At 45.3% G+C, this 144,179-nt stretch overlaps 1 protein-coding gene across 2 annotated transcripts; it reads right to left on the reverse strand.

The window, feature by feature from the left end:
• Positions 1 to 1,931: 1,931 nt before the first annotated feature.
• COQ8A (coenzyme Q8A) lies at positions 1,932 to 74,640 on the reverse strand. Of its 2 annotated transcripts, none has more exons than XM_040351333.1 (15): positions 74,537 to 74,640; positions 55,606 to 55,810; positions 52,026 to 52,409; positions 44,815 to 44,881; positions 41,756 to 41,836; positions 26,795 to 26,917; positions 15,721 to 15,806; positions 15,411 to 15,551; positions 14,745 to 14,826; positions 11,747 to 11,840; positions 10,742 to 10,883; positions 5,430 to 5,537; positions 4,595 to 4,660; positions 4,416 to 4,502; positions 1,932 to 2,934 (listed from the first exon to the last, which is right to left on the reverse strand). In XM_040351333.1, exons 2-15 carry the CDS (start codon positions 55,780 to 55,782, stop codon positions 2,644 to 2,646), a joined length of 1,929 nt encoding a protein of 642 aa, XP_040207267.1. In that variant the 5' UTR covers positions 55,783 to 55,810; positions 74,537 to 74,640; the 3' UTR covers positions 1,932 to 2,643. The 2 variants fall into 2 exon arrangements, with proteins under 2 accessions (XP_040207267.1, XP_040207268.1); XM_040351334.1 differs by having other exon boundaries at positions 55,606 to 55,807; positions 74,537 to 74,623.
• Between the last annotated feature and the right edge of the window lie 69,539 nt (positions 74,641 to 144,179).

Here is a 144,179-nt window from a genome sequence, read left to right on the forward strand (position 1 = left end):
AACACTTAACTGCAGTGCATTATGCTCAGTCTCTTGGCCAAAATAAAGTTGCCTAGTGGGAAAGGGCCAGAGACCAAGGGGCAGATCCACGTACCTCTGCGCCGGGCGCAGCGTATCTAAAGATACACTACGCCGCCGTAACTTATTTATTTTATTTTGAATCCTCAAAGAAATTGCGGCGTAGTGTATCTGTGGTGGTGTAAGGGCGCGGAATTCAAATGGATGTAATGGGGGCGTGTTTTATATAAATACGTTGTGACCCGACGTAAACAACGTTTTTTTTGAACGGCGCATGCGCCGTCCGTGGGGGGTATCCCAGTGGGCATGCTCGAAATTAAACCGGAACCAGCCAATGCTTACGACGGGAACGTCATTCTACGCAAATTCCTATTCGCAAACGACGTAAAAAATTCAAAATTGGACGCAGGAACGACGGCTATACTTAACATTGAGTACGCCTCAGAATAGCAGCTTTAACTATACGCCGGAAAAGGCCGAACGCAAACGACGTAAAAACAATGCGCCGGCCGGACGTACGTTCGTGGATTGCCGTAACTAGCTAATTTGCATACTCGACACGGAATTCTACGGAAACGCCACCTAGCGGTCGCCGAAAAATTGCAGCCTATATCCGACGGCGTACTAAGACGTACGCCTGTCGGATCTAGCCGAGATGCCATCGTATCTTGTTTTGAGGATACAAAATTTGAAATTACGCGGCGTATCAAGAGATACGCCGGGGTAATACCTTTGTGGATCTGCCCCCAAGTGTGTAATGAGCAAATATAGCCACCCTCATGTATCGATCGAAATATGAATACAAAAAAAAAATTTTTTCTAAATTAACACACCAATACAATTTTTTTTTTATTAGGATGAAGGTTCCAGTGCCTTTATAATCTTAAAGGAAATCTGCATGTGATCTTTGGTACTTGTTCAGGTTCCAAGTATAAAATCTTTGGTACTTGTTCAGGTTCCAAGTATAAAATCTTTGGTACTTGTCAAGTGGCCCTTGCACCCCAGCCATATGAGCATAGACTTTTAAAGGGTTCTGTAATCGCTGTCTCCTGTAAAACGCCTGCAGTCTCTGGTCATCTCCTACAATACATCTGCCACCTCTCTAGCCATCTCCTGTAGAATGTTTGCAGACTGACCATGTTCTGTAACGTTATATACCAAATACTATGCGCAGCCCCCTTATGAAATCAGGAGTTGCAACTGACCCCCTGCCCCACCCCCTGTCAAGATTTTCTTGCCGCGTGTGCCTTGTTAGGGAGAATTCTCATGGGGGGGGGGGGCTTATCTACCCCATCCAAAACGTCAATTTTTTTGGAGTTTAATTCTTTAAAATACTACTACCGTGTTTCCCTGAAAATAAGCCTGGGTCTTATATTAATTTTGGCAACAAAAGACACAGTAGGGCTCATTTTCGGGGTAGGTCTTACCATGTAATGTGCTGTCTTCTCTCCCCCTCTCCCTCCCTGACAGGAATCCCCAGTGTAAACTGAGTTAAAATGCTTGTAAAATCCTCTAATCCACTCTATTACAGTAGTATATAATGTACAATGTGTGTGTTTCTGTAATATAATTGTGCCAAATACCTTCGTTATAGCGCCTGTGACCCGCCGGAGCTCTCTTCCCTGCAATTATATTACAGAAACACACACATTGTACATTATATACCACTGTAAGAGTGGATTATAGGATGTTACAAACATTTTAAACTAGGGCTTATTTTCAGGGTAGGGCTTATATTACAGTCCTCCTGGAAAATAACACTAGGTCTTATTTTCGGAGTAGGTCTTATTTTCGGGGGAAACACGGTACCGTTTAGGATAGTGACTGGCATTATGTGAACCCTGTGTCTATCAGCTAAACGAATTTCACGTGGTAGCCTCAGAGCATTAACAGAACGATTCGGGAGCATCAGATAGAGAAAAAGCATTTAATATGTATGAAGCCCTTTATCTATTCACCCCATCACAGGACCAGGGTGTCATCATAAGGTGACTTGTGCATACAATCATGATATGAAATGGAAATTACACGATTCACAGTTCATCCACGCCCCAAAAATATTCAACCTCTGCAACAGAGGGCTAAAAAAGGCAAATATGCATTGCGATTAGGCCGTCCTCATGACAAATCAATTTCCACAGTACAAAAAGCATTTAATTCCACTTATTAATACCAAGAAAACAAAAAAAAAAACAAAAAAAAAGGGGGGGGGGAGAGATTACATTGAACTTCTAGGCAAAAAAATAAAATAAAAAAAATAGTCCACAATTCCCTATTGTACCCTCTACTCTTCCACGTACACTCAATTATGTTCCATAATCCTACGCGGGGGAACCCTTTCTATCCCAAGATTCCACACCTCCTTGTGTACAGATTTACTAGACCTCATCACCATCCCCAAACTTTCCCAAGGTCCTTAAAAAAACAAAAGTTGCAAAAAAACAAAAAAGCTGGCATAGGCTCCTTAACCTCAATAGTCAATAATTTGGGGCACAGGAGGAGCTGGTGATATACGAGGAGGTCTGCACAAAGTCAGAGGACTTCCAGCTTGGGTTTCCAATGTAGTTATCAGTGAGAGAAAAAGACTGAATTGTTACAAAGGGGACAAGCGGTGGTCAGAAGTCTCTAGCATCTCTTGTGCTCCTTGCCCTTCCAGTAATTGCTGTAGATATCCTCAAACATCTTCTTGCAAGGGATTTGGGCTTGCAGCTTGGAGCAGATAAGGAATGAGCCACCCATCTTTCTGTGGAGGGAATAGGTCTCTTCTGGAGGGGGGATGAGACGGTGCTTTAACATGACGGGGATGAGGCGATGGATACGCTCTGTGGTGCTCTGACAACCAAAGTTGAAGGGGACGTCAGAGGCAAAGGCTTCTCCTAGAATCAGGACGGCTTCCAAGTGGGCGATCTCCATAGCCTGGAACACAAGAATGGAAAGAGTTGTAGGTTACCCTCCTAAACATACAGTGATCAACAAAACCTGGTTATCAATGCTGCGTTCATTACAATCCAAAATCCAGACTGGGCTTTGCAAACTTTCAGGCTCAAGGGGTCTTCAGAAGTAATCCCGTGTCTGAGCTACAAAAACTGCCTACATTTCTGTGGCTCCTACCCCAGTGAAAATTGGGATTGGCAATGAAACCATCATGAAGCAGAAACCAAAAGTGAACCTGTGGCCAGGCTATGAACATTCAAGTATTTAATTTCTGCTAGTTTAGAATATGTTAAGTGGTTAAGCCACTAAAGTATGAACATGCCATCGCCTCTAATAAACAACAGTAAGTGTCCCTGTGCTGTATAAAAAAAAAATATGCAGATTATACTTTATATCAGAGCGTATCCCGGCGCACACGTGACTCCTCAGCTCTCTCCCCCCTGGTGGACAGCTATAGCGGGAGGGGCTGAGAACTCCCGCTGACGTCAGCAGGGGAGGAAGGAGATAAGTCACGTGAGCACCGGGAGACACTCTGATAAAAAAAAAAAAAGGTATAAATCTGTCTTTTTTTATTCATGGAGCACAGGCACGCGTTATTTAACGGAGGAGGGAGCACATAAACTGACTTCTGTGTCAGGGCTCAGCAGCCATGATAAACCGGGTTCAGTTTACAGAGGGCAGGATCAGCCAGGTATTTCAGGAGATACAAGGAGCGAAATTACACAGCACAAGCACGGTTCCGTTATTCATGCCTTACGAGAACGGGATCCATCTCTTTTTTTTTTTTTTTTTTAAAGGTAACAAACACTTTAACCACTTAAGGACCCCTTCACGCCGATATACATCAGCAGAATGTGCCCAGCCGTGCCCCTGCACAAAGGTGTTTTTCTAGTGCAGAAAAACCTAGATCTCTGCACAAGTGTGAACAAACTCTTAAACCAGTGTCCAGTCCCTCCCTTTACATCACAGCCCCTCCATACCTACACCACGGTGCCCCCCCCCCCCCCAAATCACAGCCCTTGCTTCATATTAGAGACCCCCATGCCTTTTGCCATCACAGCCGTTCCTTCATATTAAAGTCACCTTCACATTGCAGCGCTCAAATTCCCCACACCTCCCCTTGACGCTCTTTACTGTCCTACCTTAAACATGGGAGGTGCGGCAGGTCTGGAAAAAGGGAAGGACCCCGTGGCCTAGCAACCAATCCCATGCTTCTTAAATCTGAAAAGTCTTGCCGTCTATCCAGACCTACCACACTTCTCATCTTGTTCTCTTGAGAATGACAGCAGCAGGTGAAGACACTCGGGCATCTATCTGGAACGGCTGCGGTCCGGATCTAATAAGTTAACCACCACTGCTCTGGAGCCGGCATACAGTCCATTGTTAAAAAACACTATTACATGTTTTTCCTAATAAGGCTTTTACTCAAAAAACAGAAATCGTTTCCAGAATCCCATCCCTACCTTTGTTTCATAACCTGAGAGAAATTTCATCTCAACAGACTTCCTTAGTAACCTTGCTCGGTCTTTGTCCGCAGCGGCCCGGATTATCTGGAGAGTGAAAAGTCAAGGTATGAAGTGTCATGTGAGGAGACATAAGGACTTAAGAATATAACTCATCAGGCACTCCCGGCCTTTCTCACCTCAATATAAAGATCTGTGAATTCTTCATCAAAGCCTCGTGTCGCCCCAAAGTCCAGCAGGGCCACCTACAGGATAGATTATATAATCAAGTGAAAAACTTGTAATCCAGTTGCAGAATTGCCAACAGCATTAATTCATTTACCCAGATATTATTGCTCCTCATACACACAAAAGGGGTTCATGCAATCCCGAGGACTGCAGATTGCCCCTGGAATTGGGCCACAAACGTGTATAAAATGCATTAGGCCCAGCAGCTCAAAGGACATCAGCACTAGGTACAGGGATTGCTTTGCCAGTAAAGCCTTGAAGGGAATGTGACACTGAAGATTCCTCACTTTTACTGAAAAAAGGTTTCAAACCCAGAAACAAGTCATTTATGCAGAGGAGCCAAGTTCCAGCTATATATATATATATATATATATATATATATATATATATATATATATATATATATATATATATATATATATATATATATATATACACACACACACACTTATTCTCATTTCTGCCATGGTCCCCTGCAGACTCGAGCGGTTCTGATCCAGTGCTGGGCTGATTCTGGGAGTGATTCACTCCCTGCTGGCCCTGGGCATCATGGACATTGCCCCTGGGATGAGTCAAACAACCCTGGGCACGCAGGAGAATTGCTGCATAGCGAGAACACCTCAGGTCTCCATAGCGAGACCTCAAACTGTACAAAAACCCAAAAGAGGTTCCCCCTCACTCACTATCAAAAACTAAACAAAGAAAAATAAAAGCTTTTGAATGAATTCTACTTGGGGAGTACAAATGCCAGAATTCTCTGTACAGGCTGAACATGAGATGTTTTACCTTCTTAAGCTGTGGGTCATAGAAGAAATTGGACCAGTTGGGATCCGTCTGCATGAAGCGGAATTCAAACAACTCTCGTAGGCATAAATGCAAGATGTTTTCACAGATCTGTGATCAGACAAAAGGGAGGAGAGACAATCAGTTCATTGCAATAGAACTATTACCTTCATGGGAAGGAGTAAACAGACCTTTCCAGAAGGCTGCGTCTACTCCAGGAAAACAGTTGCTGAGCAAAATAAAGCAGGGGGACACGACTCCAAAGTGAGATAGTTAGAAAATTTAATATATATATATATATATATATATATTTTATTAAAACCTTGTATTGCCAGCATCATTTGTACCAGAAACATGCTTGCAATCCAAAGCACTTGTATTTAAAAACTTTTTTTTACATGGTATAAAAGAGAAGAGAGGCACCTCCAAGTGTAGCAATAAGTTGGTAAATGTTGTACCTTCATTAAATGTAACCATATTGCTACACTTAGAGGCTCCTCTCATTTTTTGAGACATGACGCTACTCTTATATCAAGACATCGCTTGTATATCAAGGCAAAATTTATTAAAACATTTTGCTCATCTATACACACACACACACACACGTATATACATATATACTCTATGGGCCATCCATAAAACATTTATTTAAAATGATCTTTGGAATGACCAAGAGACTTCTAACCCTATCTCGGAGCTCTCATCTTCATCAGTGGTGTCTCACTGAAATGTGTTTTACCCCCGGAGTTCTGAAATTTTAGCATCCAACATTTCAAGGTGTGGCAGGTGCCCTACATATATCCGTACACACTTTATACATGTATACTTTAATGTCAGCCGTGATTACACTAACAAAAGGAAGCCTTCAGCTTGCAGATTGCACCACAGCCTAAACGAGGCAGTGTTTATTTGTTTAATACTGCAATTGCAAGATACAATTACAACATAAAAACACAAATTGGAAAATGTTAAGTGCATTTGTCAGCAGGGTTTTTACTAAAAAAAAAGTGCACCATATAAAAGCTTATATGTCCTAAAAATCTTTTTTCTTTTTTTTTTTTTTAAGGTACGACAAATGAATCAGCTATTGTATAGGTAAAAGTTTTTTTTACCTTAATGCATTCTCAGAAGGAAGGTAAAAAACCTTTTAAGAGCAGCTCCCCAGCAGCCTCCCTAAATACTCCAGGCCAATTTTGGTCCAGCGCTGTGAACGTCTGCAGCAGCTCCTCTCCCAGCTCTCACAGGCTTGGCAAAGAACAGTAGGAGACAATGGCTGTTGCTGCCGTCAGTCAAAGCCAGTATGCAGAAAGGTGGGGCCAGGCTGTATGCCTGAACAGATGCAAGCAGCTTGGCTGCACGAATGACCACCATAGGAAGTGGCTTCCTATGGTGGGCACTTGGCGGGGAGGTGGAAGGAGCCAGGACTGCAAGAGAGCGGAGAAGAGGCGGCTGCTCTGTGCAAAAGTATAACAGGTCTTTAAAAAAAAAAAAAAAAAAGTATTCCTTTTAAAAAATTGTACCTACGGGTAAGCCCATAATAAGGCTTACCTGTAGGTATTGTAAAAATATCTCCTAAACTTACACCGTTTAGGAGATATTTACTATATATGCCGACTTCATTGTCGCATGCTTTTTGAAGACACGGCCGCCCGTGCCATTTCTTCGGGCCCCTGTACCATGACCGGCAGCTCCCGCACGTGAAGTCATCGTGGCTCCGGCCAATCACAGCGGCGGCGAACCCGGAAGAAACTCAGGGGAAAAGGTCAGCTGTTTCAGTGGTGTAGGAACAAAAATTGTTTCTGGACAGCTGCACTCTGAAAAAATTGTAGCCTTTATTAAAAGGACAGCACTACAAGTCACAGCAACATAAAATAAAACCTGACTGTTGACGCGTTTTACACTGAAACTAGTGCTTAGTCATGAGCTATGACTAAGCACTAGTTTCAGTGCGAAACGCATCAGCAGTCGGGTTTTATTTTATGTTGCTGTGATTTGTAGTGCTATCCCTTTAAATAAAGGCTACAAATTTTTCAGAGTGCAGCTGTCCAGAAACAATTTTTGTTCCTGCTTTGCCAAGTGCATTGCCTGCACCTCAGTTGTCTGCAACGGAGGATATTCATCTGGGTTCCCACCTGGAGCAGCTACTCCCTTTTCTCTTGTTTCAGTGGTGTGCGTGCAGCGATGAGAGGGCTTCGTTCTCAGGTAAGCATTTTATAATGAGCTAGTATGCGATGCATACTAGATATATCTATACATACACACCAAAATATATATATATATATATATATATATATATATATATATATATATTACATACATATACACATATATACACATATATATACACACATACATATATACACACACACACACACACACACACACACATATTACATACATACACTGACATGGAAACTTTGGCCTACTGTAAATAATTACGTATATTTATTTTTCCCCTTTCACCACAAAGGTGCTTTTGTTCTTTAAGTTCCGGCAGCATGACCCTAGATGTGTAGCTACACCAAACAATTCTCTGGCTTCCTCAAGCCTCTTCATAATCTTCATCTTGTTTACTGGCTGTAACTTTCCAGGACCCCTGCACCACATAGCAGGATTCAGGCAGAGTTATTTTGAAGAGGTTATGCCACCAGTAGGCAGGACATGGCCGCCTTCCAATGCACCAGCTGTAGAGAGGATCTATCGCACACACCGTACACGTTCCCTGCACACAGGCAGAACAAGCTCGTCAAGGTCACTGAAGGGGACAGCTGCGTGTTGTCAACAAACAGTGAAGACGAGAACTTTTTAGACACCGAGAACTTGTTTGCACCTTGGCGGCCATTTGTAGGTCATTGGGAGGAGGAAAAAAACCACAGACTACTAATAACAGGATATTTGTTCCTGTACAATGATTACAAACTCTGCACTGCTGGCAACAACATGTCTGCAAAAAGTAATGTTCACAGGACTGTGAAAAGCAAATACTGAAAGCAGTATGCACAATGATATGGTATATACTATAGAACTATTGGTTATACACATTAAAAGGCTTGAGTTACCCCACCGACTGTACAGAAAAAAAAGCATCACTGTGCAGCACTTGTAAAAAGCAGAATTCTTGTAATTGTGGTCTGGCTTTTGGATGTAATCTGACCTCATCTGGGTAGCCCTTTTTTTGGATAGTGATGAGGGGTCAGAGCCCCTGTCGGCTTCTTATCTATGTCTTTATTGTGAAGATTAACCGTCTCCAACTGTCCTGGTGACGACCGATATCTAGAAATGTAGGACATCACTGGAACAGGAAATCCTCCAATAGGGGGACTTCTAAGAGAGGAATGTCAATCACTCCAAGATGCTCGCTAACTTCATGTTGCATCCCAGGTACAAGAAATCAAAAAGGAAATTACAGACAGTAAACGAAAATGTAAATTTTTTTTTAAAAAAAATAGTATTACGCTGCCCTACTCTATCAAAACCTTTAAAATAAAAAAAATGAAAAAAATAAATAAAAAATGTCTACATTCATTTTAGTTTACTTATTTTTAAGTCTACAGAGAAGAATTCAAAAGCAGAGCAAGGATGAGCTCCGTCGTGTTCGCAAACCCCACATGCAGAGCCCGCCAGGAAGTTGGCACAGTGCTGCGCCAATTACAGGCAGTGAGACATTTCCTGATCTCTGCAGCCGCGCATCGGGAAATGTCTCACTGCCTGATTAGCGCAGCGCTGACTTCCTGGCAGGCTCTGCACGTGGGGTTTGCGAACACACCGGAGCTCTTTCTTAATCTAAAGTTCAACTGGATGAAATCAAAATTGCCAAGCACTTTGGTGGGGGGGGGGGGGGGGGGGGGGGGGGGGGGGAGGATTTACTAAAACTGGTGCAGGTGTGCAAGGTAACCAATCAGCTTCTAATTTCAACTTGTTCAATTAAGCCTCGACACGGATTGGTTACTCTGCACAACTACACCAGGTTCTCTGTGCACCAGTTTTAGTAAATCTCTTTTTATGTATCAAACTGCCATTTTGTTTTGCAATAAAAATACAGTTATTGCCACTTTACATAATTGTTTGCATCTTAGTGAGCTGCTGATCTCCTCCGGCCTCTTTCAGTTACTTTCTGACTACACGCACTTATTTTAGCATTGGCAGCATATCCTTGCTCTGGGCCGGATTCCTGATAGGGACAACAGGGTGTGCATGATGTATGTGTCAGTACAGCGGACTAATCTCCAGATGGCCAGCATCCTTCAATTCGCTTGGAGCCCAGACTGCCATGGCTCTGCACACAGCCTGCGACTGGGCAGTGAAGAAGCAGCAGAGTGATGAGATCATCTCTCCGTCACTCAGTCCAAGCTCTGCTGTGCATGGACTGCAACAGACCGATACCAGGTCAAAAATTAGGTACTTGCGCTGTCTACATTTAATATTAAATACATTTAATATCATGTATTATTAATTACAGAGCTTCATTAAAAAGGCCAAGTTCACCTTTACAGAAAAATCTGTAAGGTGAACTTACACAGAACCCCTCGCAAGGGGATTCAAGAAACCCAGTGCTGGTGCACTTCTAATTACCGTATATACTCAAGTATAACCCGAGTTTTTCAACACTTTTTGTGCTGAAAAAGCCCCCCTCGGCTTAAACTCAAATCTCTCTGATCTGCATACCTGATCAGCCCCTTTGTCATAAAGTCAGACGGTGGCCGTCCAGTGTAAAAAAGCCATGCCTCCCCCTCGTCCGTGATAGACAGAATACTGACTCACTACTGGGAAACCGAGTGTTCCGCCTATCACAGACAAGACACTTTTTTTTTTTTTTTTTACACTGGACGGCCGCCATCTGACTGCATGACACGGAGATCAGGTATGCAGATTGGCACAGGGAGGCTGCAAATGGGCATTGTTGACCCTCTTTTGCACTTACAGTAGCTGCTGCATTTCCTACCCTAGCCTTATTCGAGTTAATACGTTTGTGGTAAAATTAGGTGCCTCGGCTTATATTCGGGCCGGCTTATACTCGAGTATATATGGCAAGTGCTGTACCACACTTTTTTTTGGATTATAGAGGCCATCATTTTACTGAAATTTGTGTGTCTTTTACAGCTGCCTGGAGTCCTGCTTTGTATCGCTCCAACACACTTCAGCCACCTTCACCTTCCAAAGCGCCAGCTCACTGGTCCGAACACCCCACACCCTACCTTTGAGACAAACCAATTAAAACCCAGTCAATTATTTATCAGTAAAAATAATGCACACTTGATATGTCCTGGAAACACTTTCTTGGAGCGTCCTCAGATCGCCCATTAAAAGCACATTACCTCATTACGAGTTTCCTGGCTGAGGCCCTCGGCCTGGTCGAGAGGGAAACCGGACACCAGTTCAGTAGTGAGGACATGCTGGCTGCACAGATCATCTACAACACCGGGCACATAAAAGAACGGATGGTCCTTCATCAGCTCCCTGTGCCAGAAAAAGACATCAGATCAGATTTACACGCCTCATACCGGACCAGAAGAAATCATAATCTGCACAGCTCACTTCCTTCTTGGGAGGCTATATATGAAATATTTTCCCTATACACTGCTAAAAAAAAAAAATTGAACACACAGAATGGAGCGACAATGGATTTAGATTTGTAAAAACAGGATTGTAAACATAAGAGCGCAAGAAAAGCAGATCGCCACTGCTCCTGAACAGCCCAAGTGATCAATAAGGATGGCTGAAGCCGCACCTTATTTATTCACCTGGGCTGGACGGGAGTAGCGGCGATCTGCTCTTTACTAGCTCTCTGGACTGGCATCAGGGAAAGCTTGCACACCATGCTCTGGGGCACACGGATATGCTTTCACTTATTTCAATTTATGTATTTTTTTACCCACACAATCGAAGTGGATGGAGGAGTCCTCCCTGCTGTGCCTTAGTATTCTGACAATAGGACGACTCCTTTATAATAATAAAATTGGGATCCTTTGGATAAGGATTATCATTTGTGTAGGTTTATAAATAATCAGTCCCTGGGAACAGGGATTTGAGGGGAGGCAGCAGTCTATTCCCATCCTAAGCGCGGACTGCATAGAACATATACATTATAAAATTTGTATTCAAGCACTTTTTGTGGGTTTTTAAGCACCGCTCCATTTATTCACTATATAACAGGGCAGAGGCTATGACAGGATGATTTGACAGATCCCCCCAAAAGTCCCCAGACTAACTGAAATATTACTTTTAGGATGGCCTGACCCCTGACCAGACAGTGATAAACGGCACTTTGGCATATAGGACATCACTCATATGTCAGTGAAAGCCACAGCGTGAGGACCTACTTGAACTTTTTGGCACAGGCTGCCTCCCTCTTGTAATCGCACTCCAGGGCCAACTCTCTGCTCAGGACTTCAATCAGATGGTCAGGAAACAGGCCTAGGAAAAAGACAGTCACTTTGCTAGAAATGCAGTTAGATATCTGCTATATTATACAGCTGCTCTATAACAGTCCATGGTAACCTACTGTATTATACATGTATAAACTATGTATAAACACTGTTGTATGTATTAGGCCTCATTCACAGGAGCATACTACAGTGCACACCCCTGTAAGGACTGTTTACCCACACACAGCTGTGCATCCCAGTGCAGGCAGACTTATTTCGATTGGGGTACACAATCCTGAATGCACAATGTCTGCATTCGGGGCCATGCACCCGCACACATATGGCGTTCAAATTGGGAGCAGTGGCTATGTCCGTGCACCCACTGCACTCCAACTGACATGAATGGGACCTGCCTGCACAAAACACCTTTGCATTCTTGTGTGGGCAATCACAGCCCTCACACAGGCATACATCGTAGCATGCACATGTAGAAAAGGCTTTAAAGAGACTGTCTTAATAAAAAATACTGGTTCATAGCCAACAGACACCTAGAAAGGCACACAGTTGCATACCTGAAAGTCTCTTGCTATGGCCAAATCCCGGGGCGTTTTTATAAAACAATACATTGGCACTGCCGGGTAGTACCAAAACTAGCCCATAACATTCCCACACTCTTACGGGGCCATCACCATCGAGGATAGTCTTATTGGCCAATAGGCTGGTGCTGGGGAAAAAAAGGGCCAATACAAGCTTTGGCACCAATAGAGGTGCAGAGGCAAACAAGTTGGACTCTGGCCATGACAAAGGCTTCTACAAATATGTATTTAATGTACACTTCATGTAGGTGCCTGCACTTAATAATAGGACCAAGCAGCAGTTAACCAGTAATCAATATGGTATCAAAATGATCAGAATATCCAGGTGGTGGAGATGCCAATCTCTTCTGTATAAAAGTCAACCTCTGCCCTACCTGCCCTTCAAGCCTCCCTGGCATGGTAATGACTGATGACACCACTGAACAATATGGAAGCTTTGGACATGGAAGTTCAACAGTACAGAATAGACAACCATTCTATTTAACAGGACAGTCCAGTTACAAAACTTAACGATTAGTTAAGTCAGGGTTTGATTGCAGTCTGTGCCCCCATTAGGGAGATTCACCCCATTTGTCCTGTTTTAACCACCAGAAGTAAAAGAAAATCTAAAATTTTGGGTTGACCCCAAAACAGTAAAGCCTTATGCACACTCGATGTTATTAAAAATGCCAGTAGTGTTGGCTGTAGGATGAGTTTTGCAGTAGCGTTTAGCATTTTTGAGCCATAAGCTTTTGCGGAAGTATAGTTTTGCCAAAAAAAAAAAAAAAAAAAGCGGCTTCTGGCAGTGTTTTTCCAGCCGCAAAAAACGCCACTTAAAAACCACTAGCTCCTTTTTTGTTTTTTTTCCAGCCAGAAAAGCCCCTGGAAAAAAATGCCAACAACAGCCCATGTGTGCATGGACACATAAAATAACTGCTGGGGAGATTATTGGCTGCAGGAAAAAAAAAAAAAGGCCAAAAACAGCAGCTGTGTGCATAAGGCCTAATAGAGGGAAAAATCTTCTGGTTCTGGTGACCTCTGTAGATTCCCTTAATTTGCAGGGATTTCTTAACACTTTATTTTGACAGTGGAGCAGAAAGTGATGGAAAACCTCCCCAATGGGACACAGATGGCAAATTCCCCCCCCCCCAAAAAAAGTGCCTATAGTTTTACCTTTAAAAAGGACCTTGCTCATAATTGTTTACAAGCCAGAAGAACGCGATACAGAAGGCAATAGCTGTGTGGGGACGAGTTTGTTGTAAAAGTTGAGATTTTAAGTAAAAACATGTTGGGGTTCTCTGAAGAGGAGTTTTCAGGGATCACTTAAAAACGTAAGATGAATAAAGATATAGACAGACTTGGCTAGGGGGTTCCGAAGGACAGAGGCTCTGGAGAAGTAATATAGGCAGGCATGGGAGTAGGTAACAAAGAAGCTAGAGAGCGGAGGACAGATTGGGCAATATTTAAAGTGATACTAAAGTGATACTAAAGTGATACTAAAGTATTTTTTTGGCTATAACATGCATGTTATACTTACCTGCTCTGCATAATGGTTTTGCACAGAGCAGCCCCAATCCTCCTCTCCCTCTTCGTAGCTCCTGGCCCCTCCCTCCTGTCGAGTGCCCCCACAGCAAACAGCTAGCTATGGTGGCACCCGAGCAGAGCCACAGCTTCGTGTCCATTCATACACAAAGCTGCAGCCTGGCCCCGCCCCCTCTCATTGGCTGACTTTCATTGACTGCAGGGAGAGCCAATAGCGCACGTGCTGCTGTCTCAGCCAATGAGGAGGGGAGTCCCAGGCAGCCGAGACAATCTTGCAACATCGCTGGATCTAGATAAACCTTAGGAAAGTATTAGGGGGCTGCTGCACACAGAAGGATTTTTTTATTTTCATGCATAAAGATAAAAAAAACTTCTGACTTTACACTTTAAGATGGGGTTGACAATGTAGCCAGGGGCAGAATTTTAGATTGCTTTGTATGTTATTCTTAATTTTGAAATGTATTCCTTGGGCGAGTGGGAGCCAGTGGAGAGATTGGCAGAGGGGTGGTAGACACTGAGCAATTGGTAAGGTGGAGGAGTTTGGCAGCAGTATTTATTATAGACTGTGTAAAGGAAAGGCCCTGAGAAGCGAGCTACAATAGGTGAATATTGAGGGAGTAGAATCGCTGTTTGGTGGTGTCATTTTGAAAAGGTTATGGCGATAAAGCGTCAATATTTAGTAGAAAGAACAGGACACCAAGCACCATGGCATGAGCAGTGGGACTAGTGGCGTCACTGATCCAGATAGAAAAGTCAGGAGGATGGGGTGACACTGGGACAGAGTCCAGTACCAAAGTTCTGACACACGGCACAGGACAGACCAATACAACCTTTACCTTCAGGAAGTGCGTTGCTCATGTGGAGAACCGTCATTAGGTTGTTCACGTCACTATGGATGCTCTGAGCCACTCCAGGATACTGAACAGGATTCAAGAAACATGTTTATTATAGAGACACAAACTCCAGAGGTTGACAGATAAACATTTACAGATCAGCAAAGAAAGACAGAAAAACCCGACAGTGAAAAGGTCACAGTAACCCGTTTCCCCCTTGATTGTCTTCAATAAATCTATTTGTTTTGTAAAGAGCAGAGAAGGGTTAGAACCCCTTTCATATTTTTTTTATATCTGCGACCCCCTTTGAGATTAACCTCATCTCTCGTTTGGTCAACATGGCAGGAAGTGAGGACAAACCCCCTTGATGGGACAGAGAACGATGAATGAAATAAATATGGCTGAGCACCTGTGCCTATAGAACTGCAGACTACACAAAGAAACAGATCGCTTTGGAGAAACTTCCTATTACCGGTTTCATCTTTAGAATAAGAAGTGTAAAGTAAATCTTGCCAATGGAAGATGGGGGGGGGGGGTGTTTGCAGGGGAACAAACACACTGTCAGGGGTTTTAACCCTTCTCTGCGCCATACATACACACACACTTTAATGATCTGCAGAATTCACCCCCCCCCCCCCTCTTTTTTTTTTACAAATTTTCCCAACCAACCTGGATTTTCATGGCAACCTCTCTGCCATCCTTCAGGCGAGCTAGGTGAACCTGTCCGATGGAAGCTGCAGCAAATGGGCGCTCTTCAAAAGACTCAAGCTTGTCTCTCCAGTTGGGTCCCAGGTCAGCATTTAGGGTTTTCTGTTGAGGATTGAACATTTTGCAGTATTAACACCAAGGATTTTACCATTTCATACAGTAATATCACATTAAAACAATTGAAGTCAATTATATTTTAGGCAAACTGGCCACCCAACACCTGGGACTTTGAATTCTGAAAACCAGAAAGTGGATAATATACAACACTCACCATAACTTGTTTGCTGGGCATAAAATCTGCGCTTTGGCGAACCCTCTCAAATACTTTCTGCAGCTGCGGATTGATAAAGGCATCATCTGTAGAGAGAATGAGAATGTTCTTAGCTTCGGGACACAACATTCAGTGTCACTGCCAAGTTACAGCAAACATAAAACTGTATTTGTCCCAGTTTATAAGGGTACTAGGTATGGATGGTCGTCACAGATCATGAACAGAATTCAACAGCTGTTGTGTCCCCTGAAGACATCCTGTGTGACAAAGTACATCAAAGTGGCTCTAGGTTATGACGCCATTACGCACGCCGGCTCGAGCAGTGTGCTGCTATTCTGCCATTATGTATTTGGGAGAACCCTTTTTTCCTAACCTGAAAAGGTAATGTCATGCATTGCATACCTCACACATTATATGAGCTATACCTAAAAATTAAGCCTTCCAGCACCAAGCTGTCATCGCTGCAGGCGCTTCCATCTTCACCCGGTCTTCCTTCCAGGTTTGAGGACTCCGGCTGTGTGACTGGCCAGAGCAGTGATGTCACTCATGCATGTGCGCTGGAGCTGCCGTTTACGGCACAGGACTGACGAAACAGCATGAATGGCCGTTCCTTTAAATTGCATGTGCCGGTGACGTCACCAGCTGTGTGTACTGTAAATATCCCCTAAACTGTGCACATTTTGGCAATATTTAAAATTACCTATAGGTGAGCCTTATTATAGGCTTACCTATAGGTTAAAGTCAGATGGAGGGTTTACGCCCACTTTAAACTGGTGATTTTAATGCCATCACTGCTCAGCATATAATTTGAATGGTAGGTTTATTTTAACAGTGAGACAGAACCACCACAAAACAAATCCAGAAAAACGCATTTTAAAAAAAACGTATAAATTGATTTGCATTTTAATGAGTGAAATAAGCATTTGATCCTTTTCGCAAAATAGGACCTGGTACTTGGTGGAAAAATCCTTGTTGGTAATCGGAGGTCAGACGTTTCTTGTAGTTGGCCACCAGGTTTGCACACATCTCTGGAAGGATTCCTTTCCTCTTTGCAGATCATCTCCAAGTCATTAAGTTTGAGGCTTTGCAAATCGAACCTTAAGCTCCCTCCACATTTTCTATGGGAAGAAGGTCTTGTGACTGGCTAGGCCACCCCATGACCTTAATGTGCGCTTTTTTTTTTTAAAGTGGATGTAAACCCAACTCTCATCCTTTCTAAACTACTGCCATAGTGCTGATCTATAAGTAAATACATGCCTCCTGCATGTACCCTTACCTGTCAAATTTCTCGCCTCTGTCTGTTACAAGAACTGAAAAACTGCAGATTCTGTGGCTGGGTCCGTTGTCTGTAGCTTGGTGGGTGGAGTCGTGATGTCAGTAGACTCCCCCGCCCACCTCTACAGTCCCCTTACACTAAATTCTGCTTTCACCACCAATAACTAGTCAAAACCCAGAAAAGTAACCACAAGACTTCAGAAAAGGAGTGGGAATTAAAAAATAATGCCCTTCTCCAGGCTAGTTCATGGCATATGCAAAAAACTGTCACTCACAGCAAGGGGGCGGAACGGACTAAGGCTGCATTCACACCTCCGCGACAAGCAACCACGCGTACGCGGCGTATTTTGCCGCGAATAGTGTATCTTTTTTTAAATCCTTCCCATTGCTGTCAATGGCCGAACGCCAATGTCGCCTGAAAAAAAGAGTCCGGGACTTTTTTTCAGGCGACAGGCGTACGGCGTCTATGAGATGTGAACCATCTCTATAGACAGCAATGGGAATTCTCCCCTCCAGCGGCACAAGCGTCTGGCGTTTTGTCGCCTAGATGTGAATGGGCTCTAAGGTTTTTCTCTGTTAGTCTGTTTTATTACACTGAAACAAAGAGGATTGCTCAGAGCTGGATTAACTGGGTGGCAAGATTGGAATACTCATCCACAACCCATTTTTAATACTCTGGCTGAGGGAAGGAGGTTTTCACCCAAGATTTGACATGGCCCAGTTCATCATCCCCTAAAGCATAATGCTTTCCCCTCTATGTTAGATGGTGGGGATGGTGTTCTTAGGGTCATAGGCAGCATTTCTCCTCCTAATCCAAACACTGAGTTGAGGCCAAAGAGATTGATTTTGGTCTCATCGGACCACAACCCTTTCACCCAGTTCTCCTCAGAATCATTCAGATGTTCATTAACACAATCTTGCTGATTGATAGGAGATCAAATACCTATTTCACTCACTAAAATGCAAATCAATTTATAACTTTTTTGAAATGGGTTTTGTTGTTCCGTCTCACTGTTACAATAAAACCTACCAATAAAATAATAGACTGATCATTTCTTTGTTAGTGGGCAAGTGTACAAAATCAGCAAGGGATCACAAAAACTCTTCCCCCCCTTTACTGTATAAATGAATCCTTTAAATACATGTAAAGAGATTGTGCATCCGATATACTCATCCGATATACTCAAGTCTTTATATGGTTTACGACAAATTTTTTTTTCAGCTGCACTTTGCAAATTAGATGTTCTGATTTTTCATGAATTTGTCTCTTTATATAAAACGTTAAAAAGGGCCAATACAACCAACTTTGTATTTGGCAATGTATTATAGCAATTAAGTGCAGCTGGCCAAATTGCCTTGTCACGAAGCACAGAGTTTATTGGTCATGCCCTACAATATTCACTTTCCATTCAAAACCCACGTCCCGCAATTTCCTGAGGTTCCTCGACCCTCCGTTACAACTATGTGGGAATGCCGATTATTATACATTGTTTACTGTCATAATTATGGACTGCCATATGCAGCACTGCGATTGTAGAAATTCATTTGGAGAAAGGACACTCTACAATAAAAAAATCAAACCTGGAGAAGGACCACAGGAAGGCAGCATACCTGCTCAGTAGTTCAGCAACATCACTTCATAGTCTAGTGATCCCCTGCCATTTCTCCTTCTGGGGTCGCTACTGCAAAATACCTGTGTCGTGTCCCGCCCCCCATGTATGGAGACACGTGATCCGCTCCTCACAGGATTCAGTGCCATCGCTAGGTCTGAGCTTTGTCACATAACGGTGGGGAAAATCTCACTGAGCTCTGACACCGGGTACTTGGGGCAGCCTCTTTTCAGCAACTTAAAGGGGTTTTCCACCCATTTAAGTTTATTAAAAGTCAGCAGCTACAAAAAGTGTAGCTGCTGGCTTTTAATAAACTGACACTTACCTGCTCCAGCGACGCGCCGGCCGGGGGTCCGCTCCTCTCCCCCCCTTCCCGGCCGGCGTCTTCATTGTCACTGTGGGCACCCGGCCGTGACAGCTTTCGGCTTTACGGCGGGGCACCCACTGCGCATGCGCGAGCGGCACTGCGCATGCGCTCCGGCGCTGCTCGATTGGACAGGCGATCGCCTGGGACCTGTCACGTGTCCCAGGCGATCGCCTACAGGGAGGGGCTGCCAAAAGGCGATATGACGTATGGCCTTTGCAGCCCCTTGGCGGAAGGAGGAAGTGGGACAGGAAGTCCCCTTCTCCTGAAGCCCCCACCCCCCCCCCCCCAAAAAAATGACATGCCAAATGTGGCATGTAAGGGGGAGAGGAGTGGGTTAAGAGGAAGTTACATTTTTGGGTGGAACTCCTCTTTAAACTTGGAAACTCCAATTGTAAATCAGGGCATGCATTACCAAACACCAAATGCAGCCTTCCCACCATTTCTCAAATCAGATTCAAACCTTCTGTAGATGTTGGATTGTGTACAGTCATACAGGAAACCTACGAAAAGCAGAGCCTTCAGAAGCACACCGTCAGTGACCTAGCAAGGTGCTCCATGTCTGTGGCTGCAGGGATTAGTGAGAACTAAGGTCACTTAAGTGAATAATCTCGCTTTAGAACAGCTGCTGGGGTTGCTGGACAGCAACAGTAGATCTCGAATTGGTTTCACTTGTTGTCTGGAATTGCCCTTTAAGAATCTGAGCTGAAGAATAACACCGCTGACCTCTAGATGGAAATATCACACTCTGTAAAAATGTAACAAATGCCGGGGAAGGACACATCACCCTCTCGTAAAAAGGCAACAAATGTTGGCAATTCCCATCTTTCACCGGTTGGGATATGCCCTGGGTACAATTTAGCAATGTCCACATTTAGACACAACAGCTGAAGCAATGGAGGTTATCATTCCACAATAGGATCCAGACTGTCACATTTAGAACAAGACAGGTTGTCTCCCACCAAGTTCAACTCCAGCAGACATTGTCAGGCAAAAAAAACCTCAAGCATTATATAGACATTCTGATAGGAAAGGAAGCAATGGCCTTCACCATGTGCCGCTTGTCTGGGGTCATCGGAGGTCACCATGTCCCATAAATCCATTATAAATATTCAGCGTCAACATTCTTTGAAGGCTTGCCAGCAATATCTTTAGAGCAGGGATAAGCAATTAGCGGACCTCCAGCTGTTGCAGAACTACAAGTCCCATGAGGCATAGCAAGACTGATAACCACAAGCATGACACCCAGAGGCATGATGGGACTTGTAGTTTTGCAACAGCTGGAGGTCCTGTAATGGCATATCCCTGCTTGAGAAGAACCAACGATTCTAGATAGAATGGATCCTTTATTTTTCTTCTTTTAAGCTTACACCTTTATAAACCAATGCTTTTAAATCATTTTAGTTTTTTGTCACCATTTGCACAGCAGGCTGAATTTCTACCAAATGAATTTCATCACTGCTTGCATGCTTGTTGCCTGTGTACAACCGACTAATCCATATGCTTCATAGAATGTGGTGTGCCAGACTAACTCGGTTGTTTGTTAATATACTTGACTTTCAAGGGATTTACAATTCTAGAATAATGGGGCTATTTACAACACAACAGTAAATCAGTCTCCAGAAAATTCATAGCTTCTGTTACAAAGTCTTCCCTCCCCCTGCAGTCCACTTGCCATCACTGGTCGTGGAAATTGCTCATAACGGAGACAAGCTGCATCTATGAATCAGCCATTTCCTTAAAAGGCAGAAGGGGAGAGGGGCAAGTTGGAGAGCACCAAACATGGGACAAAAGTATGCCATGTACTTTGTCCTATAGAGGGCAAAATAAATTATAATGATCTTATAATGGGACCACAACATGCCCAAAATCTGCATACTTTCCCACAGCACCTTCTTTACTTGCCGGTGTTTTGATAAGTACTCCGTGTTACTAGAGACTTGACAACATTGATGCACAGCCAAAAACACCAACCACAGAGGACATTTCAAATTTAATATTTTAACCCCCATAGAGCCAGCTCCCGTCAGCCCTTTAAGGGGTTAAGAATGCAGAGAGGCAGGGCTTATGGTCACGTGACCACAGCGATTGGTGGTCACATAATTGGAAAACACCTGATTGCAAGCTGCAAACGGTGGTGGTTACCCGCCGGTAACTGGCAGGAGGGTGCAGGGCGAGCGCTCTTGGCACAGCTCAATCTGCGCTATTGCATGCACATATGCAGCGGCTTAGCGAGAGGCTGCACATTCGCATGCACTCCACGCCAAGGAATTAAATTCAACCACTTGCAGCCCGCAGATGGCAACCTCTAAAGCATAAACGGAAGTGGTCATGAAACAGGCCTGAACTGCAAATATCAAATTAAAGTGGTTGTAAACCCTCATTTGTCACTTTTACCTACAGGTGAGCCTATAATACGGCTCACCTGTAGGTATCAAGAATATCTCCTAAACCTGTATGGTTTAGGAGATATTCCCCCCGCAATGCGCCGCTGATTGCAGCGGCGCATGTGCAGGGAGGGATCCTCGGCTAAAGGACCGGCATTCGCCGGACCTTGCCGAATTAAAATCTCCCGTGCGCACGCGCAGGAGTGACGTCATCGGCGCTCCAGCCAATCACAGCGCTGGAGCGGCGATACCCGGAAGACACGCCGGAGCAAGATGACATCTCGCTCAGCTTGAACCAGGTAAGTGTTCCTCACCTCGTTCCGAGGTAAGTATTTCATAATCGGCCAATATGCGGTGCATACTGGCTGATTATGCCTTTTGCCTTGCAGGTTTAAAAAAAAAAAAAAAAGTTTATGCGGTTTACAACCGCTTTAAGTTCTGCTGCCAAATGACCAAGAGCAACCCCCCCTCCCCCTTAGCCAAATTAGTTTGTGTTATTCAATTACACACACGCTACCACAAGTAGTGCTGTGCTTTCTTATGACAGATAACAAGAAAGCCCAGCACTGGCTGTTGCGGCATCACCAATTGGCTGTGCCAAGATGTGTACACTAGTTCATTTGTTAAAAAATTAAAAAAAACACACATTGGTTTGTTAGCTTGAAAACTGAAGGCAAACCTTTGCTTTTCCCCCCATACAGAGCAGTGACGCACGTTTGCTTTTAAACCTACTTCCTGGCAGAACATACCTTCTCTTCACATACCTACTGTTCCATTTAGCTGCCAAAGATGATGATTAGGGATGAGCTCCGGCGTGTTCGCACACTCCACGTGCAGAGCCCGCCAGGAAGTCGGCATGGCGCTACGCTAATCACAGGCAGTGAGACATTGTCCCGATGCGCGGCTGCAGAGATCGGGAAATGTCTTACTGCCTGTGATTAGCGTGGTGCCAACTTCCTGGCGGGCTCTGCATGTGGAGTGTGCGAACACACCGGAGCTCATCCCTGATGATACACTTTCAGGTATGGCGGAGTATGTGACACCCGTGTGATGGCACCATGTACAAGCACTGTCAAAGATTCCAAAACCCTCCTCTCAGCAGCTGCAACAAGACGAGTAAAGGAAAGAGGAGTATGTGTTGCAAAGGACTGAAGGATTAAAGTCAACCTGCTGTGCCCTGAATTGGCAAAACTTCAAAAGCAGTCCTAAAACCTTTACTTAAAGTGCATCTTTAATTCCTTTTGTCTCAACTAATTCAAATATAAAAAGAAAAACAGAAAAACACATCTCAATACACCGTCCGGATTCCCGGAAGAACCCGCTTTGATAAAAGCTTGCGAGTGTAAGGTCACTGCGCTCCATCACACAGGAATCCGGAGCACAGATACAAGAAAACACATAGCTGGCAGAACACACTGAGCGTCCCCGAGCACCGCGAGTCCCACAGAAAGGAGATCGTTAAGTATGCAGCCAGTGAGCCCAGTAGACCAGAAAAAAGCGGAATCACAGCAGAGCACAATGGTGGACCCCCCGCCAGGATCTCAGGAAGAAGAGTTGATCCACTTTATAAAAGCTGTGAACAACATCATTATAGCTATATTCACAGGGCTTCAGAAAGATTAGGTGGTTACTAAACAAGTCCAAATCTGAACATTAGATGTGTTGCCATTTAAAAGGGGTTGTAAAGCCTTGTGTTTTTACACCTTAATGCATCCCATGCATTAGGATGAAAACACCTTGCAGTGTCTGTCCCCTAACCCCCTCCCCGTTTTACCCGAGCCCCGAATTTCCATGGGCGCGTTACGCTGTCCTTCACTCCACAGAGTCCCGGCTTTGATTGGATAGATTGATTGCAGCAACGCCATTGGCTCCCAGTGCTGTCAATCAAATCCAATGACGCGGGCGCCAGGGCAGAGTCATACATTCGGTGGCTATGGACGCCAAGTGTATGGCTCAGGAGTGAGCCCAAAAGGTAACCCCCTCGGGAGAGAGCTTCCCAGAGGGAGTTATCCAATACGGCGGGTGCCGCGATAGCTGCTGTGGGACGCCAGAACAGGAGGATCGGGGCCACTCTGTGCAAAACAAAAAGCACAGTGGAGGCAAGTATGACATGTTTTTGTTTTAAAACACCACTAAGGCTTGTACACACTATGAGGAGAAAAGAGAAAAAAAATAATCGTGCCAACGTTTTTTTGTCCGAGGAACGATAGTATGATTATGGCCTTCTGAATGACAATTTCCCAAGGGATAAACTCTAAAAAATAAAAATAAAGAACTCTTACAGGAACAGAATAGAGCTGGGCGATTTTGGCCCCCAAAAAAGGAAAATATTTCATTCTGTTCTAGGGGAAAAAAAAAAAAAAAAAATAGTTTTGAATCGTGTTGGGAGGTCAAATCGATTCAGATTTTGACCGAATTGATTTTTTTAGATTTTACTTTTTTTTTCCCCCCATAGGACCAGCGCTCCGCAGTCTCGCCTAAAAAATCCTGCCCGCCGCGATCCTGGGAAAAGGCCACGAGGCCTATGCTACGGCCTTTTCCCAGGATCATGGCGAGCAGAATTTAGGAGAGGGCGTGGCTTCAGCCTAGTCCGCGGCCTTTTCCCAGGATTGCAGCCGAAGCCGCGCCCTCTCCTAAAAAATCCTGCCCGCAGCTCGCCGTGATCCTGGGAAAAGGCCGCGGCTTCGGCCTAGGCCTTGGGGCCTTTTACCAGGATTGCAGGGGGCAGGATTTTTTAGGCGAGGCCGCAAAGCGCTAGTCCTATGAAAAAAAAAAAAAAAAAAAGAGTAAAATCGATTTGGTCAAAATCTGAATCGATTTGACCTCTGCCTTGGACAGCCTTAATTGAGCTTTCACCTGACCTTACACTGGAATAAAACTAACTGAACTTTAGGTGTGCCACTTCTATCCCAGATCTACTGTTTGGCAGGACACGAGACCAGATTTTCTGCTGCAGTTAGGCATCACTTGCAGGTCTTGGCCCTTTGCCAGCCTGTGACTGGACAGTGAAAGGAGAAGCATCAGACCGAGGATCTCACCTCTCTGCTCTCCTCTCCTACCAACATGGTCATTGCTAGCACTGCAGCACAACGCATTGGATTCAGGTGCTCCTCCCTCTTCCAGGCTGAGCTCTACTGTCCAGGGACTGCTAGAGGTGGATACCAAATCACAATCAAGTAAATTACACTGCTTGTATTTAGATACATTTAATGAGGTAATAATTGGAGAACAGCATTGATTTATCTTTTATAGAATGGAGTTTCGCTTTAAAAAAGGACCTGTTAAAATAGAAAAGGCAGATTTGCTAAAAAAAAAAAAAAAAAAAAAAAAAAAAGGCTTTGTAATGAGCTGTAAGGAAAGTTGAATTCAGGATCTTGAATCAAAGCCAAACAGCAGGAAGGTGTTCTGAGTAATTGGAAGTAATTTCCGCTGGGGGTTTTTAAGTCTGTCTTGTGTCGTCTGTTGCACTGGGACCCATAATGAAGAAGCATTGCACAGACTGCAGGGACACGGCGGGGAAACGCACACTCCCAACACAACATTCCACCTGGACTATAAACCACACTGCTATGCCTGGAACAGGTTATCCGCTCTCAAATTAATTATGCTGATGGGTATTTTCCACCTATTACTTGACAGCCCTCCAGATATCGCCTGCTAGACCAAGAGATCGCTTCTGATGTAAACCGAAAGGATGTTCCTCATGAAGTACGGGTACAAATCACGGACAGGTCGAATGTAAGAACTGCCTATACATCTGTGATAGGATAGAGAGGCAGCTGTGAAACCTACTCTTAAGCGGAACTAAATATAAACACACACACACACACACACACACACACACACACACACTAAAACCTTGGTTTGCGACCATAATTAGTTCCAGATACATGCTTGTAATCCAAAGCACTTGTATATCAAAGCATTTTTCTTTTTTTTTTTAAGTATAAAAGAGAAGAGAGGCACCTCCAAGTGTAGCAATAAGTTGCTAAATGTTGTACCTTCATTAAATGTAACCATATTGCTACACTTAGTGACATGACACTACTCTTATATCAAGGCATCGCTTGTATATTAAGACAAAATTAAAAACGCTCTCAAACCAAGGTGTGTATGTAATATACATATATATTTTTAAATGTACCAAGGCTAGTAGCACAAGTATTAAATACTTCATAACGGCTAAGAGTTTAGGGCCACATTTAAAAAAAAAAAAAAAAAAAAAGAAGAAGATTTTAATATCAGAAGTCAGGGGATAATTTCTTACCCGCCCCAAAATATGCCATTCCTCACCAATGGTGTATCAATATTATATATTAGGTGTATACTGCATTTTTGAAAAGTTAAAAAAAATAAAATGCATTTCCCCTTTGAAAACGCATCAACAAATCATCAATGCACCCATGTTACGTTTGAGTCACCTGGCCCATGAAAAACACTAAGTATTGTAAAAATTTTGGCAAAAAACACACACACACACACACACACACACACACACACACTTTGCCGGCAGTATAGCCGCAGTGACCATGGATTTCAATGGTCAGGAGCAGTATGCAAATCACTCTTAAGATTCTGCTAGCAGGACTTTCTACCGCCCTGCTAGCGCAACGCTCCAGTGTGAAAGCCCTCAGGGCTTTCACACTGGAGAGACAGCAACGGCCGTTTCAGGTTACCATTTTTAGCATTATAGCGCCCGCAAAGCGACCCAGTGCAAAAGGGGTCCAATACTGAACCTAGCTTAAAGCGGAAATTTTTTTTTTAACATTAGATTGAGGCTCATTTTGGGAAGCAGAATTGGGTGTTTTTTTTTTTTAAATCAAAGCAGTACTTACCGTTTTAGAGAGAGATCTTCTCCGCCGCTTCCGGGTATGGTCTTCGAGACTGGGCGTTCCTATTTGATTGACAGGCTTCCGACGGTCTCATACATCGAGTCACGAGTAGCCGAACGTCGGTGCGGCTCTATACGGCGCCTGCGCACCGACGTTCGGCTACTTTCGGAAAATCGTGATGCGCTGTATGCGACCGTCGGAAGCCTGTCAATCAAGTAGGAACGCACAGTCCCGCAGCCCATACCCGGAAGCGGCGGAGAACATCTCTCTAAAACGGTAAGTACTGCTTCGATTTTAAAAAAAAACACCCGATTCTGCTTCACAAAATGAGCCTCAATCTAATGTCAAAAATTGAGTTTTTGGGTGAACTTCCACTTTAACATTTAAGGACCATTTACAACAAAACCTTCCAATACTATAAAACGGATAACATTTCCAGGGGGTGAAATATCCGTGTAGAAGCAAAGAACCAAATACAGGTATAAGAACTCTGGGCCTACAAAGAAGGTGTAAGAAAGATTTGAACATGTTTTTGGTGTAGAAATTACAAATAGAACTTTAGTGTAAATGTTCCTTCCCATAGGAGATCATTGGTAGGCATCTCACCTTGAATGCTGAGCATCTGACCCAGCTTCAGGGCAGCTCCGCGGACCTTACACAGGGTCCTGACAATTCTCTCCGCATTGGCTTCTGATAAGAAAGGGCTGGAGTCCATTACAGCCTTTTTACCTGAAAGGAACAAGACAACGATGAATATGACACGTGTGTCGAGATTGCACAGCACAATTAAATGAATGGGAAATAACAGACATACAACACATTTGGCTTGGAAAATTCAGGAACCCCTTTGCGTCAGATGCAAGTAATTTTCAGGGATATAAAATAATTCCTGGAATTGGAAATTTTTTTATCCAATATCCACAAAGTGACATTTTCCATTCAAAAGCAGAAGCGTCCAGCTCAGGAACGAATATTCAGAATTTCCATGTGGCTCTGACATCAACAAGGATGAAGGGAAACAAACAGTATTTTATGTTATATGGCCGTTTTAGGAACAAAAACCACTTGGTGACATTTAAAGTTGCTCCAGCTTCGCACACGTGTACCGGCGTCTCTCCTGTACGACAAACAGTTTGCTCCGATTTCACTGCACCCGACACATGGCTCCAACCTTGTTTTTTGGCTCAAGAGGTCCAGCATCATATAGCCATTTCCTCCCCAGCCCGACTGTCCCTGGCCTGCCGCATTCATTGTTATTTTAGTTCTTTGAATCATGGAGGCTCAGCTTCACATGTGAAGTTTACCTAGGGTGATCTGCATGCAAATACATCTTGTCTAACAATTCCCAACTTTCGGCATAACTTCCAAGAGCGAGCCCAATGCTTGCCACCAGGGCAGGGGGCTCTTGAGAAGTACTGGGGGAGGGGGGCTGGGATGTTTTCAGGACGACATGTACAGCATCCTGCTGGCCCCTCCCACCAGCCATGAACTGCCTGCATTGCATAGGGAAGCACAAAGACAAAGTGATGACATCACTGCATCCAAAATGAGGTCAATCAAAAAAAAAAAAAAGTTTTAGTTAAGACATTAGCAAGTTATGGATAGGAAGGAACCAAGGATGATAAAATAAGCAGATTTAACATCTGCTTTAAAGAAGTCAATCTAAAAGAATCTTTATATAGCGTCTCCTGGAAGACCACCTTAGATGCCCATTAACCACTTTAGCCCCGGAAGAATTTACCCCCTTCCTCACCAGAGCAGTTTTTGCTAAAGAGCACTGCTTTGCTTTAACTGACAATTGCGCAGTCGTGCGCCACTGCACCCAAACAAAAATTGACATCCTTTCCCCCCCACAAATAGAGCTTTCTTTTGGTGGTATTTGATCCCCTCTGTTTTTTTTTTTTACTTTTTGCTATAATAAATTACCCATTTTATATATTTTAGGGGATAGATTTATGGCATTTTTTTTTTTATAGGTCAAATTTATAGATCAAATTTTTTAAATCAGGACTGACATTATGGCAGACACTTTTGACGCCATTTTGGGACCAGTCATTTATACAGTGATCAGTGCTATAAAAAATGCATACATTGCCATTTGGAATGCAGCTTTTAATGAGACTACCAGCCATGTTTTATAAACATTAAGGCAGAGTTTAACAAATTTGCTTGTAATCTAGGCTAAAAAAAGTTAGGAGCCAGAAAACACGCCCGTCCCACCAAGCTCGCTCGCAAAAGCGAACGCATTCGTGAGTAGCGCCCGCATATGTAAACGGTATTAAAACCACACATGTGAGAGATTGCCGCGATTGGTAGAGTGAGAGCAATAATTCTAGCCCTAGACCTCCTCTATAACTCAAAACATGCAACCTGTAGAATTTTTTAAAAGTCGCCTATGGAGATTTTAAAGGGTAAAAGTTTGTCGCCATTCCACGATCGGGCGCAATTTTGAAGTTGTGGCATGTTAAGTATCAATTTACTCAGCGTAGAATTCTCTTTCACTATATATATATATATATATATATATATATATATATATATATATATATATATATATATATAATGTTTGGGGGCTCTAATTAGAGGGAAGGAGATAGCAGTGAAAAACAGTGAAAAACACATTAGAATTGCTGTTTAACTTGTAATGCCAACGGCCACCACAAGATAGCACCAGATCAAAGAAGGAAGCTTAGGCCTGCAGAAGATCCTGTGTCTGTGCGCGCCGGCAACTGAGGCCGCAGCTTTGCGGCTTTCTGCAGGCCTAAGCTTCCCCTGGAACCAGGTCACCATTTCTTGTCGCAATTGCGACCGGGTGCCCACATTTTGCCGAGCCCTGTATTAAGGTGATTGAATGTTTTTATGCCAAATGCTTCCCAATCAAATATATCATAACAAGGTTACACGGCGATAAAGTGCACGAAAACAAGCTTGTCAAAAGGCCATTAAAAAAAAAAATATTTCTGGCAGGGTCCGGGTTTTCAATAAATGCTGAACATTAAAAGGATTTCGCACTCTGTATCAAAAGATAGAAATAATCATTCATGAATAATAAAGCACCTAACATAGTACTATTGAGGGTCATACTTGCCACTTCTGGACGTTGAGAATGGTCACAGAAAATATACTTTAAAGGTTTAGACAGCGATACTGATGATCTTTATTACAAAACCTTCTCTGTTAAGGGAACAAAATCTATTTTTTCAAAGTCAGAAGTGAAATGATCAGTGGAAATCTAGGGCTTCGATTTCTAAAAGGCCAAGTAGTCATGAAGGGTGGTAACCCATAGAATTTACACCCCATCAGTTGAAGTTTAAATTGGCTTATATTTTATCTTCTCTGGTCCCCACACCGATTTGCCTGCTTTTTTCTGTACTTGCAGTATTTTTAAAAGAGAAAAGCATAAGGGAAATTTTCCACCATGAGTATAACCCCTACCATTTCACCAAGAAAGTGTAATGAATTGTAAAAAAAAAAAAAAAAAAAAAAACAGCGGTGGTAATCCACTCTCGATCTCCGATCAAACACTGTTGGTATCCTGCGACGGGTGATCTCCTCTCCGCCGGGGTCCAGCGATGAGAGGATCTCATCATCCAGGTCCGGGATCCAGCGCACCCATCACCGCCTGTCTCCACCAGAGACAGCCCGGTGAATGACACGGCTTCAGCCTGTGACAGCTCTTATGTAGGTGAGGGCGGGGCCACCTATCACGTGACCCCCTGTCCCCCCTTGATGCAAGAGAGAGCCCAGGCTTCCCCAGTGATGTGATGGGTGCGTCAGAGGGGGCGGGGTCACGTGACGGGTGGCCCCGCCCTCACCTACATAAAAGCCGTCACTGGCTGAAGCCGGGTCATTCGCCGGGCTGTCTTTGGTGGAGACAGACGGTGATGCGTACGCTGGATCCTGGACCTGGGTGAAGAGATCTCATCGCTGGACACCAGCGGAGAGGAGATCACCCGTCGTAGGATACCAACAGCATTGGAACGGAGACCGAGAGTGGATTACCACCGCTGGATTATTTATTTTTTTAATAAAGGACTTTCTCCACGGTGTGTGTGTGTGTGTGTGTGTGTGTGTGTGTGTGTGTGTTTTTACACTTCTTTACACTTCCTTGGTGAAATGGTAGGGGTACAATGTACCCTATTACCAATTCACATAGGGGGGCCTGCCAGGTTACGTGCTCGGATAAGGGGTCTAGTGTGGATTTTAGGAGGAACTCCGTCATTTATTATTTTTTTTTTTATTTGGGGTGGAGTTCCCCTTATAATCCATACCAGACCTGAATATATATATTTTTTGGGAGGGGCTATTATAGCATAAAAGTAAAAAAAATTGCATTTTTTTATAGCGCAAAAACTAAAAGACGGCAGTAGTGATCAAATACCACCAAAAGAAAGCTGGTGGTTAAAAAAAAAAAAAAAAGTCAATTTTGTTTGGGAGCCACGTCGCACGACTGCGCAATTGTCAGTTAAAGCGACACAGTGCCGAAACGCAAAAAGGGCCAGGTCCTTTAGCTGCATATTGGTCCGGGTCTTAAGTGGTTAAAAGGAAAAGTAAAAAAAACGGGGTTACTTACCGGTAACATCCCTTTTCCAGGAGTCTTTCAGGACAGGTACTGTAGAGAGACACAGGCTCCTCCCCTCACAGGAAACACCGCCTTCCAATTAGGAATTTAAGCCTCATCCTCCCTCAGCTCCTCAGTTTTTTCCAGAGTACCTCCGGCCAGCTGGGGAGACACAAGAACACGTCATAAAAGTATAAAATTACATCTTACCTGACGGCCTCGTCTGATGAGTTTCCATAATATCCCCTACAACAAAGAGGGTGGGTACCAGTGCTGTCCTGAAAGACTCCTGGAAAAGGGATGTTACCGGTAAGTAACCCCGTTTTTCCCTGTTCGTCTTTCAGGACAGGTACTGTAGAGAGGATAAGCGAGCACCTTACCCTAGGGTGGGACAACTGCTTGCAGTACTTTGCGTCCAAAAGCCTGGTCTTTGGTTGAAAGTAGGTCCAGTCTGTAATGTTTTACAAACGTTGAAAAACTAGACCATGTTGCAGCCTTGCAGATCTGCTCCGGGGAAGCACCAGCACACTCTGCTTGGGAAGTTGCTACTGCCCTGGTGGAATGAGCCTTGATACCCTGTGGAGGCTCTACTCCCCTAGAAGAATAAGCTAGAACGATGGCTGCCCTTAACCATCTGGCTATCGTGCGTCTAGAAGCCCTGGACCCTTTTCTGGACCCAGAAAACAAAACAAATAGTGAATCAGCTTTCCTGAACTGACTTGTGTAATCCAAGTATTGTAGGACACACCTCCTAACGTCTAGGTTGTGAAACTTGTGTTCCTGTTCCCTCACAGGATTTGAACAAAAAGAAGGCAATGTTATTTCTTGACTTCTGTGAAACTTAGAAGCTACCTTTGGTAGAAAAGCCGGATCCGTCTTAAAAATGATGCGATCCGGAAAAACTTGAAAAAAGGGGGCCCTAATAGATAGGGCCTCGAGTTCGCTCACTCTCCTAGCAGTAGTGATCGCTACTAAAAATACTGTTTGAGTGATCACTTTTAAACTACATTTGTCTAAAGGCTCAAATGGTTCTACTGTAAAGGCCTGAAGAACCAATGAGAGATCCCAAACTGGGAAATTGGAGGTTTTTACAGGTCTCCGTCTACTCAAAGCCTTAAAAAATCTAGAGACCCAAGGGTCAAATGCTAGTTGTTTTTCAAGAAATACACTTAGTGCTGACACTTGACCCTTCAGTGTGCTAGCCCTTTATCAGCTCCAGCTTGTAGAAATTCTAAAACAGCCACCGAGCTGTTGACACTGAAGGAGCTTTCTGCACACCAGATGTTAAACCGTTTCCACACTTTTTGGTAAATGGCTTGTGTCTCCTTCTTTCTACAGCTTAGGAGTGTTTCAACCAGGCGTTCTGAAAACCCTTTGCCCCTCAGCAGCTCTTCCTCAGAAGCCAAGCTGCCAGATTCCACCTCTCTACCTGCGGGCAGCAGATTGGACCCTGTAAAAGGAGATCCTCCCGGATTGGTAGAATCCAAGGAGGTTCTATCGATAGACTTTTTAGGATAGAGAACCATGGTCTCCTGGGCCAATGAGGTGCGATGAGAATCAGTGTTGTGTTCTCCCCCTGCAGTTTCCTGAGGACTGCTGGTATTAGAACCGGAGGGGGGAAAGCATAACACCTGGAGAACTGCCAGGTTTGGGCCAGAGCGTCCACCGCCAGAGCTCCATCCCACCTGTTTAGGGAAAAAAAGAGCCGAGTCTTGGCATTTTCTCTTGAGGCGAATAAATCCACCTCCGGAAGACCCCATCTTTGAGTGATCGCTCTGAAGACTTCTTGATTCAGAACCCAATCGCCCTCCCTCAGTTTCTTCCTGCTGAGGAAGTCTGCGACCTGATTTAATTCTCCCTTCAGATGTATGGCTGAGAGGGACAAGACATTGGCCTCCGCCCATATGAGAATAGACTTTGTCAGATCCCATAAGGACTTGCTCCTGGTGCCCCCCTGCTTGTTGACATAAGCTACTGCGGAGGAGTTGTCTGTCCTGATTCGAACATGCTGTCCCTGCAGCTCCTTCTGAAAGGCTTTGAGGGCTAACTATCGCTTTTAGTTCTCTCCAATTCGAAGATTTTTGCGAGTCCTCTTTTGCCCAGCGACCCTGTGTCAGAAGGGAGTCCAGGTGTGCTCCCCAACCGGAGCCACTGGCATCTGTTGTCACTGTTCTGGAGATCGGGGAGATCCAATCCAGGCCCTGTAAAAGGTTCGCCCCCTTCCTCCACCACCAAAGGGACCTCTTGATGTGAACCGGTATGGATATCAGGGAATCCAAGGATTCCGGTTTGTGGTCCCAAATGTTCAGTATGAACAGTTGCAGAGGTCAGAAATGCAGACCCGCCCACTGCACTGCAGGAAGAGAAGATGTTAATAACCCCAGAGCTGACATGACTTTCCTTATCGGAAGCTGGCCACTGCTCTGAAGAAGTGATATTACATTGTCCACCTTCTGAACTTTTTCTATTGGGAGAAAAGTCATCTGTCTGGTTGAGTCCAGTACATATCCCAGAAAAGTGACTCTTTGGGAGGGTGTCAGGCTGGATTTTTCCAGATTGAGTAGCCAACCTAGGTTTTCCAGAATCTCCTTTGCAACCTGGAGGTCCTGGGACAACCGTGTCGGGGAGTCTGCAAAAAATAGCAGATCGTCCAGGTAAGCTACCACCAGGATGCCCTTGAGACGTAGAAAGGCTAGTACCTCCACCATCACTTTGGTGAATATGCGGGGGGAAGAGGAGAGCCCGAAGGGGAGTGCTTTGAATTGTAGGTGAAACGTCCCCTCTCTGGACCTCACGGCCAGTCTGAGAAATCTCTGATGGCATTCCGCTATTGGGATGTGTAGGTAGGCATCCTTTAGATCTATGGATGCCATGAAGCAGTTCGGAAGGAGGAGTGTCCTCACGGAATAGATGGAATCCATCCGAAACCGTTTGTACGTGACCGAGGTGTTTAGAGGTTTTAAATTCAGTATAAGCCTGAATTTCCCTGAAGGCTTGCGGACCACAAATATGTGGGAGTAGAAGCCCTTTCCTATCTCCTCCGATGGAACCCGAACTACCACCTCCTGATCCTCCAACTCCTGAAGAGAGGAGATCAGAGCCACAGATTTTTCTTTGCACTGCGGCAAATTGGTGACTAAGAGTCTGGATGGGGGGGGGACTTGAGAACTCTAGTCTGTACCCTCTCCTTATGATCCCCAGCACAAATTGGTTGCTGGTGATCATCTCCCACTGTGGGAGAAAGGCCCCCAACCTTCCTCCCACCTAGACTCCGTCATTGAGGTTTTTGGGGCTGTTCAGGAGCACGAAAAAGCGCCCCGGCACGGCCTTTCCCTTTTGGTCCCCAAAACTTTTTTTTTCCCTCAGGTTTGGGGACTTCCACCTTCTTTTGGGTCCAGAATTTTTTCTTTGCCTGTCCCCCAAATTTTTTCTTTAAGGGGAAAGCCTTCTTCTTGTCGGCTGTACGATCTAAGACAGCCTCCAAGCCTGGCCCAAATAATAAGTCTCCTGTAAGGGGGATCCCGCACAATTTAACCTTTGAGGCGCTATCCCCCTGCCATGTCTTGAGCCAGAGAGCTCTTCTTGCAGAATTAGATAGAGCTGCAGACCTGGCAGACATGCGGATTGACTCTGCTGAGGCGTCCGCTAAATACCGCACGCCACTCAGTAAAGTTGGAAAAGAGGAAAGTATAGTCTCTTTAGGCGTTCCGGCCTCAATATGTGCCTTAATCTGTAAGAGCCAATGCTCTAGATTACGGGCCACCACTGTTGCTGCCATAGCTGGCTTAAGGTTCCCCTGGGAAGCATCCCAGGACTTTTTTAATAGCGAATCCATCCGCCTGTCCATGGGGTCTGAAAGGACCCCCATGTCCTCAAACGCCAAGTCCGTATGTCGGGATACCTGCGAAAAGGCAGCATCTAGTTTGGGGGATTTGTTCCACACTGAAGCCTCCTCTTCAGAAAAAGGAAACCTCCTCTTCAAAGAGTTTGAGAAGAAAGGTTTCCTCTCTGGGTCCTGCCACTCTTTTTTGATGGCATTGACCAGGACTTCATGGACTGGAAAAAACCCTTTTCTTTTGTTCTCCCAAACCACTGTACATCTGGTCATGGAGTGACAGTGTCTTTCTCCTCAACTATCCCTAAAGTAGCGTGGATAGTTTCCAATAACTCTTCCACCTCTTCAAGGGAAAGCTTGTAGCGAGAGACCTTTGAGGGCCCTGCCTCTGTCTTCTCACTATCTGACTCCTCTTGGGAGCTAGAAGCGGCACTGTCTTGCTCCTCCTCAGCATCCTCTCTGATATCCGCAGGTTTCTCTCTACTCCCAGAGGGAAGAACCTCAGGATTCGGTGGAATTACCTGTTGCGCTACAGAAGGGCTGCTTTGGGGCAATTGAAAATTAGCAAAAATATCTTTAAACGATTGAAAGGTGCCAGAAAGCTCTTTCATAGAAGCTGCTAATTCAGATGCCTGCTCTGCCTCCCTTTCTTTAACCAGCCCCTCAATACATCTCCTGCAAAGTGCTTTGTTCCAACGCTCACTAAGTGAAGATCTGCAGGAAGGGCATTTCTTCCTGCTGTGGGCTGATTTTTCTGTGGATTTCTGAAAAACACAGAAGAAAGTGGAGGCTAGATTAAGAGAGAGACCAGCGCTTAACACAGGTAACCACCAGGAGTGTTCTAGGACCAACCACCACCAGGGTTCCAGACACACTACACCAACAAACTCCCCGACCACCAGGAGAAGAAAACAAAAAAAATCACCAGTGAAGCTGTACAACATGATAAGGGAACACCACCCCAGGGTTCTCCTTACCTTAGAGTGGCTGGTGCTGTTGTCATCCGGAGGTGCACGGGAAGCCTCTGCTTCCGACATCTCGCTGAGGAATGTGGTCGCGACTGCCTGCAAAAACGCCGACCCTACGGCTGAGAAGAGAGAGGCCGCACCAGCCCAGCGTCAGGTCTTTTTACACTGCAGCGTCCGGGACCAGTGACGCGTATCCGGCGGAAGTGCCCGCCCCCCCCCCCCCCCCCCGGAACTGACGTCACTCGTCCTCCGGTCCGGCCCAGCTTCCTGGCCGACTGTGAATTCTCACAGGGAGCGTGCACCCCGCCTGCAGCGCCACCCCTGTGCGATCAGTAAATAGACCTCCGCGGCTGAATCCACCCCAGGAATGTCCGCGGGACGCTACACGGCGATGTCCTGGGTAAGTGACTTCCCCAGTCAACCAGGACGCCATGCTTTTAAAAAATAGCCCTGAGCCCAGGGAGAACAGGTCCCCCCTCTCAGGAATACTGGCCTCAGCTTCCCCAGCTGTCTGGCCCTTGGCCCCAAGCAGTGTCTCCCCTCCGGAGGAAACACCATAAACTGAGGAGCTGAGGGAGGATGAGGCTTAAATTCCTAATTGGAAGGCGGTGTTTCCTGTGAGGGGAGGAGCCTGTGTCTCTCTACAGTACCTGTCCTGAAAGACGAACAGGGAAAATAAATTTATATAAAAATGCAAAGCGCTGTAAAATTGCAGTAAACACGCTGTCGAAAAACGCAGCAAGCGCCGCAAAACCGCTCTAAAGCAACATGCATAGGTGTCAATCGAGCCTAATGCACTGGTCATGCAGATGTATAATGTCGATGTGTAATATATCATCAGCCACAGAACTAGAATGCGTTTCATCGGGTAGAGCTGCCCTTCAAGTCCGTTCCTAGTTTCAATGGTGTGTGTGTGTGGCAGATACATATTCATTAACAGTTACCCTTCCTTGTACAAAGAAACAATTTGTTAAAAGTAAATAAATGTCCAGGGAGTGCATTCAGAGTTCCATTAGGAAGGAGCGGCACAAAACAAAATACCTGGCACCCACACACTGCCAACAGGGATTGTGAAACGTTGTGCAAACACCATCATTCCTATTGTGTTACATTATTATGTTTTCAATACAAGAGAATATATTTCCAAAAGATCAGAGCTGCTGTTTTACTTGCCCAAACTAAACATTTGCTGAGCTGTGCATGCTGGGAAGGTAATGTGGTCCCATGAGAGCTCTCATCAGCATTGACATTGGGGCCAAGACCTCAGTCTGTTAGAGGGGAGATGGCAGAACCAATGCTTGGTCAGCTACACTTGACATCATTACCCTCATCTGCTTCAGTGCAGACCAAGGTCATGGCATTGGTCGATGTGACCCCCACTAGAGGGAGATGGAAAGCTTTTCTGGAACAGAGACTGAATTGGATAATCACAGGCACCCTGTAGAACATTTGAGTACAACTGGCACTATATAAAAACAAAGGCGGAGGTCCACACCAAAAATGAACCCCTCCGCTTTTCGGGAACCCTCCGCCCCTTTGGCACCTTTCAGGGGGAGGGGGTAGTAGGTTGTTGTGGGCGGACACCATAGGACGTTGCGCCTTCCAAGAGGGGGCGCGCAGCGCGTCACTGGGGACCCGATGCGCGTGCAAAGTAACCGAGGACTGTGGATATGTGTGTGTAAACAGATCCATGGCCCGTCAGAGAGAGGAGACTAATGGTGTGTCCCTTGTACAAAGGAACACAGACCAGTCACCTCCCCCAGTCAGTCCCCTCCCCCCACAGTAAGAATCACTCTCTAGGGAACACATTAACCCCTTCCTCGCCCCCTAGTGTTAACCTCTTTCCTGACAGTCATATTTACACACAGTAATCAAGGCATTTTTATAGCAGGGATCGCAGTATAAATGTGAATGGTTCCATAAAAGTGTCAAAAGCGTCCGATGTGTCTGCTGCAGTCACAATAAAAAAAAAATCATTGCTATAACTAGTAAAAAATAAAAAGCTATACATCTTTACCAAAAATATGTAGAAGAATATGTATCTGCCAAAACGGAGGGAAAAAAAAGGTTTAAAAAATATAAATTATATTCATTATAGCAAAAAAATTTGTTTTTTTTTCCAAACATGTCCCTCTTCTGTTTATAGCACAAGAAAAAAAAAAAGCAGAGGTGACGACATCTGCTTTTTTTTACACCAATAGAAAGCTCTATTTGTAGGGGGGAAAACAAAAAATGATAAATATTTCATTTGGGTACAGTGTTGTATGAGTGTGACAGCGCTGAAAGCTGAAAAATGCCTTCGGCAGGAAGGGGGTGAAAGTGCCCTGTTTGAGTAAAGCAAACATTTATCATTCAAGAAACTGAGCAGCTAGTCTGAGATACAAGAAATATTAAAGGCCAAGTTTACCTTAAAAAAACAAACAAAAAAAAAAAAAAAAAAACACATTTTTGCAGGCAAAGAAAAAAAATAAAAATAAAAAGTGCATATATTTTTTTTTACTCCGCAGCCTGTAAGGCACAGGTCTCAAACTGGCAGCCCTCCAGCTGTTGCTAAACTACAAGTCCCATCATGCTGTGGGAGTCATGCTTGTAACTGTCAGTCTTGCAATGCCTCATGGGACTTGTAGTTTCACAACAGCTGGAGGGCCACCAGTTTGAGACCCCTGCTGTAAGGCATTGCACCTGCAATCAGCAGATTCTAAATATGAGTGGAACATGCAACATGTTCCAAAGGTGAACTTTAATGCCAAATTCCAGGCAAAAATACCTCCATTTAAATATATACCTTGATTGACACAAAGTTAAAGTAGCAGTGACATCACTGTACAAAGCCTGTGCAGAGAGCCGAGCTCTGGGGAGGCACCAAGCCAACTCTGCCCACCACAAGCTACCTGCAGAAAACTACAGGGGAGGGGCAGACAAGAACAGTTACCCTGCACAATAGAGCAGCAATTACAATTGGTAAAAAAAAAAAAATGTATTTTTATTGGAAATTTCTGGAATACTACAAACACAAGAGAACCATCGGAATATATGACATATCAAATACAGTACATCAGGGCTCGACAAATCCCGGGCGCCAGGTCGCCATGGCGACTAGAAATGGGGTCCTGGCGACTTGGCTTGGAAGGTGGGCAAAAAAAATAATTTTTTTTTTTTTTTTTTTTGTGAGCTGGCACCATCTGGTGGTGAGCCGTTGGTATTACAAGTTATTACCACCAGATGTGTAAGCTGGCGCCATCTGGTGGTGGCCGTTTGTATTACAAGTTAAGCATTACAAGTTAAACAGCAATTCTAATGTAATTTTTCCCTATTTTCACTGCCATCTTCTTCCCTCTAATTAGAACCCCCAAACATTATATATATTTTTTATCCTAACACCCTAGAGAATAAAATGGCGATCGTTGCAATACTTTGTCACGCCGTATTTGCGCAGCGGTCTTGCAAGCACACTTTTTTGGGGACAAACTTACACTTTTTTTAATTAAAAAATAAGCCAACAGTCAAGTTATCCCCATTTTTTTTAATATTATGAAAGATAATGTTACGCCGAGTAAATTCATACCCAACATGTCACGCTTCAAAATTGCGTCCGCTCGTGGAATGCCGACAAACTTTTACCCTTTAAAATCTTTAGGCGACGTTTAAAAAAATCTACAGGTTGCATGTTTTGAGTTAGAGGAGTTCTAGGGCTAGAATTATTGCTCTCGCTCTACCAATCGCGGCGATACCTCACATGTGTGGTTTGAACACCGTTTACATATGCGGGCGCTGCTCACGTATGTGTTCGCTTCTGCGCGCAAGCTCAACGGGGCGTGTTTTCTGGCTCCTAACTTTAGCTGGCTCCTAGATTCCAAGCAAATTTGTCAACCCCTGCAGTACATCACTAGAGGAAAAGAGGTTATGATGATGTACATAGTGAGCGGTCTATAATACAGCAAGGTCCTAGACAGAGGCAAAGTGCAGAAGTTGTTTCATGTTGGACAACTACACAGATCGGGAATACATACATGGGGCACCACCAAGGAACATTTTTAAAAAGCAGCGAGTGATTGTCATCAAGAGTCCATTGAAGAAAAAGGAATCAGTCAATTTAAAAAAAAAAAAAAAAAAAAAATCCAGCAGTAGATATGAAAGTAAAATTCACCGCTTTATAAACAACATGTCTCCAAGATTCAAGTATTTTACCCGCAGCTTTACACAAGCAAGATATAAGCAGATTAAACTTCAGCTTTAACGCTTATAAAATAGAAAATATGAAGTCATTCTGGCTGGAGTTGGTCTTGGGCTCCTGACAGTGTACAGAGCATGCTTTATTTTCCAAGCCTGATGTTTATTGGGGGGAGGGGGGGTACGGACTAAATTAGCTCCTAAGAACCCGTATTGTGTCACTGAATGACAAGAGTTTTGATAGTCTAATCCACACAGAGCAGCAATCAGCATACGGGTCTTATCCTCTAAGCCGGATCTATTTGTGGATCCCTGGAGGTCAGCCAGTACAAGGCGATCAACAAAGTACAACCGATGGCCTGTCACATTCTACACGGCTGGAGGAGCATGCTTGGAAGAAATGAAAAAACCTTCCGTCACTTTCCAAAAAATGAATAAAAAAATAAAAAAAGTAATTTCCCTTGGAAGTTCCTCTGGCATACAAATTTGGCATTCAAAGTTTTATTAGGCAGGCAAACTGACAATTATACAATCTCAACTCCTATTGAGAAGAGCAAAAAAGCAGGCGGCTAGTTTGGGAATCACTGTGGCTAGCTAGTGGTTGGCAGTTTTTACATTATTTGGGTCCTGGGGACAGAAGCTGCATGGAGTTTGTATGTTTTTTGCAAGCTTCCTCCTATTTTCCAGTTCCCACACAGTCCAAGAACTTTCCAGTAGGCAGCTACGTACCATATACACTCACAGGTATTATAATTTTCGATGGGGAGACAGCGCGGGAGGACACCACCGAAGCCGCAGACGGACGCCGGACCCGACAAGACCGCCGATGGACACCGCGCAAGACACCAAAATGTTTTTTTTTTTACAGGAATTGCAGGTCCACATTAGGGGTGCGCGCTATGCGCCGGAGCACGCAATACCATACCCCGATAAATACGGTATACATCTCTCTCTAAAAAAAAAAAAAATATGTATGTATGTATGTATGTATGTATGTATGTATGTGTATATATATATATATATAAGTGCTGTCAGTTAAACGCGTTAACGGCGTTAACACAAACCCATTTTAACGCCGTCAATTTTTTTTATCGCGTGATTAACAAGGTTCACCCTTTAAAACATTTTTTTTTTGTCAGCACGTACCTCTTAACCCTTTCATGCCGACGGGACGCATATATGCGACCTCGGCGTTCGGGGGTAATACCAGGCATCATCCCGGTACCGTTGTTTAGAGCGGGCGATCGGCTATCCAAACAGAACAACCGATGCGGCTAAAAGCCGCTCGGTTGTTATGCCCCTCCCCCCCCCCCTCCCGCCGCCCTGACCGGGCCTCCCGATCCTCCATCCGCCGCGTTCTGTGTTCAGGCGGAGACTGACACTAAGCCGTAAACGCCTTTGATTCAGTCTCCGCATTGAAACCACGGAAGCGGCGTCATGACGTCACTTCCGGGTTTCTCGGCTGCCAATGGTGCCGGATTTTAAAAAGTACACAGTATTCAGAATTGCCGTTTTCGGCGATCTGAATACTTTGAAGTGCAAAGGAGGGCTCGGAGGTCTTTTAGACCCCGATCCCTCCATAAAGAGTACCTGTCACCACCTATTGCTGTCACAAGGGATGTTTACATTGCTTGTGACAGCAATAAAAGTGATCAAAATGTAAAAAATAAATAAATAAGAAAACAAAAAAAAAAATGTTTTAAAGGGTGAACCTCCTTAATCGCGAGATTAATCGTGAGTTAACTATGACATTAATGCAAATAGAAATTTTAATCGCTTGACAGCACACACATTATATATATATATATATATATATATATATATATATATATATATATATATATATATATATATATATATATATATATATATATATATATATATATATATATATATATATATATATATATATATATACACACACACACACACATATATACATACACACACACACACACACAAATTTATGCAATAAGATGGCATCCATCCACAAACTTCCCAGCCAGAGGAGGAAGACATTACAACTTACTTACCGTCAACATTCTCCGATCTTGGACTTAGGCTCTTTTTGGCCACTTCAGCTAGCGCTCCAAAGCCCAGACTGACTGCCAATCCTGAACAAAAAGAAATGTGAACTTTAGAAAGAGACACTCAATGCGCCGACCATGTGCATGCTTAATTACCAGCATAAGAGACAATACCGCACAGTGCCCATTATCTTCACTAGCCAGAAAAGACAAATCTGTCCCCTTCTCAAACTTAGTTTCCCTTTGCTACTGGAGACCTGACCATTTATCCCTATAGAGAGGTAGGGGCTGTAGAATGGAACTACAGCAGGCAAAGGGGTACTAGACATCCAACATTGCCAAAAGTGGGTTCGACGCGGAAGAATCATCAGAAAGTGTATTCCTTTAAAGTAGGACACTTCATTCTGCACTCCTGTGACCCCTTTTCAGCCCATAGCAGGTTAAATTCCACTGTCAGCTGACGTTACTCACTGATTGATTCAGACTTAACCGTCAGGACCTACCGAGATGCCTGGAATGGTAACTGGCTCAGACACTCAGTGAGCTGTTGGGAGAAAGCCTATCCCATCCCTGTACAACCCAGCAGAGGGGCAGATTAGAGCACACAGGTGACCGACAGTCACCGGCTCACTGAAGATCCAAGTACAAAGATTAGCAGTGTTTGATTGCTCAGTTCTAGGGGCAGATGCATCAGACCAATGCTACATCTACCTATGCGAGTACAAAATGTCTATGGCGCATGCGCGTCAGACAGTGGAGCAGGCGCACTGAGCGTGCCGTTAGTGAGGGCAAGCGTGCTGTCACTGACGGCTCCTGCGCGGGAGTGACATCATCGTGGCTCTGGCCAATCACAGCGCTGGAGCCGTGATACCCAGAGGCAACTCTGGTATCAATGGCAGCAGCAGAGGTGAGGAACGAGAGTTGCTTTGGGGGCTTTGATCTCAGGTAAGTAATTCATAATGAGCTAGTATGCTATGCATACTAGCTCATTATGCCTTTCTCTTGCAGGGGTTTGTTTTTAAAAGAAATGCTTTAGAGGGTTTACTTCCTCTTTAAAGTTCCCGATGACTGGTTTACATTAAGAGGAAAAAACTTCTCAACCATTGAAATCAACATTCCAGATATAAACAACCCAAAACAGAAACAATGTTACCTTCTGTACCCCCCACAATTAAAGGGTATTTATGCGCTCTGAACCATTTATTTGGTCTCAATCATAACAAGGCAATGTATTTCTACATACTGCAATGTGAAAGGCCTCCATTGTTTAGCACATTCTGAAGGTTGTTAAAACTGACCTTAACTGACCGGAGAGAAAAGAATCCTCTGTATTCCACATTCTGTTTAGTCTCAACACAGCAGAATAAAAACAGATTGGCTGTCCTATATTGATCTACACCTTTACTCTGCTGTGCTTTACAGGAACTGGTGATACGGTACATTAAAAAAAAAAGGGGGGGGGGGCCTTTATTTGAAAAGTTAATACTTACCAGATAGGTAGCCAGGTGGGGAGTTACTCCAATTTTTTGTGAAATCACAGCACTTGAAATCCATTAATACTTCCTCTAACCTCATAACTCAAAGTCCATATCCCAGTATGGACCAGCTCCTGGAGCGATATACTGCTGGAGTCAGAGCATTACACTCACGATCCATTAAATACAGTTGCAATGTTTTGCAGGCCCCAAGGCTACCAAAAAATGCATAGTGCTCCCTCTCTGCCCAATCAAACCCATTGGCGGGTAAGACCCCCCCTTGCTTATATTTACGTCTGTTGATGAACATATTTGCCTGGAGTTCAGCTTGTCTGCAGGTCTTAGGCTCCATTCACACCTTGGCGACAAAACGCCCGACGCTCGTGCCGCTGGAGGGGAGAATTGCCATTGATGTCTATGGAGATGGTTCACATCTCATAAACGCCGTACGCCTGTCGCCTGAAAACAAGTCCCGGACCCTTTTTTTCCAGGCGGCATTGGCGTTCGGCCATAGACATCAATGGCAATTCTTTGTGAAAAAAAAAAAAAAAGTAACACGAATCGCAGCAAAATACGCCGCGTACGCGGCATTACTTGTCGCGGAGGTGTGAATGCAGACTTAGGGAGGCAGGCCGGAAGTGTTTAACAGTTCAAATGACTGTCATTAGAGATGGGCTTGTGTCCGTTTGGAAACCTAGCCCTAACCCACCTGCCCGATCTGGCCAGGAAGACGACACTGCACACCCCTAAATCACAGGCAGCGAGACATTTCCCGGGCCGCAGCCGCACAGACTGGGAAATGTCTTAATGCCTGTGATTAGCGGTGTGCAATTTCAGCTTTCTGGCGGGATTGGGACTAGGATCCTGAACATGCCCGAGCCCATATCTACTGGTCATCTGCCAAGAACAGGTCCTGCAGTGTTCCAGGTTCTGAGCTATGTGACCTAAAGCCAGGAATTGCCATTGGATTTGATAAAAACACTTGACAGGTTACTGCCTTCAAACAAGCAGATGTAATTAAAGTAATTTCAAAGGTTCAAAAACTTTTTGTAAAAGCAAACATGTCATACTTACCTCCACTGTGCAGCTCGATGTGCACAAAGTTGCCCCGATCCTGCCCCTAGGCGGCTGTCTCGGCTCCTCCCCACATCAGATAAACTCCCCCCCCCCCCTTGGGAAAGCGCTTCCCGGAGGGGGGGGGGGGTGGTTACCTTGCGGGTGCGCTGCCGAGTCCATAGACACGAATGCAGGACTCTGCCCCGCCCCAGCGTCATTGGATTTGATTGACAGCAGCAGGAGCCAATGGCTGCGCTGCAATCTATAAAGAACCGAGAAGACCAGGCCGAGATCAAGCGTGTTCGTCGCGGAACTTTCGAGGGATCAGGCAAGTAAAATGGGGGTGGGGGCCGGCAATTATCGGCTGTTTTTTCACCTTAATGCATTGCATGGGATGCATTAAGGTGAAAAAACGCAAGCTTTACAACCGCTTTAAGCTAGAGACACTCGCTGTACACTATTATCGGTAAAGAGAAACTTCCATTTATTAAACGGTGTCCAGAATTTATTTTAGCACGTCCAGTCTGTGTTTACCTCCAAAGTTAGCCAATCTGCCGATCCGCGTTACTGGAACTTTCCTCTCTCGTGCTCGTTCACTCAGCTAAAAAGGGAAAAAAAAAAAAAAAAAAAAATGTATAACAATTGTGCCCAAAAATTAGAAAAAAATAAATACTCAATTTGTGATCTTCATATTTTACGTAAATCAGAACACCAGGCATACAGCTATAAACAGTAGAGAGGCTTATGCAACTTTACCCACCAAAATCACTTGTCTGCCATTTTCAGGTTCTACACAAAAAACGGATAAAAACTACGCACAACTGCGGTTTCCCATGTCTGACTGGTCAACAGAATGTGAAGAAGCATTGTCGCATTTCTGAGGTGTTGCTCTCATGCTCTTCCTGTAAGCCGCCTTACTATCCAGAAGAAAAATGCCATCTTTGTTCAGGCCCAATGCAGGGTCAGCATCCATTACCTGAATAGAGAGGCTAGCTCAGAGATGACTACCATGCAATTACTGGTGCCTGTGCTCTTGGCTAAATCCACAAATTCCTAAATCAGTTCAGCCCCTGCTGTCTCATCTTGTGACTTACTGCAGACTTTACAATGTTGTAGTCTGATCGCTAGGGAAGATGGAGGAAAGGATTTCTTCTGCCTGCAGCACCCCGATGACAATCTTAGCCTGGTATGATCTAGGCCAGGGCTCTCCAAACTACGGCCCTCCAGCTGTTGCGGAACTACAAATCCCATGAGGCATTGTAAAACTGACATTCACAGCATGGGCCATAGTTTGGAGGCCTCTGATGTAGGCTCAGATGATTGGGGAAAAAAGGGGGGGGGGATTGCGAATCTCACTACAAACAGTTTAGCAGATATGTAAAGGAGATTGAAGCAATTGAGTGCACTGCATGCCAAAAGAGACAACAGATTCCCTCACAAGTCTGCTACTGCTCCTTCACTGTCCAATCAAATTCATTGGCAGGTAAGGGATCGCTTATATGTTCCTTTATTCATTGGCACTTTAGGCCCCTTTCACACTGGCGGACCATTTAGGTCCGCCTGTCAGTTTAGTCGGTGGATCTCAAAGGGTGTTCCATGCTTGTCTATGGAGGATCGCATGTCAGCGGTGACCATGTCCGCTGACATCCAATCCGCTAAAATCAGACGGATGGCGATACATCACCATCCATCCTGGCGGATCTGGTGAGATCCAATGAAAACGCATGCATGTGCCGCGACAAGCCCCTCCCCGCTCAGTGAGCAGAGAGGTACCCGTCATCCGCCAGCTCAGCGAAGATCAACAGAGAAATCTCCCGCTGAGCTGGCTGGCGGATCCGTCCCCGTGTGAAAGGGGCTTTAGACAGCAAGTGACGAGTCCATCAAGGATTCCACAAACATCCTCCTTTTTCAAACTCCTGGTTGGCTCCGGAATATAGAATCTGTGGGGGGGTGGGAAACACGCAAGGAAGTCTAGGCCTATGAGCCATCTATTCGAGGTGTGCCGACACAGGTAAGAAAGGTCCTGATGAAGACACGATTGGAAAAGATGAAATCCGTAGTGGTTTGCTCTGTTCGTGGGACACTGGAAGGAGCCGAAGCCTCAACCAGGGGTCAGACTAGAGCAGGGATGGCGAACCTTGGCACCCCATCTGCAGCTTTCCTGTTGCTCTCATTAGTGTCCATTTATCGAGTGTCAGATTTGGCATTACTCCCTTACAGCAAACAAGTCTGGGAAAGTCACACGTGAAGTCAAGGTCACAAACGAAGCAGAGTTGAGTAACATACAAGCTTATCCTATGTGATAAAAGGTACATTGGGATGTAAATAAACATTACCTCATAGAGTCGCGTTTTCACTTCAGTTTTTAGAGATGTATACATCCTGTCCAGCTCCTTTACAGACCAAGTGCGGTGACATTGCTAGTTTAATCTCATTTATATTGCATCAAAACCCCAAGAACAAAAATGTAATATACGATATATAGTATACCAGTCCTTATGTTGTGGATGTACACTTTTCAGCTCCCCCCCCCCTTTATTTTCACCTGGTGATTCCGCCAGCCTATCTTAAAGCGGGGGGGGTTCACCCTAAAAATAAATTCTAACATTACAATGAGCTGACCTGTGACACGGACATTATGTTGGTCTTCTTTTTTCCGTACATACCGTTTTATCTGTATTTTCTCCCTGGATTCCCCGCGGGAGTGGGCGTTCCTATTCACAGGGTAATTGATTGACGTTCTTCCGACCGGCGCATACTGCGCATCACGACTTGCCGAAAGAAGCCGAACGTCGGTGCGCAGGCGCCGTATAGAGCCGACCCGACGTTCGGTTTCTTTCGGCAAGTCGTGACGCACTGTATGCGCCGGTCAGAAGAACGTCAATCACTTACCCTGTGAATAGGAATGCCCACTCCCGCGGGAAATCCGGGGAGAAAATGCAGATAAAAAACGGTATGTACGAGAAAAAAAAAAAAAAGGACCAGCATGATGTCCGTGTCACAGGTCAGCTCATTATAATGTTAGAATATTTTTTTAGGGTGAACCCCCCGCTTTAAAGTGATACCGCACACTTAACCACTTCCAGACCGCCGCATGTAGATATACGTCGGCAGAATGGCACATACAGGCACATTGGCGTACCTGTACGACCCTGCCTTTCCGCGGGTGGGGGGTCCGATCGGGACCCCCGCGCGACATGCGGCGTCGGATTCCCACGGGGAGCGATCCGGGACGACGGCGCGGCTATTCGTTTATAGCCACCCCATCGCGATCAGTCCCTGGAGCTGAAGAACGGGAGAGCTGTATGTAAACACGGCTTCCCCGTGCTTCACTGTGGCGGCTGCATTGATCGAGTGATCCCTTATATAAGGGAGACTCGATCGATGACGTCAGTCCTACAGCCACACCCCCCTACAGTTGTAAACACACACACTAGGTGAACCCCAACTCCTACAGCGTCTCCTGTGGTTACCTCCCAAACTGCAACTGTCATTTTCACAATAAACAATGCAATGTAAATGCATTTTTTGCTGTGAAAAGGACAATGGTACCAAAAATGTGTCAAAATTGTCCGCCATAATGTCGCAGTCACGGAAAAAAAAAAAAAAAAAAAATCACTGATCGCCGCCATTAGTAGTAAAAAAATAAATAAAAACTATACCCTATTCTGTAAACGCTATAAATTTTGCGCAAACCAATCGATAAACGCTTATTGCGATTTTTACCAAAAATAGGTAGAAGAATACGTATCGTCCTAAACTGAGGGGGAAAAAAAAAATGTATATGTTTTTGGGGGATATTTATTATAGCAAAAAGTTAAAAAAAAGCAATACAAAGCAATGTCTCTAAAGACATGAGCAAGTTTGGAGTGGAGGAACTTAAAGCGGATGTGCCATGGGGAAAAAATATTAAAAGCCAGCAGCTACAAATACTGCAGCTGCTGACTTTTAATATTAGGACACTTACCTGTCCTGGAGTCCAGCGCTGATCGCAGCAGAGCACGAGCGATCGCTCGTCTCTCTGCTGCTCCCCCCGCCATCCACGCTGAGGGAACCAGGAAGTGAAGCGCTGCGGCTTCACTGCCCGGTTCCCTACGGCGCATGCGCGAGTCGCGCTGCGCCCGCCGATTGGCTCACACGCTGTGTGCTGGGAGCCGAGTGTTCCCAGCAAACGGGCGACAGACGGGAAGTCAGAAAAACCCGTCTTTTGCCCGTAGCGTGTGGCCGGAAGTGGGTGCAAATACCTGTCTTTAGACAGGTATCTGCACCCCCCTCCCCCTGAAAGGTGTCAAATGTGACACCGGAGGGGGGGAGGGTTCCGATCAGCGGGACTCCACTTTAGGGTGGAGAACCGCTTTAACTGGCCTGCAGTGGAGTGGAGCTATCACCTCAACCCAACAGAATACCTTTGGGATAAAATTACAGCAGAGACTGAGCCAATCCTTCTCGTCCAACATCAGTGCCTGACCTCACAAATGGTCAAACATTCCCATAGTCACTCCTAAACCTTCCCAGAAGAGTTGAAGCTGTTATAGCTACAAATGGTGAGCCAAAGAGGCACCCAAGAAGAGGAGGATCCGGGCTGCTCTGAAAATCCACTGCAACCGAGCAGGCAAGTATAAAAAATATATATATATATATACATATACATATACACACATATACATACACACACTATAAAAATAGAAAAAAAGACTTCAGCAATATACTGTGCCGTGAAATCAGAGCAAGCCATTTCAGTACAGGGTAGAATGCAGAATGTTTATGGTTCTGCAATGTGGCTTTATATCTTAACCCTCATCACCACAGATTAACTGTTCTTGTATATGGAGATTGTTAAATCTATTTCTACATTAACTAAAGCAGACAGTTTATATAAAGCGCTCGCTGTGCTGGATTTCGCCAACCATGTACAGAGACCGTGGCTGCCTGGGAATCAATTAGCTTATAAAACTTCATCAAAGTAAACCTTACATAGAAAGGTACTGGGAAGCGGCAAGCAAAGCAGCTCACATCACAGGGAAATCCCAAAAACCCGTCCAGATTTCACACCCCGTTTGATTCTGCAGACATAAATGATGTGGCACGGGGACGTGCAGCATGGCACATGTTTGGAAAACCGTTTTCCCGAGTCATCAGACTTCACAGAGCTGGTAATCTGCCCGACACGTACCAGCCTTTACATCTGCATCGGGGGGGAGGCACTGCTGAATGTAGACTCTTCTCCGCAGGGTCAAGAAGGCAAATTATGGACATATTTGTACAGGAGGATGAAATGATAAAAACACTACATGACAAGAGCTGGCTTAAAGCGGAGGTATGGTCTCAAATCCTACCGCAAAAAAAAACAAAACTATTAGGTGCAACTATCAAAAAGCCTAGACATTTATACAGAATATATTGTTAAAAGAGGGGGGGGGGGGCAAGATTCACTGATCCTGCAGCAAAAGTTCACTTGACCAATTGCCCAGGGCTTTTGACACATGACCAGCACTGCCAAGGCGTCGGGAATAACAATGCCACCAAAAGCAAGCATTTCAGCTGTTCTTTAGTCACGTTATTTTACAGAAGTTCCTGTACTAAAATTGCTTACACTGCACTTCTCATTGTGTGCATTAGAAGCTGCAGCAAGTCAAGGCTGATGGAAATGCCGCATCATCTCGCCATTTCCTCCCCAGCCTTGCATTCATTGGATTTCAATCAGGCTTGCTTTGCATCACATATAGGCATTACCACAGCTTCCAATATACCAGACCCTACCACCAGCCATCATTACACAGATGTATAGACAAAATTATATATATATATAATCTTTTCATGTGACAACACTGAAGAAATGACACTTTGCTACAATGTAAAGTAGTGAGTGTACAGCTTGTATAACAGTGTAAATTTGCTGCCCCCTCAAAAAAAATTCAACACATTTGTGTCTAAACCGCTGGCAACAAAAGTGAGTACACCCCTAAGTGAAAATGTTCAAATTGGGCTCAAAGCGTGAATATTTTCTGTGGCCACCATTATTTTCCAGCGCTGCCTTAACCCTCTTGGGCATGGAGTTCACCAGAGCTTCACAGGTTGCCACTGGAGTCTTCTTCCCCTCCTCCATGATGACATCACAGAGCTGGTGGACGTTAGAGACCTTACGCTCCTCCACCTTCCGTTTGAGGATGCCCCACAGATGCTCAATAGGGTTTAGGTCTGGAGACATGCTTGGCCAGTCCATCACCTTTACCCTCAGCTTCTTTAGCAAGGCAGTGGTCGCCTTGGAGGTGCGTTTGGGGTCGTTATGTTGGAATACTGACCTGCATCCCAGTCCCTGTAGGGAGGGGGTCATGCTCTGCTTTAGTATGTCACAGTACATGTTGGCATTCATCGATCCCTCCATGAACTGTAGCTCCCCAGTGCACTCATGCAGCCCCAGACCATGACACTCCCACCACCATGCTTGACTGTAGGAAAGACACACTTGTCTTTGTACTCCTCACCTGGTTGCCGCCACACATGCTTGACACCATCTGAACCAAATAAGTTTATCTTGGTCACATCAGACCACAGGACATGGTTCCAGTAATCCATACCCTTAATCTGCTTGTCTTCAGGAAACCATGTTGAACTTCCAGTGACCAGTTAGAGAGAGCGAGAGCGATAACACCAAATTCAACACAAATGCTCCCCAATCACACGTGAGACCTTGTAACACTAAACAAATCACATGACACCGGGGAGGGAAAATGGTAGTAATCAGTCAGGGCAAAATAAGGAGATTAACCTTTAGCCTCAAACAGCTGAGTATGGGTCTGCTTTAAATGAAAAGTATATTGAATTCTTAGTAAATATAAATTTACTGCTAAATTGAAAGGTAGTTTAACTTTGAATAAACCAATGAGTATTTAAATCTACAAGTTTTAAAATTATATGTATAATCCCTATGACAATTTTTATTCTATTATGACCTTTTTCATGACATCAAATATCCTGCATGCATGTCCTTCCCAGCTGTTAAAGTGGTTGTAAACCCCTTACCACTTTTACCTACAGGTAAGCCTAGATTAAGGTTTACCTGTAGGTGCTCGAAATATCTCCCAAACCTCCGCGGTTTAGGAGATATTCGCCTTAGAAGCCAGTGCCGACATGATCGGCGCATGCGCACTAAAGAAAGGGCACAATCCATGACGTTTCTATAGTGCCAGTGGGCTCCTGCACGGGAGTGACGTCATGCTACTCCGGCCAATAGCAAAGCCAGAGTCCACGGCCCCAGAAGGAAGAGGGGTTGAAGATGGACGCAATGAGAGCGCTGACATTGCGGGGCTTCTTCTGCAGGTAAGTGGCACATAATGGGCTACTATGCATACTAGCCCATTATGCCTTTACTTTGCAGGGAAAAAAGGCAGTAAAACCCATCGGGGTTTAATTCCTCTTTAAGTGTTCCCTATTTTTAACAACCTAATGCAAACAAAAAAGTGGTTCTGCCTATTAGTAACTATGCCAGTGTTTCCCCAAGAGTAGACTGCATGTATCCCGAGGGCTACAGTGACCCAGACCGAATAATAAAAGGAAGTGTTTGCAACTACGTCTGACTTCTTTCAATATTACAGCAGCCCACAAAGTGGTGTTTACAGCATCTACAGAGCAAGAAAATTGTGAACCTAACTTTTTCCAACAAATCTTAAAGTTGAACTACCAACACATTCTCATCTCCCCCGCCCCCAAAAAATGTAGTGAATACTTAAACACACAAGACATACCATCTGTTTGTGGGGCTTCTGTTCTGGAGTGGATTTTGCCTCCCTGGCTTTATCAATGTCCTCTGCGGTCAGCCCAGTGACAGAAGGGTGGTCCTGGTGAAAGCTCCTTTTCTGTCCAGTAGCCGCAAAAGGTCCCGCAGTGTCCCTGAGATTTCCAAATATAGTCCCATTGTCCATTTTGGAGGTGGGGTCTGGTCGGAAGGAATAGGGGTCTTGGCCCTGGCTTCTGTACACGTCCTCCTGACTGGACTGACCCTCTGCATGCTGGATTTCATTAATGTGGCCGGACGAAGGGGAGTACTCCATGCCAGCAATCTCCGAGGTCGGTCCAGAAAAACTGTCCATGTCCTCCACAGCCAGGTTCTCCTGCTGCCCGCCAACTTCCTGGAAAAAAAAAATACCCAAATGTGAACATCTACAAGGTCATAACATAACTATGGGTGAAATATGGACATAGGGGTTAGGTTACAGCGACACCAACAAGAGGATGTAGTTTGTGCATTGGCTACATGGCTGATAATACATTAAGAGGGAATGGTGCCATAATACTGGTCCTGCAAATTTATTTCCTATCCAGACATACAATTACATTCCGTCTGTCTGGGCACCCCACCTTTAGCTGTGGTTTTATTCTCCGACCCTTACGTCACTACATGACACATTTAGCAGAAAGAAAACCACAGTAAGCTGCAGGCATTGGACACCCCTCTAAGTGCCAAATTCATTGTAGTACTAAGGAACTGAGCAATCAGCATTGTTTGATTGCTCTGTTCTCTGTCTGGAGCCGGCGGGGTACAGAGGAAGAATCAGACTGAAGCTGCATCCACCTATGGTAGAATAATTTATTTCTTCAAATCCCATACTTTTAAAATGTGTGTTGCACACTGTCCTGCTCAGACTTTATTACAATGTATGCCAATGGTAACATGCAGCCTCTGCCTCTAGTCATTCAGAATTCGGTGCGGTTGAGCCACAACATGAATGAATTATTCAGGGCGAAATTTAAAGACCACCCTTGTGTAATTCGCAACGTAGCTGGCTACATACCTTTGATATTTACAGGTCAGCCCTAAGTGGCGATAGTCAATATGGTTCCTGTGAATTGGACATAATGAGCTCTAAATGTATCTGCAGGCACCTTAGAACTGTTTGTACAGCTCCTTTCCAAACACTGCTAACCTGGACAAGTTCACTTTAACCAAAAGCCTGCTTTTATCCATCTGTTCTCAGAGTGGCTGTATTGACATCAGCGGCCATGAGAAAACGAGCGCAGGGTGCATAGAAAACCTTTTGGCTGGGATACAGCGTTCTGTTCCCTTTTTACGGGGGGGGGGGGGGGGGGGGGGGGGGGGGGGGTTAGACTAACAGTTTCAAAGAGCTAAAAGCATGCACACAATTCAGGTTTTATTTATCTTAAGAGATGATACAGCTGCCTACATGGATCACAAAAGCAATCATAGTGTTTCCAAATGCCTGCTTTAAGGATCACTAAAATATGAAGTAGCTGTCCCACCAACCGCTTCCAACCCAGCCTAAAAAAACTGGCCAAAGAACAGGCATCAGCCAGGGGTACATTCCATGAAGACTCCATACCACTAGGCCTTGCTGTTGACCACCCATTCCTCCTCCAAATACTCCATTCCCTTGGCATTGTTGGCATCAGTGATCCACCGAGAGGCTGAGCTGGCTGCTCCCGCCCCATCCAGAGCCCAGCGCTCCAGCGAGTATGGGGGGGGAGCAGAGACCCTGTGACTGACAATCACCATCTCTCTGCTCAGGGAGCTTTGAGAACTAAGCAATGAGCAGTGTTTGACTGCTCGGTTTTCAGTCTTAGAGCCGGCGGGGGACAAAATGCTGTACCCAGCTAGGCAAGTATGATTCTTGGGGGGGGGGGGGGGGGGGGAGATAATTATGAAGCCCCTCCCATTACACCTACTCATCACAGAGGAACATATAGGGATTTCAGAACAAAATGATAGGCATCTGCAAAAAAGGTGGTTATCCTTGCAATGTACAGAGATCACCCAGAGGATTATGTGTTTTTTTTTCTCAACAAAAGAGGAGATACGCTTAGGGCAAGTTCACACCAGATTCAGTTCCATGCAGTTACGTTTTTTCTGCACCAATACAGTCAGTTTTCGCACCAGAAACTCACTGGAACTGACTGCACTGGTGTGAACTAGAGCCATTGGAATCCATGGAAAACACTGTGCATGCATTCTTGGTGCACGGAACTACGTCTGGTGTGAACTGGCCCTAAGGGCCCTTTCACACGTGCGGACCGTATGTCCGCATTTTCATCCGTCCGTTGCGGATGAAAACGGGACATACATGGGTCCCTATGTGATTACAGGTGTCAGCGGATGAACATCCGCTGACACACGTAATTTGTCCGCCTCAGCAAAATCGGACGGAAGAAAATCCTATTTTTCTTCCGTCTGCCGAATCGGATGAACACGGACATACGGTCCGTGTTCGTCCGATCCCCCATAGGGGAGAGCGGAGGAAAGACAGGGCGGTCCCTGCACAGTGTCCGGGGACCGCCCTGCCAGCTCAGCGGAGATTTTACGGAGGATCCCTGCTGAGCTGTGCGGACACACGGAGGCGGATCATTACTGATCCGCCCCGTGTGAAAGGGCCCTAAAGTAGTATAAATTTCAGTAAACACCTGGAGATTCTACCAGCACCCTTCAGAGACATTTCTTTCCCACTGGTTCCTGACCACACACAAAAAAAAAAAAAGCATTTGCAATGGTTTGTTTTTAGGTTAAAGTGATTGTAAAGCCTCAAGGTTTTTCCCCTTAATGCATTCGGGTAAAAAATCTTCTTTGCTGCAGCTGCCCCCCCCAGAGCCCCCCCCCCCCTTTTTCTTACCAAAGCCCAATCCGATCCATCGATCTGCACGAGCCTAGTGGCTCCAGGCGCCGTCTCTCTCAACCAGCCTATAGCTTCCACTGCTGTCAATAAAATCCAGGGACATGGGAGCGGGCCGAGTACCGCTGTATGAGTCAATGGACGCAGCAGCGAGACTCTGGGGGCACGCCTGCATGGGTTTCCCCAGGGAAAGTGACTTTCCGAGGGGGCACACAATGAAGGGGAGGGGCCAGGAGCACTGGCGGGGCACCCCAGAAGAGGATCTGGGCTACTCTATGCAAAACCCTTACATGTTTGTTATTTTAGAAAAACAAAATCACTTTAATGAAAGTGGACGATCACCTATAGCTCTGCTAAAACCAGGGACATTTTGTTGCACCTTCTGTCCTGAAGACAGATCAGGAAAGGGCTTTAATTTGGAAGACCAGGAAGAATCCTAAATGACAGCCATCACCAAAACCGGTATTGATTAAATGATTCCTCTTCTATACCAGTGTCCAGAGCAGTGACAACTGAAATTTTTAACTTCCCCATCATTTTGTGACTCTTTCATAAAGGTTTCCAGGACAAAACAGACAGGGGGCTTTCAGAGCGGAGACTCGGACAGCAATAAAAACATGACAGGGGTGCTTTTCAAAACTGGGAAACCATTTTTTTGGGCTGAAGTTGCACTTTAATTAGCTGAAGCCAAAAAAACAGAACTCACCTGCACTCTACCCATAGCAGCACTGAAACGCTCCTCTGCAGCCACCTGCCAGCTTCTGGCCACGTTGGCAACATCTTTGCCCATCGCTGCTTGTCTCAGCTGCCCGGTCTGCACTTCCAGTATGGCTTTACTGAGCTTAACCAGGCCTCGCATTAGCTTGACTGCGTCTCCCGCCATGATGGCTGCTTGCTACTTCTCACACCTGCTGAAAGGAGAAAGGAAAAAAAAAAAAAAAAAAAAAAAAAATAAGTTAGATTTGGGGAAAACAAATTTTTGGTTTTATCTGAAGGCAAGTTTATGACATTTACCAGTGCTGGTTGGCGTGCTGGTCTCCTCATATTTTTAGACTAAAGAGGTTACTTACCTTGTATCACACATAGCATGTTTTTAAAGTAGATCTAAACCCCAACTGAGAAATGCATAGTCCTAAACCACTGTAACAGCTTCCATCTTTTTTTTATTCCACAAACTGTTGATTTTCACTTTTTTCGTAAATTTTATAATTTCTCTACTGCTGATCTTCTCCAACCTTCTTTCAGCCACTTCCCATCTACATGCACTCACTCCTGCTGCACACCATTGTTCTAGACAAGTTTCCCGATAGTGAGGACAGTGAACCTTGTCTGAGCAATGTGCGTTAGCACAGCCACCAGCATACACCAGGGTGTGGCAGCGTGGCAACGCAGGGGCACAAGTGGGAGAAAATTGTCACCCATAACAAAAAAAAATTGCCTGTCCTTCATGGCAGGATCACCGGGGGGTTATCTGAACGAAAGATGCAGATTTAAAAAGATGGCAACAATTTAATAAAACATTTATCTGCCAACCAGGGACACAGAATGTAATATAAATCTTACATCTCAATGCATCCAAAACTATTCCCAAAAAAAAAAAAAAAAACATACATGGCGACTGCCACTGCTGATCTCCTTCTGAAGTGCAGTTTCTCTGGCTGAATTACTAAACTGGAACAAGACTGTATGTTCGCTTAGGGTCACTACCCCAAACATTGATTGAAACAAAAGGGTCATTGAGGGAAGCAGACAACCAGCATTACAGAATGGAGCGTAATGGCAGACAAGCATTTATTGGCAAAGTCCCTGCTCCCCCCCCCCCTTTTAGGGAAGGCAGAGACCAGCATGGTTAGAAGCCAAAAAAAAAAAAAATGGCCATTGCAAAATAGGATATGAAATAAAAATAAAATAAAAACCACGACGTGTCACCCTGTATATTTTAGGCACATCGGTGACCTGGTTCCCAAGATGTGTTCAACTCTGAACCAAAGTATTATAAACAAGCCTGAAAAACACAGCAAATCTAAAAACTAGAAAACAAAACGTGCAGCTTTAGATAACCGTCTCCATTGATAAAGTGCCCCCCACCCCTCCCTTCGTGTGACGCCAAGAAGACAGAATTGAGTAACAGTTGAGTAATACTGCATAAAAATGCTGAAAATTGGGCTTTGCAGAGACACGGTCACCTTACCGATTCAGGGCAGAGCGACAGTCTGAGCAAAAGACAACCCCACTAAACCCTCATAACTGGCACCAATGAGTTGGATGCTAGGGTGGGAGCGCCCCTCGGGGCCTGGTATTAATGTGCTGTACCCCGAATGCCGTCATACAAGTGGAACTTGCATGCTCCTCCATATCCAGAAGCAATAGGTACTTCGCCAACTGGGGCAGCAAACAAGCAATAGGGAAAATTGTTGGCAAGTATCAGTGGGTCACAGAGCCCCCTGGACAGACACCATCACTTTGCCATTAAAAAAGGTCGTCAATTGAATTGTTTTATAAAAAACAACATGCCTATTCTTGCCTGCTCTGTGCAATCGTTTTGCACCGTGCAGCCCGATCCTCTTCTTCTGGGGTCCCGGCCAGCGCTCAAAGCCCCTACTCATCAGGTGCCCCCACCGGAAAGTTGCTTTCCCTGCGGGCACCTGTGCGGGAGTGCTTTCCGAGTCCTGCTGATGCCTCCATCGACCCAGCCCCCCCCCCCCCCCCCCCACTACCATGTCACTATTTGATTGACAGCAGCAGAATGTAATGGCTCCTGCTGCTATCAATCTGTCCAATGAGGAGAGAGAGCAGCTGGAGTCTGCGCTCGTGCACATCACTGGATCGGATCTGGCTCAGTTAAAGAGGATGGGGGCCATTGAGGTGATGTCAGTGGTTCTAAAATTATTACAGTGTGCATTAGAAGGTGCAGCACATCAGATCTAGCCCTTTCTTCCCCAGCCTGACTATAACAGGCCCACCTCTTATTTATTAGACTTCAGTTCTTTCAACCATGGAGGCTCAGCATCGTATGTGGATATTGCCTAGCGTGGTCTGCATGCAGACACCATTGGTGAAGGATCACCCCTCCTCCAGACTGAGATCCACCCATCGAGGTATTTTCATATTTGCATAAGCCAAGCCCACTGCTTGCATCAGAGCAGAGGGCCAATGAGAGGAGTACTGATGCAGGGCACTGATGTTTTCAGGAAGCCATGTACTGCCCCTAGCCAGCCCCCCCCCCCCCCCACTAGCTATGATCTTCCTGCATTGCATAGAGGAGCACAGAGATCCAGTGATCACCGTTTTTTTCAAAATTTCAGCATGTTGAGGGGGAAGAGAGGCACAAAAGGCAGCAAAATAAGCAGATTACAATTCAGCTTTTTAATTTTTTAATACAAAGGGCTGCCCAATATATCATTATAGCTCCTACTGTCACAATCATCATCAGTCCTATTGGGTACAAAAAATAATTTTAAAAGCATTTCCCCCCCCCCCCCCCCCATTACATGTGAAGATCTAGAAACAAAGCAGGGGGGAAAAAAAATGTGTGGAGGTTATTACTTCTATTTAATAAAAAACAGAAAGATCACAGATACCCGAGATCACCACAATTTGTATGTTCTGTTGTGCGGAGCCAAGGCGCAATATTACTTACATTCCCCTGTGACACAAAAGTCCATTTCTCCACTTTGATTGCAAATTCAATGCAAAGATTTTTTTTTTTGCACAGAAATAGTCATCTATACTACCATTTAGTTCCAATACCCCCCCCCCAAGCTGTATGAATACCCCTGTTAATTAGTGCACTAGATTTTTCCCTTTAAGTCCCAATTCCTTATCCCCAGCAAGCAATGAATTGTACCAAAGGCCATAATAACAGAGCAGTTTCCCCTAAAGCAGAGTAAAGACTTACAGAGCTTGGAGCCGCGTCTCTCCGCAGTCTGGCCACACACGAATATTGAAGGGATTTCCAGGAGGAGAGTAGAAATAGTATGAAGTCACTAGACTGAACGTGCCGAGCGCCACACTTCCACAACAAGGTACTAGTCACATCCGACGTGCGAGGAGCAGACGGCTCGAGTCACAAAATGCTTCAACATTAATCATCCAAAAGCCAAACTTGCATCACTACATCCCTTCTCCGAAATGAGCTTTATTATTTTTATTTCTTGCACCCCCAAATCTTTTTCCCAGAGGCAAGTGCCTGTGTCTGCCTTGTACCCCCTAAAGGGTTTGCATGTTTCAGTACAAATATTAACCACTTCCATACAGGGCACTTACGTACCTTCCCGCCCAAGCCAATTTTCAGCTTTCAGCACTGTCGCACTTTGAATGGCAATTGCGCGGTCATTCTACACTGTACCCAAACAAAATTGGCGTCCTTTTTTACCCACAAACGGAGCTTTCTTTTGGTGGTATTTGATCACCTCTGCGATTTTTTTTTTTTTGCGCAACAACTAAAAAAAGACCGAAAATTTTGAAAAAAAAAATTACGTTTTTATTTTCTGTATTTTTTTTGTAAATAAGTAAGTTCTCTTTCAATTACGGGCACTGATATGGTGGCACTGATGGACATCGACGAGGTGGCACTGATTGGCGGCGCTGGTGGGCGGCACTCATGGGCACACGGGGGCGGCACTCATGGGCACACGGGGGCGGCACTCATGGGCACACGGGGGCGGCACTCATGGGCACACGGGGGCGGCACTCATGGGCACACGGGGGCGGCACTCATGGGCACACGGGGGCGGCACTCATGGGCACACGGGGGCGGCACTCATGGGCACACGGGGGCGGCACTCATGGGCACACGGGGGCGGCACTCATGGGCACACGGGGGCGGCACTCATGGGCACACGGGGGCGGCACTCATGGGCACACGGGGGCGGCACTCATGGGCACACGGGGGCGGCACTGATTTACTTGTTGCCAGTCAGTGCCCATTTGTGGGCACTGATTGGCATCTTTTTTTTTTTTTTCCCCCAGACTTTTTTTTTTTTTATTTGGACTTTTTTTTTCCCGTTTTTTTTGTTTGTTTTGCCCTTCCCTGGTGGGCATCCCTGGTGGTCCATGTGGCGATCCGAGGGGGGGCTGCGCTGATAAACAATCAGCGCGAACCCCCCCTGTCAGGAGAGCCGCCGATCGGCTCTCCTCTACTCGCATCTGTCAGACGCGAGTGAGGAAGAGCCATCGACGGCTCTTCCTGTTTACACCGTGATCAGCCGTGGTTGGACACGGCTGATCACGTGGTAAAGAGTCTCCGTGAGAGACTCTTTACCGAGATCGGTGTTGCGGGGTGTCAGACTGACACCCCGCAACAACGATCGCCGCGATGCGCGCCCCCGGGGGCGCGCATCGGCTCAGAATCCTGAGGACGTCATACGACGTCCAGTCAGGATTCTACAACCACTTTGCCGACGTCAATATGTCATTGGCGGGCGGCAAGTGGTTAAAATTAATGGAAAACTCCAAACAAACCTCTGTTATTGGTTCCCTTTTGCTCTGTATTCTGTCTATGGTTTCTTTCTACAGTTATATCTACAGAGAAACAAATGTTCCCCCAACGCCACTGCCAATACAGAAGTCCATGAAATGTGATCCGGTGCTCTAGCCAGGACGGTCAGGCCCCATAAACACAATACTTGAATCAAAAAGGGCTGGCAACTCGGAGGCTCTTTCTCAAAGGAGAAATGGTCAAACACGCGCCATGGGGCGATTTAGTACGCATGTGCAGCGCTATATAAGTTTTTCACTTACTCAAGAAAAGTTTGTTATTGGTTACATGGGTACAGGCTCTACACTGACGCATTTCAGCCAAGAAGCCTTCATCAAAGCATTATTTGTAGCTGCTGACTTCATTTTTTTTTTTCTGAAGGAGCTCCTCTTTAAATTTTCTACATCTGTGGCTTTTTAAACTGCACTTAGTGTCTGTGTATGGATAGTTATGGGAGTTTGTTAGCTCTCATGTGGATGTACTAAAGCAGGCTAGATACTGACATGGGGAGCAGAAAAGAACTGTCAAAAGACCTGGATAACAAGGTAATGGAACTTTATAAGATGGAAAAGGATATAAAAAGCTATCCAAAGCCTTGAACATGCCAGTCAGTACTGTTCAAATGAACTATTGCTAGACAGCGCCGCCATAGGGACTATGACAAAGTGCATGAAACGCATCGGCACGGCAACAGACGAGCTTGTGTTCCACACTGGTTCCTGGGTCTTCACCCCCTCTGCTCTTCTGGCCAACACCGCCCGTCATCCAGAGCCAGCCGCCCTTTCCACAGCTTGGCTCTCCTGGTTCCCGCTCCAGGCTCTGGTTGTTTGGCCATCTGATACTTCCCACACGATCAGCACTTATCAGGCAACATAATCGGACACCTGCAGAGCTCGCAGTGACCAAACGCCACCCCACGGTCCGCAGCATCATCCCTCTCCACACCAACTCACACCCCTGCCTTAGGCCAGTGGGCCTCTCCATTATGGACAGCAGGGATATTGGCGCACCCCCCCCCCCATGCTCTACAGCAGGGATCCTCAAACTACAGCCCTCCAGCTGTTGTGGAACTACACATCCTATGAGGCATTGTAAAACTCCGACATTCATAGGCATGATGGGAATTGTATTTTCTGAACAACTGGAGGGCCGTAGTTTGAAGACCCATGCTCTACAGTCTGGTACTCTGGAGGATGTAAACTGAACACCAGTGGGACCTCTTGGTGGCATCGTAGGCTCAATTCATTATTTACCATCTTTTTTAAATCAACATTTTGTTTATTGAATTTTTTTTTTTTTTTTTTTTTTTTTTAAATAAACACACAAACATTGCTTTTATTTTATGGCTACATTGACCATTTCATTGTCCTGATATCCAACACATTGAGCACTGTTCATCAATGGTTATTTTCCATACCACATCTCCATATGTATTTGGCCAGCTGCACTGGGTTTGGATATTATTCCACATCTAACTTTGAAGGTATGACCCACAGTTTTAGCACTCAAGGATTTAAGTTTTCTTTTTTTGCAAGTACTGTTCAAATCACCCAAGAAGTGGAAAATGTGGAGATCTCTTGATACCAAGCCAACACCAGGTAGACCAAGAAAAATTGCAGCCACAACTGCCAGAAGAATGGTTTGAGATACAAAGACAAACCCACAGGTAACCTCAGGAGAAATACAGGCTTCTCTGCAAAAAGATGCTGTGGTTGTTTCAAGGCGCACAATACGACAAAACGTGAACACAAATGAGCTACATGGTCAAGTTGCCAGAAAGCCTTTACTGCGCCATTGCCACAAAAAAAAACACGGTTACAGTATGCCAGATAACACCTTGTCTAGCCCAATAGCTTCTGTCACACTGTAATCGGGAATTAAAAGACCAAAAATAGAGCTTTATGGTCACAACCATATGTGCTAGATTTGGGGAGGAGTCAAGAGGCCTATAGTGACAAGAATACTAACCCACTCTGTGAAGCATGGTGGTGGCTCACTGATGTTTTGGGAGTGTGTGAGCTCTAAAAAGGTACGGGGAATCTTGTGAAAAATGTATGGCAAGATGAATGCAGCACGTTATCAAAAAATACTGGCAGACAATTTGTATTCTGCTGCATGAAACTCTTGAACTCTCCAGCACGACAATGACCATAAGCACAAGGCCAAGCGGACCCTCCAGTGGTTACAGCAGAAAAAGGCAAAGGTTCTGGAGTGGCCATCACAATCTTCCGGTGCAATTTGCAGCGTATTCAAATAAATGGGTTGTCAAGTCACACTGCAGAGGAATACTCAGGAATCGCACAGGAACACAGACCGCATTTTCGGTGGGAACCGTCCCGTAATGCCCAAATCTGGGCTATTTAGATTAAGCAATTTTTCAAAACAGGGCAAATCATTAGCAAAAAGTATATGTCATCTATTTATATAAAAGCAGAAAAAGAACCTAATCTGCCCCAATTAAGCCCAGCTTAAAAATAGAATCATTAGCGCTTAAAACAAATGAGTCTAGAGGAGTGGAAAAAAACAGAATCCGGTCTGGAATTTCACAGCTAAACACCACTATTAATTCCCAGCAAGAGAGCCCATCTATTCTTTCAGGGCGCTGAATAGAGCTCAGATCACACCCGTGTGACAAGCCACCGATAGAAACTACCAATCTTCCAATTCTGAACTCCAGGTAGGATAAAAACAAGCAGGGGGGGGTGTTTTAAGAAAAAAAAAAAAAAAAAAAAAAAACAGATGTGGGTACAGAGAATCTGTTATTGTCGCCCGGTGCATTGGTGTCCAATTCCTTATACAGCAGGGCTCAGAAAACATGAGGGAAAAGCGGGACACAGAGACAATCAGGTGTGCTGCAGGGCAATGGAGCATGTTGATAAGAGGAGAGACCAGAGTGATAGTGTGAACATTCCATCAGTGTCCTGCTTCTCTTGTCACTGTCCAGTCACAGGGTGGGGAGGAGACCAAGATCAGGTCCCTCCCCGTCACATAGGTCTGGATAACCATATATTTAGCGGTTTATGGTTTAATATTAAAAAGGCAGTAGGGACAGAGCCAGGGCACCTCAAAACAGCTGTACTGTAAAGCTTTCAAGTGATTTACTGTACAGATGGAATGCCTTTGGATGACTCAGTCTGACAACTAGTATGCGGCTCCTGAGTCTTCAGTTCTACATTTTATATTCATCTAGAGATAGGAGATATTCACCTTGCATGAAGCCGCTGATGACCGCGGCGAATGCGCTCTGAAGGTGTGGCGAACGCTGCCAGAAAAATCAGAGCTTCAAGCTGGAAAGAGGACTACCGGAAGAATCGCAGAGGCAACATGTCCGCTCCCTCAGCGATGACCGGCGGCGGTGCGAGAGCCTCGTTCTAAAGCCTTGTACACACGATTGGATTTCCCGACAACAAATGTGGGATATCATGCTTTAAAATTGTCCAACAAATATGTGTTGTTGGATTATCCGATCGCGTGTACACAAGTCCATCAGAAAAAAAAAAGTACAAACACGCATTCTCAGAAGCAATGCTCACGATAACACATTAGCAGAAGTTGCCCAAAGGGTGGCGCTAAAGAAATAAAAAAAAAAAAAAAAAAAAAAAAAAAAAAAACGTAGTTTCATATTTGTTGGCTGAGAAAGTTTTGCCGTCTGTATGCAGACGCTTTGTCTGACGCATTTCATAATGAGCTAGTATGCAGTGCTCGTTATGCCCTATAGGGTTTTATTTATTTGTTTTAAACACACACACACACACACACACTAGGGCATACAACCGCATTAATTACAACGCAATGAATAAAACACTGAACTTTTTGACCTTATCTAATGGCCACAGCCAGCACTCACTCCTGATCAAACACCCTATAGTAAATAATTAAAAACCCCCAAGCCTTTTTAATCCTATTAACCAGCTTTTCACCAAGCAGAGCAAAGTCTGATGGAGAATCTGAAGCAGATTACAGCCTTATTTAACTAAATATTACGTAAAAAATAAACTATGACCCAGCTCTTTTTTTTTTTTTTTTTTAAGTACAATTAAACATTATGATTTCTCTTGTCAGCTCCTTGGGCTAAAATGAGGGACATCGCTCAATTCCCACGTCACCTGACCAGTGCCTGCATCTGATTGGATACAAGCACTATTCAAGCTGAGCAATGTCTGCCCCGAAATGTAGGTGGCCCCGTCAGCACCACTCAGATCAACAAAACTCCACTGAGCCATGTTACTTTATACAAGGTGTCCTTATTGACTTTAAGGATATATACCTATATTTTGTACTCAATATTCACAGACCTATCCTGCACCCTGCTGGAAGCCCCAACATCTCATTACCTGCTACGGCTAAGTGGATCGGGCTTCCACTGGCCAAAGCACACTGCTGCACCTGTCCACTTCGCTGGAACTCACTGGTTAACATTTAGGCAATTAATTTTGCTTTGGCCCAGAGTTTTAAAACGAAATTGGTAAGCACACAGTTATGTTATCTGATTATCTGTTTGTTACTAAAACTGTTAAATGGACTATATTGTACCTTGTTAATGTGTACTAATGAAGTATAACTTTATGTCACACACAGACCACCATATCTATAAAGAAAAGAATGAATTGCAAGCCCTGACGAAGTACAACAGTGCGAAACTAGTTGGCCGTCTGCATTTATAATTCTCTTTTTCATTTTTTGTAATGTATTGTGGTCAGATCATGTAAACTTCTTTTTATATGGATATTTTTATATGAAAATTAAATTTTTGATATTTTTCTAAAAACCTTGTGTTTTGTGCGCTTACCTTAAATATAACGAACACCACCTCATTTCAAAAATCCCTATATATGGAGGAGATTTCTTCTCTTCCGTATAATTGTGTTCTTTCTTTTATGAGCCATGTGGCTCAGAAGGGTTCACAATGTTGCTGTATGCGGTGCACAGCGGGGGTCCGGTGCGTGCTGGTTCACCGGTTCAGGTCAAATTTCAGCCCGAATTTTGGGCTGAAATCAAACCTGAAACGCACCAAAAAAAATAAATAAAAAAACATTTTTCCGGCAGACCGCACAGATATGTGAACCGGCTCCATAGAGAGTCGGACATTCTTCTGCTATGCAAATTGAATGCAGTGAAATGCACATTCAATTCGCATAGGTGTGAACCCAGCCTAAAATTTGGCTAAACAGTGACAGTATCCAATCAGATGCGTTCACTGTTCTGTATTCAGCTGCCTAAATTCCTGAAGTTGACAATGGAGATTCCTCCATCTATGCCATTTAGTGTAGAGGATTGATTTCTCTCATTTAGCCTGCAGGAGAGATCCAAGCTTGTATGGCTAGCCTTACCAAATCCATCAAGGAAAGCGGTTGAGGACACTAGGACCCTCCTATAAAAAGGACTGCTGTCACCTCTGAAGAGATGGGACAAAATGCCGATCAGTTACAAAATCACGTAATGAAAAATCCTCAGCTTTTGAGAAGAACGTGTAAATGTCATAGGAGCATATCATTTATCAGGAGTTCATCCTTACATGTCCCATCTGCCGCTCAATACTCATTCCGTATTGGACTGTGCACAACTAGACTAGCCCGACACAATTATACAATATCTCTACAAAACATGTACATTTCAACATTTTATTCAGCCAGTACAGAACAATGCCTGTTGAACTCTTAAAAATGATGAGTCCACTTTTAGTGACATGTTACACACATAGTTAGGGTGTACCATGTAATTTGTTATCAACTGAGCAGCCCCTCCACCCAGGACAAACTCCCTGTTGTGACATCAGGCCGGGGATTTTCTCCCTGCACCCTATGTCACCCAGGTTACCCTCTTCAGCCGACACCTTGTAGTTCACAATGAACCATCAGCACGCTAATGAGCGCTCTTGGTAGTTCATTGATCCTTCCTGTCATTTAGTAATTGCTTTCCCATACGAGGTGCAGACAGCTACATTGACAGGCTGCTAAAAAAAAATATATAATCAGGGGTTGACAAATTTGCTTGGAATCTAGGAGCCAGGTAAAAAAGTTAGAAAACAGAAAACGCGCCCCGTCCCGACGAGCTTGCGCGCAGAAGCAAACACATACGTGAGCAGCGCCCGCATATGTAAACGGTGTTTAAACCACACATGTGAGGTATCGCCGCGATTGGTAGAGCGAGAGCAATAATTCTAGCCCTAGACCTCCTCTGTAACTCAAAACATGCAACCAAATGTAAACCTCAATAACAGCATCCTATAATGGGCAAACTCATTTTACTGCAAAACGAAGTAGGGCCGAAACAACTAATCGATTTATGAAAATGGTAATTGATTTCATAATCGATCAGCCAGTAACATAATGACGTTAAACAACTAAAATTAGCCCTTTATAGTACAAAAAGCAAATCGCTACTGTAAATATTACTTTCACTGTCCCACATTAATAAAATGAACCCCTTACAGTAGCAATTTGCTCTTTTTGTACTTATTTGTTTTTCTAACCCCATTATGTTACTAAACCTCTCAATCTGCCCAACAAATTGGCCCAAAAAAATGATAAAAAAAAAAAAAGTAAAAATGTTTTAAGGCCATTATCCAATTAATCGAAACAATAAATCACCCAACTAATAGATTATGAAAATAATCGTTAGTTGCAGCCCTAAAATGAAGTCTAACAATTTTGTAACACTTTTTCTAGAAACCCAAATCACAAAGCCCTGTCCAGCAACATTACTTTAAGCAAAAGGGAGAGAAAAGAAATCCATTGCAGCACTCCCTTTGGCAAATACCTCTCCAACATCTATAATCCAGGTGGGAACGCAGCCAATCACAACAATACAGACCTGTAAGACACCAGGTTAGGAACCACAAGGGCAAACGTATCTAAGGGAGCGGGAGCAAATAGACGTCCCTCCTGCTACTGCCACTCATCCCCCAACCTCCCAAAACAGCGTGTGCGATGAGGAGCGAGCCCTTACAAATGCAGAACTTCAGCAGAGTCCTACTGACTTACAGGAGCATTAGGAGACACGCCTGCGTGATATATAGTGCTGCAATCGCTGCACAGCAACGTTTTCACTTATGTTCTGCATACATGACTCGGGTTACAGTTTGGATTGCCCCCCCCCCCCCCGCCCCCCCATTCCATGTTTGTAGAGGTTCTTCAGCAACATATACCCAATCAGAGCCATACAGCACTGGGCGATAAAGACATGCCCTTCCTAACGTTTCTTACAGAGATGTGAAGCATCCACATGGAATTCGTTTGAAATGCATTTCATTGGATCATAAATTCTACAGTAAAATAAACAAGAGCAGATAGCCTATAAGGATCTCCTTTCACACATACACCCCGCCCCCTCTACATAAATTTTTTTTTAAAAAAAAGCACGTCAACAAGCCCCCTGACAAAGAAACATAGCAGAGGGGCAAGGCTCGGAACAGAAAATTAGGGCCCATTTACACTATTATAACTGCATGCTTTTATTTTTCAATGGGTTAATAATGTCCATCGCTTTAAAGCGCTCATTCATTTTGAATGGGCCATCAATGCACCACAATGTTTTATTTTATTTATTTTTTTAAAACCAAAAGGAAGCACACAGATACCAGTAAGTATTTACAAAAAAAAAAAAAAAAAAAAAAAAAAAACACACACACACACACACACAACAGAATAAGGGTGTATTAATTGGTTTGTGCAAAAGTTATAGCGTCTACAAACTATAGGAAAGATTTATGGCATTTTTTTCTCGTAGTAATGGCAGCGATCTGCAATTTTAACTAGGAGGCAATCAAGGAGTTAAAGCAGAGTTCCACACAAAAACCTTCGCTTTTCAGAACCCTCCCCCCCCCCTCCGGTGTCGCATTTGGCATAGCCCCCCGCAGATTCTGCAGGGGTCTACGTTACTCTGCCCCCCCCCGCTGTCTTCTGGGAGACACACACATGTGCAGTAGGGAACCAGAAAGTGAAGCCGCAATGTCGGCAGCATCCAAGGACCGAGCGACGAGTCGGCCTCAGGTGCCGACATTGCGGATGCCCTGGACAGGTAAATGTCCTTATTTTAAAAGTCAGCAGCTGCAGTACTTGTAGCGGCTGACAAAAAATAAAAAATTTGGCGGACCTCCGCTTTAACCATTTTCCCTCAGTGTGTTCTAACTGTATGGGGATGGGAGTGACTAGGAAGAGGAGATATCGTTTTTTTCTACTTAATAGGAACTAGGGCTGTCCCGATAGCACTTTAAGACCGAGTACAAGTACCGATCCTTTTTTTAAATGTCATGTGACAGTTTCTCAAAGCACAATACAGATTAGGTGGCACTGATGGATTGCTGGGGGCACTGGCAGGTGACATTTATGGGCATTGATGGGCAGGCTCTAAAATGCCATTAGGGAAGGCTGCCTGCAACGCCCATCCTGGTACTACTTGCACTCGGCCGCATAAACGCAGCAGCGGCCAAACTATATGGGCATAACAAGATGTCCGCTGCTGGCATACTGTGGCCGAGTGCAGGTTGTACCAAGATGGGCATCTCTGACGTCAACATGGAGCATCACATCCGCGACCAAATGTGACGGCTCCGGTCGCCCTGAACGCTGCACTCACTGCCAGCTTGACGCACCGCCCTCAGCTGCGCCCGCCGACTCCACTCGCAGGTATAGGCTAAGGCATACTCGTGCAAATGCTCGGTATCAGTCCCGATACCAGTATCGGGACAACCCTAATAGGAACAAACAATGTTTCCTCTTCCCTGACAGCACACACAAAAAAAATAAAAAATCCCTGCACACGCACCCTCTGATGGCCTAAAAAGAGAAGGGTGTACCCGAACGGAATTTCGCCCAAGGGAGGCATTCTGCCCCAGTATAGCTGCATGAGCCAGTCAGGAACCAGTTAAATTGCAAGAACATTTGCACCTACAGTTCTAGTCTCCACAAAAAAATTCCACAAAAATAGCTGTTGATCCTACCACTGAAGTCCACCCAATGCAACTTCCTGTGATGGAGTGGCAATGATGCTGCACTGCTCCTGAAGTCAGAGCAGAGTTGTCACTCTCATGTAGGGTGTGCCGGCTTGCACTGCAAGTGGGATAAGAGGATGTTGAAGGGGGCGTGGTTATCAGTAGGGTTGTCCTGATACCACTTTTTTAGGACCGAGTACAAGTACCGATACTTTTTTTCAAGTAGTCGCCGATACCGAATACCGATACTTTTTTTAAAATGTCCCCCCCAAATGCAGCCATGTCCCCCCCATATGCAGCCATGTCCCTCACATATGCAGCCATGTCCCTCACATATGCAGCCATGTCCCTCTAGCCATGTCCCTCGATGCGGCAGCGCGATGCGGCGGCAACGGTGGGGGGGGGGGGGGGGGGAAGTATTCTATTTAGGTATCGGGGGTATTTGCGCGAGTACGAGTACTCCCGCAAATACTCGGTATCGGTCCCGATACCGATACTGGTATCGGTATCTGGACAACCCTAGTTATCAGTATAGTCACTGACTAGCCTGTAGATTATCAGTCATCACCCAGACACGTAATCCCGCCTCTGTTGCTGAACCTCTTCTACTGTGAGCAGCAGTGTCTGGGAGGGGGGGAAGGGTAGAGACATTCATGGAGGATTGGCTCAGTTCTGCCCCACTTTTTATGCCTTATATTGAACTGCACAAGGTTATAATTCTCCTGTAGTATGCCGACATTTAGCAACAGTCTCTGGCCACTACAACTTGTTTACCAATTTGTCCTCCTTTAGTCCTAGCTAGACCATCCCAATGTATTCTATGTTCCGTAGTGAGCGTTCGTTGTTTGAAGAGACATGGAAAAGTCATTGGGGGTTGATTTACCAAAACTGGCGCAGCTCTGCATAGAAACCAAATCAGCGCTCAAGTTTTTTTTGTCAAAGCTTTATTGAACAAGCTGGTTAGAAGCCGATTGGCTACCATGAGAAGCTCATACACACGTATAGAAAGACATGTGCGGCCGACTTTCAGTATGTGTGTACTCTTTCACCGTTTAACTAAAAGCTTTTGGGGCACGATCATGTGGGGAAAACCAAACAATTGAATAAAAAAAAAAGGCCATGGGCGTACTCCAGCTTAAGTACATTCATGAGTAGAGTAGCTGAACAGATCAAGCTGCCAGGGTCAGAAGACCACATGGCCCTGTCACACCATAATAGAACTACACCGCTGCCCAGACAAGGTACACATCGCATTCCAAATCTAAAGTTATGGAGTGTCAGTGAGAGTACTGCTGAAACTATCCTTGTGCAACACACACAATAGTTGCCCTAGATTCACAGCTCCCACTGTCAGTCTTCTGCCAACAGTGACTAACCCGCGGCCAAGTGCCAAGTTTATAAAAAAGAAAAAATTCCAGGAGACCAACAGGTGATTTGTTCAACAACAAGTTACCCAGCCACACAAACAACATACTCTACACCGTGTCTTTTTTCTATGTGCTACTTCAACTTTATCTGTGTTCAAGCAATGATAAAGTTGCAGGAATGTCAGCCTGGGCATGTCATCTCCTTCTGGTCACTTCTCTCCGTCCTGGAAGTCAAAACAGGTTCAGACGCTGCAGAGAAGAAAATAAAGCAGCCAGCATGTTTCTGTACACATAGTATACCACACCCCTCCATATGGTACGGACAGATCTGCGAGGATCCATCGTACAATGCACAGTACATGGAAGAGTCACTGCGCTGACCGCCGCATGGCTACTCAGCTGTCCTGCAAGTCCTCATCCCCCCTCCCCCCCGATTTCTCTCATTTTCAATAATTACTTAGCTGTACTATTCATTATCTTGAATTATAAAAAACTGCTTCAACTCTACTCTGATCCCCTGAGAAGGCAGGTGACAGGTTTGCATCTGTTCCGCTATGCAGAGCGGACATGTCCACTGACTTCCTCCGCTCCATAGAGAACAATGGGTGGTCTGATCGGGTCTACCTAAGAAATGGAAAGGTGAACTCAATCAGTCCGCTGTTGTGAGAGGGTCTGAAGGGCTGGAATCTCTAGCAGTTTCATGTAACCAGTCTACGACCAACTCCTCTCCAGTACGCCAGTCTCTGGCCAGATTCAGTAGCATGCCTGCCGTACCGGGCAATTTTCTGTAATATTACATGGAACTGAATATTATGTGCGCTGTCAGGGGATGGACTTCAAATAAGTTGACCACCACTGCTAAAAGGAGAAGGTGACAACCCAATACTGTTAGGGCTGGTTCACACCACAAAAACGCACTCCAGAGCCATCCTGGAAGCGTTTTTGATGCATTCCATTTCTTGTTTCATTCACAGTACTGGGCGGTCCATTGCATTCTGATGCGTTCCAACACAGGAAAAATGCAGCACGTTCTACTTTTTTTTCTGGAACTGATGTAAACTTTGCCATTGGAAATCATATAACCTACTCTCTATGCATTTTTAATGCAGGAGGGAAAAAAAAAAAATGTATGTATGTATGTGTGTGTATATATATATATATATATATATATATATATATATATATATATATATATATATATATATATATATATATATATATATATATATATGTGTATATATATATGTGTGTATATGTATATGTATGTGTATGTGTATGTGTATGTGTATGTGTATGTGTATGTGTATATATATATATATATATATATATATATATATATATATATATATATATATATATATATATATATATATAAAAAACGCACTGGACTGCATGTGGTGTGAACTGGCCATCAAATTAATTTACAAAAATAACCAAAAACTGTACAGGACAAAAAACCTCTAAATCTCCACACTGAAAGGCCCTTTCACAATGGTGCACCTAAAAAGCATATCACAGCATTATTATTATTATACGACACATTTTCTTGATTCCTCACTCCCAGCATGCACCTGTGAAACTTGGACATGTCACTCAAGAAATGCACCATGGGCGTGTTGCGTTTCCTATAGAAGTCACTGAGGATGCAGAATACAGGACTTCCAGCACACTGATGGGAAGAGCTCCATAGAATTCAATAGGAAGTATTTTTATTGCATTTTTCCTGTGTTTTAGTGTAGCAAAAAGGAGCAGTGTGGAGGTCTTAATCCCCACATCTTCACTATCCGTCACCTTAAAATCTTGTAATACCAAATTAATCCTCCGGGTCAGACGGCGCCGTTCCCGATCTCCTTACACCACAAAGTCCAGCAAGTAGAACAATGAAACCCACCCCATAACTTTGCACACCGGCAGACCGCAATCGGCACAACCTCAGGGATTATTACCAGACTACAATAGAGAGATTATAGAGCCTTCATTACTTCTGAGTCAGACCTGAATCAATCAAAACAAATGGAAGTCGGAGAAAACCAAGATCCCCGATCCCTATGCTGGATCCAGGTCAGTCACTTTAAGTGGCAACCTGCAGCCGTCCAGATGTTGTGAAACTACAAGTCCCATGAGGCATTGCAAGGCTGACAGTTACAAGCATGACTCCCACAGGCAGAGGCATGATGGGACTTGTAGTTCTGCAACAGCTGGAGAGCCACAGGTTGAGCCCCCATGCTTAAGGTGTCAATACATGGAGCGATTGTACAATCTCCTTTAGCTCCAGCAAAAACAACTTAGTGCCAGGTCTGCCTGGGTACAAACTGACTAGACAGTTTTGGTTGGTCCTCGTATTACATAGCTTTGTTCAATCTAAAGCAGACCATACTCTTTACAATCTGATAGTACAAGCTCCTTAGATCTACCATCAGCCAGGTCACGTTGGTGCCAGACAGGTTTGATACAAGTTGAATGGATTGTTTAGGTTGGTCCTCATACCGTGTTTCCCCGAAAATAAGACCGGGTCTTATATTAATTCTGGCTACAAAAAACACACTAGGGCTTATTTTCAGGGGATGTCTTATTTATTTATGGTATGTACAAAAAAGTTTCTCCCCCTGTCAGCTCTGGAGTCAGCATTGTGAAATTCTGTAATCCCAAAAATAAACCTTTGTTTAAAGACCTTATAAAATGATGTAATCCGTTCTGTGAAAAGATAATATCATGTGCAGTGTGTCTCCTTGTGTAACATTATTGTGGAACATACCTTAGTTACAGTGCCGCTTGCCGCTCACGTGACCCGCTGGAGCTCTTCTTCCTTACTCCAAATACTGCAGAGGGAGGGGCCAAGATCCCCAATGACGTCAGCCCCACTCTGAGTACTGCAGTGGGTAGGGGGTTAATAAAGTTTTATTGAAAAAAAAAAAAACAGCCGACATCAGCCGGGAGGAGAGGAGAAGAGCTGCAGCATGTCACGTGAGCGCCCAGCAGTGCTGTAAATAAGGTATTTTCCACAATAAAGTTACAAAAGGGAGACACACTGCACATTATATAATCTTTTTACAGAACGGATTACATGTTTTTACAAGGACTTTAACTAGGGCTTATTTTTGGGGTAGGGCTTATATTGCAGCCATCCCAAAAATTCACACTAGGTCTTATTTTCAGGGTAGGGCTTATTTTCAGAGAAACAGGGTATTAGAGCATCTAAATCTAAAGATGCCCATAAGGTTGGCCCTCATATTACATAGTATAAGTAAATCTAGAGCTGACCATACACTACACAATCTGATTGTACAATCCACTTTAGACTTACCCAAGCTACGCAACATGAGGACAAACCTGAACAATTAAACTTGTATGAAGCCATCAGGTCTAAAAGGAGACGTACAACCAGATTGTAAGGTGTATGGCGGTGTTTGGACTTCCTCCGCCATCTGTGTAGTTTCTCCATTAGAGGTGGCTCAGGATGAGCGGTCTGTGGCCCCTGAATGACAGGAAAGATGGGGGAAGGGGGGTCAGATACAGCCCAGACCGTCCATCTGTCAGATGTGGCCATTGCCATGGGTTGCCAAACCCCCCAGCAGCAGTTATTACACACAGGCCATCTACTCATGTATGACCAGATCTCTGCACTGCAGACTCCCCTCCCTCCAATGTAAATCTGCTGTACAGGTATGACCAGATCTCTGCACTGCAGACTCCCCTCCCTCCGATGTATATCTGCTGTACAGGGTCTCTCTGATGTCTCCTTCCGAGGGCTGCAAGGAAAAAAAACTCTCACAGGGATAAAGGTGCAGCAGAATACACACATTCTATATACACTTCATATATTATAGAAGGAATTAAAGGACACGTCCACTCCCCCTACCCGTGTCTGGTGTGCGGAGCCCCTGTCCTGTGCAGCCTCCTTCTCTCTTCTCTGTCACACGAGGCGCTCAGTGTTTACCAGCAGCGCGCACACGGCCTCCTACAGTCCCTCCCCCTTCCCCTATATGCGTCTCGCCTATTGGCTTCCCCCAGACGTCTGGCCCCGCGCGCCAAGGCGATTGGCCGTCGTAGGTGACAGTCTCCGGAGCGTGGCCGGAGCGTGCGCTCGTCGCACGGCCAATCCGCGACCCAGGGCTGGCTCGGTGGGCGGGCCGGGCAGAGGAAGATCAACAACAACTCTGGCCAGCCAATGGGGAGGCGGGGAGAGGGTCCCAGGTGTTAGCTATCAGGCAGGGGTGGGGGAACAGAAGTTTCTAGGAGTTCTGTCTGGAGCCAAGTATGGCTGCCTGGGATGTGGGGAAAGGGCGGAGTGGAAACCTGTTAGTTGCCCATAGCAACCAGACAGAGGCATTTTATTATTCAATTGTGCTTGCAGTAAAAGAAGGATCAGGCTAGAAGAATCATGGTTTCCCATAGCAACCAGTCTAGAAGGATCATGGTTTCCTATAGCAACCAGCCAGAGGCATTTTATTATTCAATTGTGATTGCAGTAGAAGGAGCAGGCTAGAAGGATCATGGTTTCCTATAGCAACCAGTCTAGAAGGATCATGGTTTCCCATAGCAACCAGTCTAGAAGGATCATGGTTTCCCATAGCAACCAGACAGACGCCTTTTATTATTCAATTGTGCTTGCAGTAAAAGAAGAATCAGGCTAGAAGAATCAAGGTTGCCCATAGCAACCAGTGAGAGGCCTTTTATTATTAAACTGTCTGCAGTAGCAGAAGGAGCAGGCTAGAAGACTCGTGGTTTCCCATAGCAACCAGCCAGAGACCTTTTATTAAACTGTGCCTGCAATAGAGGAAGGAGCAGGCGAGAAGAATCAAGGTTGCACATAGCAACAAGTCAGACTCCATAGCAACCAGACAGAGGCTTTTATTAAACTGTGAGAGAAGATCACCGCTCAAGGTAGGTCTATTGTAGGGTCGTTTCAAAAATATAGGACTCCAAGGGTGCAGGCAATGCACTAAGGCAAATATTGGTAAAAAGATGAGGGATGGACAGCCGCACTCCAAACCAAACAGGTTGTCTTTATTCAAATCAACAGCAAGAACACAGCAGATCACAGCAATAGGAACAGGAGAATACCGACGTTTCGCACTGGCTTCAGTGCTTATCCATGAATAAGCACTGAAGCCAGTGCGAAACGTCGGTATTCTCCTGTTCCTATTGCTGTGATCTGCTGTGTTCTTGCTGTTGATTTGAATAAAGACAACCTGTTTGGTTTGGAGTGCGGCTGTCCATCCCTCATCTTTTTACCAATTTTTATTAAACTGTGCCTGCAATAGAGGAAGGAGCAGGCTAGAAGACTCGTGGTTTCCCATAGCAACCAGCCATCGTGGTTTCCCATAGCAACCAGAGACCTTTTATTAATCTGTGCCTGCAATAGAGGAAGGAGCAGGCTAGAAGAATCAAGGTTGCACATAGCAACAAGCCAGACTCCATAGCAACCAGACAGAGGCTTTAATTTTTCAGCTGTGCACTGCAGTAGAGGAAGAAGCAGGCTAGATGACTGATGGTTGCTAATAGCAACCAGCTTGGGGTCTTTCATTATTCCACTGCACTGCAATAGAGGAAGGAGCTGACTGTCAGTAGAGGACTCCTGGTTGTCCATAGCAACGAGCCAGACCCCATAGCAACTAGCAAGGGGCCTTTTATTCTCAACTGTGCACTGCAATGGCAGGCTGGTGTGTGTAGAGGATGCTGAGTAAAGAGCATCTGGTTGCCCATAGCAACCAGACTCCATAGCAACCAGCCAGGGGCCTTTTATTTTCAATGTTACACTGCAATGGGAGGCTGGTGTGTCTAGAGGATGTTGAAAATATAGAGCATCTGGTTACCTTTAGCAACCTGCCAGAGCCCTTTTATTTTTTAAAACGTGCAGTGGAGGAAGAAGCTGCCTAGAGGACTCCTGGTTATCCATAACAACCAGCCAGACCCCATAGCAACCAGCCAGGGGCCTTTTATTTTCTACTGTGCACTACAATGGGAGGCTGGTGTGTGTAGAGGATGCTGAACATCTGGTTGTCCATAGCAACCAGCCAGAGGCCTTTCGTTATTCAACTGTGCACTGAAATGGGAGGCTGGTGTGTGTAGAAGATGCTGAATATAGAACCACTGGTTGCCCATAGCAACCAACCAGATTCCATAGCAACCAACCTGGCTGCTTTAATTTTATTTATTTTTTAACTGTACTGGTTTGAGAAACAGATGCTGCCCACAAGTATGCTGGTTGCCCATAGCAACTAGCCAGGCTCCATAGCAACCAGCCAGAAAACTTTCATTTTTAACGGGGAACTGCCGTGTGGAACGGGTGTGTCATGAAGGCACCAAACAGGAAAATGTGGGTTGCCTATAACAACCAGACAGACTTGTTTGAACTTTGCTGCACAGGCATGGATGTTCTGAGATATAAGACATGTTGGTGCATTGTTTGCAACATCCCAACGTTCATCCATAATAATCCAAATGATGAAAGATCTTCCTGATATTCCGATCCAATCCACAATTCTTGTTTTCCACAATCACTATTGGCTTATTTTTTAGGATCAAATTGAAAATGGAAAAGTGTGAACCGTATGAGCCGGAGAGGAGTCCTCCATCATTCCTCATACAATCACTCTCAATTCTCGTACATTCAAGTTGTGGCCTTGAAAGTGACCGGAGTGATACAGATGAACGTATGTTTGTGTCAGACAACCCAATTAGCTAGATTCAGAAAGACTTAGGCTGGCGTATCAGTAGATACGTCAGCCTAAGTCAGAATTTGCGCCGGCGCTAATTTAAGCGTATTCTGGTAACCAGATACGCTTAAATTAGGCTCAGATACGAGCGGCGTAAGTGTCTTACACCGTCGTATCCTAAAGTGTAATTTTTAGGCTGACCGCTAGGTGGCGCTTCCATTGCATTCGGCGTAGAATATGTAAATCACTAGATACGCCTATTCACGAACGTACGCCCGGCCGACGCAGTACAGATACGCCGTTTACATAACGCATTATCAGGCCTAAAGTTATTCCATCAAATAGCTGGAATAGTAATGTTAAAGCGGTGGTTCACCCTAATGAAACATTTTTTTTTTCTATCATTAAATTAGGCATAGTAGCGCGAGCTACAGTATGCCTGTATTGATTTTTTTAGCCCGGTACTCACTGTGCAATCCTCTATAGAAGATTCCGACTCCCCGCGGGGAATGGGCGTTCCTATCAAGAGGGAGGATGATTGACGGCCGGCTATGGCACGTCACGCATCTCCGGAAATAGCCGAAATAGGACTTGGCGCTTCACGGCGCCTGCGCATAGTCTGTGCGCAGGCGCCGTATAGCGCCGTGAAGAGCCGAGACCTGTTCCGGCTATCTTCGGGGAGCGTGACGTGCCATAGCCGGCCGTCAATCACCCTCCCTCTTGATAGGAACGCCCATTCCCCCGCGGGGAGTCGGAATCTTCTATAGAGGATTGCACAGTGAGTACGGGGATAAAAAAATCAATACAGGCATACTGTAGCTCCCGCTACTATGTCTTATTTAATGGTAAAATGTTGTCAGTGTGGGTGAACCACCGCTTTAAGTAAGGCCGCCGTTCCCGCGTCGAAATTTGAAAATTTGACGTTGTTTGCGTAAGTCGTCCGTGAATAGGGATTTACATCATTTTGGTCCACGTCGAAACCAATAGGACCGTGCGGCGTACTTTGCCGCAATGCACACTGGGATATGTACACGGACGGCGCATGCGCCGTTCGTAAATTACGTCAATCACGTAAGGTCACCCCCCATTAACATAAAACACGCCCCCTCAGCTAAATTTGAATTATGCGCACTTACGCCCGCCCAATTTACGCTACGCCGCCGTAACTTAGTAGGCAAGTACTTTGTGAATCATGTACTTGCCTCGCTAACGTACGGCAGCGTAGTGTAAATGCTATACGCTACGCCGCCGCAACTATGCGCTCGCCATCCTGAACCTAGCTAAATGACTATAATGGCTCGTTTATACTAGTGACACTCTGAAAAGCGATCTCAATGGATTTCTATTCAGAGAGCAGGAGAGCTGCGGCTGCCAGACATTCCATAAGCAATACTGCCACCTCCTGAATGGTTTTCTTTTTTTTGCAGCAGAACATGGATAATGAATGGGAACACTGAAGCGCAACCAAGCGTTTGGCTCATGTTTGCAGCTTGTTGCTGGTAATTCAATGGGTTGTATTTGGCGACCGCTCACACCACGTGCAGAGCGGTGCTATTCTTCTGCATCGAAAAAGCACGGACAGTGGGTTATATGGGTTCTGTGGCTTCGTTCACACCAGCGCGTTCCCGGGTTTTTCACTTCCAGAAAAAAAAGTATAACCTGCTGCTTCTTGCCTGCATAGAACTGTATTGGAATGTGGTAAAACGCATCAAAAAAATGCGTTAAAGATCCAGAACGGATCTGGAGGGTGATTTTGTGGTGTGAACTGGCACTTGGGGCCAGATTCACAGAACAGATACGACGGCGTATCTCCTGATACGCCGTCGTATCTGTTGTTCTATCTATGCGACTGATTCATAGAATCAGTTACGCATAGATAGCCCTTAGATCCGACAGGTGTAATTGAATTACACCGTCAGATCTTAGGATGCAATACCGCGGCCGCCGCTGGGGGGAGTTTGCGTCGTAAACCAGCGTCGGGTATGCAAATTAGCAGTTACGGCGATCCACGAAGATTTTTCCCGTCGTTACGTCGGCGCAAGTCGTAGATTCCCATCGCAAAGTTAAAGCGGTAGTTCACCCCCCCCGACACGATTTTACCATCGAGACAGGCATTGTAGCGCGAGCTACAGTATGCCTGTCCCGATTTTTTTAACCCCGGACTCACCTTGTAATCGGAGATCGTATTTTTCGGCTCCCGCGGGGAATGGGCGTGCCTATGGAGAGGGAGGATGATTGACGGCCGGCCCTGGCACGTCACTCTCCCCGAAGACAGCCGGAGTAGGTCTCGGCTCTTCACGGCGCCTGCGCACAGGCTATGCGCACGCGTCGTGAAGACCAAGCCTAATTCGGGTATTTCCGGAGAAGCGTGACGCGCCAGAGCCGGCCGTCAATCATCCTCCGTCTCCATAGGCACGCCCATTCCCCGGTATCTTCGATCTACGCGTACAAGGTGAGTACGGGGGTAAAAAATTTGGGACAGGCATACTGTAGCTCGCGCTACAATGCCTGATTTTATGGTAAAAGAAAAAAAAAAATTTTTTTTTTCGTCGATAGGGTGAACCCCCGCTTTAAGCAATGTTTTTCATTGCTTAACTTTACACCAGCCATGTTAAAGTATGGCCGTCGTTCCCGCGTCACTTTTGATTTTTTTTTTTTCGGCGTAAGTACGTTACGGACGTCGCGATTCACAAACACGTTGCGCCGCCGTAATTTCGCGCAAAGCACGTCGGGAAAAAAGCGAACGGAGCATGCGCAGTACGTCCGGCGCGGGAGCGCGCTTAATTTAAATGGTACCCGCCCCATTTGAATTGGGCCGCCTTGCGCCGGACGTGTTTACGATACACCGCCGCAAGTTTCCAGGTAAGTGCTTTGTGGATCGGGCACTTAGACTGAAAACTTGCGGCGGTGTAACGTAAACGGGGTACCAGAATCTGGCCCTTGGTGTTTACTAACATGGGCTCTGGCCATGTTAACTTGCAGCTGGTTGGTATAACAGGACGGTAAGACCCCATACACACTATTAGATTTTCTGCAGATTTTTGTCTTCAGATTTACCAGAACCATATAATGTAATATGAGGTCAAAATGTAACCGCTTGCCGACTGCCTCCTGCACATATACGTTGGCAGAATGGCACGGCTGCGCAAAGTAACATACAGGTACGTTGCTTTGAATTTGCTGCCGTGAGCTCCGTGACCGTGCCCACAGACTCGATGTCCGCCGGTGTCCCCCTACCGTGTCACGGAGCTGCAGAACAGGGAGATGCCTATGTAAACAAGGCATTTCCCTGTTCTGCCTTGTGACAGGACAGTGATCTACTGCTCCCTGTCATCGGGAGCAGTGATCACTGTCGTGTCACTGGTAGCCCAGCCCCCACACAGTTAGAATCACTCCCTAGGACACACTTAACCCCTTGATCGCCCCCTAGTGAGAAAGAAATTATTTTTTTATATATTTTTGGGGGATATTTCTTATAGCAAAAAGTAAAAAATATTGTTTTTTTTTTTAATTGTCGCTCTTTTTTTGTTTATAGCGCAAAAAAAAAAGGAAGAGGTGATCAAATACCACCAAAAGAAAGCTCTATTTGTGGGAAAAAAAGGATGTCAAACTTGTTCGGGAGCCACGTCGCACAACTGTGCAATTTTCAGTTAAAGTGACGCGAATCGCAAAAAAAAAAATTCTGGTCATTGGGCAGCCAAATCCTCTACCTCTCTGCCCGGGGTTCTCGGCTCTTGATTGGATAGATTCATAGCAGTGCAGCCATTGGCTCCCACTGCTGTCTATCAAATTCAATGAGAGTTAAAGGAGTTGTAAAGGAAAAAAATTTTTTTTTGCTGAAATTACTGTTTACAGGGTATAAAGACATAATAGTTAACTGATTCCTTTTAAAAATTAGTAAAATAGATAAAAATCAATCATATAATGTACCTACAGTTTCTAGTTTCGTTTTTGCATGCTGTTTCCTGCTTCTGTGATGTACAGAGCCACAGAGCCAATACAGGGCAGTGATGGTTTGGAAAACGAAACTGATTGGTGCTGAGGGGTTTTAGACACACAGTAATCACACCTCCTTGATTCGTGACCACAGAGAGAAAGCTCCCAGCACTGTGGTTATCAGGAAACAGACAACCAGGAAGTGTGGAGATCAGAGAAGAATTACAGCAACTTGAGAGCAAAAACGAACAATGAGGACATGAAAACAGCACTGCATTGAGGTAAAGGAAGCTATTAAGATAAAAAAATAAATTCCTTTACAAACCCTTTAAAGCGGTTCTCCACCCTAAAGTGGAGTCCCGCTGATCGGAACCCTCCCCCCCTCCGGTGTCACATTTGACACCTTTCAGGGGGAGGGGGGTGCAGATACCTGTCTAAAGACAGGTATCTGCACCCACTTCCGGCCCGGCATTCTCGGGAAAAAGACGGGCATTCCGTCACATCCCGTCGCCCCCCCGTTGTGTGCTGGGAACACTCGGCTCCCAGCACACAGCGGGAGCCAATCGGCGGGCGCGGCGCGACTCGCGCATGCGCCGTAGGGAACCGAGCAGTGAAGCCGCAGCGCTTCACTTCCTGGTTCCCTCAGGGTGGATGGCGGGGGGAGCAGCAGAGTGACGAGCGATCGCTCGTCCTCTGCTGCGATCGGCGCTGGACTCCAGGACAGGTAAGTGTCCTAATATTAAAAGTCAGCAGCTGCAGTATTTGTAGCTGCTGGCTTTTAATATTATTTTCCCATGGCACATCCGCTTTAAGTATGACGTTTTTTTTATTTATTTTTTTTAGACTGAGCCTTTACAACCCCTTTAAAACTTGTAATTGTAGCAAGTTACTTTGGTGTCAGACATTTGTGAACGCAGCCAAGAACTGCACACACACACCAAGATTTACAGGATTGTGTAATCTTTGGGCAATCTTTTCAGTCGATGAAGTAGAAGATGGTGAACCTGAATAAAGATGGTTCTGTGCTTCTGGAGAAAAAAGCAGAGGAAGACTTGTCAGCAGGAGCCCTGTGATCTCGGTGAGAAGTAATTCATACCTGGAATTCTTACACATTACTTGCACCTAACATACAAAATAAACCCAACGATAGCCCCTCTTATTCCCCAAAAACTCCTTGGGGTAGATTCAGGTAGCTATTACGGCGGCGTATCTCTAGATACGTGTAAAATTTAAATCTGCGCCGGCGTATCGTTACGCCGATTCTCAAAGGCAGATACGCTAAAAAAATAGGCTTCCTCCGCCGACGTAACTTGAATGCGGCGGCATAGAATTGTGTGCAATATTACGTTGGCCGCTAGGGGCGCTTTCGTTGTTTTCGGCGTAGAATATGCCAATTAGCTAGATATGCCGATGCACAAACGTATGTGCGCCCGGCGGTAGTTTTTTACGTCGTTTGCGTAAAGGCTTTTTCTGCGTAAGGTTGCTCCTGCTATTAGGAGGCGCAGCCAATGTTAAGTATGGACGTCGTTCCCGCTTCGAAATTTGAATTTTTTTACGTTGTTTGCGTAAGTCGTTCGCGAATAGGGCTGGACGTAATTTACTTTCACGTCGAAACCAATACGTTGTTGCGCCGTACTTGGAAGCAATGCACACTGGGATACGTACACGGACGGCGAATGCGCCGTTCGTAAATCACGTCAATCACGTCAGGTCATCACATATTAGCATAAAACACGCCCACCCTTCCACATTTAAATTACGCGGGCTTACGCCGGTCCCATTTACGCTACGCCGCCGCAATTTACGGAGCAAGTGCTTTATGAATACAGAACTTGCTCCTGTAAGTTGCGGAGGCGTAGCGTAAATACGATACGCTGCCCCGCAATAACATAAAGCGCAGCTACCTGAATCTACCCCCTTGTGATTGTCATTTGAGAAGGCGGCCTCATGCAGTCCTGCTCCTGGAAGCATGGACTTGGCTTTGACTTTGTTTTGCCTTTGCTGATACAAGGAGAACTGGCGGCTGTTTGTCATCTCCGGCGAGATAACCAATCAAGCCGAGAGACCGAAGTGGCGATATCTTCCTTCCTCAAAGTAAAAACACAGAATAAAGCAGAACCCCGCCCTAAACCAATATTATGAAAGGGCTTGGGATGCAGAGAAAGTTCCATCAATGCACGTGGAGGGCGAGTCTACTCACGAGCAAAATATTTTTCTGCAGCTCAAGGAACTAGTTGAACGAGTTTGGAGAGATCCGGATGTTTTTACTTTAGAAAAATGTATCTATTGATAGTGTATCAGTACAAGCCGCAGATCCGCCTCCCAGAATATTTCTATGCAAAGTAGAACTCAACTCAGGTTTGCAAAACATTGCTGGCAGGCAGGTTTTCATTGCAGAAGAGACTCTGTATGTCACTTCTTCCAAGGAATGGCCCAGATTCTCGTACGAGTTACGCCGGCGTATCTCCAGATACGCCGTCGTAACTCTGAGTCTCTGGCGTCTTATCTATGCGCCTGATTCTTAGAATCAGTTACGCATAGATTTGTATTAGATCCGACCGGCGGATCTAAGTTGCATATTTACGCTGGCCGCTAGGTGGCGCTTCCGTCGATTTACGCGTCGAATATGGTAATGAGCTAGATACGCAGATTCTCAAAACGTACGTGCGGCCGGCGCATTTTTTTTACGTCGTTTGCGTAAGGCTTTTGTTGGCGTATAGTTACCCCTGCTCTATGAGGTGTACCAATTTTTTACGTTTTACGTCGTTTGCGTAAGTCGTCTGTGAATGGGGCTGGACGTAAGTTACGTTCACGTCAACTATGCATTGAGCGGGCGCAATTTCATTTGAAAATTCAACGTGATACTGAGCATGCGCCGTTGGAAAAAAGCGTCAATTGCGTGGGGTCAAGAGTCATTTCCATAAAACACGCCCACCACTTCCACATTTGAATTACGCGGGCTTACGCCGGGCCAGTTACACTACGCCGGCGTAACTTAAAGTGGTTGTAAACCCCCTTATTTTACGCTTACCTACAGGTAAGCCTATAATAAGGCTTACCTGTAGGTATAAAGAATATCTCCTAAACCTGTACGGTTTAGGAGATATTCCCCTCGCAATGCGCCGATGATTGCAGCGGTGCATGCGCAGGGGGGATCCTCGGCTAAGGGACCGGCAGCCGCCGGACCTTGCCAAATTAAAATCTCCCGCGCGCATGCGTCATCGCCGCTCCAGCCAATCACAGCGCTGGAGCGGCGATACCCGGAAGACACGCTGAGTCAAGATGATATCTCGCTCGGCGTGGACCAGGTAAGTTCTACACACCTCGTTCCGAGGTAAGTATTTCATAATGAGCTAATATGCGGTGCATATTAGCTCATTATGACCTTTGCCTTGCAGGAGAAAAAAAATTGATGCAGGTTTACAACCGCTTTAAAGCGCAAGTTTGTTGAGAATACGGGACATGCCGCTCTAAGTTATGGCGGCGTAGTGTATCTCAGATGCGCTACGCCTGCCTAAAGATAGGCCGTTCTACGAGAATCTGGGCCAATGTTTTCTGTGCATGTAAACTGAGCTGTGCATGCGTGGGAATTACTGCACCCCGGCCCAGCCAATCCATAGATGCCATTTTTCCTGGATATGCCTGGACAGTCCTGCATCTAGGTCTCCCGTCCTGGTGATGCTGCATCCTGAGATCACAGCATCACCCTTATATGAGTTACCAAGCATGCGCTGAGGGGATCATGGTAAAAAGTGGGGCTGTCCCGGTGTTCTGTCAATATAGCCAATTCATCAAAATCTCCAATGACGCCACTTCCGGTTACTGTAAGCTATCAGTAATTGGAGATTTAGATGAATTACTGTTTTTACACAACACCTGGAAAGAGTATACGCTCAGCTAAATGAACATTTTTCTGTTTTAACAGAACAGCGGCAAAGGAGGAAAAAGTTGTTGCCATCTTGGTGGCGGCCATGTTGTTGGTTAGTATTGGAGCAGACTAAAAATGTCTGCTCATAATATTATGTACCAGAGTGTACACACTTGCCGGTGTGGTGCAAAAACAGCAACTCATCTAAATCTCCAATTACTGATGCTTTATCTCTAATTACTGATGGTTTACAGTAACTGGAAGTGACACAATTGGAGATCTTGATCACTTGGCTATTTTGACAGAACACCAGCATAATTAGGGGCAGGACCGCCTGGACAGTGAGTGTGATCTAGGCAGAACCACCCAGAAAGTGGGTGTTATCTGGGTAGGACTGTCCAGAAAGTGGGTGTGATCTGGGTAGGACTGCCCAGAAAGTGGGTGTTATCTGGGTAGGACTGTCCAGTACGTGGGTGTGATCTGGGTAGGACTGGCCAGTAAGTGGGTGTGATCTGGGTAGGACTGCCCAGAAAGTGGGTGTTATCTGGGTAGGACTGGCCAGTAAGTGGGTGTGATCTGGGTAGGACTGCCCAGTAAGTGGGTGTTATCTGGGTAGGACTGTCCAGAAAGTGGGTGTGATCTGGGTAGGACTGCCCAGAACGTGGGTGTTATCTGGGTAGGACTGTCCAGTAAGTGGGTGTGATCTGGGTAGGACTGGCCAGAAAGTGGGTGTGATCTGGGTAAGACCGGCCAGAAAGTTGGTGTTATTTGGGTAGGACTGTCCAGTAAGTGGGTGTTATCTGGGTAGGACTGTCCAGAAAGTGGGTGTGATCTGGGTAGGACTGGCCAGAAAGTGGGTGTGATCTGGGTAGGACTGTCCAGTAAGTGGGTGTGATCTGGGTAGGACTGGCCAGAAAGTGTCTGTGATCTGGGTAGGACTGGCCAGGAAGTGGGTGTTATTTGGGTAGGACTGTCCAGTAAGTGGGTGTTATCTGGGTAGGACTGTCCAGAAAGTGGGTGTGATCTGGGTAGGACTGGCCAGAAAGTGGGTGTGATCTGGGTAGGACTGGCCAGAAAGTGGGTGTTATTTGGGTAGGACTGGCCAGAAAGTGGGTGTTATCTGGGTAGGACTGTCCAGTAAGTGGGTGTTATCTGGGTAGGACTGTCCAGAAAGTGGGTGTGATCTGGGTAGGACTGGCCAGAAAGTGGGTGTGATCTGGGTAGGACTGGCCAGAAAGTGGGTGTTATTTGGGTAGGACTGGCCAGAAAGTGGGTGTGATCTGGGTAGGACTGGCCAGAAAGTGGGTGTTATTTGGGTAGGACTGGCCAGAAAGTGGGTGTTATCTGGGTAGGACTGTCCAGTAAGTGGGTGTGATCTGGGTAGGACTGTCCAGAAAGTGGGTGTGATCTGGGTAAGACTGTCCAGAAAGTGGGTGTGATCTGGGTAGGACTGTCCAGAAAGTGTGTGTGATCTGGGTAGGACTGCCCAGAAATTGGGTGTGATCTGGGTAGGACTGTCCAGTAAGTGGGTGTGATCTGGGTAGGACTGCCCAGAAAGTGGGTGTGATCTGGGTAGGACTGCCCAGAAAGTGGGTGTGATCTGGGTAAGACTGTCCAGAAAGTGGGTGTGATCTGGGTAGGAATGTGTTTTATCACAGTTACTTGATAGTTAATATTTTTGGGTTGTATTTGAAATGTGAAAAAAGAGATCATACAAATATGTATACAAATATATTAAAGTATAACATTTAGCCACCATTCAAACTGAATCCGGCTTTGAAATTGCACGACTTAACTTCAAGTCGCACGGTTTCAAAGCTGCAGGTCAGTTCAACTTCGCTGAAATCTGCGCGACTTCACGCACAGATGTCTATGCAATTTGCACCTGAAATCGTAAAAAATAGTGCAGGAATCTTTTTGTTCAAATCAGTGCAGCACCGAAAAGTTGGCGTTACACCGATTTGAACAGTTCCATTGCTGACAATAGGGTTCCATGCGATTTGAACCTGTAAAATCACATGACAAGTCGCACAGGGCTTAATAAAGTAATGACAGATACAGATAACAAATGTAATAATATTAGAAAATATACAAGAATACTTAAACTAAAGATGCTGTTTTGCTCTTCTGTTAAAAATTAAAAAAAGATGCTGTTTTGCAATGGAGTTCCATCTGCTTTCATATGGCATGGCACAGATGATCGGACCCAGGCATGTGCTTTCCCTGGTAGAGACTGAATATTCCAAGTTATAGCTATAGTATATTTCAATAGTGTTTATTAATTTTCTTCACAAACAAAAAGAAAAAACATACCAACGTAACGTCGTTCTATAAGAAATGATTTGACAATCTGTTCAACATCACTAAGTGCCATTGCCTCTTGGGGTTGCAACCTCCCATACCATATGAAAATCCTCATCATATAATTGGCTAATTAGGCGTTATTAAGCAATACATCAGGTATGTAAAAAAGAGGTAGTAAAGCAGAAAAAGGGAGATTCAGTCCCGTAGGGGAATGACAGGAAAGGGAACAGTGGGATAAGAAAGGAGGGGGGGAGGGGGAGAGTTGAGGCTCCGCGCTCCTAAAAAATAATCCACTAGATAAACCTAAGAACCACTCGTCCCAGGATTGCCAGTCAAGTAGCAGATCCATGGATCCCAGACTTTATGAAACTGCTTCATCTTGTCCTGCGTGATTGCCGTTAGCCGCTCATTCAACATGAGCCAGGACAATTTGTGTTTAAGTTGATCAAATGGCAAGGCTGCGGACTTCCAGTTTCTCGCTATGGTTATTTTCGCTGAAGTGAATATGAATGCCACCAGCCGACTCTGGGATCTTGAAGCGTCAGGTATCTTACCCCCCAGGAGCGCATGTTTAGCAGATTTAACTAAATTAATCTGGGTCAGGGAGTAGATAAAATTGTACACCCTGATCCAGAACCTCCAGACCCTAGGACAGGTCCACCACATATGGTAGGTGGATTCCGTCTGTCCGCATCCTCTAAAGTATTCCTGAGAGGCACCCGGCAAAAAAGCGGCCAGTCTAGCCAGAACCATATACCATCTCAGCAAGACCTTGTAGTTAGCTTCTATAATGGAAGTATTCATGATCGATTGGGACGCCGATTCCGACAGCCTGTGCCATTCATCAATCTCAAACGTCTCCTGCAGATCCTGCTCCCATTGGAGCATATAGCTCAGCTTTTTTGAGGAGTATGATAGGATAGAATAAATAGCAGAAATATGGCCCCTGACTTTATCATATTGCCTACATAAACATTCTATAGAAGTCATAGTAGTTAGATCACCTTTATGAGCGACAGTTTGCAAAAAGTGGTACAGTTGCGTATATCTAAAGCGTTCAGTCACTGGCATTTGATATTTTTCTACTAGTATTCTCTCCGCCAATATCCCTTTATGGTCACAAAGATCAGCTATTCGTAAAAGACCCTTGTTTGTCCACCAGTTAAACCCTACTGGAGAGAGGCCCGGGGTGAAATCCCTGTTCTTTAACAAGGGAGCTAACGGGTTGTGAGGGGATTTAAATTTCCTAGTCCTTGAGAGCCTGTCCCAAATTTCCAACGAAAAGGACAGAGTAGGACACAGTATGATCGGTCTGTCCTTCATAGGAAGCCACATAATATGAGAAACCAAATCAGGGCGACAGGAATAGGATTCCATAGTCATCCATATTGCGTTAGGCTTTTGGGAATGGTACCTTGTGAGTTGGGTCAACTGGGCCGCATAAAAGTACTTCATAAGGTCAGGCAGTCCCAAGCCTCCCTTTTGCTTTGGTGTGTACATGGTTCCCCTGTTCACCCTAGGCCTCTTATCCCCCCAAATGAATTGAAATATCTTCTTTTGGAATGTGAGGAGGTCAGATCGAACTAGTGACACAGGCAAGGTACGAAACAGATATAAAACCTTAGGTAGTACATTCATTTTTATTGAGTGCAATCTGCCGAACCACGAAGGGGGGTGAATCTGCCATCTGGCCAAATCGTCTGATAGGCGTTTAAATAGGGTATAGCTATAGTATAAAGGACTTGTGTGTAACCCCACTGCAAGCAACATGACCTTTAAAGGCGACTCCTGTCCTCGGGACCCAATAACAGGCCAGATTTTAAGTATTACCTTGGGGAGTAGACTAGAATACTGCAATCACTGAGCAGCAAATGATATCACCTGTGTGGATAGATAGATAGATAGATAGATAGATAGATAGATAGATAGATAGATAGATAGATAGATAGATAGATAGATAGATTTCAGTTATTTTGCAAACCTGGCCCGATAGAGTGGGTTCTGAGGACAGGAGTTGAGAACCACTGTTTTAAGAGCTTGGTCAGTTTGTAATGACATTCCTTTGGTATGAAGTCAGCTACGGTAAGTAGACTTCAATTCCACTGTTATATCATGAGCCAACTTTAATAAGGAAATTTGACATTTCTGTATTAGAACGCCCAGAAAGTGGGCATGATCTGAGTAGGACTGCCCAAAAGGTTGGGTGCATTTTTAGCCAAGGAAGGTGACCCAAATGCATCCACCTTATCTGAGCCGTTGTTAGTGATGGAAGCTGAATGAAGCAGAATCAAATACAGAACACCCTCTAGTGTACAGGTGTTTAACACAAGGCCCGCAGGCCGAATCCAGCCCTCCAGGTCATTTCATGTGGCCCCCGCACCTCTCCTGCAGCTGCAGGAGAGCTCCAGCCCTCCTCTGGTCTTACTCCAGACCCTTACTTTCTGCTTTGAAGCAATGCATCCAGATTTTTCCCAACAGAAAAATAAGGAAAGGGGGATGCACTGTGATGTAAGGGAGAGTGGGGGACTCAACTTCTGATGGTGGGATGGCTCTTGACATCTAATGTAAAGGGGAGGGGATGCGCTGGACATCTAATCTTACAGATACAACCGGCCCTTTTGAGGGAAATCATAATGCTGATGCAGCCCACAATGAAATTGAGTTTGACACCCCTGCTCTAGTGGTTAATATATACAGTAAATCTCTGTGTATTATTTAATCCACCAACAAAACATGAAATGCAAGTTTGTAAAATGGTGAACGTTACTGGAAGGGAGGTAGGTGAACTTGATCGCTATCTTGCAGAGCTCCAGATTCCACGGCTATAAGAAACAAGTTAGTCACATAGTGCTTCCCCTGCAGCCATGAGAAACAAGTTAGTCACATAGTGCTTCCCCTGCAGCTCTATATAATTCCCCACTAGCTGGTGCCCCCTGTAGTGACATCATGTGGTGGGGACACGCTATCCAACACACCTGAAAGTGTCACATAGTGGCAGTGCCAAGAGTTTTGCAAAAGCATGAAACATTCACTGGCCACCTAATAGGAAGGTAAGTATAGAACATCTCGTACAGATTAGCTAATTTCAACACTTTAAATCACTTAATGACAAATGCAGCAAACATTACTAAATATGTGCTTGTTGAAATTACACTGTGATTTCCTTTTATTGGAGAACTCTGGAAAACCACAAAATGCAGTAATAAATACAAAAGGCAAAAGCTATTTCTATGAGTGTGCTCTTTGTTTATAAATGCACAGTCTGGAATTCTGAAAATCCTTTTTATAGCGCCAAGCCTGCGATGATGCCTAATAATGTTTTTGTTTTGTTGTAAAATTGGAAGCTCTTCCACCTTTGGTATCCTTCTTTATGTTCTAACAGACTGTTTAGCATGTTATGTTATATGACAATAGATTGTAAGCTTTTTCACTCTCAGTATCCTCCTTTATATTCTAGTATATTGTATATATTGCAAATTCTCCCACCTTCACTATCCTCCCTTACATTCTAATGGATTAGAAGATCTGCCACCTTAACTATCCTCCCTTAGACCCCTTTCACATTGGAGCGTATTGCAGTCGCTATAGCGTTAAAAATAACGCCTGCAATACGCCCTTAAAAATCTGTCCCCATTCACTCCAGTGTGAAAACCCGAGGGGATTTTACACTGGAGTGGTGCGCTAGCAGGACGGTAAAAAAAAGTCTTGCTAGCCGCATCTTTGGAGCGGAGAAGGAGCAGTGTGTTTACCGCTCCTCCTCCGCTGCTGCCTGATGCAGATATCTTCAACACGATTCCACGGACAAATATAATAAATGGCCGCTTACCAGATCCGTCGGATCCCCACGGGGATCAACAAGGCTCTGCACAGAGATGTCTCAGTGCAGTACATTCCCTCCTGATTCGTTCCTCCGCTAGCAATCCAAAGATAAAACTTCCGTCTCCTGTAGATTTCTCGGGGGGTTGGATCAGCCTCAGGGGATGGTATGAGAACGTGTGGATGGAGAGGAAAAAAAAAGGGCTTCATAGTGCAGTACTTTGATAAAAACTTTCACTTTATTCCACTCAATGGAACAGTAACTGACATCTGAGAAGCTTCATGAGTTACAGAGTATCAAACTGGGAAGCAAAACAAAAAATTCAAACCAGCTTCGGCTCAGGCCGATCAGCTTGGGGGCGTGGTGACGTCAGCAGCTATTGCTCCACCCGACGCTGCGTTTCTCCCTATTGGGCTTCGACTGGGAAAGGAGGCATAGGCCTGCATGGGAAATAGGGTCACCATCCGTCTGGATTTCACGAACAGGATCGGATCGTATAGCAGCGGTTGTCAGCGGATACGTCACCGCTGACATCTGACGCTTCATAGGAGTAAATGGAGGCTCCGAACAGGTCTGCCTGAAAAACTGACATTTGGACCTAACCGGACAGACGTGTGAAAGGGGCCTTATATTCTAATAGATTTTCTCATATTCTGTAAAACTCTCTGTTTATCTTGCATATTCTCTAATAGATTGTAAGTTCTTCCAGCTTCTCTATCCTCTCTAATACCCAAATAGATTGTAAGGCCCCGTACACACGATAGAATCCATCCGCAGATAAATCCCAGCAAATGGGTTTCTGCGGATAGATCCTATGGTGTGTACACGCCAGCGGATCTGTTTCCGCGGAGAAATCTCCTCTGGGATGGATTCCAGCAGATCGAATATTTGTTGTGCTGCACAACATATCCATCTGCTGGAATCCATTCCAACGGATGGATCCGCTCGTCTGTACAGACTTACCGGATCCATTCGTCCAAAGGGATTCCCCGCACGCGTCGTAATGATTTGACGCATGCGTGGAATTCCTTATATGACAGCGTCGCGCCCGTCGCCGCGTCATAATCGCGGCGACGGCGCGACACGTCATCGGCAGAGGATTTCCGCGCGGATTTCAATGGGATGGTGTGTACACTCCATCCCATCGAAATCAACGGATATCTTTGAGAGGATTTATCCGTGGAAACGGTCCGCTGGACCGTATCTGCGGATAAATCCTCTCGTGTGTATGGGGCCTTACACTTTTCCCCTCTGAAGCCTCGTACACACGGGCCAGAATCTCGTTAGGAAAAAAACATTGTTTTTCCTGACGAGATTCTTGGCAAGAATCTCTTGCCGCCCGAGTGTACACACACACTCCTTTCAAAAGAACTGACGTCATTGTCATCTTGCTTCACCCTACCTATGCCATGGAAGCTACCGCGCATGCGTCAAAGTCATTTCAAGCATGCGCGGGTTTCCACGGCGAAAGGTAAGTATACAGACGCTCGATTTCTCGTTGGGAAACAGGCCGACAAGAATCTCGACGAGAAAATAGAGAGCAGGATCTCTATTTTTCCCGTCGAGATTCTTGGCAGATTTATAGACGAGAAACCTGAAAGCCTCGTACACACGCTCGGTTTACTCGGCAAGAAAGCTCTGCCAGCAGTTTTCTTGCTGGTTCTTGTCGAGAAAACCGAGCGTGTGTACGAGGCTAAACATAAAAAATGTTTTGCTTTGTGAGTTCGTTTCCACTTTTAACCACTTGAGACCCACGCTATTGACAAAAGACGTCAATAGCGCAGCTCTGAGGTGCCAACTGGACATCTTTGGACGTCATTTAAAGTGCATTACCTGCGCGCCTCTGGGGGGCGCGCAGCGGGTAAACACTGTCCCGGCGCATCGCTGGGAAGCCGATGCGTGTACCTGGCGGCTGCGATGTCCGCCGGGTACACGCGATCGTCGGGAACACAGCAGGGACGTGGAGCTCTGTGTGTAAACACAGAGCTCCACGTGCTGTCAGAGGAGAGGAGACCGATCTGTGTCCCTTGTACATAGGGACACAGCATCGGTCACCTCCCCCAGTCACCCCCCTCCCCCCACACAGTTAGAACACACCTAGGATACACATTTAACCCCTTCCTCACCCCCTAGTGTTAACCCCTTCACTGCCAGTCACATTTATACAGTAATTAGTGCATTTTTATAGCACTGATCGCTGTATAAATGTGAATGGTCCCAAATTTGTTATATACGTCCGTCGCAATATCGCAGTCCCAATAAAAATCGCAGATCGCCGCCATTACTAGTAAAAAAAAAATAATAAAAAAAAATCATAATTCTGTCCCCTATTTTGTAGGCGCTATAACTTTTGCGCAAACTAGACGCTTTTTTTTTACAAAAATACGTCGAAAAATACGTATCGGCCTTAACTGAGAAAAAAAATAGTTTTAAAAAAAAAAAATTGGGATATTTATTATAGCAACAAGTAAAAAATATATATATATTTTTAACATTTTTTTGTTTATAGCGCAAAAAATAAAAACCGCAGAGGTGATCAAATACCACCAAAATAAAGCTCTATTTGTGGGGAAAAAAAGGACGTCAATTTTGTTTGGGAGCCACGTCGCACGACCGCGCAAATGTCAGTTAAAGCGACGCAGTGCCAGAAGCTGAAATTTTGCCTGGGCACGAAGGGGGTTTATGTGCCCAGTAAGCAAGTGGTTAAACAGCAGAGACACTGGAGCTGGATTCATAAGCGTAGACTTCTTAAACACTGCATTAAACTGTTGTTATCGTCTTGCTGATCCGCCTTTTCTGCAGAAATGGATTCTGTTGTAACTTTGTTGCTTTCCATCTCAATCAGTTCTTTATATAATAAGGAAGGGAATGTCCAGGAGTACCAGAGACATAAAACAGCCCAATGCCCCACACAATATACTTTCTCTGCTACTTGTATGTTTAAGTCAGCGAGCTGCAGAAAGGGAAGAAGATGTCGGTTAGAATGAATCATGGTGCAAGGTTTCCTGCTTGCACAACATTTTGTCAGAAAAAAAAACAAAGGTGTCCTGTGATTAAAAAGAAGTGAGAGCAGTTCAGACCACGATAATCTGCTGACCACAGACAGTGCAATCTTGGGCCTCGTACAGACGAGTGGACCTGTCCGATGAAAACGGTCCGCGGACCGTTTTCATCGGACATGTCCACTGGGATCATTTAGTCTGATGGCTGTACACACCATCAGACCAAATTTCCCGTGGACAGACGACGCGGTGATGACGCGGTTACGACAAGGTGACGTGGCGGCGACAATGACGCGGCGACGTGCGCGAACCCGGAAGTTCAATGCTTCCACGCATGCGTCGAATCACTTTGACGTCATGCGCGGGTTTTCGGGCCAGCGGACATGTCCGATGAGTCATACTGACCATCGGACATGTCCGGCGGACATGGTTCCAGCGGACATGTTTCTTAGCTGGACATTTGTCCGCTGGAAACCATCCGGTCGGCCGGGAAATTGTCCGGTCGGCCCTACACACGACCGAACATGTCTGCTGAAACTGGTCCGCCGGACCAGTTTCAGCGGACATGTTCGGTCGTGTGTACGAGGCCTTAGAGCCCTGGTTCACATTGATGCGATTTGACATGTCAAATCGCATCCCCAATCGTAAATTGTCAGCAATGGCAGCGTCTGAAATCGCCTCCGAAGTTCAGGTGAACTTGCAGGATTTCATTCCCACAGTCAGTGTGAACCTAGGCATAATGGCAGCTTGAGTAACTGGCCTGCAGATGTAATTGGCAATAAATCTCAACAAATCCACTCCTTCACCAATATGTCCCAGAGACTGATGAATGGGTCTACTAACCCCCATGGAATCATCAAGAAGGTGTTGTAGTTGCCAGCTGCAGTGTCCGCCGTGGCCGGCGCTCCTCTTCAGTGATTGGCTGGCTGCCTGTGTACATGTTGTGTAGATCCGGCCGTCGACCGCGCCGCCCACTCAGTTCAGTCAGTGGCCAAGCTGCCGAGTGATACGCTGCCAGTGCCTACTCATTATCACATCACTGGAAATCCTGACCTGAAGTAAGTGATATATACAGTTGCAAGCAACAGAAGAAGTAACAGCAGTTAGGAGGAGCATTTTGATTTATATATTGCTAGAAATTTGGACAGCTATTACTGGAAAGATATGTCTGTGTATTCACTTCACTTTGTATAGGCTGTTTTCATCAAGATCTGGCCACAACAGATGTATTGTAATATAAAAAGGATGTACATTCTCTAGGCCACAGGTGTCAAACCCAAGGCCCGCGGGCCAAATCCGGCCCTCCAGGCCATTCCATGTGGCCCTCGCACCCCCCTTGTCTCCGCCCCTACCTGGTCTCAGCAGTCAGCAGCAGCAGAGAGAACAGGACTCCTCCACCAGATCCTGCACTTCTCTGTTTAGCCCTCCTGGCAGCAGCACAAGGCAAGGGGGTGCACTGATGTAAGGGATAGTGGGGGGGGAAGCTTGACTTCTTATGGTGGGGGGCTCTTGACATCCGATGTAAGAGGGATGGGGTGCTGATACAACCTTTGAGGGCAACCATAATGCTGATGTGGCCCGCAAGGAAATGGAGTTTGACAGCCCTGCTCTAGGCTATATGTACAGTATATGGGCATGGACTGGTGGTACGCCTGGCCTGTGTGACTTCCAACACAAAGTGACGCTGAATTATCTCTTATATACAGTAACACATATCTTTCCACTGGAAAGATATATGTGTTATATTAGAGATAATTCAGCGTCACTTTGTATTGGAAGTTACTCAGGCCAGGCGTACCATGCCAATATAAATAAAGCCTAGAGTTTTTTATTGCATGGGTGACCTTAAAATGATGCCCCCCCCCTGAAAAAAGTTCTGCGGATGCCCATGTCTACTAGGACCCCTTCCTAGTTCAGGCGGGGTGCGCCCTGTAAATAATGCACATTGGCATAGTTCACCTTTATTGCACTTTCAGACTGAGGCGCTGGCCGTCGTTTTATCAGTGTTTTTCGGCCGCTAGCGGGGTGCTTTTAACACCCGCTAGCGGTCGAAAAAGGGTTAAAAGTGACTAGCAGCCAAAAAGCGCAGCAAACATGATGGCCAGCGCCTTAGTCTGCCGAATCGCTTTGCAGGCGCTGGCCATTGATTTCAATGACAGGTGCAGTTTAGGAGCGCTAAATACAGCGCTCCTGCACCGCCCCAAAGATGCTGCTTGCATGACTTTTTTTCTCGTCCTGCAAGCGCACTGCCCCAGTGTGAAAGCACTCGGCTTTCACACTGGGGATGCAGGTGAGGCAGTTTTCAGGTGCTTTGCAGGCACTGTTTTTAGCGCTAAAGCGCCTGAAAAACACCTCAGTGTGAAAGTAACCTTGTTGTGGATGTGGTGCCTAATTCCACTAAATCAGAGTAAACTACTGGAATCTGCATTTTTTTTTTTCCCTGAATAAAAGTTCATTATCCTCTCAGCCACCCTGTACTGGGTTATTTTGTTATCACACTGCAAATAAATTGTCCAAGGTTCCAAAATGACATCTTGGTGCCAACTTCAAGTCTGGTGTGACTCATTGCTTGGTTAACCATGTCCCATATTCTACTTTGTCCGCTACTGTGGGTAAAAGGTCAGCATCCCCTCCCCTAATAGTACTGTATATAGTTGTTAGTTTTAATGGTTTAAAAAGAAACTCTGCTGATCTAGTAAAATAGAGAAGCATTAACAGGCATTTATTTATTAAACAATAAGGTGAGGGGACTCCCTCAGTTCACCCAAAATATGTCTGCTCATTTATATCATGGGTTTAAATTACCCAATATATATCATAATTGAAATGTTCGAATGTAGATTTATTGGCATATATTATTGTGTTGATGTATTTGTGTACTAATATATTGCTCTCTTGTAGTGAACTGTTATGCAGTACTCTAGCAAAATTCCTGACGAAGCCATAGTCTGGCGAAACATGTAGAAATGAATACATTGCAGCAGAACTGTATGAATAAATTATTTTTCAATGTTTTTATCTGAATTTTTGTATTAATTACAATAAAAAAAACATTTTTACATTACATTTTGTGTGTGGCACCTTTTAAATGTCGTCTCTACATCCTCAGTTACTAGAAAAATAGAGGGTAAGTATAGTATATTTCACTGAATGTTTATTTTTTAAGTTATTATTTAAGTGTGAAGAGGAAAACTTTCCTGGGTGAGACATGGAGATTGCCATTGCTGTTTATCATTTTGAAACTGTTATGCCTCGTACACACGATCAGAATTTCCATTGGAAAAAGTCCGACAGGCTTTTTCCATCGGAAATTCCGACCGTGTGTTTGCCCCATTGGAGAAATTCCATCGGAAATTCCGATGAATTTCATCAGAAATTACATAGAGAACATGCTCTCTTTTCCTCCGATGGAATTCCGATGTGAATTTGGTCCGATCGTGTGTACAGGGCAATCGTTTTCTGGCTGGTATGCTTACTATGTTGCTTCAATATTTTGTGTCATTTACCTGGAAAAAGTATGAAATAAAGATGTCTGACTTTACAGCTATGCATACTTGTTACAATCAGTACCTCAAACCTTTATTGAACTCAGTTGACGTATATACGAGACAGACAGCCAGCGTCTTTAGAACCCCATCACCACCAAGACAAAAGGCAGCTTATCCTCTGTGCAGGTTGTGGAGGCAAGGACTGGGACCAGATCCTGAGAGACCATTCTTTGACTAAGATTTGAATGGGAAACCTCTTGATTGGGAACTCCATTCACCTTTGGACACATGATATTTTTCTAACCAATAAATCTGGGAGCCCAATTTTTTCATCTTTTAGAAGCAAGGACATGCATCAGTGGGTTCCTCTTAAAGCTATATTGACCCTAATGTGGTGTCTATCTTGTGGGACTGAATCTGAGCACTTTTCCTCCTCCTCCTCCCCTACCTCAGACTATATACTTCAAGGCTAGAATCCTCTTTATATACAGCACCAATACGACCCCCTGAGGAAGCCTTTTGGTAAAATGCGTAGAGATAACTTAACCACTTCCCGACCGCCGCATGTAAATGTACGTCCACAGAATGGCACGTACAGGCAAATGGGCGTACAAGTACGTCCTTGCCTTCTAGCGGGTGGGGGGTCCGATCGGGACCCCCCCCCCGCTACATGCGGCGGTCAGATTCCCGCGGGGAGCGATCCGGGACGACGGCGCGGCTATTCCTTTATAGCCGCTTCGTCGCGATCGCTCCCCTGAGCTGAAGAACGGGGAGAGCAGTATGTAAACACGGCTTCCCCGTGCTTCACTATGGCGCTGCATCGATCGAGTGATCCTTTTTATAAGGAAGACTCGATCGATGACGTCAGTCCTACAGCCACACCCCCCCTACAGTTGTAAACACACACTAGGTGAACCCTAACTCCTACAGCGCCACCTGTGGTTAACTCCCAAACTGCAACTGTCATTTTCACAATAAACAATGCAATTTAAATGCATTTTTTGCTGTGAAAATTACAATGGTCCCAAAAATGTGTCAAAATTGTCCGAAGGGTCTGCCATAATGTCGCAGTCACGAAAAAAATCGCTGATCGCCGCCATTAGTAGTAAAAAATAATAATTAATAAAAATGCAATAAAACTATCCCCTATTTTGTAAACGCTATAAATTTTGCGCAAACCAACCGATAAACGCCTATTGCGATTTTTTTTTACCAAAAATAGGTAGAAGAATACGTATCGGCCTAAACTGAGGAAAAAAAACATTTTTATATATGTTTTTGGGGGATATTTATTATAGCAAAAAGTTAAAAATATAGAATTTTTCTCAAAATTGTCGCTCTAATTTTGTTTATAGCGCAAAAAATAAAAACCGCAGAGGTGATCAAATACCACCAAAAGAAAGCTCTATTTGTGGGGAAGAGAGGACGCCAATTTTGTTTGGGAGCCACGTCGCACGACCGCGCAATTGTCTGTTAAAGCGACGCAGTGCCGAATCGCAAAACTTGGCCTGGGCATTTAGCTGCCTAAAGGTCCGGGGCTTAAGTGGTTAAGGAGACTTTTCTTTACTTCTGCACTTACCCCTGCATATGGAAGACTTCCATAAGCGGACCAGGCCGTTTTGAGACAGGTCACAACACATTTAGAGGGCTAATATTTAGCCCAAACTGGGGAATCCTTTGTATATTAAGCAGAATTTATCTTCAATATGGTTTTTATGGAAATGTTTTGATGTTTTTGTGGAATAAAACTTGTACTTTTTTATATACTAGCTGAATACCCGGCGTTGCCCGGTCTTCCTATCTTAACCTTTTGGGGAGGAAAATCATAGTAATATAAATATACCCATCTTTTATATAAGGGTGTAGGTAAGGGTTAATTTAACTGTCATATATTTTTATTTGGCATATAAGTAATATGTGTACCAGGTATTATTGAAATATCTCCAGGCGTACAGAAGTTATGTGGGAACATACATTTCCCATTGATTTGCATGGGACTTTAAACAAAAACCCTGACCCTCACAAATGGGGGTAGTTGAGGGATAAATTAACTATTCTATAGTTTAAGTGGACATATAAGTAACATGTGACCAAGTGTTATCGAAATATGTACAGCCGTTTGGAAGTTATGAAGTAACATGTATTTCCCATAGAGTTGAATGGGACTTTAAAGAAAAACCCCGACCATGGCAAATGGGGGTGGGTAAGGGTTAAACCACCTATCCTATGTTTGTTGCTGACATATAAGTAACATGTGTGCCAAGTTTCATGTTAATATCTTTAGCCGTTTGGATGTGATGCTGGAACATACATACATACATACATACATACATACATACACACACACACATACACGTTGAGTTTTATATATATAGATAGATTTGGAGTATGCTTTTCCTTAATTTGGGTTACGGATGGCAACCATTAAAATGTTCTTTCTATTTTTCTTGTTTAAGAATGTTGTTTATGGATGTGGTGCCACATTAATCAGGTTGTGTCACATTTTTCATATTACCAAAAAAACTGAGAACAAAAGAAAGAATCTGTTTCTAAGGAAGAGTTTGTGTTAAAGTCATGTTTTGGATATGACTTAAATGTGTTTACATGATTGGTCTTTTTATTTATTTGTTGTCATTTTTATTAAATGTAGAGATGCCAGTCCTATCTGCCCACTTGTTGACTGTCTATCTCTAATTGAAAATCCAAACCGGTCCTTATAAGCAGGGGGAGGTTGGCAGTGTGTTCCTCATTTAATTATGTGTTGTTAATAGAGCTGAACAATGGGCTATTCACAGAACAGCACTATAATTATTCAGCTGAACTGCCTGTGTGCCACCTGCTTGCTGAAAGTGGAAAAACATTGATATGCAATATTTCGTAATAAAATCATTAATAAATAACTAATAATTTAAATCCTGAACATGATGAAAAAGTTAAGAAACTTTTTGCAAAACATACATTTGCAAGCAGTGCATTCATATTTGTCTTCTGAGTACGGGCTTTAATGTTTTTGTCATTGGAAAATTCAGAATGAAAAATGTTGGCACCTAAATTTTCAACACATATTACTTTTACTCCATGGTTTTTATTTTATAACATGATGTTTTTACATGTGTTCATCCTTTTCCCACATCTGCTGCTAATCTCATCTATCCTGTTTAAGCCACTTTCTATCCACAAGTACCTTCTCCAGGTTTGGCTGCATAATATTGTTCTGGATCAGCTTTCTGATATTGAAAACAGTAGACCATGGGGCAAATCCACAAAGAAAGTACGCAGGCGTATCTACTGATTCTTCGGTGTACTTTCAAATTTCCCGCGTCGTATCTTTGTTTTCAATTCTCAAAACAAGATACGACGGCATCTGGGTTAGATCCAACAGGCGTACGTCTTCGTACGCCTTCGGATCGTAGATGCAATTCTTCGGCGTCCGCTGGGTGGCGTTCCCGTCGTAATCTGCGTCGAGTATGCAAATTAGCTATTTACGAGTGGCCGTCGCATTCTTTTACGTCGTTTCTGTTCGGCTTTTTTCGGCGTATAGTTAAAGCTGCTATTTGGTGGCGTACGCAATGTTAAGTATGGCCGTCGTTCCCGCGTCGAATTTGAAAATATTTTTTTTGTTTGCGTAAGTCGTCCGTGAATAGGGCTGGACGTAATTTTACGTCCACATCAAAACAACGTCATTTAGCGCAATGCACGGCGGGAAATTTAGGGACGGCGCACGCGCAGTTCGTTCGGCGCGAGGCCGCGCTTCATTTAAATGAAACCAGCCCCCTACTCGCCGATTTTAATTACGCGCCGCTACGCCGCGAGAGATACACTACGCCGCCGTTACTTATGGCGCAAAATCTTTCTGGATTCAAAGATTAGAAAAGTAAGTTACAGCGGCGTAGCGTATCTCACATACGCTGCGCCCATGCAAATGTACGAGAATCTGCCCCCATGTCTGTGTAATCTACGTCTGCTTGAAGTTTCCCATGTACAATAGAACAGTGCAGTGCCAAAAAATTAACTTAATTAACTAGAAAAAACTCAAGTCTATAGACATGAAGAAGTCCATGGGCCGGATTCAGAAAGAGATACGACGGCGTATCTCCTGATACGCCGTCGTATCTCTGAGTTCCGCCCGTCGTATCCATGCGACTGATTCAGAGAATCAGTTACGCATAGATATGCCTAAGATCCGACAGGTGTAAGTGTCTTACACCGTCGGATATTAGGCTGCAATTCCAGGCTGGCCACTAGGTGGCGCTTCCGTATTTTTACGCAAGGAATATGCAAATGAGGAGTTACGCCGATTCAGAAACGAACGACCGCCCGGTGCTTTTTTTTTTTACGCCGTTTGCGTTCGGCTTTTTCCAGCGTATAGTTACCCCTGCTATATGAGGGGTAGCTAATGTTAAGTATGGCCGTTGTTCCCGCGCCGAGTTTTGAATTTTTTACGTTGTTTGCGTAAGTCGTTCGCGAATACGGATGGACGTAATTTACATTCACGTCAAAAGCAATGACGTTTTGCGGCGGATTTTTGAGCATGCGCACTGGGATGTTTTCAAGAACGCCCCCTACATCCCCATTTGAATTACGCGGCCTTATGCCGCAACACAAACGTTACGCCGCCGTAACTAAGGGCACAAGTTCTTTCTGAATAAAGAACTTGCGCCCAAAGCGCGTAACGTATCGGAGATACGTTACGCGGGCCGGACAGATACGCTCAGGTATCTGAATCCGGCCCCATATGTGTAAGTGAAAAAAGGTTCAATTGATTCTCAGCATGCAGTGCAGGTAAATATATGTGACCAGAGAAAATATCCTCCACCGTGCTTAAGATGGCCTCTCACCTCACATACTCGACCTTAAAAGGTCACAAGGCATATAAGTCAACCAAAGGTTCCTATTTTACCACGTCAAAAAGGATGATTGATGGCTCAGTATACATCACAAATGACCTCAGATCCAGCAGTTGTACTCTGCCATGTAGGAACAAAAAGAAGGGAATCTAGTGCTCTCCGTTGTGACAATTTATTGAGGTAACACACATTTAAATAACTCACATGAGTTATCATGCTGTGCAGTGCAGATGTACCCTGCTTTTTTTTTTTTTTTTTATATAAATAAAATTGTAAAAAATAATAATAATAATAAAAAAACTACCACTACCCTACTGACACGTCCACTGCCCTACTACGTTTTAACATTTATTTAGAGTGTGTGTGTGTGTGTGTATGTGTGTGTGTATATATATATATATATATATATATATATATATATATATATATATATATATATATATATATATATATGCACACAGGGCTTTTTTTCATCAGGAACGCAGGGAGGCGGTCTTTTTGATGCAGTGTGCTGGACATGGGGGTCTATTGTTGCTGGGGTGGTATTTTGTTGCAGGGGGGCGGTCTTCTATTGTTGTGTGGGGGCTCCATTTTTGCTGGGGTGAGGTGTATTTTTGCTGGGGGGGGGGTCTATTGTTGCTCAATGCAGGGGGGTCTATTTTACTGTCTTTTTGTTATCATTAACAAATGCCGTGCAAATCACTTAGTAGCAAAAATGATACTTGGTTCTGTATTCTCTAAAATGGTTGGAGGTCAGTAGGAGGTGGAGCCAATGAACGGTGCTCAGAGGTGGGTAGGGGCAGAAACGAAGGGTGAGCCTAGGTTCACACTGCTGCGAATTCAAAATCGTGGTAAAATGCGCGATTAGGACAGTGCCATTGCCGACAATTGCCGCCGATTTGAGATGCGATTTGACATGTCAAATCGCATCTCAAATCGTTCCAAATCGTACCCAGTGTGAACCAGGGCTGAAGGTTGGCATTCCTCCACCTATTCTCTGAGAAAAAAAGCCCTGTACGCACACATGTGTGTTTGGGCTTTGGGGTGCACACGCTAATGCAATAGGCACACCTATGAATCACATTAATTTATGGCCAACTCATATTTGTATCACTTATATAACTCATATAATAAGAGTAATAATCCAGCTTTTTTTAAAAACACAACAGTAATTGTTTAATAAGGCGTTAAATTGCTTGTCTATAAAAGAAACCAGTGGCGGGTATGTAATGGAACAGTACGAATGAGGAAACCAGGCAGCAGAATGTGGACACACCTTGGCTGTGTGATAAACATATTTAAGGTTATGCCAGGCGGGTGTTTTCCTGTATAAATGTGTGTGTTCTGGATCAGTGCCATGCATTCACTATCACTGCAACATTTTTCCATAGCACTTCCCAGAGGATAATTACATGAAGGCATTTAAAAGGAAATAAACAATGTGCACCAGGAGAGCTGAGCTATATATATATTTTACAAAGCAAACTTTATTTTAGATAATGTACCTTCTTCTGTTCTGTAGATCTTGACATATGCTAAAAAAATGTTTTTGTTTACAAAAAGCTTTATTTGAAAGACAGGAAAATTACAAAAGAATAACATATGCTCAATTTTTTATGTTCTTATTTCTAAAAGAGTACTAGATGAAAGGGTCTCCTGAAGGTAGGAAGACTTAGGCCTCGTACACACGGGCGGATATCCGATGAAAACGGTCCGCCGGACCATTTCTATCGGATATGTCCGCTGGCGGATTTTGATCTGATGGCTGTACACACCGTCAGATCAAAATCCCCGCGGAAAACATCCGCGGTGACGTGTCCGCGCCGTCGCCGCGGCGACGTGCGCGACCCAGGAAGGTAAATACTTCCACGCATGCGTCGAATCAGTACGACGCATGCGAGGGAGGGGAGCGGACGGACTGATCCGGTGAGTCTGTACAGACGACCGGATAAGTCCGAAGGACAGGTTTCCAGGGGATAGATTTCTTAGCATGCTAAGAAATTTTTATCGGCTGGACAAATGTCCGCTTGAAAATGTCTGCTAGGCCCTACACACGACCGGATCTATCTGCTGGAACTGATCCGCGGATAAATCCCAGCGGACAGATCCGGTCGTGTGTACAAGGCCTTAAAAGAGAAGTATGAGGTTGTTTTTTTTTTTTGCAGATCAATACTTACCTAGGTAGATGCAGCATCGGTCCCCCGGCGCCTCTACACTGAGAACCGAGTGATCGAACAACGCCGATCCCTCTGTTCTCACAGCTCCCCGAGCAGAGAGCTGGTGATTGTCAGTCACAGCTCTCTGCTCCTCACTGGAGCGATAGGCTGTGGAGGGGCCGTCTCAGGCTCTCATCGACTCGCTGAGGGGCAGAGCCGGGTGTCAGTCCAGGCATCTGGCGGATCCTGACCTCCATTGTCGCGATGATGTGGAGCCTGTACCGACTTCTGTAACGTCAGCAGAGAGCGGACTTCAGCCCCCTGTCTGCTGAAAAATGGGTCACAGGAGTGCAAAACGAACTTGTATAAGCTTGTATGGTGGAAACAGAGATGTGATTATTAACCACTTCCTGACGGCCGTACGACAGTTTATACGGCCGCAGGGTGGATGCAAATTTCCAGGAAGCCGTCTATATATGGCCTCCAGCCACTGGGGGGCACGCAAGCCCCACCGACAGCGGCGCACGCGTGCCCGCCGCATCACTGAGATGCCGATGCGGGTGCCTGGCAGCCGCGATGTCCGCCAGGCCCCCGTGATCGGCGGTTACACAGACAAGGATGTGGATCTGTGTGTGTAAACACACAGATCCACGTCCTGTCAGGGAGAGAGGAGACCGATCTGTGTCCCCCACAGTTAGAAACACTATGCAGGGTACACATTTAACCCCTTCCTCACCCCCTAGTGTTAACCCCTTCCCTGCCAGTCACATTTATACAGTAATTAGTGCATATTTATAGCACTGATCGCAGTATAAATGTGAATGGTGCCAAAAATGTGTCAAAAGTGTCCGATATGTCTGCCATAATGTTGCAGTCCCAATAAAAATCGCAGATCGCCGCCATTACTAGTAAAAAAAATAAAATAAAAATAATAATAATTCTGTCCCCTATTTTGTAGGCGCTATAACTTTTGCGCAAACCAGTCGCTTATTGTGATTTTTTTTTATTTTTTTTACCAAAAATATGTAGAAGAATACGTATCGGCCTAGACTGAGAAAAAAAAAAGTTTTTTAAAAAAAAAATATTATAGCAACAAGTAAAAAATATTGATTTTTTTTTTAAAATTTTCGCTCTTTTTTTGTTTATAGCGCAAAAAATAAAAACCGCAGTGGTGATCAAATACCACTAAAAGATCGCTCGTGGGGAAAAAAGGATGCCAATTTTGTTTGGGAGCCATGTCGCACGACCGCGCAATTGTCAGTTAAAGCGACGCAGTGCCAGAAGCTGAAATTTCACCTGGGCAGAAGGGGGGTAAATGTGCCCAGTAAGCAAGTGGTTAAAGGGGTTGTAAAGGTACACGTTTTTCACCTTAATGCATTCTATGCATTAAGGTGAAAAAACATCCGAGGATTAGCGGCCCCCCAGCCCCCCCCCCCTATTTAGTTACCTGACCCCTCGAAAGTCCCGCGCCATGAACGCGCTGGCTTCTTGGCCGGGCTTCTCGGCTCATTCATTGGTTGATTGAAAGCAGCACAGCAATTGGCTCGCGCTGCTGTCAATCACATCCAATGATGCACCGCGCCGGGGGCGGGGCCAAGTGATACAGTGTAGCGGCTATAGCCGCCAGCTGTATCACGGGAGCGTGCCCACAAGAACTAACCACCATGCGAGAGAGCTTGCATGAAGGTGGATAGTTCTTGTGGGGAGGAGCCGAGACAGCTGCCGAGGGACCCCAGAAGACCGGATTCGGGGTCACTCTGTGCACAACGAGCTGCACAGTGGAGGTAAGTATAACATGTTTGTTATTTTAAAAAAAAAATTGCTTTTAGTGTTCCTTTAATGTACAATCCTATCTTCCAACGATTGATCAAAATTCATGTTTACATGGGTGTCATATTGATCGATTGTTTTGTCTACTAGAGATCCATTGAAGATTAAATAGATCTTTTATTTAAGTGTGTATGTCCACCATGGAGGAGATTCTACAATCAGACTGTACTGTAAAATTGATCAGTCACATCCAGGGGCCCCCCGTTACAACCAAGATATGCAGAATACCATCTCTGAACTCACAACACTTGAAGCAGATGGGCTACAGCAGCACAAGACCACACTGGGTTCTTTCAGCTCAGAACAGGAAACTGAGGCTACAATCTGCACAGACTCACCAAAATTAGACAATAGAAGATTGGAAAAACATTGCCTGGTCTGATGAGTCTCGATTTCGGCTGCGACATTCAGATGGTAGGGTCCACGGACCAGTTTCAGCAGACATGTTCGGTCGTGTGTACGAGGCCTAAGGGGTGGGGCCACCTGGTGGCACCGCCCCCGTGACATTGGCGGCCCAGCAAGTGTTGCGTTTTTGATGCAGGTCCATTGAAGTCTATTGCATACAAAATGCAATCTGCTGCGGGAAAAAAATCCTTGACCCTTTCCAAAAACGCACAAGCTGAAAAAACGCGTTGATAAGAAAACCATGTTAAAGTGGTTGTAAACCCACTTTTGTCATTTACACCTACAGGTAAGCCTACATTAAGGCTTACCTGTAGGTGTTAGCAATATCTGCTAAACCTGTACGGTTTAGGACATATTCGCCAATGACTGGAACAGCTGTCTACGGCGCATGAGCCGTAGACAACGGTGCGCAGGTGCACTAACAATAGCCGTCACTAACAGGTGCACTAACAATAGCCGCCTGTCATCGCCATCTGTCATCGCCGTCCGTCTGTCAATAGCCTTCCGTCATCCAGACAATTTCTTTCACCGCTCCAGGTGAGTCTCGTAGATCATCAAGGGTAGTTTGAACCACCAGGGTGCCGGCAATGCTGATTGTAGCAAAAACGAAAAGAACTCTGGACAGCCGCACTCCAAAATGACTTAAAATAAAGTTGGTCTTTTAATGTAAAAAGTACATACAGGCACTGCAAACAACAGATACAGATTGGCCGACGCGTTTCACGCTGCAATTCAGCGCTTAGTCATGGCTGACTAAGCGCTGAATTGCAGCGTGAAACGCGTCGGCCAATCTGTATCTGTTGTTTGCAGTGCCTGTATGTACTTTTTACATTAAAAGACCAACTTTATTTTAAGTCATTTTGGAGTGCGGCTGTCCAGAGTTCTTTTCGTTTTAGCCTTCCGTCATCGCCGCTCTGGCCAATCACAGCGCCGGAGCGGCGATACCCGGAAGTAACCTCCGGTGGAGGTGGACACGAGGACGGCTCCTCAGGTAAGTACATGCATAATGAGCTAGTATGCTAGTCATACTAGCTCATTATGGCTTTGTCTTGCAGGTTTTTTATTTAAGAAAAAAGTTTAACAGGGTTTACAACCACTTTAAACAGACCGTAGTGCGTTTCTGAAAACTGCAAAACGCACTTAAAAAAAACGCATAAGTGTGAACCTTGTATATTGTGACATGTCAGGAATTTATTCAGAAGAGCAAATCACAAAACCTATTTTTACAAAAATCTGTTTTTATTAAAAAAATATATATATTTTAAATTTAAGCAATGTGCAATTACTAGCAGTCTTCTTGTATGTCGCTTTCTTAGCAATTGCTGCAAATTAGCACAAACTTCAAATCCTGCTGTAGGATTAATTGACACAAATTATTATGTCTTCCAACATTCCTGTCTCCCTGTAAAACAGCATCATCTTTAAAGTAAAAAAACACACTTTTATTACACAAGTATTTTTTTTATATATTACCAATGAATGTAATAAAAAATGTCAGCAAAACATTTAAAAAATTGTTTCCAAGATCTTTTTGTTTTTACAAAAGGTTGTTCTCGGGCTTTCTGCTGCAAAAAAATTATGTATTTTCCCCAATATCCCTGACCTCTAATCTATTCCTAATTCTTAGGCCCCGTACACACGAGAGGATCCATCCGCTGAAAAATCTCAGGGGATCGGTTTCAGCGGATAGATCCCCTGGTGTGTACGTTCCAGCGGATATTTATCCGCGGATATTTCCGATTTCCAGCAGATAAAAATTTGTAGACATGATTACAAATCTATCCGCTGGAATCGGCACCAGCGGATCGATCCGGTGGTCTGTACAGACTCACTGGATCGATCCGTCCGAACCCATCCCTCGCATGCGTCGTAATGATTCGACGCTTGCGTGGATATCCTTATATGACAGCGTCGCGCACGTCGCCGCGTCATCATGACGCGGCGACGGCGCGACACGTCACCGCGATGGGAATTCGGCGCGGATTTCAATCCGATGGTGTGTACACTCCATCGGATTAAAATCCGCAGAGGATTTATCCGCGGATACGGTCCGGCGGACCGTATCCGCGGATAAATCCTATCGTGTGTACCAGGCCTAAACCATACATTTAACCCTACCAGTGTTGCCAACCGTCCGTATTTTTACGGACAGTTCGTAAAAACGGGCACTTTTTTGTTCATCAATGTCCGTGGTTGCGGGAATGTGCCAGTAAAAATAGCCGAGATCGGTTCGGCTTGGAACTGCACATGGAGATTGGAGGCAGGGGGTGATGGTGGCTGCGGTGGCACCGCAGAGGGGGATGGAGGCAGGGGGAGATTGGAGGCAGGGGGAGATTGGAGGCAGGGGGAGATTGGAGGCAGGGGGTGTTGGTGGTACCGCAGAGGGGGATGGTGGCACTGCAGAGGGTGGGGGATGGAGACAGGGGTGGTTGGTGGCACCGCAGAGGGGGATGGAGGCAGGGGGTGATTGGAGGCAGGGGGCCTGGGGGAGATTGGAGGCAGGGGGAGATTGTGGCACCGCAGAGGGGGGTGAAGGCAGGGGGTGTTGGTGGCAGAGGGGAATGGAGGCAGAGGGGGATGGAGGCAGAGGGGGATGGAGGCAGGGGGTGACGTGACTAAATAATTTGCCCTTATATCGAAAAATAACAAAAATATGTTTTTTTACCTTAATTTCTACCTTAAATCACATTGCTATTTGCCTAGCGTACTTGTTTGTAGCTTAAAGAGGGGGTTCACCCAAAAAAATTAATTTAACATGACATTCAGCCGAGTTGTCAGAATGACAATCGGCTGTTTTCTTTTATTTCATTGCCGTACATACCGTATTTTCACCACCGCTTCCGGGTATGTAATCTGCGAGACTGGGCGTTCCTAATTGATTGACATCCTTCCGACCAGCGCATACAGCGCATCACGAGTTGCCAAAAGAAGCCGGACTGCGAGTCGGCTCTATACGGCGCCTGCACACCGACGTTCGGCTTCTTTCGGCAACTCGTGACGCGCTGTATGCGCCGGTCGGAAGGATGTCAATCAATTAGGAACGCCCAGTCCCGCAGATTACATACCCGGAAGCGGCGGTGAAAATACGGTATGTACGGCAATGAAATAAAAGAAAACAGCCGATTGTCATTCTGACAACTCGGCTGAATGTCATGTTAAAATTTTTTTTTTGGGGTGAACCCCCGCTTTAAATACTGAAATGTGCACCTAAAAATGTAATTTAGTAACTTTTGTGAAATGCCAGTAAATAGGTGGCTGCGCCAGTAAATTTCAGGTGTCGTGCCAGTAGATTTCAATCTGGTAGGCTGGCAACACTGAACCCTACCATCACACAAACCTTTTAATGCAAGCCGTCTAAGTACCTGGATGTATCTTGACATTTTTGTTTCGGTTTTTTTGCTTCTTTCGTAAATTTGGAATTCGAAAATTTGGAATTCAGAAATTCGATAATTCTGAAATTCTAAAATTCGGAAATTCGAAAATCCAAATGTTCAGATTTTGGAATTTTCCGAATCTTTGAATCCTGAATTTTCTAATTTGCGAATTTGTAATTTTCGGATTTTGGAATTTTGGAATTTGGAATTTGGAATTTGGAATTTTGGAATTTTGGAATTTCTGATTTTCGAATCGCCGATTTTCAAATTTTAGAATTTAGAATGTTGGAATTTCAAGTTTTCGATTGTTCGAAAATCCAAAAATTTAAAAATCTGAAAAACATTTCCTAAATTTCAAATCTCTGAATTTTCAAAATTTCGAATCTCTGAATTTCCGTAATTTAGAATCTCTGAATTTCCGAAATTTAGAATCTTTGAAATTCCGAAACTTAGAATCTCAGAATTTCCAAAATTTTGAATCTCCAAATTTCCGAAATTTCGAATCTCCGAATTTTCAAATTTCCGAATTTCCAAAAATTCTGAAATTTAAGAATTTTGAAATTCGAAAATTCGGAATTCGAAAATTTTGAAATTCTAATTTTCGAAAATCCGAAAATACATAAATTCTGAAAATTAGGAATTAACGAATTTGTCAAAATTCATTAAAAAAACGAATTTGGAACTAAACTAATTGTACATGTCTACTTGACGTATCTTTAGCTGCCTGAGTTGGCTGTCTTGGCAGGGATTTAACATAGTCTATCCAACATCAAAAACCACTGATCCAAGGTTTCCGCCAGTCATTGAGATAATACAGCCCTAATGGTTTATTTGGTCATGGCTGCTTCCTCCTTTTCTCTCCAGGAGTTTGTCACTAATGTGCAAACAGTGTTAGATAATCTGAGTGTATTTGCGATTTTGAACTAGGTGACACTAACAGCCAGTTATTGAAATGTTATGTGTAAAGGGATATTTGTAGATGAGAAATTTTATTTTTGACAATATAAAGTATTTCAGTTTAGTTGGTCATAGGAGGACCACCGACCAATTGCTCATTCAGGTGTTTTGCTCCTGATGTCAATTTCCTGTGCATCCAGGTCATCATAGACCCAACCTTGGGGGCATGTTGTCATGCTGGCCTGGGCTCACAGTACTCCTGGACAAAATGAAGGACCACAGAGGAGAAGAGGAGGGACCCGTGATGTCAATTGTTTGCAGAATTTAAAGTGGTTGTAAGGGCACAAGTTTTTTTTACCTTCATGCATTCTATGCACAAAGGTAAAAAAACCTTCTGTGTGCAGCTTGCTGTGGGGGCACCTGGCAGGATGGAGGGGCCAGGAGCGCCAGCGTGGGACTCGCGAAGAGGAGGATCAGGGCCTCTCTGTGCAAAACCGCTCCACACAGCAGACAAGTATAACATGTTTGTTATTTTAATAAAAAAAAGAACAAGACTGCTTAAGGACCATCCCTTGTTTGTGGCAAGGCATCCCTTTAAGCGCAACATCACTTACCTGTACGCAGGGCTTTTTTTTCTCATAGAATAGGTGCAGGAACTTCTCCCTTCCAAGCCAAACTATACTCTGCCCCCTACCCACCTCCAAGCAACAATAGAACCCCCTGCAAAAATAGATCCCATCCAGCAACAATTGATTCCCCAGTAGCCATCATCAATAGACCCTACAGCAGCCAGAAACAAAGACCCCTCCCTCAACAGTACATACCTCCTAGCAACGATTGACCCCCCCCAGCAACAATAGATCCACCACAAGCAACAAAAGAACTCCCCAGCAACAATAAACCCCCTTCCTTCGTAAAAATAGATCCCCTCCAGCAACAATTGATTCCCCAGTAGCCATCATCAATAGACCATACAGCAGCCAGCAACAAAGACCCCTCCCTCAACAGTACATACCTCCTAGCAACGATTGACCCCCCAGCAACAATAGATCCACCACAAGCAACAGAAGAACTCCCCAGCAACAATAAATCCCCTTCCTTCATAAAAATAGATCCCCTCCAGCAACAATATATCCCCCAGCAGCCAGCATCAATAGATTCTCCAGCACACCACAGCACCTCTTTCCATTACATACATTCAGTTTGGAAGGTGCCGGAACTGCGTTCCCCCGCGTTCCTGCTAAAAAAAAAAGCCCTGCTTGTATGGGATTTTTTTCTTCGGCTCTGGGGCGTGCACGTGTGCCACCAGAGCCCCGCTCCCACTGTGATTGGACACAGCAGGAGTCAATCAGTGGGTCCAGCAGAAGCGATGTCTGCCGGGACCCGCCTATCGCTCTGAGGAGAGGCAGGATGATGGTCTGCCTATGTAAAAAAGACAGATCGTCGTTCTGCCAGAAGAAAAAATGGAGATCTTGTGTTTCTGCTAAGCAGAAACACGGATCACTGTTTTCCTTCAGTGAAAGCACACCCCCCCCACAGTTAGAAAGCACCCCCTAGGGACACACGTAACCCTTTGAGCGCCCCTTGAGTTAACCCCTTCCCTGCCAGTGCCATTAGTACAGTAACAGTGCATATTTTTTAGCACCGATCACTGAAATAAAACAATGGTCCCCAAAAAGTGTCCAAAGTTAGGTGTCCGATTTGTCTGTCGCAATGTCGTAGTCCCGCTAGAAAATGCTGATCGCTGCCATTACTAGTAGAAAAAATAAAAATACAAATTCCATAAAACTATCTCATAGTTTGCAGGTACGATAACTTTTTCGCAAACCAATCAATATGTGCTTATTGGGATTATGTAGCAGAATACATATTGGCCTAAATAAATGAAGAAATTTGATTGTTTACATTTTTTTATTGGATAAGTTTTATAGCAGAAAGTAAAAAAATATTTTCATTTTTTTTTTCAAAATTGGCAGTCTTTTTTTGTTTATAGTGCAAAAAATAAAAAACACAAAAGCAGCGCTCAATGGAGCGCTGCTTTTGTGTTTTTTGTGTTTTCCTATCCATCTTTCCAGTGGTTTGCAGCTGCACTGGTTATTGGTTTTCTTGAACCCTACAGGTTGGACATTGTCACGCTTAAGACTGAAAGTTTGCAGCGCCTACAGGATTTTTTGTTTGTGCAAAAAATAAAAACTACAGAGGTGATCAAATACCACCAAAAGAAAGCTCTATTTGTGGGAAAAAAAGGACATCGGGCCAGATTCAGAAAGATCAGCGGATCTTTCTGCTGGCGTAACGTATCTCATTTACGTTACGCCGGCGCAAGTTTATCAGGCAAGTGCTTTATTCACAAAGCACTTGCCTGTAAAGTTGAGCCGGCGTAGCGTAAATCCCCCGGCGGAATTAAAATTACGCGGGTAGGGGGCGTGTAAAATTTAAATCAAGCACGTCCCCACGCCGAACGAACTGTGCATGCGCCGGCCGTGACAGAATCCCAGTGCGCATGCTCCAAATCACGTCACTACTTGTCAATGAAAGCGACGTAAGCGTCACTTACGCCCAGCTCAATTGTGAATCGACTTACGCAAACAACGTAAATTACTTCTTTTCCGATGTCCATACCTTACATTGGCTGCGCCTCACTATAGTAGGGGTAACGTTACGCCGAGCGTAAGTCTTACTCAAACGACGTAAACAGATACGGCGGCCTGGCGTTCGTTCGTGAATCGGCATATTTGCTCATTTGCATATTTAACAATGGGAACGCCACCTAGCGGCCAGTGTAAATATGCATCTAAGATACAACGGTGTAAGTGCCTTACGCCGGTCGTATCTTAGCAACATTTAAGCGTATCTCATTATGAGCATACGCTTAAATTTGCGCGGGCTCAGATTAGGACTTACGGCGGTGTATCTAGTGATACGCCCGTCGTAAGTCTTTCTGAATCTGGCCCATCAATTTTATATCGGTGCATTGTCGCACAACCGTGCAATTGTCAGTTAAAGCAACCGAGTGCCGTATGGCTTGGTCAGGAAGGAAGTGGTTAATATCGCTTTAAGGTATGTATAAATACATTTTTAGCAGAAAACAAGGAAGTGGAGAGGGGTCGAGGAAGCTTGGGGGGGGGGGATAGAAGATGGAGTTGGCCTTCAATATATACTTTTGCTTTGTCTCAGAATGTTTTGGGGTCAACAGGAGTTGACAAGACAGAAAGGGGTAATGAAGTTAGAAAATTGTATCAGAGCTCCTATTTATTGTCCTCTGAATCCAAGAAAAGCTTTCTCGATCTTTCATTATTAATGGCTTTGAAATGGAGATCTTATTTCAATGTCAAGACAAATAGTTGGCAGACAGCGACAGGTTAGCAAGACCTGTTTTTTAAATGACAATTTTTTTTATACTATGTCTAAATCTGGTCGCATCAAAACTACTGTATATGGCACAAGGGCACAGTTTACCAACCCATTTAATTTATTTTGTTTCAATTGTAAGATACAAAAACTGTAATCTCATTGTAAAGATCCATCACATCCTGGAAATATAACTAAATAAAAGCACCTCAAAGTTACTACAAGTAGGCATCACCAAGTGTATGCCTGGCATCAAATAATAGGACGAGTGTATATAAGTGTTTCCCATGACTTTAAAATTATCGGTAATGAAATAGTCAACATAAAAAAAGTAAACAATAGACATGAAACATGCTTAAAAAAATTAAGTAATCTGGTGGGAGCAACTGACTGTGGAACCAGGCCCCAGGTAGGGCAGTCACTCACAAAAAATACCAATAATACATGTGCCTAACGTGGAGGTATTCATCAATCAAACAGGAGTGTCAATACAATTACACAATATGCAGAGTTGTTGGTAAGAGAGTCAGAAGAAAAAGGAGAAAAAGAGAAGAGGGGAGGGAGGGGAAAAGAGAAAGGCAGAGGAAGAAAGAAGTAATAGAGAAAGGGAAAGAATCGTGTCCATCCAGAAGAAAAAAAAAAGAATCCTGCTCCTTTTAGCATTTTATACAGCACAGTTCTTGTGCTTTGCGATTTGGCCCCCTGTAACACCTAAAATACCTGTCTGATCCTGCCAGTTTCTGCCCTCCCCTTTGTAAACTGACTAAGTTGTATCATGGCTGCTGAGCCCTGACACCGTGGTCAGTTTTACGTGCCTCTGTCATCCGCAGCCCTCCCATCCTCTTATGTGCTCTTGTGTCCTCCTCCCACCTTCCCTCCCTGCCTTCCTGCCCCTGTGTCAGTGCCAGCCCTCTCTGCTCATAACTTTTTAAAATGCATATACTCCTGCTGGTTCCCTAATCCTAGCTACTTCTGTCTCTGTGTTGAATTAAAAAAAATGCCTCATTTACTGTATTTCAGAGTGGCTTCTCGCGTTCACTTGACTGGCCGGCTCTCTCTCTCCTCTCCTCCTCGTGTCCCGGCTGACATCAGTGGGGGAATCTCGGCCCTGCCCGCTGCATCTCTCAGCTGGGCCGAGAGGAAATACAGCCGGTGACGTGATAATGGAGAACCGCTGTGCAATCAGGTAAAGGAGGCATTTTTTTTAGAAAACAAAGAGACAGGAGTGCCTGTCATTAGGGAAGCTGCAGGATTATGTACATTTGTAGGGGTGGGTTAACAAACACTTTAACATCGATAGAAATGTACCAAAGTCTTCTCTGTTATGCATGGTTCAGATATATGTATAGGGAACACAAGCCGATTGCCACATCATGTAAAACTAAACTTCAAGTGTTTATTTAAAATGGTTGGATACTTTTACGTTGTTGTGTGTCATCCCAGACACAAGGGGCAAATAGCATAGGTAAAACAAAGTGAGCACCACTAACTTCAGCTGCATCCAAAGGCTATGAGCCGCCACGGGCTGATACAAGATGCCTTACATGTTTCGATGTATTGTCGTCATCTAGAGTAAACCTAGAGTAAAGGGGTTGTAAAGGTAAAAAATGTTTTCCCTAAATAGCTTCCTTTACCTTAGTGCAGTCCTCCTTCACTTACCTCATCCTTCCATTTTGCTTTTAAATGTCCTCATTTCTTCTGAGAAATCCTCACTTCCTGTTCTTCTGTCTGTAACTACACACAGTAATGTGAGGCTTTCTCCCTGGTGTGGAGAAAGCCTCTTGAGGGGGGAGGGGGCGAGTAAGCAAGTCAGGACACTCTCTACTTTGCAGATAGAGAAAGGAGCTGTGTGTTAGTGGGCATCCTGACACTCCTGCTCGCCCCCTTAAGAGGCTTTCTCCACACCAGGGAGAAAGTGTCGCATTACTGTGTTTAGTTACAGACAGAAGAACAGGAAGTGAGGATTTCTCAGAAGAAATAAGGTCACTTAAAAGCAAAATCGAAGGATGAGGTAGGTGAAGGAGGACTGCACTAAGGTAAAGGAAGCTATTTAGGGAATTTTTTTTATACCTTTACAACCCCTTTAAAGAGTAACAACTTTTGTTGAAAAAAAAAAAACATTCCCTCCTGGGTGATCTATGTAATTGCAGGGATTTTAACAAACTTTGTTACAGATTCCTACCTTTTGTTATTTTGAAGAAATCCCTGTGTGTTTGTCTGTGCCCATGTGGGAAAGTGAATCTAATGGGAGTGGTTTCATAATTATCAATCAGCTGCAGCAGCTGCACGGCACTAATGAGGAAAGTTGCTGGGTCTACATCCCTTTAGATGTGATTTCCCATTGGGAGTATCTCACCAAAAATTACATTTGGAAAAATGCTCTATGTACAGAAAACCTCCAGGTAGCCATATTGCATTGCATTTTCAGAAAATTACAAAGGCTGCAGATTGAAAAGAAAAGGTAACTTTTAATAACAATTTAATTATAATATGACTTGTGTTGCAATTGTATACACTATATTATCTTTTCTTTATTTGCTATCTTTTTTCCCCACGAAAGTGGTAACCCTTTGAAGCCCACAACAGAAATAGTGGGGATATCTTCCAATAGGGACACCATTTCTGGTGATGCCCTAAGATTCCCTCACTTTAGAGGGATTTCCTCTCACTTCCAAAAGCCTACAGGACAGGAAGTGAAGGGAAATCTCCGCAATGGGATACAGATGAAAATAAATACTGACAAGGGAACCTAATTTTCATCAGATGTTAACAATTCCATGGATGTAAACTTTAGAAGAGTATTGTGATGTTATCCCCCTGTGCCAAAAGGAAGAAATCTTTTTTAAGCTAAAGCTTGTGCACACAGATGCCTAAAAATGCCACTGTGATGGAACCGTCCAGCACCCAGCTTGGGTGCCTACGTCAGAATATAGCCTCCTCCAGTCTGAACCCAGGAACCAGGTATTAGAGCTAAATATTGTACCCAAGACTAGGCGACACTAGCTTAGATGCAAACTGGAACTCCTTATTGTAAACCCAGAGAATTTATATACCACACAAAAAAAGCTTGATCACGTTATGCAAACAGTAAGATAATTAACATAGCTAGGGAATAGCTAATATAAACATTAATAAATAAGTGAGTGAATAACTTATATAGCGCTACAAATGCGAACTGAATCGCCTCAAGGCGCTTGGCATACATTTTCCTTCTATTTAGCCTTCAGAAAAGGTGGGTCTTGAGTTTTTTTCTGAAGGCCTGGTGATTCTCTTCCGTTCGTAAATGAGTTGGTAATGAGTTCCACAGTCGAGGTCCCTGGACTGCAAATCTTCGTTCTCCTTTGCTCTTGTAACGTGCCTTGGGGATTTGTAGTAGATTTTGGTTGGCTGATCGGCGAACGCGATTGGGGTTAGATATTGGGGGGCAATGCCTTGTACACACTTGTGCGTCAGGCAGAGGGCCTTAAATGTGATTCGGACCTTGACGGGCAGCCAATGGAGGGACCTCAGGGTAGGGGAAACTGATTCCCAGGGTTTTTTGCCTGTTACCAGTCGCGCTGCCGTGTTCTAGACGACTTGCAGATGGGCAATCTGGTATTTTGGGAGACCTAGGTACAGGGAGTTAGCATAATCGAGTTTGGAGTTTATTAGTGTTCCTACTTCTACTGCGGTGTCTTTTTTCGGAATAAAGGGCACGAGTCTTCTTAGTAGACGCAGGAGATGGTGAGACCCGCTGATTACTGACCCAATTTGAGCATCCATTGTCATGTCGGAGTCAAAAATGACTCCTAGACTTTTGACTTTGGTGTTGGAGGTAATGGTCTGTCCAAATATCAGCGGGGGCGACTATGTCGTCCTGGCCGATCTCTTTGTGTTTGCATGGACCAGAAGGAGTTCTGTTTTTGGTCCATTGAGTTTGAGGTGACTCTCCGTCATCCAGTTGTCTATCAAAGTGAGGGATTTTTCTAGTCCGAGGTGTTGGTCCTTTTTGTTGTTTATACTAAAGTAAAGCTGAGTATCAGCGGCGTAGGAATGGTAGAGTAGATCCTGGTTACTGATAATTTTGAGGAGTGGGCGAAGGTAAATATTGAATAACACGGGCGACAGGGGGGACCCTTGAGGGACTCCACATGTCAGAGTACACGCTTCTGAAAGGTCCTAGTTTCACTAGCTGGGATCGATTTTCCAGAAATGATGAGAACCAGGGTAGATCTGAGTCTGCGACTCTGGCTACTTCTGTGAGCCGAGTCAGCAAGATTTTGTGATCTACTGTGTCAAACGCCGCACTAAGGTCTAGTAGTATCAGAAGACAAGGTTCTCCTTTGTCTGCTGCTTCGAGAGCATCATCCCATATTTTGAGAAGTGCTGTTTCCATGCCGTGACCTGGCCGGAAACCCGATTGTAGTGGGTCCAGTAGTTTATGGGTGTCTAAATGCTGTTGTAGCTGTTGCACTACAACTTTCTCCATGACCTTGGATAAGACGCTGAGACCTATTATAGGTCGATGGTGGTTTGGGTTCTTTGAGTCAAGATCATTTTTTTTTTAAATGGGTTTTATTATGCCTTATTTTAGGGAGGTCGGCGCCATGCCTTCCTTAAATGATTGATTTATGAGGTGCGAGATCGCGGGTGCCAATGTCTCGGCACATTCTTTCAGCAGTTTTGTGGGAATGATGTAATTCGGCGCTGTACTGTCCCGCAGGCTACCGATGATATTTTTGGTGGTGTCGATGGAAATGGGCTGGAGTTTACATTTTATAGATTGAGGTGTATTTATAATATCGTCACCTTTTTGTTTTGTGGGGACGGGGTTGGTGTTTCACGGATATTTTTGATTTTGTTAATGAAAAAATCCGATAATTTATTGCAAAAATCTTGAGTGTCATGATTCGGAGCCTCTAGGCAGGCTGGATTTATGTTTTGGGCGACTAAATTGAAGAGCTCACAGGGACGATTCAGGGCTTGTGCGAGGATGATTGAGAAGTGTTCTTTTTTTGCTTTGAAGATTTCTTTATGATATTTCTCAGTGATTGATTTGTAGATTTTGTGGCTTTCAGTAGTTGGGTTTCTTCTCCAGGCACCTTCCGCTCTTCTGCGTTCTTGCTTCAATAGTGTGAGAGCGTCATTGAACCAGCCGGAGTTGTTTTTTCGGATGAGCGTTCTTCGTTTCGGAGCAATTTCGTCTGCAGTCTGTAGTAAAGCTTTGAAAAAATAGGGGAGAGAGAACTGCGCTGCTAAAGACAAAGAGGGCAGCTGCTAGCACACAACATACAGATAATATGTGAGAAAAGTAAAATATAAAATTGTGCTGCGCTAATGAATAAATCTAGACCTGTGTGGTCATGATGTGAACATGTACAAAAAAGGTGTGACCAAATATGCACAAAATTTATAAATAGTGTATAAACAATATACTTGCCGCAGCAAGTAAATATGCGTGAAAAACCAAGTGACAATAAATGTATTCCAATATTAAAAAATATTATGAAAAGTGGTCATGAGTCACTTCAGAAAAGGGTCCATGTAAATGGTTAATGATGTCAATCAGGTGTAATCCTCGCCAGCAACGTGAGATATGAGGCATGGAACAGTGATGATGATGGCAATCTTCATGATAAAACCAATATGTAAATAAACATAAATCCAGAAAAGGTATAAGATGGGTACTCTTACCGTGTGGCGTGGACCCAAAACCTCTCAGAAATGGGTCAAATAGGCAAAGGTAAGAGTAATGGTATCTCCAGCACCTCCAAAGGTCATCTCTGGTATAATCCGGAAGTTCCTCCCATCTGTTCCCTGATATTTTCCAGAAAAAAGCTCCAAACTCAATCACTGGTTCTCAGCAGCTCAATGTTGTGGATAGCAAGGATCCAAAAAGAAGTATTATCCCTCCAGGGATTTACGATATGGCATAAAAAGGAACAAGAAAAAAAGGCCTCCACATAGCGTAGGTCTTCTATGCTTGTTGCTTATCCTGCGCCTTTTTTTATCAGTGATCACCATTGTAACTATCGCTGGATTTTTACAACCACTTATATTTTATCCTTGTTTTTATCTTTGTTCTTTTTGCCTTGTGTTTAATTTTAATAAATCCCTTGGTTTTACTTTTTTGACCTACGCTATGTGGAGGCCTTTTTTTCTTGTTCCTTTTTATGCCATATCGTAAATCCCTGGAGGGATAATACTTCTTTTTGGATCCTTGCTATCCACAACATTGAGCTGCTGGGAACCAGTGATTGAGTTTGGAGTTTTTTTCTGGAAAATATCAGGGAACAGATGGGAGGAACTTCTGGATTATACCAGAGATGACCTTTGGAGGTGCTAGAGATACCATCACTCTTACCTTTGACTATTTGACCCATTTCTGAGAGGTTTTGGGTCCACGCCACACGGTAAGAGTACCCATCTTATACCTTTTCTGGATTTATGTTTATTTACATATTGGTTTTATCATGAAGATTGCCATCATCATCACTGTGCCATGCCTCATATCTCACATTGCTGGCGAGGATTACACCTGATTAACATCATTAACCGTTTACATGGACCCTTTTCTGAAGTGACTCATGACCACTTTTCATAATATTTTTTAATATTGGAATACATTTATTGTCACTTGGTTTTTCACGCATATTTACTTGCTGCCGCAAGTATATTGTTTATACACTATTTATAAATTTTGTGCATATTTGGTCACACCTTTTTTGTACATGTTCACATCATGACCACACAGGTCTAGATTTATTCATTAGCGCAGCACAATTTTATATTGTAGTAAAGCTTTGTTAATGGAATTGAGTAATTCCACTGACGATTGATTTTGGTTTATTGTTGTTATTTTATTTGCTAATGTGGTTTTGAAGAGCTCTGAGTGGAGTTTCTTCTGGGATCTTGTCCAGTGTGATTTTAACGGGTTTGTCGTTTTTTAAGGGCGGTATTGTTGATTATTTTGAAGTTGATTGCATGGTGATCTGTCCAGGGTAACGGTCTATTCTCCATTATGTTAAAGCGGTAGTTCACCCTGACCCACATGATGTTACCATCGAGACAGGCATTGTAGCGCGAGCTACAGTATGCCTGTCCCGATTTTTTTAACCCCGTACTCACCTCGTAGTCGTCCATCGTAGATTTCGGCTCCCGCGGGGAATGGGCGTGCCTATGGAGAGGGAGGATGATTGACGGCCGGCCCTGGCACGTCACTCTCCCCGAAGACAGCCGGAGTAGGTCTCGGCTCTTCACGGCGCGTGCGCACAGGCTATGCGCACGCGTCGTGAAGACCAAGCCTATTTCGGCTATTTCCGGAGAAGCGTGACGCGCCAGAGCCGGCCGTCAATCATCCTCCGTCTCCAGAGGCACGCCCATTCCCCGGTATCTTCGATGGACGACTACAAGGTGAGTATGGGGGGAAAAAATTCGGGACAGGCATACTGTAGCTCGCGCTACAGTGCCTGATTTAAAGGTAAAAGAAAAATTTTTTTTTTTTTTCCTGTCGATAGGGTGAACCCCCGCTTTAATGTCTATATCCTGTTGGAAGATAAGATCGAGGGTGTGACCTGATAGATGCGTGGGTGCACCTATTAGTTGCTGCAGACCTAGTCCTTCTAATTGGTCAATGCAGGCCTTAGCAATGGGGTCCTGTGGGGAATTAGCCCAGAGGTTGAAGTCTCCGAGTAGCAGGAGGTGTTTGCTGTTCAATGTATACGTCGAGATAAATTCCGTTAGTGATGCAAGGAAATGTGTCTTTGGTCCTGGTGGTCTGTAGCACAGCAAGATGTGAACGGTGTCCTGGGGTGTTGTTTGTAGTTGCAGAGTAAGCGTTTCCATGAACAGCAATGAACTCTGTAGGTCAGGTTTGATGAGCGCGAGGTGAGACTTGTATATCACTGCCAGGCCTCCTCCGCTTTGCCCCTGTCTATTTTCAGTTATGATACCATAATTCTCTGGGACAAGTTCTCCAAGAATGGTGTTGCAATCCAATGTTAGCCAACTTTCCGTAATGAAGAGGCAGTCTAAGTTTTCCTGGGTGATGAGGTCGTGGATTTCCTGTCTATGCTTGACTGCAGATCTTGTGTTGATCAGGGAGCATGATAGATGCTGTACATGCGATGGGGCCTTCCTGTTTTTGATGGTCGGTCGTTGATGGTTTCTTGATAGTTGTTCTCTGTAATATTTTTTGAATGGTATCTGGTAATGTTGTGGGGGTGTTCCTTAGGCCCCGAATAGTGTTTGCTGAATACTTAAGGTTAAGCATGATCCCAACAAACGTCGACGATGACGAGATGATATGCGGCGAAAAGTCTGGTGGTTAGTGACGTTTACCACCAACTGGTGGCTAGCCACGGCGGTTATTGATTGAAGAACCGTGCTGCTACTGATGTCGGTGGCGGTGTGGTGGGCCCCCCAATCTAACCCTCCTGGTTGATCCAGAGGAAGGCGAAATAACCCCTGCTGAGCGAGGCCAATATGCTACAGTGGGGGAGAAAAAATTCCTTCCTGATCCCTCAAAGGCGATCGGATGGACCCTGGATCAACAAGACTTAATCTAATGAACTAATTAAACAACTAGTCACTTAAACACCCTGGATACAAAGTACATTACACATATCATAAGCATCCCACAATGGTTTGATAACAAGACACAGTGGTCACCGGTAGGGCAGTGGATGGTGTCAGTAGGGCAGTGGGCGGTGTCAGTAGAGCAGTGGATGGTGTCAGTAGGGCAGAGGACGGTGTCAGTAGGGCAGTGGATGGTGTCAGTCTGGCAGGGTACGGTGTCAGTAGAGCAGTGAACAGTGTCAGTAGGGCAGTGGGCGGTGTCAGTAGAGCAGTGGATGTTGTCAGTAGGGCAGTGGACAGTGTTAGTAGGGCAGTGGACGGTGTCAGTAAGACAGGGGACGGTGTCAGTAGGGCAGTGGACAGCGTCAGTAGGGCAGTGGACGGTGTCAGTAGGGCAGAGGACGGTGTCAGTAGGGCAGTGGACGGCGTCAGTAGGGCAGAGGACGGTGCCAGTAGGGCAGAGGACGGTGTCAGTAGGGCAGAGGACGGTGTCAGTAGAGCAGTGGATGTTGTCAGTAGGGCAGTAGACAGTGTTAGTAGGGCAGTGGACGGTGTCAGTAAGACAGGGGACGGTGTCAGTAGAGCAGTGGATGTTGTCAGTAGGGCAGTAGACAGTGTTAGTAGGGCAGTGGACGGTGTCAGTAAGACAGGGGACGGTGTCAGTAGAGCAGTGGACATCGTCAGTAGGGAAGTGGACGGTGTCAGTAAGACAGGGGATGGTGTCAGTAGGGCAGTGGACGGCATCAGTAGGGCAGGGAACAGTGTCAGTAGGGCAGAGGACGGTGTCAGTAGGGCAGAGGACGGTGTCAGTAGGGCAGTGGACGGCGTCAGTAGGGCAGAGGACGGTGTCAGTAGGGCAGAGGACGGTGTCAGTAGGGCAGAGGACGGTGTCAGTATTTTTTTTAATCATAATTTTTTTTACAAATATATTTATTTTCTAATTTTTCAACAGTCTTGTTGGGGAGGGGGGGGGCTTTGGTAAAATAGCAGGGGTCTAAACAGACCCCTGATAGCTCACTTTTGAGACAGAGAAAGGGACTGAGGGCGGATTCTCCAGTTCCTTTCTCTGAAGCATAATAAACATTGTAAATTGGAGGAAATTTACTGTGCGTACCCAACTTTACCTGATTCCCTCAATCTCTTTGACTGGTCTCCTGCAGTTTCTGTGGAAGTTGTGACAGGCATAGAGTGTTTAGAAAAGGCATTTGGGTGGGGGGGATTTTTTATGATGAACCCAAATCCATCCATGCTCCAACCTTAATAAAGTGAATCTGTCATTCATATATTGTGCAGCAATTTTTTTATACTCAGGGCAAAAAATAAAAAAAATAATGAAATCATCACATATTAGAACTGTAGTATGATCACACATATCTCCAATTCCACACCCCAATTAATAGGTATAAACAGCCTAATGTGAGTCATTGGGCCAGATTCACAAAAGAATTACGCCGGTGTATCTATTGATACACCGCGTAATTTTAAATTTCCTGCGTCGTATCTTTGTTTTGTATCTACAAAACAAGATACGACTGCATCTGGGATCGATCCGACAGGCGTACGTCTTAGTACGCCGTCGGATCGTAGATGCATTTTTTTTCCGCCGGCCGCTAGGTGGCGTTTCCGTCGAATTCCGCGTCAAGTATGCCAATTAGCTAGTTACGGCGATCCATGAACGTACGTCCGGCCGGCGCATTTTTTTACGTTGTTTGCGTTCGGCTTTTTTCGGCGTATAGTTGCCCCTGCTATTATGAGGCGTACTCAATGTTAAGTATGGCCGTCGTTCCCGCGTCGAATTTTGCATTTTTTTACGTCGTTTGCGTAAGTCGTTCGTGAATACGGCTGTACGTCATTTACGTTCACGTCAAATCCAATACGTCCTTGCGACGTAATTTGGAGTAATGCACACTGGGATATTTTACGGACGGCGCATGCGTCGTTCAAAAAAACGTAAAAAAACTTGGGGTCAAGTCAAATTTAAATAAAACACGCCCCCAACATCCCCATTTGAATTACGCGGTCTTACGCCACAACACATACGTTACGCCGCCGTAATAAGGGCGCAAGTTCTTTCAGAATACAGAACTTGCGCCCAAAGTTGCAGCGGCGTAACGTATCAGGGATACGTTACGCCAGCAGAAAGATCCGCTGATCTTTCTGAATCTGGCCCTATTATTTTATTTTATTTAAAGCGGAGTTCCACCCACTTTTTTTTTACTTTTTCTTAATCAATCTATTAATGCTAATAATTTACTCATTGATCGGTTATTTCATTTTTTGTCTCCTTACCTTGTTTATAAGCTGATCTATTGCACTTCCTCATTCACCCACCTGCGGCTAGTGACGTCATTTCCCAGTGGCGCACTGTCTCCTGGGAGCTTGGTGTCATAATTCTCAGGAATCAGTGTGGATCGCCGCCACTCAGCATCGCAAGATTTCATTGCAAAATTTCTTCATTGCCATCATAATGGGGCGGGCACTTCCGATGACGCCGCCTGTTGTGATGGCCACGTCAGAAGTGTACAGCGCTGCGAGACGTACATACTGCGCATGCGTGAGAACGGGAGGTGCATGCTGGTCACTCAGCTGCACCGTTTCCCGGAAGATAGTGCTTGTGGGCTTCACATGCCCACAAGCAAGATGGAAAATGACATCAGACAAAAATATAAGTTATCGTTTGGTAGGAAATCAGCAATCGAGCGGCGAAAGATACAAAACACTTGAGTACTATATATATAAGTTTTAATAAAACAATGTTCATCCTAAGAAAAAAATTATATATACAGTTGGAACTCCGCTTTAAAGCTGTTTTATACTAATTCACTACACTATGGAGTGTATTATACTCTTTTTCTATTTGGGCTGCTTGACTTTCCTGAAGGACCAAAAGAATTGGGAGTATTAAACTGCAGTGGAGAAGGGCGACATCTGGTGGCCTCTGTTATTATTACAACCTGCCTTATATGATCAGCTTAAAGGGGTTGTAAAGGTTTTTTATTTTCTAAATAGGTTCCTTTAAGCTAGTGCATTGTTGATTCACTTACCTTTTCCTTCGATTTCCCTTCTAAATGTTTTTGTTGAAACATTCCTGCCTAGTATGCCCACTGATGCGGCTATGTCTGGTCTTGTCACAGTGGCAACATATAGCAGCTTACCAATTGCTTGGCGATACATGTCATTGTTGGGTAGCAAGTTTTCTTTTTTTGTCCAAAAAAAGCAAATTTATTGATCGAAAATTTGACACATACAGTCCAAAGTACCACAATCTTATCCAGTATAGCAGACACAGACATGGCCATAAACAGAACAGTATTATACATAAACAAAAATCAACATACTCAGGGCCGGTGCAAGGATTTCTGCCTACACAAGCGAAGCTCCATTTTGGCGCCCCCCCCCCCCCCCAACGGCCACCCACCTCCCTTGCAAAAATGTTTCTTTCAATAATTTATATTAATATATAAAAAAACACACTAATTTGTGCTTTTTTATTAACGATTTAAAGCAGTGGTTCACCCTGCTGAACAACATTTCAGCATACAATTCGGCATCGTAGCGCGAGCTACAGTATGCCGGTCTTACATTTTTTATCCCCGTACTCACTGTTTAATCGTACCTAGACGATTCCGTCTGCCGCGGGGATAAAAAATGTTTAATTTTATGCTAGAATAAAAAAAAATGTTTTTTTTTTTTTTAATAGGGTGAACCCCCGCTTTAACAAAATAAGTTATACAGCTATAAAACAAATTTTTTACCAATAAGTGCAGGAAATAGTGCAAACAGACTTGTAAAAGTGCAGGAAATAGTAGTGCACACAAACAGTACAACACTAAAACGGCCTATTCAAGGCAAAATATTACCATTAAATTAACATTACCATTTACCAATGAGCAAAAATGCAGGAAATAGTGCAAACAGACTTGTAGAAGTGCAGGAAATAGTACTGCACACAAACAGTACAACACTAAAACGGCCTATTCAAGGCAAAAAATTACCATTATTGGTTAAAAGAAGAGCAATAAGTGCATATAAACATATTTTCAAACTATAATATCAGAACATGAGTTTTTTGAGAACATGAGATTTTTCAGGGCACTGTATCATTGTACAGTACACACAGTGTACTAAAAAGTGTAAAATAGAGCTGCCCTCACCTGGAGCAGCTATCTCTGGCACAGGTAAATAGTAGTCGGTTTTAAGTGCGGTCTGATAACCGCATGCGGGGAAAAAAATGAGCCAACTAGAGTCAGCGTTCGGCTCATAGGTTTATATTATAAATGGGACCGCAAACGGTAGGGAATGCGGGAGTGCACGGTTAGGGCTCCCCCCAACGTATGCAATCCCATATTGCCGAAATTGTAGTGTGAACCCAGCCTAAGCCTTTTTGTACGCCCGAAGAGCACTTTACATCCACTTTACATATGGGGTATTTCTATACTCATAAGAAATTGCTTAACAAAATATATATATTTTTTTTCTTCTTTTACCTCTTGTGAAAATAAAAATTATGGGGCAACACCAGAATGTATGTGTAAAAATTTAAATTTTTCTTACACTAACATGCTGGTGTAGACCCCAACTTTACCTTTTCATAAGGGGTAAAAGGAGAAAATGCCCCCAAAGTTTGTAACACTTTCTCCTGTGTACGGAGATACCCCATATGTGGCCCTAAACTGTTACCTTGAAATATGACAGGGCTGACCACAGATAACACAGTGATAACTCTCTGAGTACAGATAATGAAGTAGATGTGACCTGCAGTCCTATGCAACACCACAGATAACACCGTAATAACTCTCCGAGTACAGATAATGTAGTAGATGTGACCTGCAGTCCTATGCAACACCACAGATAACACAGGTAGCATCTACTACATTATCTGTACTCTGAGGGTTATCACTGTTATCTGTGGTGTTACATAGGACTGCAGGTCACATCTACCGTATTTTCCGGCGTATAAGACGACCCGGCGTATAAGACGACCCCCTAATTTTCCAGGAAAATTTTTGGTTTTGGGATATACTCACTGTATAAGACTACCCCCTTTTTTTCAAGCCCCACTGTGCCATTACATGCCCCCACTGTGCCATCACATTAAATGCCCCCACAGTGCCATCACATTACTTTCCCCCACAGTGCCATCACATTACTTTCCCCCACAGTGCCATCACATTACTTTCCCCCACAGTGCCATCACATTGCATGCCCCCACAGTGCCATCACATTGCATTCCCCCACAGTGCCATCACATTGCATTCCCCCACAGTGCCATCACATTGCATTCCCCCACAGTGCCATCACATTGCATGCCCCACAGTGCCATCACATTGCATGCCCCACAGTGCCATCACATTGCATGCCCCCACAGTGCCATCACATTGCATGCCCCCACTTTCCCCCCCACTGTGCCATCACTCACGTTTTGCAGGCCGGTGACAGTCTCCGTCTGCTGCGAGCGTCCATGATTTCAAAGCCACGCGCCGTCTTCTCAGCGTGTCCTGTGATTGGCAGAACACAAATTTTCCCAGTAGCGCCTCTGTTCTATGTTCCGCCAATCACGGATGCCTTCTCATCTCGTCCGAGGATGAGAAGGCATCCGTGATTGGCGGAAAACAGAACAGAGGCGCTGCTGGGAAGATTTCTGTTCCGCCTATCACAGGACAGCGAGGACGTGCTGAGAAGACGGCGCGCAGCTTTGAAATTATGACGATCGCAGCTGCACGGAGACCGTACCCGGCGTATAAGATGACCCCCGACTTTGGATGCATTTTTTTGCATCCAAAAAGTCGTCTTATACGCCGGAAAATACGGTACTACATTATCTGTACTCAGAGGATTATCACTGTGTTATCTCTGATGTTACATAGGACTGCAGGTCACATCTACTACATTATATTTATTTGCGTGTGGGAGTTCTGGTGGCCGGTGGTGGAGTGTGGAAGTCGACTTATCCATCCCCCCCCCCGCTTCTATTATCCACCCCCCTGCTTCCATTATTTATCCTCCCTGCTTCCATTATCCATCCCCCCTGCTTCCATTATCCATCCCCCCTGCTTCCATTATCCATCCCCCCTGCATCCATTATCCACCCCCCCTGCTTCCATTATCCACCCCCGTTTCCATTACCCCCCTGCTTCCATTATCCATTCCCCCCCCGCTCCTTCTTCCATTATCCCCCACTGCTTCCATTAACCCCCCCCCCACTCCTTCTTCCATTATGCCCTCCTGCTTTATTAATTATCCACCCGACCCCGTCTCCATTAATCCCCCTTGCTCCTTCTTCCATGATCCATCATCCATTCCCCCTGGGCCCTGCTCTGCTTCCGCCATTCCTCCCCCCCCCCCCCACTCCTTCTTCCAGTTCCATTATGCCCTCCTGCTTTATTAATTATCCACCCGACCCAGTCTCCATTAACCCCCCTTGCTCCTTCTTCCATCATCCATCCCCCCTGGGCCCTGCTCTGCTTCCGCCATTCCTCCCCCCCCCTGTGGGGGGGGGGGAGGAATGGCGGAAGCAGAGCAGGGCCCAGGGAGGATGGATGATGGATCATGGAAGAAGGAGCAAGGGGGGTTAATGGAGACTGGGTCGGGTAGATAATTAATAAAGCAGGAGGGCATAATGGAACTGGAAGAAGGAGTGGGGGCCCCACTCCTTCTTCCAGTTCCATTAAGCCCTCCTGCTTTATTAATTATCCACCCGACCCCGTCTCCATTAACCCCCCTTGCTCCTTCTTCCATCATCCATCACCCCTGGGCCCTGCTCTGCTTCCGCCATTCCTCCCCCCCCACTCCTTCTTCCAGTTCCATTATGCCCTCCTGCTTTATTAATTATCCACCCGACCCAGTCTCCATTAACCCCCCTTGCTCCTTCTTCCATCATCCATCACCCCTGGGCCCTGCTCTGCTTCCACCATTCCCCCCCCCCACTCCTTCTTCCATTATGCCCTCCTGCTTTATTAATTATCCACCCGACCCAGTCTCCATTGACCCCCCTTGCTCCTTCTTCCATCCCCCCTGGGCCCTGCTCTGCTTCCGCCATTCCTCCCCCCCCCCACTCCTTCTTCCAGTTCCATTATGCCCTCCTGCTTTATTAATTATCCACCCGACCCAGTCTCCATTAACCCCCCTTGCTCCTTCTTCCATGATCCATCATCCATCCCCCCTGGGCCCTGCTCTGCTTCCGCCATTCCTCCCCCCCCCCACTCCTTCTTCCAGTTCCATTATGCCCCCCTGCTTTATTAATTATCCACCCGACCCAGTCTCCATTAACCCCCCTTGCTCCTTCTTCCATGATCCATCCCCCCTGGGCCCTGCTCTGCTTCCGCCATTCCTCCCCCCCCCCACTGTGGGGGGGGGGAGGAATGGCGGAAGCAGAGCAGGGCCCAGGGAGGATGGATGATGGATCATGGAAGAAGGAGCAAGGGGGGTTAATGGAGACTGGGTCGGGTAGATAATAAAGCAGGAGGGCATAATGGAACTGGAAGAAGGAGTGGAGGCCCCACTCCTTCTTCCAGTTCCATTAAGCCCTCCTGCTTTATTAATTATCCACCCGACCCCGTCTCCATTAACCCCCCTTGCTCCTTCTTCCTTCATCTATCCATTCTTCTTCCCCACGCCACAACCCCACCCTCACCTCCTGTGCGATTTTCTGCATTCTGAATCTTCCGGCACCGGCGGCGCGGGACTGGGCACTGTGTCACCCAGCAGCGGAGGTCCGCCCCTTCAGTGACGTCAGACGTCCTCCTGCGCGGAGGAGGACGTCGTCACTGAAGTGCCGTGCAGTTACAGGCCCGGACCCGGCGTCATCCATCACCAGATAGTAACTGGATTGGCTGCGCCCGGCCGGGCCACATTCAGTCAGCAGCTGACAGGCGCTGCGGCGCATTAGCACACCGGAGCGGGACACCGGGCGCCGGAGGGCGGCGGCAACTCCGGACAAAGTATAAAAAAAAAAATTAAAAAAAAAAAATATTTTAAAAAAAAAGTTAATTTTTTCGCCCCATCCCAGGCTGCGGACCTGCCCGCCACAAGCGGCCGCTTGGTCCGCCTGGTGGTTGCGCCGGCCCTGAACATACTGAAAGGTCATATAGAACGCAACCAACCATCTCACCACCCCCTGTCCCGCTAGCCCAATATGCTTCATTGCTCTTTAGATAGCCTGGTTCCATAGGAATTTTCACTTCCTTTACATCTTGCATATGGAATTGTTCCAAGATTTCTGAGATTTTCTGAGATTGGTTGAGAAGATAACTTCCATCTTCTTCTCTCTCTATTTGGATTCCCAGATAGTAGGTAATGTTCCCAAGTTTTTTTTATTTCAAAATTTTCTTTCAGCTTGCAAACTGATTGTAATCCCCTTCTTGTTCAAAACAACTTATATTGTCATCAACATACTGTAGATAGGGATGTATATCCATCTGTCTTCTTGATTCTTGGAGTAGAGACAGGGGTCTGCTTTGCTTTACTTCTTGAGAATTCCTCTCTAATAAGCACTTTATTCACTTTCTCATTCCACATTCTTGCAGATTGCTTTAGACCGTAGATACTCTTCTGAAGTTTACACACAAGGTTGTCTCCTTGTTCAAATCCTGGTGGTTACTCCATGTAGAGATCTTCCTTAATGTCTCCATATAGGAAAGCAGTTTTCACGTCCAGGTGTTTCACTTGCATGCCCTTGCCAACTACAACACTAAGAAGCGCTCTGATGGTGGAGTGTTTTACGACGTGAGCGAATGTCTAATCTTAATTTTCACTGAATTTCCAGCCTGGATCACTTTTCACTTGGAATATAGGCATATACTTTACATCGAAACACTTTGATGTGCCCTATGCTAGGGTTTGATCCACGCCACATTTTGAATGGAGTACTTTTAATTAGGGCTGTTACTGATTACAATTTTCGTGTTCGATTAATCGATTTTTTTTAAATCGATTAATTGACTAATTTTGCTTAATTATAATGCACATACATTTTTCGGATCACCACCATATATAGTCCCCACTGTAATATCCACAGACATCTCCACCACTGTAATATTCACAGACATCTCCCCCACTGTAATATTCACAGACATCTCCCCCACTGTAATATACACAGACATCTCCCCCACTGTAATATCCACAGACATCTCCCCACTGTAATATTCACAGACATCTCCCCCACTGTAATATCCACAGACATCCCCCCACTGTAATATCCACAGACATCACCCCCACTGTAATATCCACAGACATCCCCCCACTGTAATATCCACAGACATCTCCCCACTGTAATATCCATAATCACCCCCACTGTAATCCACAGACATCTCCCCCACTGTAATCCACAGACATCTCCCCCACTGTAATATCACCAGACATCTCCCCCACTGTAATATCCACAGACATCTCCCCCACTGTAATATCCACAGACATCTCCCCCACTGTAATATCCACAGACATCTCCCCACTGTAATATCCACAATGACCCCCACTGTAATCCACAGACATCTCCCCACTGTAATATCCACAAACATCTCCCCACTGTAATATCCACAATGACCCCCACTGTAATCCACAGACATCTCCCCCACTGTAATATCCACAGACATCTCCCCCACTGTAATATCCACAGACATCTCCCCCACTGTAATATCCGCAGACATTTCCCCAATGTAATATGGTCCACATCTCCCCCACTGTATAGGAAGATTAGTGCTTGCTTAGCCTTACCAGAGAAGCCAGCCGAACACGTGCAGTTGAGGCCGACTGATGACTTCAGCACGCCACTCTATGATATCCTAGGCCGCCGCCGGGTGGACCAAGATGGCCGCCGCTCCAGGAGCTAGGCCGAAGCCGCGGCCTGCCCTATGGCCTAGGGAGCAGTGGAGCTCCGTGGATCACGCGGTGTGCCAATCCACGTATGGTGACCCGTTCGGATCACAAATCATTTACGATCCGTTGCACCACTAGTACCGATCAAAAGAATTTTGATCGTTAAAAAAAATTAACGATTAATCGAGGAATTAATCTTTAATTTCCACAGCCCTACTTTTAATAGCTCTTGAGGGTAGTCTGTTCTGTAGGTACGTTGCACTCATGACTGATTCTCCCCAGTACTTGTGAGGTAGGTTGGCATCCGACAACATCCATCTGGCCATTTCTATAAGAGTGTGATTTTCCCCTTCTGCTACACCGTTTTGTTCAGGAGTGTATGGTGTGGTTGTCTGGTGTACTATTGCTTGTCTCTTAGACCCCTTTCACACTGGGGGTGTTTTTCAGGCGCTTTAGCACTACAAATAGCGCCTGTAAAGCACTTGAAAAATGCCTCATGTGCAGTCCCAATGTGGCAGGACATACAAAAAAAAGTCCTGCACAAACACTGTTTACATACGCGGGCGTGACCTAAGTATGCGGTCGCTTCTGGGTGCAGGCACGAGGGGACAGGGGCACTTTAAACTTTTATTTTTATTATTATAATACAGGATTTATATAGTGCCAACAGTTTGTGCAGTGCTTAACAAAATGAAGGCGGACATTACAGTAACATTACAATTTGGTACAAGAGGAATCAGAATATATACGTTGCTTTGCGCAGCCGTGCCATTCTGCCGACTCACCACCCCTGTGCCCCTTGTTGCTCCCGTATTGAGAAGGGCACCAGACGCACTAGTGCTGCCGGGGCGAGGAGACCTGCGGATCCTGCCCAATTTGGCTCGCCTACAGCGTGTGGTGGTCCAAAAGGTTGCCACCGAGTATGGATAAGAATACCCATATGTGCCACCCCCTCTCCTTTACCAAATTGATCAGGAGAGGGAGGGATGGTGCCGCAACGCTGTATGGGGGCGCTTGAATGTCCCAAAAGAAGAACGGGAGACCCCTTATGCTTTTGTCTGTGTGGGGAAACGTTTTTAGGACTGTCTCAGAGACTGGAGCTGGGGCAGACATATCTAGAGAAACCGAGTCGTATTGAAATGCCCCGGGAAGGAGGATCAGACCTTTTCGGTCTCATCGACCACCGCAAGAGGGGACACTGTTATATTGCCCGATCCCCGCTTTTATAAGTAGGTCGGATGTTGAGTTTGCCTGAACTTTCCGGAAGTTTTGGACAAGGGTTTGCCCCATTTGAATTTGAGTTTTTTTTCCCCAGTTTCCCTTTTCCCCCTGGCCTCTCCGGATCCACATCAGAACTTATGTGAAGAACTTCGGGGGGGTTGGGTTCAGTCAGCTAGAGGGGGTCCTTGCCAACTTCTCCACAGCAGTACCGGAAGATTCAGCAAGAAAGGAATTGTTTTACCTGTTCACTTCCCTTTTGCTGCTATTTCTTTGCACTTGAACTGGACTGCCGCAGTACCAGCGCACTGACCGCTAGGGGCAGTGTTCTGCACCGTTCTCATTGCAGGACAGAACTGTACATATGGTTTATTTTGCTTCTTTTATATTTTTACATTTCTTGCAAACAGTAAAGTCATTGCTCAGCACTTACACTTAGGACTCCCTGGGAGGAAGGGAAATTTCGCGTTCGAATGTGAGCGTGCAGTTTCAATTCTGACCTTGGAGATTGTACATAGATAGAAATTTTATAATATGTCAGGATGTATATTGTGTATATGTTCTCTTTTATATTTACTATGCAGGTTGTTCTGGACCCACTATCAACACTGCGGAGAATGGGCAGTATAGATAGACAGGGCTGTGTATGTGTGTATGTCATGTGTTATTTAAATGACTAGTATTGTAATCCAATGTTTTACAATTGTTTCTTTCTTTCTTTTTTTCTTCCTACTTTCTATCCTGTTAGCAAGTATCAGGCTGGCATTCAGGCTTGAATGCCTTAGGACACTGGGGACAGTGTCATTTCAAGTGGGGGGAGTATGTAGCGCCCTCTTACTTTCAGTATGGGCACTACGCTAAAGTTAGTGGGGGAATGGGAGAGTTATTCTGCTCCCATTCATAATTTGTTAGATTTTGGGCTGCTGTCATTCCAGAACTGTCCTGTAGGTCAGTCTGCGCTCCAGGGATGCGATCCCATCCCTGGGCGTCAGTTGGTGCTAGAGGGGTTCTGGCAGAGCCACTTTTCCCCAGCAGCCAATTAGAGGAGTTTTCCCTCGCAGAGCATGCTGGGGGAGAGTATATCTGTGGCGGACGCCAATTTTGTTGTGTCTTCGCAGGTTCCTGGTTCCACGTGCGGCACCCACCTTCAGGGTGTGCGCAAATCGCAGGCCCCACCACTATGGCTACGCGGAATTCCAGACTCTGGGCCCTCCTGGCCTGGAGTGACTGATGCTACTAAGGGTCCCAGTGACTTACTGGGTCCCCCGTCTACTGAGGAGATCCCAGGCTGTATGCCGTTCGGTGGGGGATCGGCTTGAGGAGAACCCGGAGGCAGGTTCTCCAAGAGGGTTTGAACAAACCATCGGGGATCTGGTGACCGGGACATTGACAGGTACACTCCACTGTCAATCGGTGACCCTGACCTAATCTATTGGGAGGATTCGCTCGATCCATTCAGCTCATCCAAGTACTAGGCCTGTGGCAGAGGTCCCTAGAGCCAGGTCTGTGGCAGAGACCTGTTCCTCCCAGCAACCTAAAGTGACACTTCGGCTGCCAGGCTCGTGTCAGGAGTTTTTCCGGGGACACTTCACCCACTCTGGCTAGAGTGGCGACGAACTGTATCTAATACTACTGAGAGCAGGATTGCTCTTTTCCATATCCAGGCCTGATACTGCAAAGTTCTCTTGCTTCATCAACCTTTTCTCTCTACCTCATATTGATGTTGGTCATGTTGGGCCGAAAATAAAGCATTCAGAAAACCCTTTATTTGGTGACTGGACATTCACTTACTAATCTACTCATCAACTTCACCCCTAGACAACGGTAAGAGGTAACTTAATACGCCGATCCCAAAACAACCGGCGGCTCCTGCGGGGGTAGCGCTACATATGTATAAGCTTGGAAAGCACAGAGGCTAAGTGGTTAGCGCTTCCACCGAGAGCAGCACTGGGGTTTAAGGTTTGAATCCTAAACATGGCACTACCACCACAGAGTTTGCATGTTCTCCCTGTGCCCGTGTGGGTTTCCTCTGGGTACTCCTGTCTAAATTGGCCCTAGTATGTGTATGTATGAAATTAAATTGAAATTAAATTGTCAGCTTCTTGAGAGCGGGGACTGATGTGAATGTACAATATATATGTAAAGTGCTGTGTAAATTGATGGCGCTATATACAGTAAGCACCTGTAATAAATAAATGTTACTTTGTTATCCCTGAATAAATTGGCCCTTAGCAGAAATGTAAATATTTCTCTGGTCTATAAGGAGTATTGAGGTGTGAGTGCAAAATTGGTTAACAGTGAAAGAAGTATAAGGCCTCGTACACACCACCGGATCTATCCGCTGGGATTTATCCGCAGATCAGTTCCAGCAGGTAGATCCGGTGGTGTGTACGGCCCAGCGGATATATTTCCGCGGATATTTTTCCGGCCGATGGATTTCCAGCGGATATAAATTTCTTAGCATGCTAAGAAATCTATCCGCTGGAATCCTGTCCAGCGGATTGATCCGGTGGTCTGTACAGACTCACCGGATCAACCCGTCCGCTCCTCTCCCTCGCATGCGTCTTAATGATTCGACGCATGCGTGGAAGTCTTTATCTTCCAGCGTCGCGCACGTCACCGCGTCATCATCGCGGCGACGGCGCGACACGTCACCACGGATGGATTCCGCGCGGATTTCGATCTGATGGTTCGTACAACCATCAGATCAAAATCCGCCAGAGGATTTATCCGCGGGAACGGTCCGGAGGACCGTTTCCAGCGGATAATCCTCTCGTGTGTATGGGGCCTAACTGGAAATGTCTACTAATGTAAATGTTATTTAAAAAAAAAATTCTTATAACATGGGTGTCAAACTCAATTTCATTGTGGGCCACATCAGCATTATGATTGACCTCAAAAGGGCTGGTTGTATCTGTAAGATCAGATGTCCAGCGCATCCCCTCCCCATATACTAGATGTCAAGAGCCACCCCACCATCAGTTGAACCCCACACTCTCCCTTACATCTCAGCGCACCCCTATTTTCTTATGCTGCTGCTGGGAAGAAGCTGGATGCATTGCTTGAAAACAGAAAGTAAGGGTCTGGAGGAAGACCAGAGGAGGGCTGGAGCTCTCCTGCAGCTGTAGGAGAGGTGCGAGGGCCACATGAAATGGCCTGAAGGGCCAGATTCGGCCTGTGGGCCTTGTGTTTGACACCTGTGGCTTATAACGCCTGTCCATTTTAGTTATTCCCAGAGCAGGGATGATGATTTTGATGTAATCTAATATACAAGGTCATAAAGTAAATACACAACTGTTATCCCTGTCTCCCCCAAAAAATGCATTTCTTATTTCTTCCACAAGGTGGCACCTTCCTGCCATCATGTCAAGCATTGTAAAGCAGATCTCCTGCTACACAAACAATCAATAGAGGATTGAACATGTATATTCAAGATGAAGTATATACTCAGCAGCAAAAGAGGTATCTTGTTTAACCACCTTTGACCCTGATAGCAGCCTGAAGCCTTTCCTGTCCCTAGTCATGTGGCCTCCCCCTCACTGCCATCATCATATATAATGCAGGACTATGGGTCCCGGATTACATGTGAGGACTTTGAAGTCCTACCCACATTCCGAGGCTAACATAAGAAGAGAAGAGCACTGGCTTTTTACTCCCCCTAGACTAAACAAACATTTGGTCCTTACTATACTTAAAAAGTTCTTAATAGGAGATTTTTATCAGCTGATTGAAGTTGACTTTTGGCCTAGGTTCACATTGCTGCGGGTTTGAAATCATGCGAGTTCAGCTAAACTCGCACGATTTCAACCCGGCAATACAGTCCGACTTCGGGGGCAATTTGACAGACATCTGTGCGGGTTCCTGCATAGATGTCTGTACAAATCGCCTCCCGAAGTTGCCAAAAGTAGTACAGGAACTGTATCGGATGGTGCCATTGCCGGCAAAAAAAAAACTGATTTGGCATGCAATTTGACAAATCGTATGCCAATTCCTACCAATGTGAACCTGGGCTCAAAACTAGACACCAGGGGCCAGATTCACAGTGGACCAGGACTGGGACAAAAAATAGGCCCGGGCATTTTAGACTGAGCAGCCAACTTTTCCAGAGAAACTGGGGGGGGGTCGTCGGTAGACATTCGTGGGGGTGGCTGGTGTCGGTCCACCACCTGTAATGCGCAGGGACGCTATGATATAAAGGGGACTGCACTGTAAAGGGGCACTGCAATGATTACAGTGTCTCAATCCTATTATGGCCATACAATGCTAGTACTCTCTGTCTCCTATTGTGCCCACACTGCCCAGTGACACTGACCTGCTCTCTCTCCAGTGGTGCCGAGATCTCTGGTGGTGCTGGACAGCATGGCTCTCTCTGGTGGTGTGGGTTCAGCGTGTTGGGTGACCACATTACCAAACTACAATTCAGGGACACCCCCTTCCCAAAAATCAGCTTGTGCTATAGCAAATCACAGCACAGTGATTGGACACAAGAGGCGGGATTTATGATTTCTCCAATCACAAACAGGGGGCGGGGATTGTGCTCCTTCAGGCATTCCCGGCCTGGACAAGTACTGTCAGTGAGTAAAGCGGTGATTTGGCTGCCTCCTTTGGGGGCATCAGATTGGCCCATGGGTTGGCTGTGTCAGTTTCATTCCGGGACACTGTATTGTCCTGGAATGAAGGAGCCCGGGACAGACCTGCAAAATGCGGGACTGTCCCGGGCAATTCGGGACACGTGGTCATCCTATCAGCGTGGCTCTCTCTATGGTGGTGCTGGACAGTGTGGCTCTCTCTCTGGTGGTGTGGGTACAGCGTGGCTCTCCCTCTGGTGGTGTGGGTACAGCGTGGCTCTCTCTCTGGTGGTGTGGGTACAGCGTGGCTCTCTCTCTGGTGGTGCGGGTACAGCGTGGTGGTGGCGCTCTCTATCTGGTGCGGATACAGCGTGGCGCTCTCTATCTGGTGGTGTGGATACAGCGTGGTGGTGGCGCTCTCTATCTGGTGCGGATACAGCGTGGCGGTGGCGCTCTCTATCTGGTGGTGCTGGTACAGCGTGGTGGTGGCACTCTATCTCTGGTAGTGCGGGTACAGCGTGGTGGTGGCACTCTATCTCTGGTAGTGTGGGTACAGCGTGGTGGTGGCGCTCTCTCTCTGGTGGTGCGGGTACAGCATGGCGGTGGCGCTCTCTATCTGGTGGTGCTGGTACAGCGTGGTGGTGGCGCTCTATCTCTGGTAGGGCGGGTACAGCGTGGTGGTGGCACTCTCTCTCTGGTGGTGCGGGTACAGCGTGGTGGTGGCGCTCTCTCTCTCTGGTGGTGCGGGTACAGCGTGGTGGTGGCGTCTCTATCTGGTGGTGCGGGTACAGCATAGTGGTGGCTCTCTCTATCTGGTAGTGCCGCTCTATCTCTGGTAGTGCGGGTACAGCGTGGTGGTGGGGCACTCTCTCTGGTGGTGTGGGTACAGCGTGGTGGTGGGGCACTCTCTCTGGTGGTGCGGATACAGCGTGTTGGTGGCACTCTATCTCTGGTAGTGCGGGTACAGCGCGGTGGTGGCACTCTATCTCTGGTAGTGTGGGTACAGCGTGGTGGTGGCGCTCTCTCTCTGGTGGTGCGGGTACAGCATGGCGGTGGCGCTCTCTATCTGGTGGTGCTGGTACAGCGTGGTGGTGGGGCTCTTTCTCTGGTAGGGCGGGTACAGCGTGGTGGTGGCACTCTCTCTCTGGTGGTGCGGGTACATCGTGGTGGTGGCGCTCTCTCTCTGGTGGTGCGGGTACAGCATGGCGGTGGCTCTCTCTATCTGGTGGTGCCGCTCTATCTCTGGTAGTGCGGGTACAGCGTGGTGGTGGGGCACTCTCTCTGGTGGTGTGGGTACAGCGTGGCCTTCTCTCTGACTTCCCCCAGACTTCCCCCAGTACAGTCCTCTCCTTTCCTTTAGTAGTCACTCAGCTTCTACTTGGGTTCCAGGTGCTCACTCTTTCCCCCAGCAGAGTGCATGCTGGGGGGGGGGGGGGGCTGAAGTCGGCTGTCTGTGGACAACAATGGGGCTTACAATCCAGTACTACATCACCCATGATGCACCTCTAGCCTCTTCTGATTGGCCCTCACTGAGGCCAATGGAGACTGCAGAAAGTCGGCAACATGCTGAGCAGCCAAAAGATCAGAGCCGCGCTCTGCTGACAGGAGAAGGGGGGCGAGTGGGGGAGATACGCTGAGATCCCGCAGCTCGCATCCTCCTTGTCACAGCACGGCCGCTTGTGTTTAGTGGCGAACGGCACCTCCTCCCCATAGCGACCTCTTCCCCCATCGGCTGCGGGGCATATGCACAAACCGGCGGCCTAGGTTGCCATGGATCATGGATTAGTAGGCGGCCAGTGCCTCTGCTCCTCCCACCACCACCAGCGGCCGGCTCTGCATGTCCCCGCATGAAGCGCAGAACATCAGCGGCCGGCCCGGCATGTTGCAAACCGCGGCGACGGCGGCCGGCCCTGCATGTCACAGCCAGGCATGTGGCCCAGAAGCCCCCGGCGCACCGGGCAAACGCCCGGTCTGCCCTATGGCCAGTCCGGGCCTGCAGTGGACTTACGACGGCGTATCTTCACGTCGTAAGTCCGAATGTGAGCCGTTGTATCTATGCGCCTGATTCTTAGAATCAGTTACGCATAGATTTGGCCAAGATACGAGCGGGCTTTCACACTGGAGTGAGAGGAACGCCTCTTTCAGTGCGCTGCTTTGCAGATGCTATTTTTAGCTCTATAGCGCCTGCAAAGCGCCCCAGTGTGAAAGTAGCCTAACTTCTCATCTGTATCTGGCATGGTGCCATCTGTTGCAATCACTTCAATCACTGACCATTTGGCTTTATTGTTCCAGGTGCTCTTGGAATACTTTCAAACTGCTCTCCCCACTGGTATATGACCCCAGTACAAGTAGCCAAATTTGTGCCCCCTCCTTCCGGGGATGCAGGGAACCGGGTACTCTCTTCCATATCTGGTAGTCCTGCCCAAAGCCCTGCGCTTCTTGACCCAGGTCTACTTCCTGATCAAATCCGTTTTCTTTAGCATGTGATCCCTTGTTGCACAAGTCCATTCCATCCATGACCAAAGATCAGATAGGCAGTTATCCCCTGCCTCTCTTTTTCCCCCCTCTGGTGCTAAATTCTCAACCCAAACGCTAGCCCACAACCAGCCCCTCACTTACCCCATCTAGGTCGCGGGCAGCGCTTCCTCCGGGGTGGCTACCCCTGTGTCTCCTCCTCCTTGGCATCATGGTGGCTTCTGCCGTGCGTCTCCTCCTAGGCAGCCAATAGGATCGCTTCTCTTTTCAGCCAATCGGGTGACAGGTATCAGGACCCACTTCCTGATTGGCTGGGAGGAAAGGCACAACTGGGTGGGCTCAGTGCTCTGCACACTTTTTTGGAGCCAATTAAAGCCTAATCATGTGCTTCTAAAAAAAAAATCCAATTGGAATCCATACGTCAGGCGCCCTGCATGTAGATTAGGGGCTGGGGGCATGGATTAGGGGGGCGCCCCATATTGACGGGCTGCTGATGTACAAATTGTGGTAGCAGCCTCTAGCAACCAGATTTCCATTCACTGTCACCCAAATAAAATAAATATTGGGTGGTTGCTGTAAGTATCTGATCTTTGCATGCAGACAGTTAACTGGCACAAGACAGATTTTCTACTAAGTTAGATCTGTCAGCAGTGTCATACATGGCATATTTTGGACTAAAATAAACTACAATGACCTAAACTGAAGGAAGGGGAGGAAGTTGTGATGACATCTCTCGACACAAGTGCCGGTTCGTTGATGACATCTCACAACACAAACATGTTCTTTTTGTTTGATGTTTGCATTTAGCTTCAGTTTCCTTCTCCTTTTTAAACATATCTCTTCAAAGGGCAAACCCTTGACGTCAGCTTCCCCTACCGCTGTCACTTCTGCTGCTGCTTATAAAATGGTATTTACAGAACATTCTTGTTCTTCTCAAGGATGCCCATCAAAGATCTGAGTTACCTGCAAAAAATCAGAATGATAGAAAAATGCCTTGTGCCTGAAAATACACTCAAACAAGAAAACAGCATCAACTTTTCTTTTTAGAATGTTAAAGCTTGATTTTAGTTTTAATTTACCCCAAAAATGACTAATTAGGGGGCCCTGCGCTCACAGTACAATGATGTCATCATGTCATTGATGCTTCCTGAATCATTGCATCCAAGAGAACGGACATAGCTACCTTCCAACAGTCAGATCACAGCAGAAAAAAACGAATTTGGAGATTTGGAGGAAGCAGAAAGCATGGTCCTGTTCTAAATGAAAGCAATGCTCCAGCTGGACTTTTTTTTCTTTTAACTCCCCAGTGAAATTTGTATCTAATTTGATGATGTCAGTTGTGACGAAACGGTCGTAGGGCGTCACGCACACGTACTACGCATGCGCAAAGTGGACCTCAGACTGACAATACACGGAGCTCTTTTTATCCTTGCAATGAATTTTGTTTTATGATTCTCTATCCATGAGGATTTTAGTTTTTATTGTTTTGTACCTCATTCTAAGGACCTCGTTCTAAGGACGTCTACACTATTGGAGTCTCTATTGGATACCTATTGGGTATATCCCATCCCCTACCATTGGATGTTTACATATTCCCGAAACATGTTTGTAGGGGGGATAGAGCAGACAGCAGTGACTGACAGTCACCAGCTCTCTGCTCACGGAGCTCTGAGAACCGAGTGATCAGCGGTGTTAGAACGCTTGGTTCTCAGTGTTAGAGCCGGCGGGGGACAGATGCAGCATTGGACCGAGGCTGCATCCACCTAGGTAAGCATGATTCTTTAAAAAATAAATAAATCCTCAACTTCTCTCTTAAGAGAAAGGTCAAGTGCACAAGTAGAGCCTGTACACCCCACTAAGCTACCGGGAATGGTAGTGGAAAACACTGGACAGGTGGTTGTGGACAAGGATCAACATGTTCCTCCTAGATGCAAATTACAGTGGGAAGATATACATTTACACAGGGACACAAGAGTTAACTGGAGGACAGGTATTGTGCAACTGTGTTTGTTAATTTCTGACAGCCTTAAAGCGGGGGTTCACCCTTAGAGGGCACTTTTCCCCCTTAGATTTCTGCTCGTTATTACTAGGGGAATCGGCTATTTATTTTAAAATATGTGCAGTACTTACCCGTTTACGAGACGCATCCTCTCCGTCGCTTCCGGGTATGGGCTTCGGGAATGGGCGTTCCTTCTTGATTGACAGGTTTCCGAGAGGCTTCCGACGGTCGCATCCATCGCGTCACGATTTTCCGAAAGAAGCCGAACGTCGGTGCGCAGGCGCAGTATAGAGACGCACCGACGTTCGGCTTCTTTCGGCTACGAGTGACGCGATGGATGCGACCGTCGGAAGCCTCTCGGAAGAATGTCAATCAAGAAGGAACGCCCGCTCCCGAAGACCCATACCCGGAAGCGACGGAAGAAGATGCAGCTCGAAAACGGGTAAGTACTGCTCATATTTTAATATAAATAGCCGATTCCCCTAGACCGAACGAGCAGGAAGCTAAGGGGAGATTTTTTTTTTTTTTTTAAATGGGTGAACTCCCGCTTTAAGGTTGAGTATTTCCCCATGGCGGCCTCAACCTTGTCCCAAGTCCTTGATGAAAGCAGCACCAAGGAAAGGTATCCTATGTGTGATGAACAGTGATCCTGTTACAAGTGCCTAGCATATCCCCGAAGAACCCGGGGCAGTCCTCTTATGTGACCCATACGTGCCGCCCAATGAGTTAATTGGGAAAACTCTTCTACCTGTCACTCTGCTTTCTCCTTCTATCAGCATGCACCTTGTACTGCATCACACCTCTCTCTCTGTGAGCTCAGCTGTACAGTAAAATGCAAGAGGCTGATACCAAGTCACATGCAGGTATTTCCTCAGCTGGCATTTAAAAAATCTAATTATAAAGCTGCATAAATGTGTTTCTTCTCTATCTGCCTGGATT

The sequence above is a fragment of the Rana temporaria genome, chromosome 4, assembly GCF_905171775.1.
Source record: "Rana temporaria chromosome 4, aRanTem1.1, whole genome shotgun sequence".
Lineage (NCBI taxonomy): Eukaryota > Metazoa > Chordata > Amphibia > Anura > Ranidae > Rana > Rana temporaria.

Bases quoted from the DNA above. Each gene is read 5' to 3' on its own strand.
- COQ8A (XM_040351333.1), bottom strand. From the start codon at position 55,782: ATGGCGGGAGACGCAGTCAAGCTAATGCGAGGCCTGGTTAAGCTCAGT. The intron at 10,884-11,746 runs GTAGGTCCTCAC...TTTCTGGCACAG, and splicing joins GCCTGTGCCAAAAAGTTCAA to GGAGCTGATGAAGGACCATC. The intron at 5,538-10,741 runs GTAATGTGCTTT...GTCTGATCACAG, and splicing joins GCCAGGAAACTCGTAATGAG to ATCTGTGAAAACATCTTGCA.